At 30.6% G+C, this 130,494-nt stretch overlaps 12 protein-coding genes and 1 long non-coding RNA gene across 14 annotated transcripts in view; 8 read left to right on the forward strand and 5 right to left on the reverse strand.

Annotated features, from left to right (window-relative positions):
* The first annotated feature begins 7,376 nt into the window (after nucleotides 1-7,376).
* Nucleotides 7,377-11,315, forward strand: LOC107009599 (probable hexokinase-like 2 protein). Its single transcript, XM_015208942.2, has 9 exons — nucleotides 7,377-7,851; nucleotides 8,100-8,280; nucleotides 8,900-9,070; nucleotides 9,342-9,416; nucleotides 9,509-9,664; nucleotides 9,745-9,843; nucleotides 9,929-10,059; nucleotides 10,459-10,540; nucleotides 10,767-11,315. Exons 1-9 carry the CDS (start codon nucleotides 7,580-7,582, stop codon nucleotides 11,073-11,075), a joined length of 1,476 nt encoding a protein of 491 aa, XP_015064428.1. The 5' UTR covers nucleotides 7,377-7,579; the 3' UTR covers nucleotides 11,076-11,315.
* Nucleotides 11,316-18,267: 6,952 nt separating this feature from the next.
* LOC107011033 (leucine-rich repeat receptor-like serine/threonine-protein kinase BAM1) lies at nucleotides 18,268-21,894 on the forward strand. The gene is made up of 2 exons (NM_001323430.1): nucleotides 18,268-20,854; nucleotides 21,431-21,894. The coding sequence occupies exons 1-2, from the start codon at nucleotides 18,268-18,270 to the stop codon at nucleotides 21,892-21,894; spliced, it is 3,051 nt and encodes a 1,016-aa protein (NP_001310359.1).
* A 31,947-nt stretch (nucleotides 21,895-53,841) lies between these two features.
* On the forward strand, nucleotides 53,842-58,702 carry LOC107011875 (LRR receptor-like serine/threonine-protein kinase HSL2). Its single transcript, XM_015211549.2, has 2 exons — nucleotides 53,842-56,736; nucleotides 58,050-58,702. Exons 1-2 carry the CDS (start codon nucleotides 54,156-54,158, stop codon nucleotides 58,436-58,438), a joined length of 2,970 nt encoding a protein of 989 aa, XP_015067035.1. The 5' UTR covers nucleotides 53,842-54,155; the 3' UTR covers nucleotides 58,439-58,702.
* A 302-nt stretch (nucleotides 58,703-59,004) lies between these two features.
* LOC107009578 (tubulin alpha-3 chain-like) lies at nucleotides 59,005-61,205 on the forward strand. Its single transcript, XM_015208919.2, has 4 exons — nucleotides 59,005-59,250; nucleotides 59,529-59,763; nucleotides 59,859-60,229; nucleotides 60,376-61,205. Exons 1-4 carry the CDS (start codon nucleotides 59,158-59,160, stop codon nucleotides 61,030-61,032), a joined length of 1,356 nt encoding a protein of 451 aa, XP_015064405.1. The 5' UTR covers nucleotides 59,005-59,157; the 3' UTR covers nucleotides 61,033-61,205.
* Nucleotides 61,206-62,058: 853 nt separating this feature from the next.
* LOC107008665 (cytochrome c oxidase subunit 6a, mitochondrial) lies at nucleotides 62,059-65,178 on the forward strand. The gene is made up of 4 exons (XM_015207798.2): nucleotides 62,059-62,293; nucleotides 62,588-62,694; nucleotides 63,957-63,999; nucleotides 64,889-65,178. The coding sequence occupies exons 1-4, from the start codon at nucleotides 62,176-62,178 to the stop codon at nucleotides 64,921-64,923; spliced, it is 303 nt and encodes a 100-aa protein (XP_015063284.1). The 5' UTR covers nucleotides 62,059-62,175; the 3' UTR covers nucleotides 64,924-65,178.
* A 3,071-nt stretch (nucleotides 65,179-68,249) lies between these two features.
* On the reverse strand, nucleotides 68,250-72,019 carry LOC107011282 (uncharacterized protein DDB_G0290685). The gene is made up of 2 exons (XM_015210703.2): nucleotides 71,638-72,019; nucleotides 68,250-70,899 (listed from the first exon to the last, which is right to left on the reverse strand). The coding sequence occupies exon 2, from the start codon at nucleotides 70,868-70,870 to the stop codon at nucleotides 68,531-68,533; it is 2,340 nt and encodes a 779-aa protein (XP_015066189.1). The 5' UTR covers nucleotides 70,871-70,899; nucleotides 71,638-72,019; the 3' UTR covers nucleotides 68,250-68,530.
* Nucleotides 72,020-72,223: 204 nt separating this feature from the next.
* Nucleotides 72,224-73,942, forward strand: LOC107011670 (cysteine desulfurase, mitochondrial). Its single transcript, XM_015211253.2, has one exon. The coding sequence runs from the start codon at nucleotides 72,272-72,274 to the stop codon at nucleotides 73,637-73,639; it is 1,368 nt and encodes a 455-aa protein (XP_015066739.1). The 5' UTR covers nucleotides 72,224-72,271; the 3' UTR covers nucleotides 73,640-73,942.
* Nucleotides 73,943-79,662: 5,720 nt separating this feature from the next.
* LOC107010727 (EPIDERMAL PATTERNING FACTOR-like protein 2) lies at nucleotides 79,663-80,829 on the reverse strand. The gene is made up of 3 exons (XM_015210015.2): nucleotides 80,431-80,829; nucleotides 80,264-80,304; nucleotides 79,663-80,183 (listed from the first exon to the last, which is right to left on the reverse strand). The coding sequence occupies exons 1-3, from the start codon at nucleotides 80,519-80,521 to the stop codon at nucleotides 79,911-79,913; spliced, it is 405 nt and encodes a 134-aa protein (XP_015065501.1). The 5' UTR covers nucleotides 80,522-80,829; the 3' UTR covers nucleotides 79,663-79,910.
* Nucleotides 80,830-84,973: 4,144 nt separating this feature from the next.
* Nucleotides 84,974-86,712, reverse strand: LOC114076161. Its single transcript, XR_003576982.1, has 4 exons — nucleotides 86,602-86,712; nucleotides 86,307-86,470; nucleotides 85,221-85,335; nucleotides 84,974-85,160 (listed from the first exon to the last, which is right to left on the reverse strand). It is a non-coding gene; the product is annotated as an uncharacterized LOC114076161 (long non-coding RNA).
* Nucleotides 86,713-94,363: 7,651 nt separating this feature from the next.
* On the forward strand, nucleotides 94,364-96,057 carry LOC107011848 (probable xyloglucan endotransglucosylase/hydrolase protein 7). The gene is made up of 4 exons (XM_015211512.2): nucleotides 94,364-94,617; nucleotides 94,767-94,867; nucleotides 94,942-95,138; nucleotides 95,404-96,057. Exons 1-4 carry the CDS (start codon nucleotides 94,419-94,421, stop codon nucleotides 95,792-95,794), a joined length of 888 nt encoding a protein of 295 aa, XP_015066998.1. The 5' UTR covers nucleotides 94,364-94,418; the 3' UTR covers nucleotides 95,795-96,057.
* Nucleotides 96,058-115,124: 19,067 nt separating this feature from the next.
* Nucleotides 115,125-116,597, reverse strand: LOC107009021 (homeobox-leucine zipper protein HAT22). The gene is made up of 3 exons (XM_015208274.1): nucleotides 115,937-116,597; nucleotides 115,713-115,792; nucleotides 115,125-115,636 (listed from the first exon to the last, which is right to left on the reverse strand). Exons 1-3 carry the CDS (start codon nucleotides 116,378-116,380, stop codon nucleotides 115,354-115,356), a joined length of 807 nt encoding a protein of 268 aa, XP_015063760.1. The 5' UTR covers nucleotides 116,381-116,597; the 3' UTR covers nucleotides 115,125-115,353.
* Nucleotides 116,598-127,372: 10,775 nt separating this feature from the next.
* On the reverse strand, nucleotides 127,373-128,875 carry LOC107009058. Its single transcript, XM_015208319.2, has 2 exons — nucleotides 128,381-128,875; nucleotides 127,373-128,280 (listed from the first exon to the last, which is right to left on the reverse strand). The coding sequence occupies exons 1-2, from the start codon at nucleotides 128,708-128,710 to the stop codon at nucleotides 127,540-127,542; spliced, it is 1,071 nt and encodes a 356-aa protein (XP_015063805.1). The 5' UTR covers nucleotides 128,711-128,875; the 3' UTR covers nucleotides 127,373-127,539.
* A 131-nt stretch (nucleotides 128,876-129,006) lies between these two features.
* LOC107008789 (lysosomal Pro-X carboxypeptidase) overlaps nucleotides 129,007-130,494 on the forward strand; it is a 6,167-nt gene continuing 4,679 nt past the window's right edge. Inside the window, exons 1-3 of one of the 2 annotated variants that reach the window (XR_003576861.1) lie at nucleotides 129,007-129,507; nucleotides 129,911-130,097; nucleotides 130,237-130,370. Coding sequence is in view for 1 of the 2 variants with exons in the window: in XM_015207967.2 (XP_015063453.1) it covers nucleotides 129,127-129,507; nucleotides 129,911-130,097; nucleotides 130,237-130,370 (702 nt within the window). In the remaining variant the exon portion in view is untranslated. The remainder of the gene's footprint in view (nucleotides 129,508-129,910; nucleotides 130,098-130,236; nucleotides 130,371-130,494) is intronic. The other variant, XM_015207967.2, reaches the window with a different exon arrangement.

Genomic DNA, 130,494 nt, shown 5'->3' on the forward strand with positions numbered 1-130,494 from the left:
ATTATTTTAAAATTGTTAGTCAACTATTTGCTATCTTAACTTTTCAGGGTTTTGTTATTATTCTATTTTAATGTTATTTTTATTTTTATATATTACGTTATTGTTGTTTTCATTTCTAATTATGTTGTTTTAGTTTGGTTGTTATTTTCCATATTCTCTTGGGATAAGTTTGTTATGTTTTGTTGATGTTCAAGTTATATTAAATATATTTGTTAAAAGGGCCAATGAAAAAACTCTCCGTCGGTTTTGGAGGCCTTCCCCTTTTAAAAGACGGAAAATTTAATCAAGTTTATATTATAAATTGTTAAATGGCCAATGAAAAAGTTTAGAGGCCTTTCTATTTTAAAAGACGGAAATCTAATTCATTTATATACGATTTTAGTAGTTGGAATGGGCCGATGAAGAAATTACCGTCGATTTCCAAGGCCACCCATGTTAATAAGACGGATTTTTATTTTTTTTAGTTATTATTTGAGTTATTCATTTTTATTTATATTTATTTGACACTAACTCTTTTACTAAGTGTCTTTACAGGTACCCGGAGGTGCTTCTCCTTGAATTATTCGAATGAAGTTCGAATCATACTTTTAATTTCATTATCTTGTGAATATTGACGTTAGGCAAACTTTAGGCCGATTATTATTTTGTTTTATTTTGTATATTGCATGTTTATTATATTTGTACATTATTTTATATTCTTCCTCAATTTGAAAAAAAAATAAATTCAGTCGGGAACCACAATTGTGGATTCCGAAGGGTGCCTAACCCCTTCCCTTCGGAATAACTTGAACCCCTTACCTAGGATCGAATTGGTTTCGTAGATTAATAATTGGTTTTCTAGTTTTCCTAAAATTAGGTGGCGACTCTTTTTAAAACTTGTTTATTTTTAAAACATTGTTAAAATTAAATCAATTAAATCATTTTCGAGTTGCCGCGACGTTTCGCCCTATTTCGACAGAGTGGGGATGTAAACAGTAATTTCTCAAACAATTTGCTCTAAATCTCAGCGGATACGAAAAAACTCAGGTTCAAAATTCAGCAAAGACAAAACATATACTAGGTGATTCTTTCTATCTGTCTTATTCTTGATTGACATAATTACTGATATCTGTTGCTGGTAGGAGGCGGCAACTTTTTAGTGAAATTAGTCAAGGTTTGCAAAAACTAGCTCGAACACCACGATCATAAAAACAAACTAGCATCACGTTCTCCTCAATCCTATATCTATAAACTTCATCTTCTGCATACTCAAAGAAAATAGACAAATTTCTCAGGTGTACTCTTCCATCGTGTCAACAAAAATTCCCATAGATAATTCACAACAACGGTTTTCTAATGAAGTTTCATGACTCCCAGTTTCTCACACAGGAACAATAATATATTCAATGTAGTCTCACAAGATAAGGTCCAAAGAGAATCGAGTGTTTGTAGATGGTAAACATGATATCTATCTTTAAAATAAAAATTATAATAGACCACCGACTCAAGTTAAATTAGTCTAGAAAAATAAATAATGAAATTTAAAAAAGAAAACAGACTAACAAATTAAAACAATACTCACACACGCACCTCGCCTAAATATTTCTCTTACATCATCTGAAACTCTATTGCCAACAAAATAGTAACTGATGTAATCTCAAATTTTCCACACCGTTCTACGAAATTAACACATAGTTTAATGACTACTGTTACAAAAATTAATTTTGTGATTTTGGTGGTACAAAAAGTAATTTAGTGAACGTCTATGATATTTGCCTGAATAGCATTTCATTATTTAAATATTAATTAAAATTATAAATACATGAATGGTTTAAGGAAATTTTAAAGTATTTTCTCCTAAAAGTATATACCATAGTCTTTGGATTAACTTGTATGAAGCACTTTTTTCCATTTGACTAAACGTTGTCTTAATTTTATGAAAAAGTTTCAACTTGTTCTTTTACTTGAATCAAATAAAGGAAGAAATATAATTCAAATGTTTGAAAAGTTGTTGTAGAAAAACACAACGAACATAATGGACTACCATTACCTTTTTAGTAATAGTAGAGAAGACTTGGAATTCCTTAGCACCCCCTACTTGAAAATCAACTCAAAAAGTTACAGTACAATAATACTATTCCCTGATGCTTTATTTTTTTAATCACATTCCTTGTTCATTAATTTTGCCTTTTTTGGACGGTTGATGCATCATTTAATGGGATAATACGAATCCTTTTTTGGTCTCATAGTTGAATAACTTTCAAAAAATACTAAGAAACTATTCCTCACAATCTTCATTGGAGGATTGTTTGGAAAGTTTAGAAATTATATAATTAAGTAGTTACATAGTTTACCTATTAAGAATGAGAAAGTAGTCTACGTAGTTACTCTCATTTGATTCGTTTTAGTAAAATTGGGGGTAAGGAAAGGGGAGCTTACCAACATAAATGTATTAATAAGATTCTTATTTTACTTACTCTATACTTATGTATCAAATCACATTTTGGGGATTATGGATTACATATTAACGTTAATATCAATCACATTTAAGGAGGTTTTAACCAAACTAAGTCATTATATAAAGTCATTCATCAAAATAATATGTTTTTCTAAAATTTTACAAAACTAGTATAAACGTATTCCACATTTAAGTGTCACAACAAGAAGTTTTTTTTACTGATTAATTTTGAAGAAAAATTTTACATGGCCCATTCATAGTTATAGGCTAAATGCAAAAGATCATCATACTATAGTTAGAAATTAGAATTAGAATCTCAAACCCGACATAACAATTTTTGTTTTAATTAAAAGAAGGAAAAATTGTACAAAATAACAAACATTTCATTCATTTAATAGCGCTATTGTTTAGGGAAATTCTAATTCGCAACTAAAGTTTCATTCAATTTTGCTATTCACTTGGTGTATAAATCTAGAATTTGTATTATTTGATTTTTAATTGTATAAATCAAGAATTTTGTATATGTTTATCCTAGCTTTTTGTATATCATTTATGAAAAATTTATAAATGTATAAATATTGTATTTGTATATATTTATCCTATTTGTAAGTAAAATATACAAACAGACATAAATATACAAATCGCAGCCTCCATAACAAACAATATTATAGCTATAAAGCGCAATTATTGAATCGGAACAATCCGCAAGTCGAGTCAACCCGAAAAAAATTCGACTAGTGATTGGTTTGACTTTGTTTGGTGTTGAAAAAAAAATTCGATTATATTTGGATTGATTTAATTTTAATTAAAAAAAATCAACCCAAGACCAAACCAATGCGACATTATATATATAATTTTAAAATTTTATTTTATACAAAAAATATTTATTTTGATTTAATTTTAAATATCTCTTATACTTTTTCATAGTTTTTATCTTTTAATATATTATTTCAAATTTGAAACTTAGAATTTTGGATGGTTTCATAAAGATTATAGTCCACAAATGTTTAATTATAATAAAACGTAAATCAAAATCAAATTAATACTAATGCAAAAAGAAAATCAATTTAACAAATGCAGAATCTAATTTTAATTTCCTTTAATATTTAGACATGTAACTAATACTTATTAAACTTATTTTAGCATAATTTAGTACTTTTAAATTAGAGAAAATTGTATGAAATAGCAAAATTTTAGTTCAAATTAAATGTTATAGTCATAGTTTATTTTATTTGTAAGTCGCAGCAAACATCTCATTTTTTTGTCATCTGATTCGGTATACAATTACCCATTTGGTATACAAATGTATAAAATGTGTTTTGTTTGTATAAAGCGAGAAAAAAATGTATAGACAAATACAAATACATATATTTTCATTCTATACACTTATAATTATACAAATACAAATCTTATTATACAAATTACAATGTATAGATGAACTTATACAAAATTGAACAATTTGTATAAAATTGGATGTAACAACGAATTGTACAAATCAAAAGTTCCATAGCAATATAAAATTTGTTATGTAGCGCAATTGTGCAAACTATTGTTATACATACAAATATAATTTTTTTGTTTGTTAGATGTGAAAGTTGTTCTTTAAATTATGATCATTTTCATTATGACTTGTTAATTTGCAATATTTGTTTTACACAATTTCATTATTATAATATATATTTTGGATATTTTAGTGTCATTAGTCATATCATTGTTTGTGTTGTATTCTTAAGAAACAACTTAGATAGTTGTATTTTGGTAGGACTAAATAAATATTTGAAGTATAAGTAATTATATATTTGTATGAATATTTTAGTAGAAAAATCCGAAAACTCAAAAAATCCAAAAAACCCAAAATAATCTGAGATTGAAAAACCCGAATTTTATTAATTTAATTTGGTTTATAAATTTTAAAATCCGATACAAATGATTCAATTTGATTTTTAAAAAAATTCAAACCAACCTGAACATGTACACCCTTAATTAAAACTATAGCTATATAATCTTATTAGGAAAAATTGTATATAATAGCAAACTAATAACCTAAAATAAATGGAATAGTTAGGGTTTAATTTAATTGTGCTCCATAGCAAATGTTAGCTAAAATTTACCAGCGTCTCTCTCCCAGAAATCTCGTTCGCCACTCTCCATTCTCGCTCGCCTCGCTCGCTTTATACACAGAAGTGTATAATTCTGTTTCTGTTTTGTATAAAGCGAGAGAAAATTGTATATACACATGCAAAAATATATATCTTCGTGTTATACACTTAATTATACAATTTACAAACATTTTACTTCAAATATTGCAGAGAAAAAGGTCAACGAATTATACAATTGCGAATTATACAATTGCAGTAAAATACAATTTTCTCTAGCTTTATACAACAGAAGTGTATATATTGTGTTTCTGTTTTTGTATAAAGCGAGGGAAAAACATATATCTTCTTGCTATACACTTAATATTGCAGCGAAATAGGCAGTGAATTATACAATTGTGCATTATACAATTGCAGTGAAATAGCATAGCGAATTATACAATTGCAGCGAAATAGGCCAACGAATTATACAATTTAGGCCAGCGAATTATACACTTGTATATGTATAGCGAATTATATAGTTCTATGTTTGCTATGGAGCGCAATTATGCAAAGTTTGCTATAGCATACAAATATGATTTTTGTTTGTTACATGTGAAAGTTGTCCATCTTATTATACCTATTATGTTTTGTTATTTTTATTTATTTTTTAAAAAAATGGTTAAACGAAACCCAAAATAACAATAATTGGGCCCGAAAGCCCATTCGTAGGTAGGTTCGGTGATAGACCCGACCCGGACTGTACTGATCATACATTCAATGAAAATTTTTGAAGTGTATGAGGTACAACTATACAACTTGTATGAGGATATTTTATTAATTAATTTATATTCTAATCTAGATATTAGTGTTGTATTTTTCTTCTTTGCTTTCATTTCTGTTTCATGCCCTTCTCTCTCTTTCTATTTTTTTTTCTTCTTCTTATTTTCTATTTTTTCCTAAATCTTTTTTGAAATTAATTTAATTACTGGTGTATATAAAAAATTATTTTTTTTCTTATTTATTTTAACAAAAAATATTTTGAAAAATTATCATATTTATGATCAAATAACTACATAGGTACAAACAGTCAAATTAAAAAAAATATAATCAAGAAGACTAGTTTAGTCAAAAGAATCTTTAACATAAATACGATTAAAAGCTATATATAAAACTTATATAAAAAAAAAATAGTGAAACAATTGTTATCAGAATTGCACATTAAAAATTAAGGGGTTATGAGCATAGAAAACGTGATTATGGTTATTATTATTTGACATTGGCTTTAGAATTCAAACATATATTTTTTTATTGTATTTGAAATAAACAAAATTATAGTTGAACATAAAATCATATTTTATTTTTGCAAAACAAAATATTCGAAATGATATTCATGTTTGAATGTACTTATATACAATTTTAAAAATGAAAAGTGAATTGAAAAATCAGATATACTAACATTTTTTCCAAATTTTAAATATATATTCCAGTTGAAAAAAAATTGTATTCAAATTTTTATTATCAAAAATCAATTTTCAAAATTAAGTGAAAAAATATTATTTTTTTGAGAAATATTTCTTTTGTTTGAATGAATCATAAAAGTAGAATTAAAAAATAAGGAAAAATTACGCGGCTAAGCAAACTTATACTATTTAATTATTCATTATAGCTATAGTTTGCTATAATTAACACTCCCGACAAAACCTTATTAATTGCATGGGCTGACTTCGAGTTTGTATAATTAGTTATGTTTGTATATGTATAATTTGCTAGGATATACAAATACACATGTATAATATACAATTTTTTAACCTATATACATATAAAATTCACCTCTCTCCTACTCTCTGTCCTCTCTCGCTCTCCTCTCTCCTCCCTCTCTCAATCTTGCTTGCCTCTCTCCTCCCTCTCCCAATCTCGCTACCATTTATACAAATATATGTATAATATACAGTTATATACAATTATATGCATATACAATTTACTCTCTCCCACTCTCTGCTCTCTCTCTATCATTTTCGATTGCCTCTTTCCTCTCTCTCCCAGTCTCGCTAGCTTCTCTCCTCCATGTCTCAATTCGCTCTCCTCTCTCCTCCCTCTCCCAATCTCGCTAGCCATTTATACAAATGTGTGTGTGTGTGTGTATATATATATATATATATATTTATATATATAATATAATATAATATAATATACAGTTATATACAATTATATGCATATACAATTCACCTCTTTCCCACTCTCTTCCCTCTCTTGCTTGACTCTCTCCTCCCTCAGCCGCTTCTCTCCTAGTCTCGCTCACCTCTCTCCTCCCTCTCCCAATCTCTCTTGACATACATAAAAATTTATACGTATAATATATACATATACAATTCACCTTTCTTCCACTCTTTCCCCCCTCTCTCTCGCCTCTCTCCTCTCTCTCATAGTCTCGCTCGCCTCTCTCCTCCATATAACATGTAGCTACAGATTGTAATTATTAAACTATAGCTATAAAGAGTAATTAATTATTTTTAAGTGGCTATATGTGAAAGTTTCTATAAAAAATATGAAATATGAATATAATTTTTAAAAGTATAATAAATGAAAACATAGAGAGAAAAAAATAATTTTAGTGGTCAATTTTCATGACATAAATGACAATCCAAAGAATTAACTTGATCCTTTTTATACTCTTAACCTTTAATTATTTAAATAAAAATAAAAAAAATTAAAAATAAATTATTTTCATATGTACGAGCTAAGGAAATATTTATATTGGTTTGAATTTTTTTTTAATAGAAAAGACATAAAATAAGAAAAGAGAGGAAAGACAAGAGTAGGAAAGAGAAATAAAAGGCAAAAGAAAGAAAAATATTATGTTGGCCCCATGAATTCCATAATAAAAAATTTTCAACACTCACTAAACAGTTTAGCCATGAAACTCGTTCTTCTTTCCATGGATGTCGTGTTTCAGTTATGTTTGATCAACAAAAATTGAGAAGAATCACATGACATTCATGGACGTACAGAAAGCTACAAAAATTATCAAAAGGTACCTAATAGAAAGAGGAACAAGTAGAGATCAATGAAGAAGGATGTTGTGGTTTTGGCAGCAGTAACGACGGTTTCCACCATCGTAGCGGCGGTGCTTTTGGTGAGGCAATGGAGGCGACGTAGCGAGCAACGGTGGAGGCATGCACAACGCATCCTTCGAAAATTCGCAAGAGAATGTGCAACCCCTGTTCCTAAATTATGGCAAATTGCTGATGATCTCGTTGCTCAGATGCAAGCTGGTCTAAATTCAACTCAATCCACACTCCAAATGCTTCCTTCTTGCTTACCTTCACTCCCTAATGGGTACTATACTCTTGAATCTAAATTCAATTCGACCTACATTTTCCTTCAATGTAAATTTAATTTACCGTAGAGAATTTGGGGAAGCGAGAAAGGGAATGTGCGAATAATTTAGAAATGAATATCCGCATGGAAGTTAAAATTACATTACCTCTTATATTCAATTTTAAGTAGATGATGCTCCTAAATTTTAATTTTTGAATAAGACAGTTCTCATTAATTGTTTTTATATATATATGGTATGGTTGCAGTGATGAGAAAGGTCTATTCTATGGGATTAATCTTCGAGGAACTAACTTCATCGTCGTTCAAGCGCGACTTGGAGGAAGAAATGCACCCATGTCACGTATTGGAGGAAGATGTGAACCCATTTCGGATCTATACAGACAAGAAATTTCAATTCCTCCCAACATAATAGAGGCCAGCTCCCAGGTATGTATAGTTTCTTCAGGCTACAAGTAGAGTTACTAATTGAAGACTGCATTTTGTTGGCTTATCTGTATTGTTTTAAGAATTTAAACCCTTGAATGTGTACTATAATTAAAAATTTATACGAAACTGATACTCCAGCTACATAAACAATTTTAACTTAATTAAGCATATGTCTTAAAAAGTTAATCTGAGTAATAAGCATCAAAACATACAAAGAATGCAATTATCTCAATTCATCTAAAGTTTGTTGAAGCATTTAAGATTGTTGTTATTTATTACTTAGATGATTTTCTAGTCACTCATTGTTGTCGATCCTAAATTCTGAAATTAGATTAACGAAAATGGTGTTGGTCGTAAATATAATGTGGTCTTATGGGTTTGCTTTTGTTAAATTGATTTATATACTGTCCTGGCTTCTCTGTTTCTTCTATGTTCTTTTAATTTCATCAAGTCTTGAAAAGGATGTTTGTTAGACAATTTTATGGCTGAAGCTTGGTTAAGGTGACATAAAGTCGTGCGACGAAGTTTTGACTAGTAGTCTTCCCCAGCCAAGTAGTGTCAAAACTATCAGGTTAAATGTCGCTATAGGCTTGAAGTCTTCCTTTTGAACCTCTTTCAGGAATTATTTGATTGGATAACTGTGGAGCTTGGAAAATTCATCTCCCTGCATAGTGAAGGTTTACAAGGAGGAGAGAAAAATCTGGGATTTACAGTATCACCTACTATTGCAGAAGTAGCTGCCTCCAGGGAAACAGCCATTGCGTGGAAGGACTCATTATTAGGAGATGCAGTTGAGTCTTTTATACCTAATGGTAGATTTAACATATTTTCTCTAATGGACAAATATTTTCTGAAACAAATACATTTTTGTGCATTTGGAACTTGAAAACAATTTAATTTAATTCACAACATCTTTCCAAAGATTCCACTGCAAGAAATTATCAAGCACAATGGATCGCTCATTTGATGATTATTTTTTTGTACTTTCCTTTCCGCACTTGCTAGCCATAATTATTGATGCACATTTTTCACATGAATATGTTACTAAATCGTAATCTCAGGCAGGGAACAAGTTGTTGAATGAAATTAATGTCGCCATGGAGAAGCACAGTGTTGATAAGCGAGTTTTTGCCCTGGTATAAGCGGATCTTTCCTTTTAGTATAGCAGAAATAGTGCACTTATTTACATCAAATCTTTATTAAAAATATTGGGGTTGCAATTATGCAGGTTGATGATACCATTGGAGTTTTGGCTGGAGGAAGGTACTACAGTAAAGAGAGTGTGGCTGCAGTCACTCTAGGAATGGGCACTAATGCGGCTTATGTAGAATCAGCACAATCCGTTGTAAAATGGCCTGATCAGACTCCAAAACCAGAAGAAATAGTAAATTCTGATGACAACATTTCTAAGTATACCAATCTATAAAATGTTAGTATGATTCACTAAAGTGCTTGGTTGTGCAGGCAATTAATACCCACTGGGGGAATTTTAGATCCTCCCATCTTCCAATTACAGAGTTTGATACATCGTTAGATGCTGAAAGTTCAAATCCTGGTAGCCAGGTGGATACTTAAACTTTTCTGCCCTCTCAAGTTCCCTGTGATCTCTATGAACTACATTAACTCCTTAATCTCATTTTGTCTTCAGATATTTGAGAAGCTTATTTCAGGTACATACTTAGGAGAAACTGTTAGAAGAATCTTATTAAAGATGGCTCAGGAATCAGCTTTATTTGGAGATACTGTACCACCTAAGCTAGCAATTCCGTATTCGTTGAGGTATCATAGATTGTTTTTTAATCAGACATAGATCTTATGGTTCTTTTTTTTAAAAAAAAATAAATATCAACAACAGCTTTTCTTTCTTTCTTTTCTGAAACTACCTTTAAAATGAATTTATCTCCATCAATTGTACTGAAAAGTTGCATGTGTCCTCTTTCTTTGTGTAAATTGCCCTACCACCAAAGCAGCCTGGATGTGCAATTTTTTCTCCATCTTTGGTCTAGTAATGACACATATCAAAAATGTTTTTTGAATAGTCTATAGTAATTAATAGATTTACATAAGAGATTGGAAGTAAAATCAGCTTGAAACAATGGCGTTTTAGAACTTCATATTTGTTATTGACATAATTACTGTCATGCTATGGTTTCTATTATTGACTATAGCTCTTGGCAGGTCCCCCGATATGGCTGCTATGCATCAAGACACATCAGAGGATTATGAAATAATTGATGAGAAACTTGGAGAAATTTTTGAGGTAGGGCAATCAAATCAGAATTGTCAAATTTAAGTTATTTGCTAGTAAATGTTCTTGCAGTTTCAACATTACTATTTTTCATTGTTGTAGCGCAGGAGGGGGTTAAGTATGTGATTTGTCTAATTAAAGTGCTTTTGTGTAGGCGGTTTCATGCATTACATACAAGTAGATTTGTTTACAGGTTTTTGCTGGCTACACTTGCTAATTAGCAATCTGCTGATTGCAGATAACTAACTCTACAACCATGGCAAGAGAACTAGTTGCAGAGATCTGTGATGTTGTAGCAGAACGTGGAGCTCGCTTAGTTGGAGCTGGCATCGTAGGGATTGTAAAGAAACTAGACAGACTTTCTAATAGGATTAGCATTATTACTGTAGAAGGTGGTGTCTATGAGCATTATCGTGTTTTCAGGAACTATCTGCATAGCAGCGTATGGGAGATGCTTGGCAATGAATTCTCTGACAATGTGATTATTGAACATTCTCATGGTGGTTCTGGAGCCAGTTCCATCTACATTGCCGCTTCACAACCATAAATCTCTCAAATTCTTAGTAACTTGATTCTTTTAAGCCAGGATAGATAGTTACATCATTTGTATTCTTTTACATCCTGGATCACAAGGATTTATATTTCGTTTACTGCTTGTTTGCGTAAGCAACAAGTGGCAGATTTACATACATAATGTGTAAGATTAGATGTCATATTTCATTGTGTGATGATTACCAATTATCTTGTTAACCACATAAATTAGTAGTCCTTCTACAGTAAGCTTTAAGATTCTTCTTGTCTTTTTCTGGTATAGGAAGATGTACTTTTCGAAGACAGAAATGATGGTGCAATCACAAGGATGAGTCCCCACTACTAGCTTAAAGAAACTGTTACAGAGAGACTGAAAAGTACTAGAGCAGCCAAGGTAAAACACCAATCTGTCTTGTTTGTTGTCTTGAAAAATAAGGTAACCTCTACTTCTGGGAAAAGGTTCGATTTAACAAATCGAATTTTTCGAATGTTTATATCCCTCCATTTCATAATAAATGAGATATAACAAGCATAGAGACAAAGGCAACCCCACCACCCCCATATTTGAAGACTATTTATATGAAATGTGTTGCTTGATGTAACCATATTGTATCAACTGTTACTTTCAAAGCATCCAATACGTCTAGTGAAAGTTGGGCCTATTAGGCAGAACAGGAGGGGCAATATCCCATATGCACGCACAGCCCATAGCCATTAAGTTGAAAAAATGGAACTGTTTTTCCAACAACCATATTGCTGAAAGAGGACCACCATTGATTTGGTTGAATATTTTATGTTTTCACTTTAACAAATTTGCAAGAAGAAAGGATGAGCACTGACAAAAATAACGTGAAGTGGAAATAATATTTTCACTCGTACATCTTATCTCAAAATTCTTGGACTTTTAATTTACCAAAAATTGGTAATTACTTCAAAATTAGTAGGATCTCATAACCAATGTGAACTTAACAATTTTAAATTGTCTTATACCGTATAAGTATAAATCATAATATATAGCTAAGAGTGTGTTTGGTATGAAGAAAAATATTTTCTGAAAAATAAAAATGTTTTTCAATTTTCTCATGTTTGGTTGGGGTAAAAGTTTTGGAAAATGTTTTCCAAATCAAGTCACATTTTCCTCAAAATTAAGGAAAATGACTTCCCTTAAAAAATTAAGAAAAACATTTTCCAAACTCTCCTTCAATTTTAGATTATATTTTTTTTTTGAGAAAAACATCAATTAAAAATGTATATTAAATATTTAAGTAGATAATAAAGTAATATACTTATTTGTGATTATTTTTTTTTATTGGTTAGACCATGGGAATTGGAATGGACCAAAGAAAGAAAAATGTAGGGCAGTGTATGCCAGAAAGTTTGATTTTTTATCGTCGGTCCACTAGAAAAAAAGGTAATTATGAATTAATTAGATATGATTATCGTCTCTCTTACACGTTCTCTTTCTAGAGACCCGCGTGCTACTCTGCACAATTAACATAAACTTAGATTCTCTTCTATGGAAATATTTAAGAGATCTTTGACCATGCAAATGTGTTTTTACTTATATATTTCAATTTTTTAAAAAATTACATGGATTTGAGCACCTAGAAATTTATATAAATCAGCTAACAAAAAAAAATTTTCTTTTAATTTTTTGTTTAAAACGATGTATCAAATAGATTATTGTACAAATACTACGATAACAATAACAATGTCAAGTAAAATTTCATAAAATAGGGTCTAGAAGAATAGAGTGTTACATTTTATCATAACCTTGTGGAAGTAGAGAGACTGTTTCTGAAAGACTTTTCGTTTCAAGAGGTGCTTCAACAGACAAATGCAAGTAAAAGAAGAAGAAAATAATGAAAAAAAACATAACAAATGCTAAAGTCTATAGAGAAAAATAACAACATTAAAATAGTGTAATAATTTAAATACATTATAAAACCACATGTGACAAGAACTACATGAAACAAACAAATTATTGTACAATGCATCTAAAAAAGAAAATTCACCTTACTTGAACATTTTAAGTATTTTGATCAAGATTTTAGGAAGTAGAAGTACTTATTTTTGTTCAAAAATGTATTTTTGGCAATAAATAAATAAATTTTGAAAACATAGCCAAAGAGAAACTATAAGAACTTAACGAAGACAACGAGTGGAATTAATTTTTTCTTCTTCCATGTATCCATTTTATAATTAGATTTCATTATTAAAAAAGAGTAATAAAAAATAATTAACCTAGAATAATGCAGAGGACATATGGTAATGACAAGTAACACGCATTTGCGGCTTCAGAAATTTAGGATAGAATTAGGGATGCATCAAATGATAATGACCTACCTAACAAAGTGAAAATCATACAAATCCTTCAACAATTCATTAATTATGATTAATGACTATGGATCAATAAACAAATAAAAAATCATTTTTTTATTATTGTGTGAGTCCAAAGGCAAATGGCTAGGGGACAGAGCGAACAAATATCGAGACATTATAAAAACATAGTAATAGGACAATGGAGAAGCAGGATATTGAAATTACGTGTTTCGTGGGTTGGAAATAGCATTGGGTTACGCAGTATTTAACTGAGCCCAACGCCATTTACTGCATCTACATCAAGCTTAGTATGATTCATGAATTTATTTTAGAAATTTTATTTTTTGTAATTAGAAATATTTTAATTTAAAATTGTTATAGTCGATTGGTATAGTGAATTATGCAGATAATAAATAAGTAATATCATGTTGATAATTAATTAGGAGGTAAGTTATTAACATATAAAATTATTAATCTAATATAGTATTCGGTTTGAAATTTACATAACTAATACTTATATAAATTATGAGAGAATTTGTTTATTTCATACATGATAGAAGGTGAAATAATTAATACATGTATAAAATAATACATAAATTCTCTCATAACTAAGTTATACATTATCGATACATATATAACTCTAAACCTTCTACCAAATGACCTTTAGGGAGTGTTTGGAGTTAGAGATAAAAATAAAATAGGAATGGAACAAGAAAATCGTAAGGGGATAAAAAGTTTATATCTTGTTTGGTTGCCATGTTTAAGATAAGTTATCTCATCACTTATATCATAGTGATAGAAAAAGTTATTCCATATATATAGTGAGATAAGTTACCCCGAATAATTAACCAATCCTGCAATAATTTATTTTATTAATCTTTTCATATCAACTTTACTTTAAAAATTTAAATTAAGTAATATTACAATCTCAAGTAAGTTACAATTAGTTATAAGCATGTCTCAAATCCAATATTGTAAAATATTACTTGTTTCTCTACCACAGAAAGTTGTCATTTTGTTTTTAATTGATGATATTAAAACTTTAACAGTATATAATTGAAGAAAAATAAATATATATTATGCGTAAATTAAATATTCAGTAACATTGGAGTTTGGTAAAAATGGTGATACAAATGGATATGGATTTTCCTCTGTCACTTTCCAAAGCTGTCTTCAATTTGAAACAACGTTCTTTCATGTGGTAAATTTAGCAAAAGCAGAGGGGTAATTTGGTAATAAGGAGTTGTGTCTTGTAAATTTCGAATAGCCAAGAGGAGAAAGGGATTGAAAAGGACACTTCTTGGGTTTACCAATAATTCTTTAATTAATTTATATTCTAACAATCTTATAAAAAAATCACAATTATTAGCATGATAAAACAAAAATAGTACACTCAAATCTCAATCCATTTCTTCTTGTTTTCATTTGAGTTTGTTTTATCCTTAATATTCGTAATTTCAAAAATGCTGATGTAAACAGGAAATTTATTAACAACTTTATGCAGCTTAAATATAGTGTTACTGAGTTTGGTTATTTGATAATATACTATGAGCTTTAAACTTCGAAAAAAAAAATAGCATAAGAGTTAATTAATCAAATGATGACGTGTCTTTTTAAATCGGAAATAATTTTTCCTTTCAAATAAGATCAATGATAAAAGATAAAATATAAAATTTGTCTATGCCATATCATATCATTGTTAGTGTAGGTACTAGATAGGCGTTTGGTCATGCCATATCATATCATGTTATGAAATCAGTGTTTGGACAGACAATTTCTTGTTGATGGAATCTCATGTTCTCCAAAATTAGAATTTGGAAATTTTATATAATGATTTGAAAAAAATTTAAATATAAAATTGACTCACGAGTTTATATTTTGTTAAAATAACTTCACAGTTATATCTAAAAATAAAATTTATAATCACATCATTACTTTTAAAATTTATTATTATTCTCACTGACATAGAACTTATTATTACTTCAAATTTGGTGAATGTAAATAATAAAGTGAGAATTGATTTGGTGAATATAAATAAGAATGAAGGGATTAATATTTTTTTGTTTTTTTATAATAAAAAAAAATCTCTTTCGGCTACAAATAAAGATGTTTATAGCAATTTATTAAGAAAAATGAAATAAAATAATTTGATTTTAGCAAAATATTAATACATTGAAAATGTGTAATCGCACAAAAGTGAAACAAAACATGAATCATTATAATATTGACACACAGGTGAAAATTGTCATAGCATGTACAATGTTACATAATTATTTATGAGAATACCAAATAAATAATTAAATATTTATGGTCTATGAGCACGAAATATAGTTGAAAATGTTATTGACCAACAAATGGTTCAAACTTCAAAGTAACACACTAACAATGTTGGTTACGTTCGTCTTTTCGGTCATATGATCGAGAAACGCAAGTTTAACGTGAGAAGAATGTCCCTTACTATGTGCGAATATTATATTTAAGACTAACACAGTATAATTTACATTCAATTTTTTTATTGAATTAAATTTTGATTAATTAAAGTTAGATAAAATAATTACTTAAGTGGAAAATAAATATTTTGATAATAATTTATTATGCACGCTTTTTAATTTATTTTTTTTATTTGGTAAGATTGAATAAATAAATTACATTATTTTAATAATTTTACAACTCATGAAATTCTTATGTTTATCATAAATATACAACATAAAAATTTCATACCATATATTCAATCAAAACTTAATATCATATTATAATTTTATACTGGTTGATAAAACAAATCCTAATGTATTTGATTTGAAATAAATATGAAGTAAAAATAAGTTTTACATTTGTGATTTGTCACAGTTGTAGCTTTGGGCTCCAGTAGTGATCTGGAATGATGGCCACTTCTTATAATATTTTTTGTTTATGTGATTGTATTTTAATGACTGGGAGAGTAGGGTGCCCTTCGGATAAAGACATCACTTTACAGGATTTGGTGGACTGAATTGTACTAAATCGAAAAGTTGGTGGACGAATAGACAATATATTATATTAATAACCCATTTGCTTCCAAATCAAACTTCTATACTAAAAGCGCATAGTTGCTTCGAGGAAAACACACTATATATAATTTAATAGTAGAAAGAAACTCGTTACATAAACTCATTGTCTAGCTTTAGTACTTCCTCTATTTTTAATGGATTATTCATTTTTGAATCAATACATATATTAATAATAAATTAATTATTGACATAGTAAATTTAATATTTATCATTATAAATTATTAAGTAGATAAATTAAAATTTTCAGAAAGTTCTACATTTTTCAAAGTAATCAATTGAGAAATGTAATAGATAAAAATATCTTGTCCTTTATTGATTTGTTAAAATGAACAAATAATTAGAAACAAAGGGAGGGAAAAAACTTACCCTCATCGGTTGTCAATACCAAACTAGTGCAACTTTTATTATTATATGATTTAATGAAGTAAACACATGTTAATTAATTAAAATTAAATAAAATTATTATAAATTTAAATAAATAACATGTATGTATTGAATTAGTGTTAAAATCCATTGAAAATAAATTTTATAAAAAAAATACATAGTATTGCATAAAATATCATTCATTTGGAGAGTAAAAGCAAATCAAAATGACATGGAATTGGAATAGCTCTTAAATAATACTCCCTCTCATCTATTTTGGTTGTCATTGTCTACTAAAAATAACTTGTCCAAATACACTCCATTTCATTTATGTTTTACTTTGAGCCTAGTAAGTGTATACTCTATGTTTCATAAGAATTAATCATTTTATTTACATGTATAATCTTTATAAAAATTTATTGAAAAATCTACAAATAAATGTAAATACTTTCAAAAAAATAAATTGCAAATGTAATATAAGAAAATATTAACTAATATATACTTGATTTAGTAAGATAAATAACTAATATTTTCTCTGTCTACTTTTATTTGTCATGTTGCATTTTTTTAAAAGTTAGTTTGATTAATTTTTAAAGTTAAATTAGATTATATTAATTTGATATTTTAAACAAAAAAATTAGATATTCAAAAACTATACAAAGAGTAATATAAAATGCAATTTTTTGCATATCAATATCATAAAATATCAATTAAAGTTTTTATCGTTTGACTTTATAAAAGAGAATCATGACAATTAATAGTGAACTGAGAAAGTATAAGACAAATATTTTTAGTAAAATAATTAACTGTCGTAGTTGTTAATACTAGTTTGTTAAGGAACGGGTAAAATAAAAACGCGATAACCAAACTCTCTTCTACTGTCACTTTCTTTGTGCCATACTCTAAGCCCGCGCTGTCCAAAAAGTATTACTGCAAAACTAACCTAAAGATGAAAAAACTAGAGACGGTAATGGAGAATGTTTTAACACCCTAAATCAAAGGAGATAAAGATAAGTGGACTGCTTTTGTGTGTAATGTGACAAAGGAATTGAATGGAATTTTATGCCTCCCAAATACACTTTTTAGCTAATGAAAACTCACTCTTTTAACTAGTAAGGACAACTATTCAACACGAGAAAAAGCAATGACCAAGAGCTGTGTTTTTCTACTTTTTATTTATCCGTGAAAAGATTGTGTAAATGTTAGCAACTTTATTATTTTTAAGGAACAAAAAAGTTGGTTCCCCACGTTACAAAAAAGAGTTGGGGACTCCTCTACTTGTACAATCTCACAATTCAAATTTCATTCTTTATAATAATCAATCCCCTCCTATTATATTTATTTACTCAAAACAAAAGAATATTACACCAAACGGATTACCCACCCCAAACCAAATCCTCATTTTTGCCTTTCTCACTCTAACTGAGGGAAACTGCAAACCAAACAGTAGGTGGGCATTAGATTAACGAAGGAAAAATGCGTCTTCTTTTTCTTCTTCTTCTTATGCATTTTTTTACTGACTTTTCTGCCGGTAAACAACCACGCTTACCGGAATACCAGGCTTTGCTTGCCCTGAAAACTGCCATTACCGATGACCCGCAGTTAACTCTTGCCTCATGGAACATCTCCACCAGTCACTGTACGTGGAATGGTGTCACGTGCGACACGCATCGTCACGTGACCTCTCTTGATATTTCTGGGTTTAATCTTACCGGTACTCTTCCGCCGGAAGTTGGGAATCTTCGTTTCTTACAAAATTTGTCTGTTGCTGTTAACCAGTTTACTGGACCTGTTCCTGTTGAAATCTCCTTTATTCCAAATCTGAGTTACCTTAATCTTTCTAATAACATATTCGGGATGGAATTCCCTTCGCAGTTAACACGTCTGCGTAACCTCCAAGTCCTTGACCTTTACAACAACAATATGACCGGTGAACTTCCCGTTGAGGTGTATCAGATGACTAAACTTCGACATCTACACCTAGGCGGGAACTTTTTCGGTGGCCGCATTCCTCCGGAGTATGGAAGATTCCCGTCTCTAGAGTACCTCGCAGTTTCAGGCAATGCATTGGTAGGAGAGATACCACCGGAGATTGGAAATATCGCTACACTTCAGCAGTTGTATGTAGGATACTACAATACCTTCACCGGTGGGATTCCACCGGCAATAGGGAACTTATCGCAGCTCCTTCGGTTTGATGCTGCTAACTGTGGACTTTCGGGGGAGATTCCACCGGAGATTGGGAAGCTTCAGAACCTTGATACCCTGTTCCTGCAAGTGAATTCTCTATCTGGATCTTTAACTCCGGAGATAGGTTATCTGAAGAGCTTGAAATCTTTGGATCTGTCGAATAACATGTTCTCTGGCGAGATACCGCCGACATTTGCGGAGCTTAAGAATATCACTCTTGTTAATCTTTTCCGGAATAAGCTTTATGGGTCAATACCAGAGTTCATAGAGGACTTGCCGGAACTAGAGGTGTTGCAGCTTTGGGAAAATAACTTTACTGGAAGCATTCCACAGGGGTTAGGCACAAAGAGCAAGCTCAAAACTCTTGATCTCAGTTCCAATAAATTAACGGGAAATTTACCCCCAAACATGTGCTCCGGTAACAATCTGCAGACAATTATCACTCTAGGGAACTTCTTGTTTGGCCCAATTCCTGAATCTTTGGGTAGGTGTGAATCACTTAATCGGATTAGAATGGGAGAAAATTATCTGAATGGGTCAATTCCAAAAGGGCTCTTAAGCTTGCCACATCTGTCACAAGTTGAACTTCAGAATAATATTCTCACTGGTACATTTCCTGATATTTCTTCCAAATCCAACAGTCTTGGCCAGATTATCCTTTCAAATAATCGCTTAACTGGACCTTTGCCACCAAGCATTGGAAACTTTGCTGTAGCCCAAAAATTGCTTCTTGATGGGAACAAATTTTCGGGACGAATTCCTGCTGAAATAGGAAAGCTTCAACAGCTATCAAAAATTGATTTCAGTCATAACAACCTTTCTGGACCCATTGCTCCGGAGATTAGCCAGTGCAAGTTGCTGACTTATGTTGATCTCAGCAGGAACCAACTTTCGGGTGAGATTCCTACTGAGATCACAGGTATGAGAATACTCAACTACTTGAATTTATCGCGAAACCACTTAGTTGGGAGTATTCCTGCCCCTATTTCTAGTATGCAGAGTTTAACTTCTGTTGATTTCTCGTACAACAACTTTTCTGGTTTAGTTCCTGGAACCGGGCAATTTAGTTATTTCAATTACACCTCATTTCTAGGCAATCCAGATCTGTGCGGACCCTATTTGGGCCCTTGCAAAGAGGGCGTTGTTGACGGGGTTAGTCAACCTCACCAACGAGGAGCCTTAACGCCTTCGATGAAGCTTTTACTTGTTATTGGTTTGCTTGTCTGTTCTATTGTGTTTGCTGTTGCTGCAATTATAAAGGCCCGATCTTTAAAGAAGGCAAGTGAAGCTCGTGCCTGGAAGCTAACTGCTTTTCAGCGCCTAGATTTTACTTGTGATGATATTTTGGATAGCTTGAAGGAGGATAACGTTATTGGAAAAGGAGGGGCTGGTATTGTCTACAAGGGGGTAATGCCTAGCGGGGAACATGTAGCGGTTAAGAGGTTGCCAGCTATGAGCAGGGGTTCCTCTCATGATCATGGGTTCAATGCAGAGATACAGACTCTTGGGAGGATCCGACACAGACACATTGTTAGATTATTAGGATTTTGCTCGAATCATGAGACAAATCTATTGGTTTACGAGTACATGCCTAATGGAAGTCTTGGGGAAATGCTTCATGGCAAGAAAGGCGGTCATTTACATTGGGATACCAGGTATAAGATTGCCTTGGAGTCTGCTAAGGGTCTTTGCTATCTCCATCACGATTGCTCTCCTTTGATCCTCCATCGTGATGTGAAATCAAACAACATTCTGCTGGACTCCAGCTTTGAAGCTCATGTTGCTGATTTTGGACTTGCTAAGTTCTTGCAAGATTCAGGGACATCAGAATGCATGTCTGCTATTGCTGGTTCTTATGGGTACATTGCTCCAGGTATTTTATAAAAGCCTTCAATCTTCATATCTTGACATTCTTAGTTTCTAACGTATTCGAATTTATTTTTCTTGTCACATCATGCTATGCGAGTTTACTGCCGAAGTTACAAACTTACTGATGAACTAAAATTTATCAGCTGAGACTAATTATCAGTCTGTTAGAATGAAGCTTAGGTGTTCTTAACGTCATAAATGTGCTATCTTGTAGTCTTGTATTTCCACAGCTAATAATGTTAGGATAAGTAGAGCATTAAGACATAGATAGTGGGGGTCCTTGACAAGAGGATTGGGCTTTTTTACTTCTGAAAAGGATCTCTAACTACTTCAGTGTTGGTTAGGTTGGAATTTATGAATGCTTATGTATCTTGGTAAGGAAGTCAAATGTGTTGCATGCTCCTGAAGCAAAGCAACATTAAATAAGAGGTACTGGTACTACTAAACTACTCACACTGTTGGAACGGGTAAGGGGGATGTAAAACTTGTTTAGTTATTTAACAAACTTACTGACTGCAAGCAAATATTTGTTCTGCTCTATTGTCTACTTCTCATTAGCATCTTATTTTCATTTTTGCAGAATATGCTTACACCCTTAAGGTTGATGAGAAGAGTGATGTATATAGCTTCGGTGTGGTGCTTTTAGAACTGGTAAGTGGCAAAAAGCCAGTTGGAGAATTTGGTGATGGTGTTGACATAGTCCAATGGGTTAGGAAAATGACTGATGGGAAAAAGGATGGAGTTCTCAAGATCCTTGACCCAAGACTCTCAACGGTTCCCCTTAATGAGGTGATGCATGTCTTCTATGTCGCATTGTTGTGTGTCGAAGAGCAGGCTGTGGAACGCCCCACCATGCGAGAGGTAGTGCAAATACTAACGGAACTTCCCAAGCCACCAGGTGCAAAATCAGATGACTCAACCGTCACTGATCAGTCGCCCCCATCAGCCTCTGCATTAGAGTCCCCAACCTCAATTCCCGGGGACACAAAAGACCATCATCAACCAACACCTCAATCACCTCCACCTGACCTACTCAGTATCTAATTTGCAATGTTCTTGAAATAGGAGTGTTTTATTTAGTTTGATTCTCTAGTTCTATTATGATCAATTGTGCTAGCTTTATTCCTTTTGTTTTAAAAAAAGTTGGGTCTTTCTAGGCTCAGGGGTTTATTCTAACTCTAAGATGGGTTTAATGCTCAGAAGTTTTCCTCTTGTACAGTAAGATTGGTAGGGTTTTCAAGTGTATTATTAAATGGAAAAAAGTTGCCCTTCAAGTGCAACTTGTCTTAACCTGACAAAATCTACAACTCAGATCAAACTTGAAGAAAAGATAATTAGTGGTTAAATACTATGGTAGTGCTCTGTTTAATTAAGTATTTTGTACACCTCTGGGTTGGTGTCAGTGGATTATTTTGTACTATATGATTATATTATTGGTAGTAATTAATTATTAAGTTCCCCTAGGAGAGTGAGATTTGACTCTCAGGTGTCTTTTAATTACCAAGAATAGTGTGTTCACTTGAAACAGTGATTTAAAACTGCCACATTAAGAGACTTTATTGTGGTGTTGAATTAAATTGGAGCCGTATTGGAGTGGGTATCAGAGAGTCAAATGAGTGCTGGAATAGCCTTAAAAGAAGTATAGAGCAATAAAATATTGTCTCATTTGAAAAGAATCTTTTGCATTAATAACTTTATGGATCCGCCATAACTGACCTAGTGTTGGTATGGCCTTGAAAATGAAGCATGAGGTCAAAAAATAAGACGAAAAATCATGTTACGTCCCGGGCCTGGCTAATGTAGGGCCAACTGTTTTCATCTGCCTCACATGCCGGGAAAAAAAACACTTTTTGGTTTTTATATTGTACATTTGGTTTCCCCACCGAGAAGACTCGAACGGATTTGAAGTTTATGAGTTCTATTTCAATCGTTGAATTTGCATTTAAGTGTGAAATTCTTAATATAAATATAGAATTCAAAATCTAAGCAAAAATTATTGAGTTCGTTCAAACAATTATGAGTAGTTGGCTTCTAAGTAATCCATAGTCCATATATTATGTGGCTGTGTTTGAATCAGATGCGAATTGTGACGTATTTATTTAACTTATATTAATGCTAGTGAAAAATGAAAAGTATTTTTATTAGTGAAATTTCGTAAAAAAAAAGGAGGGTAATACTGTATGATGTAAAAAAGAAAGCCCAAGAAGTTAGTAAGGTTTATGCTAGTTGTATAATGCAACATGCACTTGTTAATTGTAGAAAGCAGCGGCAGAGCCACATGCAAGTCTTTGTCAAATAAAAAAACGATATATATAAGTAAAACGATATACAAATAATCAAAAAATATATTTTTAACATAACAAATTATTTAGTCTAGAAATTTTATATGTCTTTAATAAATTTCAGACGCCTTGAATGATCCAGAGCTCTATGACTAAAAAATGATAATCAAAGTAATAAAAACATAAATTCTCCGTCGGTGATGGATGATTAATTGAAGCGATATGACAACACCAAAACAAATTAAAGATTGATTTTTGGTACAATGTTGTGCTGCCGTGATTGTTGGGTTTTCTTTACCACTTTTTTTGACATAGGATTTGACACGAATATGTTGTCCAGTCACTTATTTACTTGTTGTTTCCCCCTTTTTGTTTTCTAATTGTTTTTTTTTTAGTTTTAGGTTTTGGCTGTAAATGATTGTACTACTCCATAGTTCATCCCTAGTAAAAAAATTCAAATGTTGGGTAAAAAATTTCGAATTTGTTAATGGTTGATATTATATTGGAAATAATTTCATCAACATCCCTTACATTTAATTTGGGTATAACTTGAAGAGGGCTTGATGATTTAGTTGATAGTTAACATTTTGAAATTAAAGTTTAGGTCGTAAGAATTTGTAATCTAAGTTCTGTTAAAATTCATTGATTTGGTGAAGTAGAGAGAAATCCTGCATATATAGGTTGTGATATTTAACTTTTATAAGCGAATATATCTCGCCTAAAACACAGTAATTATCGAAATTTCATTAAATTATTAGGGTGAAATATAAATCAAAATTACATACATGGATTTATGCAGACTAGACATATTGTGATTGACGTTTCAACTTTAATATTCTGGTTGCTACTTGCACTAGTGTGTAGTGACTTCATTCATTGAATGCATTAAACACTGAATTGTGAGCTGATAAAATCCATGCAAAGAAATGACAAGACATAAGATAAAATTCTGCTCCCACTCTGCCCAAATCCTTGTATACTCACTCACTCAAGTTGCGTCTTTTTTGCTCTTTCATATCAAATTTCAAAACAATTTAAAATTAGGCTCAAAACATCAATTAGTACTAAATCACAATTATTTCCTTGGCTGTACTATCATTGTGTAGTCCTTACAAATTTTAGAAAACAATTACAAGACGTATGTTTTTTACCCTATGAAGTAAATGCTTTATTTGTTTATCTACGATTGGTTATCACTTCAACATCCTTCGATTTGATGCTTAAATAATTCTGCGACAATCAAATTTCGTCGTTTTTGTAGTGCTAATACGTGATTTGTCAATTTTCAGCGAAGTGATCTTGAATTATATATGATCGACATGACCCACTTTTATGGTGTTTCTTTAAAAAAAGATTTGTCAATTTTGAGCAAAGCCGAATTGAATTTGAATTATATATACGACCTACATGAACGCATTTTTATTTGTTTAGAGCCTATTTGGCTCAGCTTAAAAGCTGGTCAAACTGACTTAAAAGCTGGTTTTTGACTTATTTAGTTGTTTGACAATACTTAAAATAACTTATTTTAAGTTAAAAAAAACTTATTTTAAACTAAAAGTTCAAAGCTGGGGTAGGGGTGTTTTTTTTTAAAAAAACTTATAAGTTGTTTTAAGTTGACCACATTTTTACGTTTTTGCCCTTAATATTTTTATGCAATCTACAAATTACCCACATAACCCTAACATCTCTTTCTTTCGTTTTTCCCTTTTCACGTATTGATGATAGACAATTACTATTACTAATGAATGAAAATAAAAAAAATCTTAAATCTTTCAAGTGATCTATTCAAATTATATATTATTAAAATGTAAAATAAGTTGCACATATAACTTAAATAAAAATTTATATTCCTCTTATAAATAATTTGTGATAATAAAGAAATATGTGAATGATAGACAATTATTATTACCTATGAATGAAACTAAAATAAAATCTTAAATCGTTCTTTGATCTATTCAAATTATATATCTTTAAAAATCTATAATAAGTTTATACTCCTCTTATAAATAATTTGTGATGAGAAAGAAATATGTAAATGATAGCAAAATATAATTATTTATGGTTGTAATATAAATTAATTAACTTTTATTATGTTAACAACTTTTAAGGGTATTTCAGATATTTTGATTTAAAAAGCTGTCTATCAGCACTTATTTGCCAAACACATTAACAACTTTTTTTTTTAACTTCAGCACTTTTATCCAAACGTATAACTGCTTATTTTAAAAATAAGTTTCAACACTTTCAAAAGTATTTTTTTAAAACTGCTTTTATTAAGCCCATGCAAACGGGCCCTTAGTTCTTTCAAGTATTTATAACCAAAATGGTCACATTTACCTTTTTCCCCATATTTTTTTACTGAAAATTTTTATTTACCAAACTAATTACATGATGAAGTTTCACTTATAAACCAACATGGGTTATGATTTCAGTGATGGAATAACTTCACTCTTGATCAAAGATCTCAGATTAAAGTCATGAAGAAAATTTTGTTGGAATCATCACCTCAAATAAGCACTGTTAGGTGCATTCAAATTTAATTAGATCTAAAAAAAAAACAAAAAAAACTGCACTTATTAGTAATATTAGGGGGATGAGTGGTTAATCAAACTGTATCACTTCTATGAAAACTGAAAATGTCTATTCAAGAATCAAATACCAATAAGGTTTTTTTTTTTTCAGAGTGAGGAGGCTTTCATGTTCTTCAACAAAAGTTAGGTAGATTTTGCAGTATTCAAAGTGCTACACCTAATGTTTTAACGAAAAATAACACAAATGATGTACCTAACTCCACAGACACATGTCAATTGTCACACGGTACTAAACGTTTACATTTTGACTAAATTAATCTCTGTGTTTAGTCATGTTAGTAATTGTATAAGCTGACAGCGGAAAAAGAATTTACATTTTCTGCAATTTAATTGATTAAATACAGTAGGTTATTATTTAGTATTATATATTGAGGTTAATTATCATATATTTGGCATTCTTTTTTCAAGAGTTAAAAACTAAAATTAAGTGACAATCTATCAAATCGACCATATGAACTACTTACCAGGGGCGGACCCGCCTGGTCTCGAGGGTTCATACGAATTTCCTCGATAAAAAATTATACTAAATATGTAAAGTAAATTTACTATATTTTTATTAATATATATATTTTAACCCCTTGTCTCTCCCAAATAACAAATCTCTTAATTAGAGGTGATAGATTTAAATTCTGAATATTAATAAATCTTAAGTAGAAAATGTCTTTCTCGAATGAAACATTACACAATACGAGTTTGATTAATAAATGCAAAATGAAAAATTAAAATAAAGTAATGATAGTTAAATTTTATTGAACAAGCCATTTTTGAGCGGTCCCATTTTCACTTTCAATAAGTATTTGCTTACTGGACAGACATTTTACCTACTCCACTAGAGATCCTTAAAAATTAATTTGAATAATCATCCTTTTTTGTTTTTAGCATATAACCTAATAAAAGAATTAATGTCTTCTTCCGTCCTCAAAGATTTAACAAGATCTCCACATATGTAGGCCTTTCAAAATTTAATAAAGGGATAATTGCACTTTTGATGTCCCGATTATTGATAAATTTTAATTTTAGTAGTTATGAAATACATTCGAATCTTTGATTAATGGAAATGTATATTTATATTTTTAGTCTTTTTGCTTATAAATATTCACAAATTACCATAATCATTGATGGTTCACCAAATAATTCCCAAGTGTAATGTTAGTTAAGTATGTATTATTACTCCTTATTTAACGTTAATATAATTCTAAAAATAGGTCAACTATAATATGTTTTTCTATATATAAAGGTACCAAATCATACTAATTGAATGTTATATGTTATCATAAGGAATTAAGGATCAATAGAATTTACCGAAAAGTTTAGTATTATCTCATTTTTACCTCTTTAATAATAAAGTTATTCCAAGTCGTTGAACTTTTCCTTTTTACCGTTTGCTTGTTAGAACCTGTTTAAGAATTAAGGTTCGAACGCCTATTATTAAAGATAAAAAAATCTCAATTATTGAATCACACAATAGATGGAAAGTTAATGTGCACCGCTGTTGTAGTGGGAAATTTTGATAATATGTACGTAGCAAGAATCAACCAGTTATGTTTAATATAAAGTAATTTGATGGAGCAGCATTATAAATATATATGACTCGCTGAAATTAAATAACTAATTATTTTAAATACGTGTGAGCTTTATTGATTAATTGATCATTTGAACTGCATATGTTACTGATTTTAAACGGTAAATGCATGTTAGCACTAGTAAAATAAATCATTAAAACTTTAATAAAAAGGAGACATGAGGTGATGTTGGAAAAGCAAAAAGATTGATAGAAAATAAAGTATAGAGTTTGGCTCAACTTGGTTTGGAATTTGGAGGTTCCAAAATAAACTTTTGACAATCCAACGCAAATTGAAACAAAACAAAATAGTGGTGGGGCAGTCTATATACATACAAAAAAAAGCTGAATTGCGAAAAGAATTGGCAGATTTTTTTTAATACAACTTGGACCCCTACCATCTCACTCTAATTTCATTTTGAACCATATACTTATCCCTTTGCCCTCAAAGAATACTTTGGGAAAAATTTGGAAAATAATGTTTGGTCATTTATTTGTTAAGTATCTCAAGTTTTTAAATGTTACAAAAAATTAGTTTCAATATTTGAGAATTTAAGAAATTCAAAAAATTACCTCTAACATTTATATTTTCTAAAAATACTTATTATTTATTATTACCTCCTTTAAAAAAAAATTGAGTTTTAAATTGACGGATAAAATTGAAAAAAAGGAACTTAATGAGTTATTATTATAACTGAATATCAGTGACAAATTTAAATATGTGATTAATGTATTATCTTGCGTGTATTGTTATTTTATTATTGCTGATTGTAATCAGTTATATATTTTTAACGAAGTATATTTATTATGAAATAATAATATAAATTTATATATTTTTAATAATTTTTAAAACTTATAAATATACGTCATTACTTTTTAAAATTATCAAATATTTCTTTAAAATAAAAATTAAAAATAAACATATCGTGAAACTTTACCAAATATGATTTCCGGAGTAAAATATGGCACCTAGATAATGGAAATTGGGCTCCATTTCTGCCATATAAAAAGAAGACATTATTTTAGATTGGCACTTTATTAATCACCAACTAAGGCAAGACCATTTCTGTTCATTACCAAAAAGGGAGCTGACACAGTAAATCGAATTATAATGCGCCATCCAAATATTTCTACTTATCCTAAATTATTTTAAGATTCCTTTAATATTGGAAATCAATCAGATATTTTTGAAAATGTTTAAAGAAAGAGGTAAATAATGGATTTGAGTTTCGAAAGCACAGTAAAAATTAGTGAGTGGGGAATAGGGAAGCAGGAAGAACAAATTATGAGTCAAAAGTTTTTAAAAAATAATATGAAGTTGTACAAGCTTTCTCATCATATATTGCTTTTCTACCTGCCTCCTACCAGCATAACAACCACAATCTTACCACTCACTTTTTCCTTTTTGGAGCTATGGTAATTAAAGCTAATATCACGTGAAATTAGTCTTTCGTAAAAATATAAGATAAAATTGAATATGATATTCGATCGTTTACCAAATTTCATGCATAGTAAATCTTAGCACACCGAATAATTTTTTAATTGCAATGGGTCATAGATATTTGATGGATTGACCATAAATTTTTTGGTCGACGAAGACGAATATTAAAATTTAAGTTAATCTATAGTTGATACCAGCAAGTGTCTGTGTAAATAATAATCAATTTCCCACTTTGAATAACATCTATCATATGAGTCAAAGTAATTTGTAGGGACAAGAAGAGAATCCTATAAAATCATCAGTTCATGCATAATGACTGATGTCTATGGATATAGGCGGAGTCTGATGTCTATAGATATAGGCGGAGTCTGAATTTTAATTTTATGGATATTGAATTTTAAAATTTAAGTGAAATCTAATCTTTGAACTTGGTGAATTATTTTTTTTAAAATACAAAAATAAAATTTGAATTAAAGCTATTAAATTCAATCGAAATTATACTTAGACTTCTGGCTCCCCTCAAAATACATCAAAACCGCCTGATTGAACCTTATTTTGAGTCATTTCTCTAAACTTGCATCTTTCTAGCTCTAGCTCTTGGAATTCTGTTATTCACTTCGAATTTCCATATAGCCTTGACATTTTAATAGCTTGAGTTGACTTAAAATAGGTTAATCTTTAATTTTTATTCTTAACAAATGAATTATCTAGCGCAGCGGGCATTAGTACTTTAAGGACGTGGGAGAGTAACTTGTGGAATATTATGATGCGAAAATACAAATGTATATTTTAATTATTTTATTTTATCTTTAAAATGTCAAAATTAAAGACCAATATAAAATAGGATGAAGAGAAGGGTTATATTGGGCTGTATTTTGGGCTAGCACTCTGGGTGTTCAAACAACAAACTAAATCTTAAACAACCCAACTAGAAGAATTGCCATAAAATGACTTGCTTCTATTTCTACAAAAAGCAGGCCAAAAAACTGGACTTAAACCTACGATATCGGGTTCTGGAGACCCACAACGTAGCATTTGCACTTTAACAATCTTTGTTGTTGAATAAGCAAAGCCCACCAACTAGAAGAATTGCCATTACCTTAACTGCAAATGTAAGGGGAAAAGGGAATGAACAAGAATTAAGGACAGAGAGAAGGCCCATTTCACTAATATCATACATAAAATGACAATGGAATATGAATCTCATTAAGCTAGATCCATCTTAGTTGCCACTCTAAGAGATTGAGCTTAATTAAAAGTAGAGTTGTGAATCTGGGCTGACACATTCTATTCGGGCTAATTTATACAAATTTTGAAATTTGACGGGTTCATTTTTCGTGTGGGTCAGAAAATTGTGGGTCTAGCCCACAAGTACGTGGGCTTTGCCGGGTCAGCCAATTTTTTTCTTAAAAATATATCTTTTAATAATTTTTTGAATTAAATTATAATTTAAAAATAGTATCATAAATATCGACAAGACAATATTACGTAGCGTTAGTGTTACTACTTGTTAGTCGAATACACAAATACAATTATCTTTATAATATTTATCAAGTTTGATTTAAAGTAAATTGATAAATAACTAAGTAGAAATATTAACCTAATTATTTTTCAATTATCATAATAAAACACAAAAATTATAATAATATTTCATAGGCTATGGCCTACGTAGTGAATCCATAAAAATTTTAGGAATATTTTATTTTATTTAGTACATATCTTACAAACATAATTTGTATTAAAAATGTAATATTTCAAATTTTAAGAAATTTTGAGTTTAGTCTCTTGATTTTTAATACTCTCTTTTGTTTTTATTTTTAATTATTTTTTATTTGCATCATGAGTCAGCTCTATCATATTTTTTCAAGCCTCACGAATCGGCAGACTTATTTAGGCTAGACTAAAAATCTTTTTCTTAAATAGACTCCCAAAATTGTAGTTAAATCCTGTTAAATTACGAATTAGGCCATATTGGTCCAACGTGCCTAGCCCATATTGATGGATCTAATTCTATGTGAAACAAAGCCTTGCTTCTTAGAATTTTAGGCCAGCGTTCAAAATTATAAAATGCAAATTTTATCATAAACTATGAAAAGCAATAAAATAAGAGCAACTTTCACATATAGCAAATATAAAACTTATATTTGTATGTTATAGCAAAGTTTGCATAGTTGCACTACATACCAAACATATATATATGTATAATTCGCTATAAATATACAATTGAATCGAATTGTATAAATAAAGTGTATAAAATGAATTGTATAATCATAAGTATATCGGACGATTATATACAATTTGAGTTTGTATAAAATGAGAAAGAGAGAAAGACAAAAGAGACTTGGGCATGGAATATACAATTGAATCGAATTGTATAAAACGAGAAAGAGAGAAATTATATACAATTTGAATTTGTATAAAACGAGAAAGAGAGAAAGGCAAAAGAGATTTGGACAGGGGAGTAATTTTATTGTATAATTATAATTGTATAGGACAAAAATATATGTATTTACATGTGTATATACAATTTTCTCTCGATTTATACAATTAGAATCTATTGTATAAAGCGAGATAGGCGAGCGAGAGAGGAGAGTGGTGAGCGAGAATATGAGGGAGAGAGGGACTGACAAACAGTTTGCTATGCAATACAAATAAATCAAACGGTAGCTATTATATTTATTTTACATTATTAATTTGTCATTTTATACAATTATCCCATAAAATAATAGTAATTTATTTGGAAGTTATGCTAGTGATTTAATGTTTTATTTGGAAGAGTTCTTTTTCTTTTTTTTATGTGTTTCAAATAACAGTATTATTTCACATTTTGAAGTAGTTGTTCTGTTCTTGGGCTTAATTACCATCGCCTCTTAAAGGGATCCGTTTGCCATTTTGTTTTAAAAGTTTAGAAGATAGTGGCGAGTTTCTAGAAAAAGTGTAAGTCCTATTGTGGGATGTTTGTTTTCAAAGAAGCACTTGATACTCTTGTCTTTTTTATTTTTTATTATTTCGATATCATGATGTTTAACGCATATTTGATATTACCATCCTACCCTTGAATATATATATTCATCGTTTGATCGCAATTAATTTAAATATCTTAATGTAATTTGATATAAAGAGTATTTTTCCCTCCTTTCAGTGTCAAGGAAGTTGGCCGTCTCATCTACGTAATTATGTATATGCTAAGATGCAAATTTTCGTTCGCTTGATATGACAGAATTAATAATCAAAAGAAAATATGAATGCAAACGAAGTTTAGATCACATCATAATATATATATTGACCAATAATGCACATCACATGTCACTATATTTGTGAATATATAACTTTCTGTAATTATATATCATCATCATTTGCGGTAGAAAATCAAGCTAAAATAATTAAATGATGAAAAAAAATTATTAATTTGTAATCTAAACAGTGAATTTAAACCATCTTTTTTTTCTTTAAGAAAATGGAAGTAAGTGAAGGCAAATAAATAAGGATTTTTCAGAAAATTAAAATCATCAAATTTCTAGCTCGGTGTTATTGCACCGAATTTATTGAACAACTTTGACCCGTGAAAAATTAAAATCATAAACTTTATTAAAAATTAAAGTTGTACAAATATATATCAAAATCAGAGGCAGAGCCAAAATTTCATGTTAGTAGGTTCAATTTTTTTTTAAAAATCTAAATTAGTTTTTTTTTTCATTTAGCAATTATTATTTTATTTTATTTTTTTGTATAAACCCACCTACAACACAATTAGAATTTTTCTAAATATATAAAACACATTTAGGAATTATCTAAAAAGAAATTCGCCTACCGAAATTTAATACACCAAATGCTTCAATACTGTTATAGATTCGCAGGAATTATATATAAATATACGTTTTACTTCATAATTTAATATAATATAGAGTCTGAAAAAGCTAGTGGATTCGACCGAATCCCATTCGACTACTGTAGATCTGCTCGCTCCAGTATCAAACAAATTGAATTGAATTGAGTAGATCAAAATGAGTTGAGCTAATGAAAATGGGTCATAAAAATTTCATGAAACCCTATTTTGACACCACTATGTAACTTGTATACAATATGCCTTTTTTTGTTTTCGCATGTATATTGTATACTAACTTGGAATAACTTTAGTGTTGTCTGAAGTTTTATATGACGATTAAAGTTCAAGAAAAAATGATTAAATTGTAGTTATATGAAGTGTGTGACATTTTGTCTGAAGTTATGCATTGTCAAATCTAACTTCAGACTCCTTTTGAAATCGTTTTGAAGTAGATAGACGCACAAAATTTATCTAACTTAGAAAAATCATAGACAATGATACTTAAACTAAGTATTTGTATGTATATCGTTGTTAGTTTATTCAAACACCAATGAATTATATTTAGATAAGCTAATTTTATCATTCGAAACAAAGTAAAAAGACAAAGAAAGAGGACAAGAAAGGAAAATCCACCTCCAAGTCATGGTCTTGTTACTTTTAGTTGCATGTAGAACTTTAATGGGCCATGATATAAAATAGTAGAAGTAAGGGTTGTGATGATTGATGGGTTGAATTAGAGCAGAAGCCCACTCCTCAACGGGCATCTTGAAAGCTGCTCTCTACCCTTACGCTTTTCTCAACCAACCGACCTTCTGCGAATACTTTATTTCACCTACTCGCCCTTTTACTTGTTTATCATTTTCATTTTTGACATTTCTCCTTCTTCTTAAGCGAGCGCGTGCCTTCACGTTTAGAATATGCGGCTGGTGCTTTTTAACCAAATCCGGCCGACACGGAGAAAAAATAAGAATCCTGAAGAAAAAAAGCAAATATTTGTTGAAAATAATGAACCAGTACTTGAAACAAAAGAGTGTAATTATTTAAATTAAGTAAATCATTTTTTATAATATATATATATTCAAGTCATCATATTAGATTTATATATACAGTTCCTATTGTATTATATTTCTTGTTACTGACTCCAAATTATCGTGTAAAATATAAAAATCATCCGTATATAAAAATTAAACGCAATAAAAACAACATGCCCCAAATGGTACTCAATATATTCTGAATATTCTTACACATATTTTTTAATACTCTATTCGTCTAATAATAGTTGCTTACTATACTATATTGGGATGTCTTATTTTATAAAATAAATGATAATTTTACATTTAATTTTTAATTTAATTTTATTATTAATTAAAGTCATTTTTCAATAACACTTTTCAAGATATTGTAGTTATTATATCCAAATGATACTCTCTCCATTTCATATTAATCGAATTGTTGAGATATTTTTCACTTTTCAAATTAACTTAATTGTTCAATTTTCAAGACTAGTTTTAGAATGTTCTTCTAATTTTGCTCTTCATTAATTTAATATTGAAATTAGTAATTTTAATTACAAATTTGACAATAATTAATAAAGATAAAAATAAAAGGGTTATGCCTAATTTATAAGTTAATCTTCTTTCACGTGAGGAACACCGCAATAATTTAATTAACTTGAAATAGAAAAAATAATATAATAAAATTTATTTTTCTATTTATATTTTCTGTAGAGAAGTATGCAAAGTAAATAATAGATAAATATTTTTTTTTTGAAAGGGGAGTAACATAACTTAATCATTGTTTCTAGAAAAGATTGTTTTTATACTAATAAAAATTTGAAAAAGAAGAAGTAAAAGTTGGTTTTTGTGGGGTTGGGGTCCTTATATAAATTGGTGCTCGCCCTTGTCTTTGTCCTTCTTCTTCCATTCCCATGGGAGAGATTTTAGTTAAAGATCATATTTTTGGCAATTAAGGGAGAAGAGAAGGGCTAATAAAGCCACTGAAGAAATTGACCACACTTAATTACTAATGTTTTAAGCTTGGAAAGGTGTATCCAAGGCACACAGATGGAGCCAGGCAATATGATATACATACTTTGTTTTTTCTGCTCTTAATTCCTCTTGTTTTCCTTTATCCTTTTCTTCTCTTACATGTTAGTAGAATTAATTTTTGTTCTAAAGATGAGGGAAGTTTTTAATTGTTTAGTATAAACAACTCGAAGTAAAACAATTGCTATATATTCTTGAATGTTAATTAATTGTATTCTCTTCTTAATTATGACTTCAAGTTCGCAACAGAGGCGTATTATCATTAATTATAAACTGCAGTTTTAAATTATCAATTCAACTGTTACACACTCATGCACATATGTCTCTGGACTGCAAATAATATATACACGTAGCTTACCGAGGATGTGATAATATATAAAAAGATTTGAAGGTTAGAGATAAAAGGTTAATAGGCAGTCGTACGTTGTCTAATTTTTTTTATGTATCAATATTATTTTCATTACGCAGTCTATTAGCACGTCCAACGGATATCTTCAAATCTTGAAGATGCAAGGTTCAATATTCGATCTTCATGTGCGATTTTAATTCAGTTTTACATTAATCTTGATTTCATTTATCTGGTACCGGACACAGTGGTGAAGTGTACCGATGATTAGTCAAAATGTGCAAAAACGCGTTTATTAAAGAAAAGTTCATTTTGTGTGCTCAGACGATTTCTGTTGGATTGCACAAATTTAATAATATACATGATTGGTTTATAGACTTTAAACAACGCAAATAACTAGCGTTATATTAAGAGCACGTGCAATGATTTATTAACATATTTCTCTTCTCTAATTTTATGTTTTAGTAATTAATGGAAGACAAGTGTTCAATGGTAAGAAAATTTAAAAAATTGTAATTTTTTTTATTTTAAAGTAAAATGATATTTTTTATTTTTTTAATAAAACGTATTAAAGCTAAAAGGGTTAAAATGTCTGTAAAAAGTAAAATTACATAGAAATTTATTTTGGTCAAATTTTCTGGACAAAAAAATTTTCTTAATGAAATATCCACGACAAATGAAATCTAATTAAACGAGATATTTACTGTATTAAATCAACTTCAGTGTAATACTTAATAAAGAGAGAGATATACATTGCCACGAATAACAAGAGTCTTCGTAACTGGATTAAATGTCGTATCATAATCTATGTACCATGCGAACCAACTTGTGGAGGAAAATAAAAGGAAGTGTGTTTTAATAGGTCATTACATAAAAATAATTTGTAGCATTAATTCATTATTGACTATAACTTAATTATTATTTTGTTAATGAACAAATTTATTACCCCTAAAAATTATTTTTTGTTATAATAGCTATCTATTTAGATATGACTGATTTGAACGACTTAAAGCGAAAACATGAATACCATTTAATATCTAGTTTTACTAGATAGAAGTGTGGTGTGTTTGGTGAAGTGTATATATATATATATATATATATAGTACGTACGGAAATAAAATGGCGTATGTTTTCTTAAAGTAGTTGATGGTTTTGCTGGCTAAGAGCATAACATTGGTCCCTCATACATTCTATCTAATCTATACTTTAAAGGGAAAAAAGGTCGAACTCATTTTTTTAAAAGGAGATGGACAAAGTAAATATTTAGAATTTTTCTTTGGAAGATAGTCTTTTGACGTGGAGTGAACCACAGACAGTGATTGAGGGAATATGGAAGATAAAAAGGCAGATATTTAGATATAAATATATTTATATTAAGGTGCTGGCTGTGGTTTACTACCGCTGTTTCGATGGTGACATAATATTTATTATTTAATTATATAATAAGTAGTATCATGATGTATCGTATTGTATAAAAAAAGTTACCTTATTTGCCCCTAGAAATATTTTTTCAAGATGCTAATAAGTGGAAATTATGCTAGTCAGATTTTCATTGAGTTTGGGCCCCAAAGTTGGATACAGAATTTTGATTGAGTTTTTGTTTGGGCCAGACTCTAGAGCTACAACATTTAGGTGGTCATTTTAATTGAAGGAACTTCCATTTTAATTCTATTTGTGTTTTTTTTCCCCTTAAACTATAGCTATATGAACAAGCATATTAGTAGTATAGCTCACACTCAAACAAGAATTTTCCCAAAATTTGTGGAATTTCATGCTGATCTAAAAAAAGAAATTATTCGAAGTAGAGATATAGAGTGAAGTTTAGTATCATATCAATGGTCATATATAGGTGCCAAACTCCCATCAACAGAAAAAAAGAAGAAAAAATACATAGAAACTATCAAGTCAACATTAACTGCTGATATGATTATAATAATTATGTTGGTACTATATATGAATGGGACAATTATTATTTCGATCGTGTGCATCTACTATATTAGTAGTTTTTTCTAGAAGGATTTTAAAAAGATGACTTTTCTTTACAAAAATCAATTTTATAAAATGATCAATTAAAGAATGCTTTTATATATGCTTATGGTTGGTTTAGGTAATGACTGTCTCATAATTAATTATTTGTAGCGATGGAAGATGAAACATGAATATATACTTGTCCCTAAAGTGGTGAGTTTGGTGAATCGCCGAAAGTATAAGCTACTTGCCAAGGTTTTCTTATATCTGCAGATTTTTAGTAATAGTACAAGTTTAATGTTGGCTAAAATTATATTTGTCCCACAAGACTAAGAAATTAGATAATGCACAATAAATCAATAATCTGAGTCAAATCGAGAAAAAGTAAAAAAACTTGGTTTGTTTTTACCCAATATCGAGATTAAAAAAAAAAAGGACTCACCGAACGTTTATTGTACTGTTTTCCTTTTTAAATAAGTTGGTCTTTAATTTCTATCCTTAAGTAGCAACTCAACACTGACCCTTCACCGGTCGCAAGCTCTTTTAGAGTAATTTTCCTAGATAGTTATTTATGTTTGAAAAATTAATTAGAAATATCATTTTACGTTTGTTTAAGGACTATAATATTATCTAATTTTATTGATAAAGATCCAGTCAAGTATAATTAGATCAGGTAATGTTTAATGACCTTATAAATTTATGACATGTGTATTATATCATTATTTATGATTAGGATTAACTTAAATTATATACTCATTTTAATAATAAAAACAACAAAGTTGTTAATCATTTTTTATTTTTTAAAACAATCGAATAAAACAATTTATTGTATACCCAAGCCAATATTTTTTTTTGAAAAAAAATTAAGATTGAAAAAGAAAATTTAATATACCTGATTGAAAGTATTTGCATTATCAAATTGAGTCTTATCGTCAACTCTAGATCCGCATACACGCCAATTTTAATTTTTTTTCTCCTTGAAAATATTAGTTTCGGTGAGTATATAATTTAAATTTATTATCAAGATGAGTATATAATTTAAATGAATATCAACCATAAATTATCATATAGTACACATGTCATGAATCTATGGAGTCATTGAACATTATTTGGCATAATTATACTTGACTGATCTTTATCCCAATTTTACCTATTTTCTTCAAACTATACTTGACATAAAAAATACATTATCTCTCTCCTATTAGGATGTCATGTCACATTATTTATTTTTTATTATTAAAAATAATATGCTTTAAACCTATTTAAATGTTAGGTTGCAATATGTTTTTTTAAAAAAAATATTATTTTCTATTTATGTTTTTTGAAAATGTTTTATTGTTTAGATATATAAAGATAAATTTTTAAAATGAATGAGAAAAAAAAAGTATCCCATTTTACAACTAACTATTAATGGACTGTTTTAACTATTTTTTAAAAAAATAAGTTTTTTAATTTTTTAATGATAATTATTATTTTTTACTATAAGTTTAAACTAATTTTTGAAATAATAATTACAGTTTTTTTAAGGTGCAAATTTTCTTCTCCTATTTAGATAGATATTTCTACATTCCATTTTGTTGGAGCATTTCCTAAAATCACCGAAAGTGTGATAAATATAAATAGACATCATTACAGTTTTTTTTATAAATTAATTCAATTTTCAGTTTTCATTCTTTAACAGTAAAAATTGAAACTTGAAGCATTTAAAGATCTTTCAGCTTTTTTCCTGTAATAGCCGTTACTGTTTTTATAAAAAAAAAAAATAGTTCAATTTCATTTTTTTCCTTTAAAATTGAAAGAGGTATTTAAAAGTCATCTATTTTTTGTCGTTACAGTTTTTTTTAACAAAAGAACTTTTATTTTCTATTTAAAATAGCTATATTAAAATTTCTATTTTTTTAATTGTATTTTTGGAGCATATTTAAAATGCTTTTTGAAAACTTAAAATTCTTGAATATTTGTGGTGCTGACATGTGATACTTTTTACATCTCCTATTATATATAGATAGATTTTTTAAAAAAAAAAAATTAGACAAACTCACATATTATACCCAATAAACAAATTCCATTAAGAATTGTAATATGAGCTCCTCCGGTTCTTCAACAAAATATGTGGGTTCCTCCGATTCTTTAAAAGAATTAGAAAAATATTAATAATAAGTTTAAAAATGTGACATGACATCCTAATAGGAGAGAAATAATGTATTTTTTTGTGTCAAGTATATTTTGAGAAAAATAGTTAAAGTTTGGTGATATTGTAGTCCTAAAACAAACATAAGTGATATTCCTAGATAATTTCTCAAATATGGTGACTATCTAGGAAAATTACTCGCTCTTTTATGATGTTAAACATAATTTGTGCGATAGTATGATATAAAAAGGGAAAATAATATATAATAACAAACTATTAATTCAAATTAAATGTTATAAATATACTTTGATTTAATTGTACCCTATAGCAGACTATAGCTATTTTTGCCACTCTTCTTGGTGGAATCTCGCTCGCCTCTCTCGTTTGGTGGCAGTTTCGCTCGCTTCTCTCGCTTTTTATTCAAACACAAATGTATAAAATGCGTTTGTGTTTGTATAAAGTGTGAGGAAATTGTATAAATATATATATATTTCGTTCCCCTCTCTCCTCTCTCCCAGATCTCGCTCGCCCCTCTCGCTTATACAAACAGAAACAAAATGTATAAATTGCGTTTATGTTTGTATAAAGCGAGAGGAAATTGTATTTACACATGCTAATACATATATTTTTGTCCTATACACTTATAATTATACAATAAAAATATTCCTCTGCCCAATTTCTTTTGTCTTTCTCTCTTTCTCGTTTTATACAAATTCAAATTGTACATAATTTCTCTCTTTCTCGTTTTATACAATTCGATTCAATTGTATATTCCTTGCCCAATTCTCTTTTGCCTTTCTCGCTTTCTCATTTTATTACAAATTCAAATTGTATATAACCATCTTATACACTTATAATTATACAATACAAATATTTGCCTGCTCAAGTCTCTTTTGCCTTTCTCTCTTTCTCATTTTATGCAAATTCAAATTGTAGATAATTTTTCTCTTTCTCGTTTTATACAATTTGCTTCAATTGTATATGTATAGCGAATTATACATATATATGTTTCTATGGAGCACAATTATGCAAACTTTGCTATTAACATACTAATATGAATTTTGTGTTTTGATATATGTGAAAGTTGCCCATATAAAAATATAAAGGTCAAATACATAAACAGATTCTTAAACTTGTTGAATTTTTTCCCTACATCAACTATGCTATTTTCCTATTGAATCATTGAATCACCTTTAATTTATTCTTTTCAAACATCGTTGGTTGATGTGAACCAGATTTTGTGAGGGATATCGATAGAGGGTACACAATTGATATTAAAAACGTTCGAGAATAATTGTATTTTTACTTCAAGTCATTTGAACATATTAGAAAACAAATAAGACTAACATACATTTGTCTTTATTCCTTCAATCAGAATCATTACAATATGAACACTATTGAAGACAATTACAATAAAAAAATATATTAAAATCAGTCAACAAATGTTCAAAAGGAACAAATTAGGTGTGGTTCAATGACTCAATAGTAAAATGACATAGTCAAAATATCTGAAGGGAAATACTCAATAAATTTAGAAATATTTTTATGAGTTCGGCCGAATATAAACATCTGAAAAAAGATATTTATGATTAGACCGGCCCAATATAGAGACAAAATTGCAAATGACCCTCACCCAGATTGGTCCAATAGGAAATGTTATCCAGGAGTGCCTGTATGGTTATAAAGTCTTGTTTTTCATTTTGTTTGGGCCCCAATCTGGGATACTTGTATTGGGCTCGAGTATACGGGATCAACAGCAGATTTTTATTATTTTAGAAAATAGTTTCATAATAGGAAAAACAAGTTACTATATTGTGTCATTTAGTTACTACTTACAAGTCAATTCAGAGTAAACTAAGATATTGCTTTCTTTTTGACGAAAAGAAAATAATTCAACGTTATAGTCAGGAGTGACTCGACAGTGTTAAAAAAAGACATGTGCCTTAGGCTTTCAAATTTAAGGGGCCTCAGTTTTACTAATAATAAGTTATAAAATTATTATTTTTTGACAAATATTGAATACTATTTGTAGAAAAAGTATTTTCATGAAAATGAAGGAATTATTAGAACAAAATTGACATATTTGGAGTACTATATCTCATGAAAAATAATTTAAAATAAGAATGGTTATATTATCAATTGAAAACTAAGAGAAATCAATTACATAAATATTACTGACAATTCATGTTTAAAGCCCCGTTTGATTTTTGCCTTAGTCCACTAATATGCTTGAGCTGCTCTTGGTTATAGTGTTATAGCTCACATCCAAACAGAAATTTTTTTCTTCAATTTTGTCCGAAAATTCCCAAACCAGCTCCAACGTTCCCATCAGTAGCGAATTCAATATTTTGGTTTGAAAAATAAAAATATGATATTAATAATTTAAATCTGAAAGTCTCAAGATAAATTTTAAATTCCTAAATCTCTAAATCAATATCTAATTTTATATTTAGAAATTCAAAATCTAAAAATATAAATTAATAAAAGTAAAATACATTATATATATAATCAAAATTTTATTTGTAGAAAAAAGTTCGAATGAACGCCCTCAGAGATCATTCCCGTTGTCATAGGTACTAAACTACAAGAGAAGAGTAAAAAGATGAGGCATTATGGAGCTCATTATAAGTCAACATTGACTGCTGATGTGATATTATGGGCCAAGGGTCATGTCTGATGCATCGATTTAATTATTTTTTATTCAAAGTTATTTGACTATAATATGAATCTTTATGCAAAGTAAATTGATGAAATAATTATTCTCCATTTGGATATTTTTGTTTGTTTATAAAAAGTCACAGCTAATTAGTCTTTGTTTTAAAGTACTTTAAGCATGTCACTTATGCATATTACGAATGGTTAATCAAAAGCACATTCACCTTTTGTTACACTTCATTATTGAGAATTTTGCAAAGATTTTATTGCCATTATAATGCGCTTGGAAAGTAGGGACACATTAAACGTACAATTTTTTTTCTTCTCCTTTTCCTTAAGCTGAGAAAGAGAAACCAATATTTACATTTTCAAGCTAAAGGCAATGGAGAAAGATTTTTTTTAAAAATCGATTTATCACCTTATTTTGTGTTAATTATTTAAAAAGAATAAGATAAGCTAATAGAAAGATTTGTTTCTTACGAATTAAAATTTATTTGTTACTAAAAGAGAAAACAAGAATTTTCTTTTTCCCCCCTTATTTTCTAATCAAACCAAGTACGTTAAATAGATATTTGATTTAACTTAATTTCAAAAGTTAGCTCATTAAAAAAGATTATTCAAAACTATATAAAAAATTTACGTTTTCTTTATCGTACAGACGCGAACTCAAAAAAGAAAAAATAAAACTTTTTTTGTGCTTTTCTCTAGTCAAAAGAACAAGGGAAAATGGTCTGATATACCCCTCATATTTGTCATTTGGAGCTGATATACCCCTCGTTATAAAAGTGTCTCATATATGCCCTTACCGTTATACAAACGGCTCACATATACCCCTACCGTTACAAAATGACTCACATATACCCTTCATTTAACGGAAGTTAAAAAATTAGTTTTAAATTTATATTTGTTACTTCTAATTTTTTTAAAAAATTATTTAGGGGTATATATGATTCTTCTATCAAAGTTCAAGGTATATTTTAATTTTTTTCATACATAAATTATTTTTGACTTCTTTTATTATAATTATTTGAGTTTTTTATTCTTATTTTGTTTTTGTCTTTCATTCCTTAGTTTAAAGAAAAAAAAATTAAATTATTTTTTTTATGTGTATTGTAATTTAATTTCGTATTCGAAGAAAAAATTTGGTCATCTACAATAAGTTTTACAAGAATATTAGTGAAACATAAATAAATTTGATTATTAAAATAATAATTATAAATTAGTCATTGAAACCAAAAAAGGTCAAAAAAATATGTTTGATGAGGATTAAATTTAGATTAAAATTATTATTTTTCATTTTCGTTAGAGGAAAAAGGTATATGTGAGCCATTTGTTTACAAATAAGGGTATATATGAGCCACTTTCATAACAAGGGTATATCAGCTCTAAATGACAAAGCTGAGGGGTATATCAGACCTTTTCCTAAAGAACAATACCACTGTTAAATTTAAAGGACCAGTAGCTAGGTGACTTAAGATTTACTACCTACATAGCCAGGGGTCCATAAAATGGCCCATAAACAATTGAAAAAAAATGAGTGAAATAATATTTTTGTGAGTACTGGTTTTTGTTTTGATTATTGTAAGTTCAGTATTAGTCGTAGGGTATATAATATGTTATAGCATGTGACTAAAGTATACTATAGAATACTTGTAGATGATCATTCATCATTGACTTGTGTGGCAACAAAATTAGACAGATAGATTAGCAGCCCCTGTAAGGATTAAGGGGTCATTGTTAGTTCAACTACTTACTTCTAAGTTTTAATTATCACTTCCCTTTTGAGCTACCAATCCCTTCTTTCCCTTTTTGTGATTGTTGAAATATGTCCATGCGAATTGTCAATTTACTCTTATTCTTTTTTATTTGTGCATTATATTAAAAATAATAATTTATTTAATTTTTTAAAATTAAGAGATAATTCATCATTTAATTTATTATTATGATTAACTATAATCATTTTCAAAATATTTAATTAATTGTATTTAGTTGTTGATATAGTAAAATTATTATTTTATTTAAGTTTTGGTAGAATATTATTTTATTTATAATTCATCATTAAGTATGTTAAATTAAATATAAAACAATTAAAAAAAGATAATATCTCAAATGATCACTCAACTTTGAATATTTAGAAAGTCACTCAATTTAGAGCTCGGATTGGGTTAAAAAGTAGCAGCTTTTAAGCTAAAAATAAAGTCATACTGAAATAATTTATATGTCAAAAAATAAAAAGTAAGACAATACCTACTTCTGGTTTTTGACTTATTTTAAGTCATTTTTATCTTGTCAAACATTTGCTTACTTATTTTAAGTTATTTATTATATTTGTCAAAGATTTCTCGAAGTTAAAAATTGACTTACAAATAGATTTGACCAACTTTTAAGTCAATCCAAACATACTCTCAAGTAAAAATTGACTTACAAACAATGGTAGATCTAGAAATTTTATTTCATGGGTGCTCAAGTTTTGGTTTGATAATTGTTATATAAAGTGAGTGTTTAGTTAATACACTTGAATGAATTATTATGTATTACAAACAAATATTTGTGTTTATTGCAAAAAGCAATGGGTGCTTAATCCATAACATTCATCTGATCCGTGACTGTTTACAAATATATTTAATTAATTTTTAGGTCAAATTAAACGCCGTTTTATACTTGTTCACTTAGCTTAACAAGAACTTGTTCCTAAGCTTAGTCAGGCCCACAAACCAAATTAAAAATTATGTTACAAATTAATAGACAGATAAATGCAAGTGTTCATATAGTTCGATGTAGTTTTAGAGCTGATAAATGTTTTTTTTCTATACATAAGTGTTCAAATAATTCAAATGACTGCTTCTCTCCAAAGGAATATAAATCTTGCTAATCGAAACTATTGACACGTGCAAATGAATTAAAAAAACATTAGATACTCTCGATGAACGTCTTCCCCTTTTTAATATTTCCTCTATTTATTTTAATTATTGTGTTTATTAAATATATTTTTAATAAATTAAGATACTATTAATTATTTTTATCGTTTTGTTTACCAAAAAAAATTGATTTTTTTTTGTAAAATGATTTTTAATTAATATTTTTAAAGGGAAAAAAATTGACAGTATCATTCACTGAAAGTAGGCATAATTAGAACTCCCACTTTCACGCTAACATTTTCTAAACCCTATAAGGCCTATGCTAAATCATAAGTAAATTAAAGCCTATATATTAAATATTTGTACTAATCAACTTACTCGTCACGGCGACGTTTAGTTGTTTTGTCTTTTCCAAAATACCTTAATTTCACTTTGTATAATAATAATATAATAGTATTTGTCACACAACAACTGAAGAATAAAGTATTTCACACAACTTTTAAGACTTTGGCTCTTGAAACCCATTCCTGGATAATGTTTTCCATAAATTCTTCTCACTTCTCAATTAGTTAGTACAATACTTTAATCGAAGTTCTTTTATTAAATTGAGAAATATAATATGATACAATAACTTATTACAGCTCGAAATCAGGATTTATTTTTAGTTAAGATCTCTCAGAAAAGATTTTCCCAACTTCATCTATTTTAATTATAATTTCGAAAAGTCTTAAAAAAAACAATAAGTTTGAAATATGTATCTCTAAAAAGTTTGAAACTATTTTTTAATTTACCTTTTAGTGAAAAATGAGATAAATTTGCTATAGTCATGGAGTCAAAAATCGTATATAATTGTAGAGAACATTTGCTTTTCGTCACAATGTCTGCCCAATTAAAATATGTCTCAAATATCAAAGCACACAGCAATTATTATGAGATGTGAATATCACAAGTACCACGAGACTTATAAGATAGCATCACGTTCCTTGCACTTCCACGTATGCTTTTTTTTAAATACAAACCAAATATTATATTCAACTGCAGCGTCGTTAATGGTTAATATGAAGTATAAGTTACAGGAATCCAATACATTTGCGCTGATTACATCTTATTTCGAAATAAAAATTATTTACAGAAATTTCAGAAGTTATATTTATTTCAAATATATTTATTAGTTGTCTGATATGCTACAAATGATATATTATTTAACAAGAGAGATGTATTCGAAAGAGGATAAAGATGATCCGAAGAAGTATATAAATGTATTCATTATATAATAAAAATGATATATTTGAAAAAGGGATAGAGATAAATTCGAAGGGACGGGATATATCCGAGGATAGACAAATAGTTCAGAGGGGATATGAATATATCCAAAAGGAGATTTTTATAATTTTTAAAAATGATAATTTTTTTTAGAAATTATAAATTATGTATTTATATAATTTTTTCATACTAAATGTCAACTGACATGTCCATTTTATGCAATTACAATATATTTAATTGGCAAGATTATAAATTTCAAATATTTATTAATTGGTTGTATTTTTTTTTTGTAAAAGCTGTATAAAATAATATTTATATTTAAATGTATATCTCAAATTTAACAACTACTTCAATAGTAAAAAAATGAAATTAAAAACAAATTGTAAGCGTTTTAATATAACTTTGACTTATGTGATTCTGTCTTTTTCTCGATCCTACATAATAAAAGCGAGAAAAGGGTCTGATATACTCCTCAACTTTGTCATTTAGAGCTGATATATCCTTCGTTATAAAAGTAGCTCATATATGCCCTTACCGTTATACAAACGGCTCACATATACCCATGCCGTTACAAAATGACTCACATATACCCTTCATTTAACGGAAGTTAAAAAATTAGTTTTAAATTTATATTTGTTACTTCTAATTTTTTTTAAAAATTATTTAGGGGTATATATGATTCTTTAATCAAAGTTCAAGGTATATTTTAATTTTTTTCATACATAAATTATTTTTTGACTTTTTTTATTATAATTACTAGTGTATTTAGCCGCGCTTCGCGCGGTTATAAAAAAGATTAAAATAAAATTACATATTAATATCAATAATTACTTTAATAAAAAAGAATTTTTTGTTATAGAAGAGAAACTATGAAAAATATTTAGATTAAATATGAAATTTGTTAAGAAATTAATATATGTGAACTTCGAAAAATTAAATATTAAAAATAAATTTTATAGAGAAAAATGGAAGGTAATAAGAATTGGGTAATATTAGAACTACTTAAATGTAAACTTGTGATCATTTTTTTCCTTTTTATTTGAGATTTTCTTAGTATAATTTATATATATTTATGTAAATTTTAAATCTAATCGTTCTTTTATGCTTATTTGTAATTTTATAAATTATATTCTTAGTATAATTTTTCGGCAATATATAACTCGAATTGCTATTAACAGTTAGTATTCATGACTATATAGTTAGCCAATACTATTATAAATCATTATCCACAATTACTATTACTTGTCCTCGTCATGACCCAATCATCACACGTTTTAATTATTTTTATTGTACAATATTAGATTAATTTAATATTTGTATTAAAAAAATTTAATAATTAATTTTTAAATAAAGAAAAGTTTAAAAATCTTAATTAGTTAAATTTCATACTTATTATTATTATTATTATTATTATTATTATTATTATCATTATACTTAGGTTTAGATATGCAATTATTTTTGGGACAACTTATATTGGGAAAAAATATAAAATTTAAAAATAACATAAAGAACAAAAGAGAGAATTAACTACGAAAAAAAGATTCAAGAAAATGACATACACAATTCCTATTTCTTTTAATTTTGTCTGGCTTAAACACAAAATATTAAAAAATATATTTCACATTTTAAATAAATATTACATTTAACATAATAAATTCCTAAGAATAAAAAATCACAGTAATTAAGAGGATTAACAATATGACTTTGAACTTTTGTAATATAATAAGAGTAATATTTGTACATTATTACACTAATAAAGAACATTAATTATAGAAAATAAAAAACAAACAAATTAGAGTTATTGAGACAAATATTTATTATAAGTAAATAAAAAGGTAGGAAACCAACTAAGAATTTTTAAAATTATAAATTAATAGTAATTTTGAAATAACTTTAGAACTTCCGAAAAATAACAAACATGAAAATATAAAGACTTATTAATAAACAACTTGAAATATTCTAAGAAAAACAACAAAAATAAAAAACTTAAGAATTGTAATTTTACATATTAATAAATAATTTATTTTTAATAAAACCATGTGTATTTTAAAAATAATAAATTAACTTTACATTCTTATGTTCTATCATTTTTGTTAATAAAAATTGTTTCACCGGATTATGAAAGTATATGCACATATCTTTTTAAGTAGCATACGATTTCTACTTCTATGTTTTAAAATATTATAAGTCACAAACACAATAAATTAATATTATCAATAAAAAAATGTGACATGAATTTACCTAAACAAATAATTATTTTTGAAGAGTGTTATCATTATATATAGTTAAATTATCTATGAATCATATAGAGGTCTAAGGAGAATAAATTAGATGTTTTTTTTTTAAAAAACTCAGGATTTCTATCTTCATGAACATAAACAAATAATATTCAATGTATGATTCAATAAAGAAAGAGTTGTAATTATATTAGACATATCAAATTATTTTTCCTTGTAAACTCAAATTAAGGAGAAAATTACATTTAAACACATATAATCATTTTTGACAAAACATAAATAATTCAAAAGGAAATAATATAATAGAAACATTACTTCTTAAGGACCTAAAAAAATAAAGAATAATTACTATATAGCTCAAAATCCATTAATCTCCATCTCTGAATGTATTCATTTCATCCTATATACAAGAGTCAAGAAAAATAATAACAAATAAATTATTAGTCCTAAAATGCACTCAAAGTTAACAAAATAAAATATTATATCTCATAAAGAATAAGGGAAAATTACATTTTATCATAAATTCTCCTACATAATCATTTTGGACAAATAATCAATATGTATAACTCAAAATCCACTAATCTTCATCGCTTGATGTTATCATTTCATCCTATATACAAGAGTCAAGAAAAATAATAACAAATACATTATTAGTCATAAAATAAATCTCAAAGATAACAAAACAAAATAATTTATCTAGAAGAAATAAAAATATGATGACATATTAGTCTTACTTGCTAATTAAAAGTAATATATGAAATAATATTTGAAAAAATAATGTACCTCAAAGCTTACAAATATTGTACATTTCTTCCACTAATTCTCTACCCAAAGATGACTACAAAATAATACACAATTTTAGTGTGATTTTATAGTGTTAATGTAACATTTCACATTAAATAATTAGAAGTTATGAATATGAAAGGTTTAAGAGGTTATGAATATAAAAGGTTTGAGGGTTATGAAAATTATTAATACTAATTTAAGAATAGAATTTATATAATTAAAGAGGTATAAGTTTATAAGAAAAAACTAATTGAAAAAAATAAGAAAAAATGTCAACTAAAAGAAGAAAAATAAAAAAAAATGAATGGAGGTCATAGAGAGGTGTCACATCATCTCCTCTATGATCCTCATTTATATATATATATAGAGATTTGAGTTTCTTATTCTTATTTTGTTTTTTTCTTTCATTCCTTAGTTTAAAGAAAAAAATTTAAACTATTTTTTTGTGTGTATTGTAATTTAATTTCGTATTCGAAGAAAAAATTTGGTCATCTACAATAAGTTTTACAAGAATATTAGTGAAACATAAATAAATTTGATTATCAAAATAATAATTATAAATTAGTCATTGAAACAAAAAAAAAGTCAAAAAAATATATTTGACGAGGATTAAATTTACTCATATGGGATTATACTTTTTAGAAAAAAATAATAAAAATTTAGATTAAAATTATTATTTTTTTCATTTCCGTTAGAGAAAAAGGGTATATGTGAGTCATTTGTTTACAAGTAGGGGTATATATGAGTCACTTTTATAACGAGGGGTATATCAGCTCTAAATGACAAAGTTGAGGGGTATATCAGACCCTTTTCCCTAATAAAAGCTTTAGAGCGGGTGAATTAACTTAAAAATAGTTTTTTAAAATGAAAATAAAAAGTTAAGTTTAGATGATTTTTAAATCTAAAAATAAAGTGGGAGAGATTTATTTTATATTTTAAATTTATTTTAAATTATTTTGAATTTATTTTAGGTTATTTTTAATTTTATCAAATACTTTTTAATTTATTTTGAATTACTTTTGACTTATTTTAAATTATTTTTATATTTATGGAATAATTTAGAAATCAAAAAGTAAGTTAAAATAGGTTTTAACTAACAATCATCTTTTTTCGAATTCGGAACCTAAATAAGCTATAAAAATATAAAAGTAACCAAAATAAGTCACTATTTTAGTATGTAACTAAAATAAGCTTACTGGAAGAAAAAGTTTCACTTTATCCAATTTTCTAAATATTTTTCATTGGTGTCATAACGTGTATTTTTAATATAAAACGGAACTTTTTGTTTACACTTTATAAAGTTTCTTCCACTTTATTAAAAATTGGAACTTTAAACGGTATGCCTTGTAAAAAATTAATTGGATATTTAGTATTGTGTTTGGGAGGACAATTATAATAAACGGTATTTCCGTCCATGTATAATTTCGTCATCCCAATAAATTGAAACTTTAACTTTAGGTGTAGAAGACATTATTTTTGAGATTGAAATGAACAAAATAGAAGACTTTATGTTGTAGGTGCTACCAGCTATGTTTAAACGTCCTTAAATAGAGATCGGAAGGTTTTTCAGAATAAAAAAATAAAATACATAATGTAACATTTTTTTCGTTTTTATGATATGTCAAATCATATAATTGTATGACAACACAGCAAAAGTTTCTTCAAAATGTGAAACGTGAAAAATATTTCTTTTATAAAGTGTAAAATTTTCTCTTCTACTTTATAAAGTATAAAAAAAAGTTTCACTTTGTAAAGTGAAAGAAAAAGTTCCACTTTATAAAGTGAAAGAAAAAATTTAATTATATATTTAACAAAAAATATTTAAAATTAGATAAAATAAAATTTTTTCTTCTGCTAAAGTTATTTTAGTTATATACTTTTTTTTCCTAACTTTGTCCACTGACCATTCAAATCTTAATGAGTGGTCTTTGTGGATAATTTATGATGCAAGAATGACATCAACATTATGTCAATGCCAAATTATTGTTTTTTTTATTATTGTTTACTAAACGCTAGTCATCAAAATGGTAAAGTTAGTGCAATCTAGGGAAAATATGAGTTGAATAATGTTTGAAATCATTTATTAACCGGCTAGTTTTAGGAAGTGATGGTTAAATTCCTAAATCTATCGACGTATACAAATATGGGAACCAAATTAGTACTATATTAGTCTAAACAAAATTCTATAATAATAATCGATCAATTGTAATGGCTTTCTTATAGCTTATGATTCGACGCCGGCATGAAGCATATAAATTTTTTATTCCAGAAAACAACGATTTATTCTCTATTGGAAAATCTTATATTTTATTATAAATTTTAGGAAATTGTTATATTTCTACAGTAATATTGAAAAATAAAACAAATAAATATAAAAAAAGGAACATAATGAACATGGACGACTCAACAACATTGGGAGCCTAAAGCGAAACTTAAGAGAGAGACTCTAATAATTATTTTTTCATCATATATACTTTTATTTCAAATCTATTTTTTTTAACTATTTAAGATGCAAAGTCATTCGGTACTATTTTATACTCCCTCTGTTTCACAAAGAATGACCTAGTTTAAGAGTATAAGAAGACTTTTAAATCTTGTGATCCTGAATTAAAGTTAAGTCAAATGTACAAAATTGGCCTCTGATCTTGTAGCCTTAAACATGTCACGTGAAAAGTTGTTACAAAAAAAGAAAAAGGTCATTCTTTTTGAAATATACTAAAAATAAAAAGAGATCATTCTTTTTGAAACGGAGAGAGTAATCAATTTGGTTTAATTATTCCTTTTCAAATGATAATATAGCTAGTTCGTTCGATCTCTCTTAAAACAATATTGATCTTAAAGAAAATTTAATCAATTTTCATTTAAAAAAAACTTCTTTCGGTTGAGGCAGCAATTACAAGAACTGTTAACATTATTTTGTAAGCAATATGTGTATTTGGAAGAGAATCAAGTCTTTTTATTTGATCGAGTATTTTCATTAGATTATTATTTTTTACTTGTATTTTTCTCCTTAAACTTTTAATTAAAAAAATAAATGTGAACCATCAATATCAAAATGACTATTACATGTTAAAAGAAAGTTTAGGGTTAAAACAATATTTTTCAAATTCTCAATATCTAGGGATCTCAATTTTTACCACCAAATAAGAAAGCAAAAATATTTTCATATGCTTCAATTGGTTCAAATCTATTTTGAAGTCAAAAAATAATTTGATCTCCTCTCTATATATAAAACAATCAACTCTAAAAGATTCTTCAAGAGACTTTGTGATTTTATCATTCATATTTTCATCAAATTGTTTCTTACGAAATTTAGATTTATTTTTATCTCATATGCAATTTCTATATTAGAAATCATAACACTCTACTACATATAATTTTTTTTTAAAATAACCTATATAAGTAATTATATTTTAAAAAATGACCCCAGCAAAATAAATGGAGCCTCAAGCGATGACTTTAGTGGTAGATGGGTTAAGACGGTCCTAATAATGAATTATCGTTTTTCATTTCTAAAACAATAGATTATTTCAAGAAATTCGAATTTTAATAACATACATCTCACATCCTTTTAAAAAAAATTTAATAATAAAGTATGGATATTACAATCCTTGTTAATTGTTTGTTACATTTTTTGAAAGTCAATTTGATTAATTTTTCAAGTTAAATTAGATTCCTTTCAATATTTTAAACAAAAAATTTTAGATATTCAAAAACTATACTAAAAGTACTATAAAAATTACAATTTTTGACATATCAATATACTGAAAAAATATCATAAAATGTTCAGTCAAAATTATTATTATTTGACTCTAAAAAATTTAAATTATGACAATCTAAAATTAACGAAAGTAATACTACTTTCTAAAAGAGTTTTTTCATATTCAAAGAGAAATAGAGAGTAATTTAATGAAGTAATAATCATTATAACTAATGTAAGAATTAGCTAATTTTTTAAGCAATTAACGGCTCCATGTCCAAATATTCATGAAAAAAAATCAAGTTTGATGGATACTATTTTTCTAAAATTGGGAACACTTGCCAGGAAAATAAAAACAAAGCCAAAGAGGGTACACAATAAAACTTACGGAAAAAGGTTTAAAATATTCTTAAATTATTAAATGGTACAAAATTACTCTCAATCCACTTATTTGGCTCAAAAATGTTCTCTCATCTATCTATTGACTCCAAAATATATAAATAATTTAAATTTAAAACCGTTAATTAAGTGGTCAATTTTGAACCCAAAGGTGGATGATAAGGGTATTTGGAGCCAATAGGTGGTGGGAAGGGTATTTTGAAGTCAATAGGTGGATGGAGGATAATTTTATACCATTTCCAATACTTCAAGAATATTTTAGGCCCTTTTTCGTAAAAATTATCTTGATTGTTGATACACAAATATTTTAGATTTCCAAAGTAATTTTTTTTTGGATCTATATAATATGATATAATGATAGTAATAATAAGTTAATAACAAAAGATTTTTGTTCATATATATAAAAGCAGTGTGACAACTTTTCCAGAAGATGTTTTTTTTTAAAAATTAAAACTTGTGTAGTTAAAATAGAATATTAGATTCCAAGTAATGTAATGTCGAAGAGTTCTTACCCTTGTCTCCATAAATTCAAAATTTCGAATCCAAAGAAATTCTATTCACATTTCTAAATTTTCTCCTTATTCGCGCTACATTGAAATTATTTTAATATTCATAAAAAAAGTATACAACCTAACTAAAATAGTCAAATTTTGAGACGATACATCCTCCTTTTTTATTCCTTAATTTCTTTCCAAGAATAAAAGATAAAAGTTTAATTTCTTATTTCCATTTATTCTTTTTGAGTCAAAATAAGAGTGTGACTCATACTTTAAGAAAATTAATATTAATAAAAGAAGTAATTCAAATTCAAGATTTTGCATTCCCTCTTTCTAACACTTGTAATTAATTAGAGTAATAATATTAATAAAAGAAGAAATTCCCTTGTATTTATAGTATAGTGCATCTAATATTTTTGAGTCCAAAAACCTTATCATTACTCTCTGCTTCAAGTTACTGTAACTCTTGTCTTGTTCGTCGCCATTAGAGTCCAATACTAGCTTTTCTATCTAATGTGTGAACACTCTTCACGCTTTCAGTACTATTTCTTCTCCTTAAGCTCTGCTTCCGTTACACTTGTAATCCATGCATAAATTTCCCCCACCTCTTTCTAACTCTTATCTTCCCAACATTCAACCTCCATTTACACATGTTTATGATTAATCGGTTCTTGCCTTTTTAAGGACTTGAGGAGCAGGGGAGATTCATTCACTCATCAATGGATTATATGAAGCTTCAATTTCTGATACTCGTAAGTTTTTTTCTCTTCATTGTTCCGGCGAGTTCATCGCCTCGGGATATTGCTATTTTACTCCGGGTTAAGTCCGCCCAACTCGATGACCCGAATGGGTTGATTGCTGATTGGAACGGGTCTGCTCCAAATGCGCCTTGCAGCTGGAACGGGATCAAGTGTGATCGTAGAACCGGTCAGGTTCTGTCCATTGATTTTGGGAGTTTTGGAATCGCAGGTCGTTTTCCTGCTGATTTCTGCCGGATTTCGACTCTGCAGGAACTCAATCTGGGTGATAACAGTTTTGGTGAGTCCATTTCCTCTGACTCATGGTCACTCTGTTCGCATCTACACTTATTGAATATTTCTTTAAATTTCTTTGTTGGCCGGCTGCCGGAGTTTATTACCAAGTTTGATAACTTGACCATCCTTGATGCTAATTCAAACAATTTCTCCGGTGAAATCCCGGCGAGTTTAGGCCGTTTACCCAAATTACAAGTGCTAAATATAGCTAACAATCTCCTCAATGGTTCAATTCCTGAGTTCTTGACGAATCTTACCGAGTTGACGAGATTGGAAATTGCTGCAAATCCGTTTAAGCCAGGTCCATTGCCTTCCTCAATCGGCCGACTCGGTAAGCTTCGAATTTTCTATGCTCGGTTTGCGAGCCTTATTGGGAATTTTCCAGATTCTATCAAAGACCTGAAGTCTATTCAGGATTTTGATGTGGCAAACAACAATCTCTCCGGAAAAATTCCAGAAAGCTTCGGAAAACTCAAAACCATACAACAAATAGAGCTCTTTGGGAACCATTTCTCAGGCGAATTGCCGGACATGTTTTCCGGTCTTGGTTCTCTTTCCAGGTTTGACGCTTCTGAGAACAATCTCACCGGGAAACTACCTGAAACCCTTACCCATTTGCCATTGGAATCTTTAAATCTCAATGATAACCAATTAGAAGGCGAAATTTCAGAAAATTTAGCTCTTAACCCAAATCTTAGTCAGTTAAAGCTTTTTAACAACAGATTTTCAGGTACTTTACCTCAAAAGTTTGGTTTAAGTTCAGATTTAGATGAGTTTGATGTCTCCGGCAACAATCTAGAAGGTTCTTTACCTCCCAACCTATGTTCTAGAAAGAAACTTAGGATTTTGAACCTGTTTGATAATAAGTTCAATGGGCCAATCCCAGAATCCTATGGGCAGTGTTTTTCACTATCATATGTGCGTATCTATAACAATCAATTCTCTGGTGAATTACCAACTGGTTTCTGGGGATTTGATGGATACACATTTCTTGAACTGCGAAACAACAACTTTCAAGGTTCAATTCCAGCTTCAATCTCCAATGCTCGAGGCCTGACACAAATTCTCATCTCCGGCAACAACTTCTCCGGTCAATTGCCAGCAGAAATATGCAATTTGGAAGAGGTTGTGTTCATGGACATTAGCAAGAATCAATTATCAGGGGAGTTGCCTTCTTGTATCACAAGATTGAAAAAGTTACAAAAGCTTGATCTTTCACAAAATAGGATCAGGGGTCAAATTCCCAAATCGGTTAGTTCTTGGACTGAATTGACTGAGTTGAGTTTAGCTGACAATCAACTGACCGGTGAAATTCCTGGTGAGCTTGGGATGTTACCGGTCTTAACCTACTTAGACCTCGCCTCAAACTTGCTTTCTGGTGAAATTCCATCCGAGCTGAGCAAGCTCAAGCTCAACAGATTCAATGTATCGAATAACAGGCTGGAAGGGAAAGTGCCACTTGGGTTTGATAATGATTTTTTCGTCTCAGGTTTACTGGGCAATCCGGATCTTTGTAGTCCAGATCTTAAGCCTCTGCCCCAGTGCCGAAGACCTAAAAGTGTAAGCTTGTACTTGGTGTGTATTTTATCAGCTTTTGCCTTCATACTTGTTGGGTCACTTGTTTGTGTCTTACTCAAGGCCAGTAAGCTGCTACCAATCCGTAGCAAGCGTAAAAGTGTGTGGAGAATTACTGCATTCCAACGCGTCGGTTTCACAGAGAGAGACGTGTTGGATGCACTGATAGAAAAAAATCTCATTGGAGCTGGTGGGTCGGGTCGGGTGTACCGGGTCAAATTGAAAAATGGGCAGATGGTTGCAGTGAAGAAACTTTGGGCGGCTAAACGGGAAAGAGAATCCGAGGAGGTGTTCAGGTCAGAGGTGGAGACATTAGGGAGAGTCCGGCATGGAAACATAGTGAAACTATTGTACACTGGCATTGGTAATGACTTTAGGATATTGGTGTATGAATACATGGAGAATGGAAGTTTAGGAGACGTATTACATGGGGAAAAAGGTGGCTTGTTATTGGATTGGCCGAGGAGATTTGCCATAGCAGTTGGAGCAGCTCATGGATTGGCCTATTTGCACCATGATTCTGTGCCAGCAGTAGTTCACAGAGATGTTAAGTCTAATAACATTTTGTTGGACGAAGATTTCAGGCCCAAAGTGGCTGATTTTGGGCTAGCTAAGGCAATGCGAGGGGATGCTGAGGAGAGTGATCAAGCCATGTCCCACATTGCTGGTTCCTACGGCTACATTGCACCTGGTAAGCTTAAATTCCTTATTGTTTTTCACCATTCATTTTATGTCCAATGAATGTTAGAAATTTTTCATCCTGTCAGAAATTTATTTGCCAATAACAGATGTTGAAAACATATAGTGCTAAGGACACTATCTAAGAAAAAAAAATATTGAACCGAAATAGGCATAAATGAAGTGGTATGGACAGCAGGAATTCGTAAAGTTAACCTCTACTTGTTTGGAACCGTGGCCTAGTTGTTGGCTTCACTTTCTTGTTAAGTTGCTGTGAAGAGATATTCAATATCTTGCGTTTGGCATATCAAGGACATCCAAAAATAGTTTTGTGGAAGTTTTGGTTAACTTTACATACTATCTTAAAATTTTGATTTGATTTGATTTGATTTGAGATTCTTTTGTATGAAGCCAGATATGATTTTAGGAGATGTTTCAAACTTATAAGTAGATTGGAAACCTTGATAATCTCCATTTAATGGTAACATCTAGTTTCGTTCCTCTAACTTGGACACTGTTCCGAAGTCTGCATATTGTTTTTTTGCTTGCTAATGCTTGATTATATGATTGACAAGGGGATTAGTCGATGTAAAAACAAAGAATGATTGGGCACCCCATTTTAGAAGTCTGCATGACTGCTTTGTTTTGACTACCTGAAATATTTAATCCTGAGTTTCATTTGGGGTTTGTCAAAGTAAAATCTTAGCATAGTTGGGCACTCCGTTTTCTGAAGTCTGCATGACCGTTTATTCTACACCAGTAGTAATATTTAATTCTGAGATCACATGAAATTATTGAATGATTTTGTCACCTAATGTTTGTTAGCACAATCAAGATTTGATTGAAAGAATAAAAAATAGGAGGGTCATGTGTGTCCTGTCACCTAGCATTAGTTAACGTAATTCAAGAATTGATCTAAAAGAATAGGATTGAAAGAGACATGTGCCTAAGTATGGTTTCTTATTTATCTAATCTATCGATGTCTTAAATTCTATTTACCACCATAAGTCCTCTTTGATTGGACATACAATTTCATCTTTTTTGTAAAGCTGACACTATCCGGTCTGCGACTGCCCGTGTGCCTTTCCTTTGCAAAAGTGAGAAGAATACAGAAACCACGTCCTTGATGGAAAAATTTTGATAGCCTTTGATACTAGAAAACATTCCTCTTGCAATTGCAAACACTTTGTTAAGTTGATCTTGGCTACTTAATGATTAGGAAGATGCTAAAGTTTGCTAAATATCTCATGGGATGGCAAATGTGTAATCCATGGTTTTCAGCTGCACGTTTAAACTTAACCTCAATTCCTTTTGTTTCAATTGCAGAATATGCCTACACTCTGAAGATCACTGAGAAGAGTGATGTTTATAGCTTTGGTGTGGTATTATTGGAACTAATAATTGGTAAAAGGCCTAATGACTCCTCTTTCGGAGAGGATAAGGACATTGTCAAGTGGGTGTTAGAGGTTGCAACATCGTCTAAGAAAGACGAAGGAACTGGCCATATTGTTACGTGTGCAGGTGGTGTTCTTGATTTGAATCAGCTAGTTGACCAGAGAATGAATCCATCTGCAAGCGATTACGCAGAGATTAAAAATGTTTTGGACGTGGCTTTGCTTTGCACTTCAGCATTGCCTATCAATAGGCCTTCCATGAGAAGAGTTGTTGAATTGCTGAAGAATATCCCCTCTGCTCGTTCTAAAACAACGCATTAGCTTTTCACAGTTTCAAAAATGTGCTTGCTTTAAGTAACTTGATACTAGTGTAAAATGTAAAAGAATGTGTGAAATTAGGTGTCTGTTTAGGTCTGCTTCATAGGTCAACTTAGTTTGCTTGCTGGGGTTTTGACAAGTTCCTTGTTAGATACTCCAGTAATCCACATAGTAGCTTAACTAAAATATTGCTGACCTTGTACAACTCATATTGTAACGACTAAACATCGTGTTTTTGTTGCAATATATGAACTTTACTTTCATATACAAGTATTCTTGTATGGATGAATTAATCTTTGCTGGAATTTGATGAGAGAACAAAAATACAAAATGAAATTTATCCATCTTAAGTCAAAAAGTTAGAATATTCCTTCTTGCTGATCTATTTTACCAACGTGCAGAAGATTTTTAAGATATTTTTAAAAAATAAATTTGTTGATGGAAATAAATAAAAACCAAAGGTAATATGACTTTGTTTCAATATACACAGAAATATTTTTTCATTTTTTTCCAAAACAACCCAATGGTGTGTGTCCATTAGCTTTAGACATTGTCCCTCCATTTATTTATGATGTCTCCGTAGAATCCGAGAAGGGGAGGAGCGGAGCAGAGCAAAGCATTCAAATTCTGGAAATCGTCGGAAGTCTTCATAAAGGGCTTCCCCCATTGATTCTATTGTTCGCTTATTCTGCAAAAAAACATATCATTAAAAAAAGAGAAAGATGAGGGAATGCATATCCGTTCACATTGGTCAGGCCGGTATTCAGGTCGGCAATGCTTGCTGGGAACTTTATTGCCTCGAACATGGCATCCAGGTTATCTCCTTTTCTTTATGTTTTCTTGAATGATGTTAATAATATACATCTTTCATTTGGTGTACGTCGAGAAGAAACTAATTTCAATAAAATAAAAAGAATTCATTTTTTCATACCCAATTAACTCATGATGGAGTATTTGTTCTTAGTGAAAATTGGAAAAGTGTGGAACTAATCGGTTCTTGTCTTTCCATATCTTCAAGAAATGAGTGAATTATACCGTCAATTAGTTTTTTCTCATTCCATAATGTATCCTGAATTGTTTGTGTGTTCAATAGCCGGACGGTCAGATGCCAGGAGACAAGACTCTTGGAGGAGGTGATGATGCCTTCAATACATTTTTCAGCGAAACCGGCTCAGGGAAGCACGTTCCTCGCGCTGTTTTTGTTGATCTTGAGCCCACTGTTATTGATGAAGTGAGAGCTGGACCATATCGCCAGTTATTTCACCCTGAACAATTGATTAGTGGCAAAGAAGATGCAGCAAACAACTTCGCACGAGGACACTATACAAGTAAACATCCTGCACCTAATTCAATTCTACCCTTCTTTTGAACTTATGATATAACTCTTAATGGTTGAGTTTCTATTTTTGTTTTTCTTTACCAGTTGGAAGGGAGATCGTTGATCTTTGCTTGGATCGAATCAGAAAGCTTGCAGACAACTGCACTGGTCTGCAGGGTTTTTTGGTCTTTAATGCTGTTGGTGGAGGCACTGGTTCTGGCTTAGGTTCACTTTTATTAGAACGTTTGTCGGTGGACTATGGTAAAAAATCCAAGCTTGGGTTTACTGTGTATCCCTCTCCTCAGGTTTCAACCTCTGTGGTGGAGCCATACAATAGTGTTCTGTCAACCCACTCCCTATTGGAACACACAGACGTTGCTGTCTTGCTTGATAATGAAGCCATTTATGACATTTGTCGTCGATCCCTTGACATTGAACGCCCCACCTATACCAACTTGAACCGATTGGTGTCACAGGTATTGGCACATTTACACTGTAATGAAGGTATTGTCTGCTTGGGGTCCAACTTTTGTGGTCAGAGCAGACAATACCTTGTCAGTTGAACCGTTTGAATCCTTGTATTTCTCTTATCAATGTAATGAGTTTTCTAACTTATAATCAGGTGATCTCATCTCTCACTGCTTCTTTGAGGTTTGATGGAGCTTTGAATGTTGATGTGAATGAATTCCAGACTAACCTGGTCCCATACCCAAGGATCCACTTCATGCTTTCGTCTTATGCTCCGGTTATATCTGCTGAGAAGGCTCACCACGAACAACATTCTGTGGCAGAAATCACCACAACTGCTTTTGAACCAGCTTCTATGATGGCCAAATGTGATCCTCGTCGTGGCAAGTACATGGCGTGCTGCCTAATGTATCGAGGGGATGTGGTTCCTAAGGATGTGAATGCTGCTGTATCCATAATCAAAACGAAACGTAGTATTCAATTTGTTGATTGGTGTCCAACAGGCTTCAAATGTGGTATCAATTATCAGACACCAACCGTTGTCCCCGGAGGTGATTTGGCCAAGGTACAGAGAGCAGTGTGTATGATATCCAATTCCACTAGTGTTGCTGAGGTTTTCTCCAGAATCGACCACAAATTTGATCTAATGTACGCGAAAAGAGCATTTGTTCATTGGTATGTGGGTGAAGGCATGGAGGAAGGTGAATTTTCTGAAGCCCGTGAAGATTTAGCTGCGCTTGAGAAAGATTATGAGGAGGTGGGTGCTGAGTTTGGGCAAGGTGAAGAGGGTAGTGAAGGAGAAGAATACTGATTTATGAGTGAGAGTTTGATGGATCATTATATGTTTTTTCCCATACGCTTAATTAGCAATGACAAAATATTTGTAAAAACAGATCTCCACTTTATACATGTACATGCTAAATTTGATTGTCTGATAACAATACAACTTTTCATTGTATAATAATACATGAATTTTTTTTTAAAGATAAAGAAAGTGTGATAATGATGAGACCGTATAAAATGAATATTCATTAAATTTATACATTCTAATTTGTTCTTTCATCGATGAGGCTTACAACAAAATGAAAAAATATCTAAAGGATATCCACAGAAATTGAACAAATTTAGAAAAATATGAACAACATTCTATCTTTCTCCAGATATTTGGTTATCAATTTCTTTCACATGCCCCCGACTTCCGTTTAGTTTATGCTTGATTTGGCATTTCGAGTTACGCAATTAAATCAGCCAAGATCCATTATCAAGAACATTTGGCAACTCATCTTGTAGAAGAACTGCTTTACTCGAGCACTTTGACTTTTGAGAATAACTAATTTTTACATCTTAATCCATCGAAAATCAATAATTTATGAAATATTCAATATGTTGCTTCAATGCAATATGTGTCTTTTCTTTTCTTATAATTGCTAGGAGCCAGGTGAGTAAGCTGTAAAGTAATTTTAAAAAAACTCTTGATGCCATTTTGAATTTTTGAGTGTGAAAGTCATAAATTAAGCTTGTCTTGTTTAAATATCTAATAAGTATTAATAATAATCAGAGAAATTACAACTAACAATATTATTAGAAAACTAACATATTTTGTTTTGCAATTCTGCAAAAATTGAGTTTTGTAAAATTGTTTTTGAATTTTCAAATTAAATTTATTTGAGCTATCAAAAATTAACTTTTTGAGAATTACCAAAACCAGCATTTATTTTTATTAAAATTAAAATACAAAACAAAATTCTGCAGATCTCTATTAAAAAAATTGTCAAACAAACGACACCTTAAACGTGGTCAACATTCCAATAGGCGCCTACATAAAAAACGGACCTTAAAAAGACTTCGCACATGCGAGAAGGTAAAGCGTGAGAAGTAGTTAATTATAACAGAGGCGAAGGGCACACAAACGGAAAAGTCAATCAACCATCACAGAGAACAAGAAAATCCCTAAATGGCGACGGCGATGTTCAGATCTAGTATTCGCTCCGCCCTCCGCGGCCGCGCTCCTCGTGTAACGCCGGCTCCCAAGAGGACTTTCTCTTCTCACGCCTCCGTTGAAGAAGAGGCCCGTATGTAATCTTTATTCATTCTCAATTTGGATTAGGTTTTCTTCGTTTGTGCTTGCATTGAATCCGATCTCTAATCCTTAATATACAACTCTCTGGTTTTTTAATGCGTTTCTTTAGATCTTGTGTTGCGTAATATTGTATTTACATTTTCTTGAAATAGGACAAGTCATTAGTATGAAATGGGCATGAGCGGAATTGATATGACGATCCTTATTAGTTTGGGGTTGAGGCATAGTAGGTTCGTTTTTCTTGAAGTGATTAACTTGAACGTGTATTTTCGATTTCTGTGGCCAGGGGAAGCTTCTAAATGGGAGAAAATCACTTACGTTGCAATAATATCTAGCACTATTCTTGCAGTAGTTAATCTCTCCAAGGGTCATCCTCACAGTGAAGAGCCTCCTGTAAGCTTTGTCAATGAATTTGTTTTACTTTCTTTGATGTCAATAATCTTTTTTTTTTTTGTATTCAATGGTATGTTCACGTGTCTATCTATCCATTTTAGGTGCAGATGTAAGGTTAATTTTAGAAATTCTTATTGGTTTTGTTTATCAGTGGTTATGCACTTGTTTCTTTTCAAGTAGTGGAAATAATTGTTTGATCCTTCAGTCCACATAATACCTGAAAGCAGGGTAAATAAGTGCAATGTGTAGAAATATATCACATATTCATAATGAACGGCCATAAAAAGGTTTAAGCAGCTGGGAAATTTTACCAATACTTACTACTGCAAGGGAGATGTTTAAGTGTTTAAGTTATTAAATTCTAATTTCAAGAGGAGAATTGTGGCAGAACTCTTTTTCTTTACAACTTCATGAAGACTCTCATTCATTTCTTCTGAAAATAAAATACTATGAATAAGCTTGTGTGTGCTTGAGATACTTATAATTAAGAAAGTTAAAATAACTATTGAACCAAGATATGAATCAACAATAGAGGACAGAGGGCATCAATATATTAGAGGTGGAAGGAGTAGGAAACACCAAGGAAGGAGTGGCAGTTAGAGAATAGGACATTTTTGTGTCTGTTCCATGCTGGCTTGCGACTAATTCCACGGTCCCCCTAGGCTTAGAGAAGGAATACTTTTCTTTAGAAAGGCTAAATGACCGAAGATGATCCTTACAATGTTTTTTTTTTGGTTAAATTTCCATTAGTTTGTTGATAGATCAATGTATATGGTAAAGTATAAATCGTTAATCCTATTTTATGTGATAATTGACTTATGTTTTATATAAGTGGTCGATGAAGAAAATGTTTAAATAGTAGTTGAGAAGGCTAAATGACGGAATATGGTTCTTATGTTTTAATTCGAATTCTTGAACCAATGGTGGAGTTATAGGACTATTATTTTGAATGGCTCGATCATTTTTGTGATTTCCCAAAATGGAAATTTTCATATAATTTGACTGGAAATGAGTAGTAAGGGAGTTTTGAAGAATCACTCGTTGTACAAATCGTTTACTTAAAAGCTGGACTTTTGAGAAGCCAATATCTAATTTCAATCCTTGGTATTTTGGCTATTTTGAGATTGCTTGGAGCGGAATGTATTGATTTTTTTCAGAATGATGGTAACACGAGTGAAGTGTCTCAATCTATTAACTTCAAGATGAAAACACGGAAGATTGTTTTGATGTCACATCTAATTTTTATGTCCTTCTGCTTGCAGGCTTACCCATACTTGCACATTCGCAACAAGGAGTTTCCATGGGGTAATCATATGACACGTCATTTTCTGATTTTCTCTCTCAATAATTTCATGTTTATGGACTCATGCTTGGAGGTTTGGTATCTGACCTTTGATGGTAGCAATGCCGTTACCAGCATTCAGCACTTGTTTGATAGGAAGAGTTCTACTGATGTATTACCTTTTTTTTTTTTTCCCTTTTGGGGTTAAAAAATGTTGCAGCATGCTTTCGATGTTACTGAAGGGGTTGGAAGTGTTCTTCTTATCTAATACCTGATAGTAATGGGGCTGGTTTTACATGATCCTTTTTCCCCTGGGGAAATGATGCTGAAGGTTTAAATAGTTGAGCATAAGAACATTATATGTTATCATGTTAGTGTATTATATGCATCATTTGGAAAAAAAATTGTTGGTTTCTTAGAACTATGTACAGAAAATGCAGTTTATTCCCTTGATGTCCCTATCCATTTTGCAATCAATGATATTTGCTGCAATAGTTAAGAGGGCGTAATTCTTTTCTGCCCACATATTTATGTGGCCTGGTGTTGTTGGCAACTTAGACAGATAATGCGATGACTGAATTTCTCTTCTAGTTTCGTCTGTTGTGAGAAAGTCAGAAGTTGTAAGAGTTTTCATGTTCTGCCGCATATGCTTATCTGTTGTTTTGCTGGTTGATGTTCAAAAGCTTCGAGTGCCTGTTCCGAAGCCTCCTTTTAGTGTAAACATGATGTTGGATATTTATATTATTTTAATTGTTAATTCAGGGCCCATAGCATGTTGTTGTACACTTCTAGGATATACTTATTTCTGATGTTGAAATTTCCATGTTAGCCATATTTTGTGCATGCATTTAGATCTACTACCTGGTTTTGCAATGTTGTAATACCATTTTCTCTGGCCTTTGGTGAATGCAGGTCCAGATGGCCTTTTTGAGTCCAAGCATCATTGAAACTGCACGGTTTCTCTGTGAAGGCATTTTAAATAATTCCTATCCATCTGCGAGTATCATTGTGACATTTGTTGTGTTGAAAGCTGTTGAATTTTTCATGAGATGTCTACCGTTGGATCTTTTCAGTATAAGTAACTATTGCCTTCACTTTGGCGTATCTGTGTTTGTAGTACACACTTGCTTCTTACAAAGTGTTCTTTAAAGAAATAAGAATTGAGGGATGATTAAGTCACATACTAGTTATTCTTTTCAGCATAGTTACTCTTCAATGTCCCATTTTGAATGTCTTAATGCATTTATTCATGAGAAAAGGATCTGATATACTCTTCAACTTAGTTATTTGGAGTTGATACACCCTTCGTTATAAAAGTGGCTCATATATACCCTTACCGTTATACAAACGGCTTACATATACCTCTACCGTTACAAAATGGTTCACATATACCCTTAATTTAACGGAATTTTAAATAATTAGTTTTAAATTTATATTTATTACTTATAATTTTTTTGAAAAAATTATTTAGTGGTATATATGATTCTTCTATAAAAGTTCAAGGTATATTTTAATTTTTTTCGTCTGTAAATTATTTTTTGACTTCTTTTATTATAATTATTTGAGTTTCTTATTCTTTTTTTATTTTTTTCTTTCATTCCTTAGTTTAAAGAGAAAAAAATTAAACTATTTTTTTGTGTGTATTGTAATTTAATTTCGTATTCGAAAAAAATTTGGTCATCTACAATAAGTTTTACAAGAATATTAGTGAAACACAAATAAATTTGATTATCAAAATAATAATTATAAATTAGTCATTGAAACAAAAAAAAGTCAAAAAAATATGTTTGACGAGGATTAAATTTACTCATATGAGATTATATTTTTTAGAAAAAAATAATAAAAATTTAGATTGAAAATTATTATTTTTTCATTTTCGTTAGAGGAAAAGGGTATATGTGAGCCATTTGTTTACAAACAGGGGTATATATGAGCCACTTTCTTAACAAAGGGAGTTGAGGGTATATCAAACCTTTTTCCCTTTATTCATCTACTTGAGATATTATTGACATATGGGGTTACATTCCTTCATCTTTTCATTGGGGTCTGATTAAATACGGTTTTGTGCTATGAAGTTCCACATTGGTGGTAAACACCCTCGCTAAAGCATCTTTGTGAGGGTTCTTGCTTATTGGTACAATTTAAGGGATGGATGTGATTATTGGTGGTACAATTTAAGGGATGGATGTGATTATTTTGGCTGACTAAGCCCTCTGTTGAATGTGCTACAATACCCTATTTACCTGAAAGTTTCTGATAACTAGTTTAAGATCTCAAATGGCACCGCTGGTAACAGATGTGGCTGTCATAAAAAAATGTTGAACAGTATATAAGATTTTCAGCGACAGATGTGGTTTGTAATTGCTTAAGGACGGTTTTTGGTGACCATTACTGACTATTTCCTGTTATCTTTTTCTGGGAAATTTATTCAGATGACGTTTGGGAGTAATTTGATTTAAAAAATCCACATAAAATGCAGAATTGTCTTACAGAATATTTTGAGTTTTTCTTTTCACAAAACACTTGATATAAATCTTATAGCCCAGCATGTAAGAGTACTAATCATATATTATTATAAGCATGAAGCTCAAAACTTAAAAGTTAAATTACCATTTTACTCTCTAATAAATTAAAACTTATATAATTTATATATATATAATCTTCTTATTCTCATTTCATAATTTTGACCTTTCAAATTTCTAACATAAGTGTAAATAAAAATAAAAATGAGTATTTATCAAGAAATTAAAGTAGATTCATGTATCTTTAAAATTAAACTTCATCTCTATCTTTTTTATATTTATTTTAACAATAATTCATGTGACTTTGCATGTTTCCATAATTTTGTTCTATAAATTTAACTTTTTCAAGAATAACTTTTATTTACCACTCCTATAATTCTTGTATGTAGGAACTCTAAACATGTAAAATAATGTTACAATTTGAGGTGAAAGTTGTGAGATTCCCTTATGCAGTTACGAGAGTAGATAAGAATTCAATTACTGAAGCATCGGAGCTTGATGTGTTAGTTTTATACTTATTTGTAGTAAGAATTATAATAAGAGTTTTTTGTCTCTCTTCATATAGTTGAATTCTTGTTTTATTAGCAAGTTGCTCTAAATTCATATTTGTATTTTGTATGCTCAAATGTTCAGTTTCACTATAAAGACAAACAAAATGAAATGCCTAATTATCTTGCTCATGTGTACCTTTTTTTTTTCTTTTTTCCGTACTTATAATTTTTACATATACATTAATTTTCATCTTTAAGAATGAATGTGATAAAATAGGATGTTTACTTTTTTTTTTCTTTTTATGGAAAAAAAGTGAAACATATAATATTAGATTAATGGTGAATAAGTTATGTATGACAGAATTAAATTTTACATAAAAATAGTAATTATCATAAAAATCCTGATTTTTAAAATATAAATGATAAAACTTTTTACATCTTAGTTTTAAATATTTATAGTTAACTAATTAGTTTAAAGTGTTTGTGGATAAAAATTTAATACAATACTTAAAACACATTCATTAAAAAAGTTGAAATGTTTTGTTTTCCTTCCCTCAAAGTTAATCTTACACTATCTAGCATTATTCTACCAATAAAACGGAACTATCAAGAAATTTAATTTAGATAGTTGTTATTTTGCAAACTTATTTTTTGAATTACAAACGAAGTTTATTTTATTAATTTCTCATATTATTATTTCGATGCATTCACTTGGAGGTCAGAAAATTGGAGTGTCACAATTAGTAGTAAAACAAAGAAAGAAATCTCAATTAGACATATTTTATTATTTAGTAGTATTATCTTTTAAGAAATAATATACTCATGGGTTACACGCGCAAAGCGCGTGCCCGGAAACTAGTTTCATATAAGCATAACTTATAGCCCAGTATGTAGGAGTGGTATTAGAATACGAGGACTAATCTATGCATAACTTGGGAAATATATAGGAGAACAGAGATCTTTTCCGCAGCATAGTTTTTAGTACAATCTCTGCATCTCTATTTTAAATCGAATCGAAAATTTATCTATAAGGATGAAGAATTTTAAATTGACAATCTTCCGAGTCTTATATTTAGTGAGACGACGAATCTCTATGATTAATAAAACTCACCAATTAAATGAGACCGATCTTTTTTTTTTCCTCAGATACAATGGTGAAAGACGACCTAATGGAAAAAGCTGAAGTCACCGTATACTCTGCCCTTCCAATTACACCGGTGGTGGGGGTCAATGATTATAATTGACTAAATTGACAATATGTTCCAAAGATGAAGAAAACCTTTATCATTAATAATGCACGAAAAATTGCATGTTTAGACATGCAGATACACGTTTATGGGATAGAGATGAACAAGTAACTGAGTTCTGCGCAACATCAGACTATATATTTGTCACATGATGGCTCAATGGAATCAACAGGCAAGGAAACCGAAGTTATTTCACTTTCATATTTGCCTTGAAAGACTTTGAAAAAGGCAGCAAGAAGAAAAAATGTGAACAGAACCTTGACATAAAAATAGTACTACTACTACGTATCTGTGTTACTCTGCTGTAGCTTCTTCATGACTGTTCCCCTCGCTTCCTGTCTGTGGCAATGTTCCCAGATCAGTACGAGCCTCTGTCTCTTCTCGAGGAATCGCAGAATCTGTCGACTCCACTTGCTTTTGCTGGCTATCATCAGGTTTGCTATTTGAGGTGGAAGAATCAGTTAATTTGGGGTCTGTCTCATCGTTGTCATTTGAGGGATTTATTTTGTTCCCAGAGCCTGTATCAGAATTAGTATCTGATTTTTGGTTTGCCTCATTTTGATCGTTCCCACCTCCTGTTGACTTCTCAGTTGCACCAGCTGTTACAGAGTTGCCATTTTGGTCAACTGTAACAGAGCCCTTTGAACTTGTTACTGATTCTTCATTTCCCGAGGAATTTGAATCGTTTTTCTCGGACTGCTGCTCATTTGGATCGTTCTGTGTGCCATCTCCAACAGAAACAGCTTCCTTAATTGAGTTCTCATTTTGTGTGGTATGAGAGGCAGAACTGTCATTTCCCTGCTGCTGTTTGTTGGCATCGTTGGTTCCTTGTGCAAGATTGGAGTCCTCGCCGGAGTTGTTCTCATTTTGTGTAGTATGAGCGACAGAACTTTCATTTTCCTGCTGCTGTTTGTTGGCTTCATTGGTTCCTTCTGTAAGATTGGAGTCTTCACCAGAGCTCTTCTCATTTTGTTTGGTGTCAGAAGCAGAACTGTCTTGTTCCTTCTGCTGCTTATTGGCTTCGTTGGTTCCTTCTGCAAGATTGGAGTCTTCACCAGAGTTCTTCTCATTTTGTTTGGTATCAGAAACAGAACTTTCCTGTTCCTGCTGCTGCTTATTGACATCATGGGTTTCTGCTGCGTGATTGGAGTCATTACTAGAGTTGTTCTCATTTCCTTGCTGTTGTTCATTAGCTTTGTTGGTTCCTGTTGCATGATCTGAGTTATCACTAGAGTTGTTCTCATTTTGTATGGTATGAGATGCTGAGTTCTCATTTTCTTGCTGATGTTCATTGGCTTCATTTGTTCCTGCTTGATTGGAGTTATCATTACTGTTGATTTCATTTTGAGTGGCTTCAGAGGCAGAATTGTCAGTTTCTGTCTGCTGGCTAGCGGCTTCATTGTTTCCTGCTGCAGCATTAGAACTGTCCTCAGTGTTGCTTTCATTAGTCACTTCTCCAACAGTATTTGTATCTGCAGAGCTACTTTGTTCAAGCATCTTATTTTCTCCAGCATCTGAATCCAACTTATTTTTCTTATCTTGCAACTCATCTTCTCCCTTCTTGGATTCCTCCTCATTATTCAAGGCTACATTACCATCTCCTTCTGTACCAGTCATGTTTTCAGAATCTGAAGTTTCTTTAACCACTGAACTCTCTTCCTTACCACTTTCCACTGTTGAAGCCTCATTAGTTGTATCAACTTCATCATGAACCTTATCTTCTGATGAGCCAGATTCTTCAGTTTTGCCTTGGTTCTCCTCCTTCTCTTTGCTGGCTTCATCAATCTCTCTGCTGTCCCCCTCATTCTTCTCTTCTTTGCTCTCCTCATTCTCTTTTACTTTCCCTTCATTACTTTCTTCCAATTCCACCGACTTCTTGTCACTTACATTTTCAACTACTTCTTCACTTCTATTTATAGAGGTTTCTTCATTTCCACTCCCTTCACTTTGTGCCTTCTCTTCACTTTCACTGTCATTATTCTCTTTAACATCCTTGACTTCCTTTTCTAATCCCTGATCCTTAGTTTCTTCACCCTCAACGTCACTTTGCTTTACCTGATCTTTTTCACTATCTTCTTCTCTGGTTTCATTAGTTTCACTGTTGACGGTATTTGAGTCAGTGGCTTCCTCAGTGCTCTCACCTTTGCCATCTTCAGTGTTCTCGCCTTTGCCATCTTCAGTGTTCTCTTTGCTTTCTGCTTCAGCATTTTCTCCACTCACTTCTTTCTCCTCGATTTTTTCTGTCCCTGTATCCTCATCCACTGAAGCCCCTTTATGCTCACTATCCTCCGCTGATTTTTCTAGATCATGGTCATGCTCCTCCACTTTGGTATCATCATCAAAACGCTTAAGCTCATCTTCCTCCGTCACCTCCTTCAGCTTCTCATCATCAATATCCACTTCCTTCTTTTGAGGTAGGAGGTCCTTCCTTCCAAACCTTATAACATCATTGTCAGTTTGTACCTTCTCTGAGGCTCTTGTGTTTTGTTCAATAGATGCTTTCTTGCTACGTGAGTGCTGGACCTGGTAAAGCAGCCAGATACAAACACCAACAAGTACACATATCTGAAGAGCATGTTTCACCTTAAAACCTTTATTTCTCTGTTGATTTCTACGCGGCGAGTACTTGAACATGATGATATTCTTATAAACCAAACACAGCTCTACAAAAAAGATCCAAGAAGAAGGTGCAATTTAGGGGCTTGTGCCAAAGAGAATCCACAAAAAACACTAAGTTTAGCTTTACAGAATACTGACATATATATCATGAGAACAACACCAAATTGGTACATTTAAACAAAACAACAATACAGAGGCCATTGTTGACAATGTTTGACAATCAAATCGACTTGGTTAAACTATAGATTGGTTACTTTCTGGATCTGACTTACTACTACTTCCTTACTTTCATCCAGATCTAAACAGTGGTTGGAGGAGCTAACATGATTCAACAACATATGCTGCAATAGGTTTGGCAGATGCCAATGAAAGAAAGTATTGATTCAAGAAATTGGTCATAACAGATAACATGTCTGAATATTATCTTTGAATCAACCAGCAAGTTCTCAATCATTTATTCAACTCAAGATAACCCCCAACATGAGCCACAAATAGGGAATCATTTTAGCACAATTCATTGAACAGTCATTGTGTTACAGAATTTAAAATCAAGTTCTATTTTAACATAATGAAGGCGACCAAGCACATAAACTCTTAATGAAGAGCGGCAGGCAGTTGAAATTGCAACAATTAAAGCACATCCAGAAATACAAACACATTGTTTCCAAAAGATCTACATTTGTCAATATGCGAAGAACAGTAATGATAATCTATCCTAACCAACAAGTCATCACAACCTAAATTTGAAATCTTCCACAAAACTAAAAGAAAAAAAGGCATACCTGATACACTAATAGAAGGGAGTCTCTGAGTCTGGATGCAAGATCCCAATGGTAATGAAGCAAAAAGTTGGTAACTTTATAGGCAAATTTGGTCAATTATTAGAATAGAAGAAAAGGTGCAATGATATAAGATCCTTAAACCGCAAACTTAGTAATAATATGCTTCTAATACTGGAACCCCATAAACAATATTGTGTGTAAAAAAGGCAAAGGGGAAAATGGTTTAAGAGTTTTATGGGTGACAAGTAGTTTTTGAAGAGGTTGAATCAAGAACTATCAAAAGAGGTGAAGATGTGACCTTTAATGTTTCCTTTTTTTTGTTTCAGATCAAGATCCACTTTTTCTCAATTTATTTGAAAACCACACATAATTCCCCTCCTTTTTTTTTTAATAATTTAAACAACTGTAGCGTTTACACTGGGGATCCTCATCTCCCAATTTTACAAACGATGTCGTTATTGCTAGTTAGGTTGTCGTTTTAGTGAATTAAATTTTAGTGTAAAGCGCAGAATCTGCCACGTGTCATCGATTAAAAAATAAGGCGGTCTACGTCGGTGAACCGGTGACTCGGTGTTTATTTATTTTGTGATAAGAAAACAAACCGCTGAGTTTGGAATTACCGAGTTTTGAAATCATGTTTTCGAAGTTTCTAACGACAGCGTTGCGGCGCACGGTGCCTAAACCCTGCCATGGTTCACGCCGTCTCCGCCCTTTCTCCACGGCGGCAGCGGCGGTTGGAGAACCGTATGAAGAGGATACTACGGGTATTTCTATGAAAGGTGTAAAAATATCCGGCAGACCTCTATACCTAGATATGCAAGCAACTTCTCCGATGGATCCGAGGGTTCTTGACGCTATGCTTCCTTATCATATCTCCCGTTACGGAAATCCTCATTCCCGAACTCACTATTACGGGTGGGAATCAGATCAGGCAGTTGAGGCGGCCCGAGCCCAAGTCGCGACCCTAGTTAAAGCTTCTCCAAAGGAGATAATTTTCACCTCAGGTGCTACTGAGTCCAATAACATCTCCGTCAAGGGAGTTCTGCACTTCTATAAAGATAAGAAGCGACATGTTATTACTACTCAAACGGAGCACAAATGCGTGCTGGATTCTTGCCGTCACTTACAGCAAGAGGGCTTCGATGTAACTTACCTTCCCGTTGAGTCTGATGGACTTGTTGACCTGGAGAAGCTTCGGGCTGCAATAAGGCCTGATACGGGCTTGGTATCAGTTATGATGGTGAACAACGAAATTGGTGTTATTCAGCCTATGGAGGAAATTGGGAAAATTTGCAAGGAATTTAATGTTCCTTTTCACACTGATGCTGCACAAGCGTTGGGAAAGGTTCCAATTGATGTGGAGAAGATGAACATAAGTTTGATGTCGTTAAGTGGGCATAAAATTTATGGGCCAAAAGGTGTTGGCGCTTTGTATATGAGGCGTAGGCCAAGAATTAGGGTTGAGCCCCAGATGAATGGGGGTGGACAAGAAAGAGGGATTAGGAGTGGGACAGTACCTACTCCGCTAGTGGTAGGGTTTGGGGCAGCTTGTGAACTTGCAATGAAGGAAATGGAATATGACGAGCAGAGGATTAAAGCTTTGCAGGAGAGGTTGCTGAATGGTATAAGGTCTAAGATTGATGGGGTTGTTATAAATGGAAGTGTTGAAAGGCGATATGCTGGGAATTTGAACTTATCCTTTGCATATGTGGAAGGTGAGAGCTTGTTGATGGGGCTGAAGGAGGTTGCAGTGTCGAGTGGAAGTGCGTGTACCAGTGCAAGTTTGGAGCCCTCCTACGTGTTGAGGGCGTTGGGCGTTGAAGAAGATATGGCCCATACGTCGATTCGATATGGAATTGGGAGGTTTAGTACTGAGCAAGAAATTGATCGTGCTGTAGATCTTACAGTCAAGCAGGTTGAGAAATTAAGGGAAATGAGCCCACTCTATGAAATGGTTAAAGAGGGAATTGATATAAAGAGTATACAGTGGGCACAACATTAGATTCGTTGTTACACGAGCATTTGGAATGAAGTTGATCGTCCAGGTTCTTGTTCAGAATATTTATTACATGTTCTTGAGCTTCAAGGCTACTTTTATGAGTTAAGTTTCTGCAATAAGATGTACTGTCGTCGACTGTAAGTTGACGCTGTGATTGTGTATGATATAACCGATGAGTTGCTTTAGTGACAGGATATAGCATCTTTTTGGTAAAAATGATGGGTGTTGCTGCCCTTGGATTTTTGTTTCTAATATTCTGCTTTTGACCATTGAAATGCTTATATGATCTTGACCCAATTGTGTTTGCATGATTATGTTAGGAAAGTTTATGGTGTTTCTGATTATGTTGGGAAATAATTTTGGGTGTATTTACTGCATTCAATGATCTGCACTCGCTACTTCTACTATACACGTCAGTATATGAAAAGATTGGACGATTGCCTGTGACATATCTAGGACATTTATCACCTTGTCGTGGTTTGAACTGTACAGGGTAATTTGCTTTGAGGAAAAATATCAAGGGTACGCAGAATGAAATTCGCTTTACTCTTTGCTTATGTATCCTTACAGAATATGGGGGGCACCTTGCTTCACGTGTCCCTCATCTGTTTGCTTGATGCCATCTTTGTTTAAGGTGTTCACAACTGAATGCTGTGAATCAGTGCTATCTGGTTGTATGACAAATTAATCTGAAGGTTGCACATTTGAAGATTCCTAGATCTTATTCATGGCAATGAACACCTTGATTAGGGTGTTAACGCTTGCCTTAATGTATTGAGTTCTATGGTCATTTCTGGGAGTCATGGAGAGACTGAGATTGATGGTGTCATGGTCTATTTCACTACCTTCTCCCCTTTTCATTTTTAATTTTGTTTACCAAAAAAATGTACAGTTAAATTTGTATGAGGTCATAGACACGCGTGTTAGTTTAACTTGTTAGGTTCGGTTATTAGCGTGATGATAATTAGTAAAAATGATATAATGATAACAAAGCAAATAAAATAGGTAGTCACAAGAAGCTTTTGAACTTTGATGATGTGAGTGAGCACTGAGTCTGGCATTGTTAGCTTCAATTCTGAGAACGACTTAGTGGAATCAATGCTATAAGACAATGACTTAGTAAGCAAGGAAAGCTTGGAGCAGAAAATATAAATGTTTTGCCGTTGTATTTTGTGGGATCTGAATTTCATGCGACATACAAGTGTGTGGAAGATCCTATTTATAGATCACAATGATTATGCATAAGGCAATAAAAAGGCTCCATCCGAACCCTAGCTTACTATGACCAATGGATGATGTCTTTGGAAATGCGTTAGTTGTGTCAATTAATTTCCTGTGTCGTGCTCAATCTATTCGTATCCGTCCTTTTTGTCCTTTTGGCTACGTCATTGGGGCACGAGTCCTCTAGTCATTGGATCACATGCTTTTGGTTTGTTCCTGTGATAACCACTCGTATGGCACCCGAACTCTTTGGATGTTTCACTAGTCACTTCTCTGATTTCACCTTACTACTTTGGGCCTTTTTGCTAGCATCACGTGTTCTCCGCTCATACTGCCATGTACACTGGCTAATTTTACCCAAATACAAATACACCATAGTCGGCAGCGGAGAAAAATAAAAAACAAACAAAGAACTTTTAAGTAAATGACATCTTCATCTGAATGAGAGTGATGAGGGAATATGTGAACCTGCTGCTGGGTTGTTGGAGGTTGTGCCTTCTTTCTTTTGGAGGCCATTTCTTGAATTTCCGAATATGCTAGAGTCTCGACAGTTGAAGTAATGTCGTGCTTATTTTGCACTTTGATTTCTGTTATTTCTAGTTGCTTCTTTGAGGATGATATCTTTGCCTTGTTCTCATGAAATCATCCCTGTGACAGCTTGTACTATCTTTCTTGTACTGAGGCTTGTCGTCTATGAATGGTAGACGTAGTTTGGGCTGCTAGGGGCATGTTCTGACTTCCAGTGATTCACAGTTTTTTATATAGTGGTAGCTGCATAGTATTGGTGTTATTACTGGTCAAAATTGCGTAGTGTATTGTGTTTATGGTGCTGATTTTATTGATAGCATGCTAGGGGAAACACACTTCAGAGATGTTTGCTGGGGTTCTGTTGCTGGATTAGAATTGGCTTTTAGATTAGTAGTATGTAAGGTACAACCAAATGAGCCTGAATCCTAAATTCTATTGGTAGTTTGTTGCTTCAAGCACGCGACTTTTTCATCCTCTATCGAGCTTTTATAGGGCATTTTTATGCTGTAAATTCAGAATAGCTAGATCCTGGTTTCTAGTGCTATTCTATTATAGTTGTTAGTAAAGCTGAAACTTTAGCAAGCCGTGCATTTTGAAAGCATCCACTTTGTGGGATTACACTGGTATGATGTTGTTGTGCTTTGTGACAACACTTCCTTAGATCCTAATGACTATTGATGTGTAATTCTTTTGTTATACTGTTTTCCAACATGGCGTCAAGAGTGTGTCTGCCTGACTCTGTCAATGAAGTCCAAATCGGTTGTGTAGACTAGTGATTTGTAACATGTCATGCTTTCAAATACTCTGATTATTTTAGGAAGTGTTTTTTTGTTGAAATGCTTTCCGAAAATAAAGTGTACTTGGAAGCTGTGAATGTGCTTGGTCAAAGCTTTCAGAAAGTGTTTTTTAGGAGAAGATACTTCTTTCAGCTTTTTGAAGAACAACTTCTCTTTCTACCCAAAAACCTTATTTTCCCACGGAAGGTCTGGCCAATCATCTTAGCTCTTAAAATTAGCACGTCCAACTTATAGAAGTTTGCCAAGGAGATGTATAGATCTCTGCAGATACGAAGGGATGATCTTTTAATCTCGCTTGGTCTTCGTGAATAGGATTATCCGTAACTGTGCTGGAGGAAAGCCAGGTGCATGTGAAGATCAGTTGAGGTGCATCTTAGTTAGGCTGGCACACAACATTTTAAAGAAAGGCCTTCTTTCAGCAATCAAAATAGGATGCCTTTATGATGTTGTAGAAAATGCTGTTAATTGTGGTCGTTCTGTCTATTGAGGACTGCAGATTGGACACCTATTGACTTGTGGTTTTTATGGTCTTGGATATATTTGGGGGCTTTCTGGGCCTCACAGCTTCTAAAGACGACAATATTGAATCTCCTTCAGCAGGAAGAAATAAAAATGAGAGATCAACCAGAAATGTCTCATGTTAAAACCAAATTCCCTCAAATATGTTACTCCACTGGTCATTCTCCTTTTTCATACATCCTGTTTTATCCTTTGGACCTCAAGATACTACTACGTTACTCTTATATGTGAATTTTTGTGTGGGTTTGCATGCTTAGCTGGGAGTCGAATGAAATTCAAAGGTATGTAGAGAAGGACAATGCATGATAAGTTGGCATCACTTTTTCATTCGGATTTCGATTCGCATTCTTCGAAAAACTAAATTAATTTGTGTATGCCTACAAGCTAGGATTCGACAAAAGGTTGCTCTCTATGCATACTTTCGTGGAGTTCATTGATAAGAGGTATAGATGTTATAAATTGATTGATCATTGGAATCCTACAGTGGCATCACAAAAATTAAAGAAAAGCGTATAGAACAAAAAGGGCTTCGGGAATGACATTCTTATCAAATATGGGTGGCAGCTTTTTATGGGTTTAAAAAGTTGGAAACAAACAGAAAAATGGAAGAGAATATCATGCTCATTCTTGATTAGCTCGGATGGATATGTGACATATATTAAATTTTTGTCTGTACATATGAATTGGTTTCTTGATATTAACATTTCATGTCAATTAGGGAAAAGATACATTAGGCTAGAAAAAATCTGATTTTGATTGGTGAATTCGTGCAATTATACAACTAGACTGTTGTGGAAGCCCCCCCCCCCCCAAAAAAAAAAAAAAGATTTAGTTACAGTCCGATTAAAATATGTTCAAGTTAGAGCAATTGGTAGAGTCTAATAACATGAAGTGTCGTCGAACTTGTAGAAACTTGGAATTCTTTGAGATGATCAACTAATACATTTGTTTTATAGTTGAAATTTAGTACCATGCAACTAATATAAGGCTCTTGCAAGAAATTTGTAAGCGGACTTTGTTGGTAAAAGAGTGCAGGTGAGCCCTAATGGAAGTCCTAAAAAAAATAAAAAATATACGGTGTAATTTTAGACTAAAGTATTCCATTGTACCCTTTTCTCTCGCAATTAACTTCACAGCAGAGGGTTCTGGCTGGGACAGTTGTGAGAAGAAAAGGTTTTGTTGTGTAAACGGACATTGAGGAAGTATTCAATGGTGTGCAGGTGCAACAATGAATGTTTGGAGTACAGAATCAAATTAAATTATGGGTCAGAAATATAAAATTCTTTTTTTTTGTTCGAATATGATAGTATTGAAAAAATTGTGGTAAGAAAAAAGAAAATATCTTAGGTGATCGTCAAATAACAACAAATTTCAGATAAATTGTGCTCTCATGGGGATAAATGTTCCGAAAAAACAACAGAACCCTGTTACTACCTGTGACCAGAATGTGAAATTTAAACAAAGGGAGATTAATAAACCCGTCCGTACACGTTAATTATTGCTACTACTATAAGGAAAAGTGAGACGAGGAAAATGATAACATCCTTAATGGCAACACAAATTATTGGTATGAATATTTAATATGGTGTATATTGGATAAATGTTAGTTATTATGTATTGAATTTTGCGCACCCTTTATACAATTGAGACTTCATCAAATTTCTAGTTTCTGAATATTGATTCATTCTTGGGTAAGTAAGTAATTAAGCATGAATGTCAGAGTAAGAACTTCATTCTTGCTTGTGTTAAGAAAAGGTTACCTAATGTCAAATTGGACTTATAATGACGCCGTTTATTCGGACATTTTTTTAAAAAAATATTGTTGTAAAGAGGTTTTAACGTAGATTAGAATCAGAACTCTTTTTTTTTTTCTCTTAGCTTAGGGTTTTGTCTAGATGACAAAGCTGCAAACACTGTGTATGGAAGAATTCAACGTTTGACATGTGCTAGGTTGCATAAGGTTCCCGAATACGGACACTGTTTTCAATAGTAAACAAATTACTCATATAGATAACTGTTTCTTTTCCCCAAGAAAAAACCTGTGAGTATATGATTTCTTCCAATTCACATAAAGTAACATCGATATATCGAGTCAGAAAACAAGTAGAAAACTGATACACTAATTAATTCTCTTTCTTTTTCCATTTCACAACTTAAAACACTTGCGTATAAAGATGATGAAAACATTATCTATTTTAGCTGTTTAAAAATGTAAATGTTTAGTCAGAATGGTTGCATCCAGAATCCACATTAATATTCCAATAAATGTAAAAAAATATGGCCATATCATACGATACTATCAGCTTTTCAGTAGTAGCAGTAAACAGTTTTAACCAAATCTTTCACCTGCCTACTCTTAGTTCTACTGCCTGATTTGTTAACAGGGTAAGGTCAATTATTACATATGCCCTTTTAGTAATCTCTACGGATTTTTACATTTACTTTACTGCCAATTTGTACTTCACTTTTACACGCTCAAGAGATTCTTTCTCTTTTCTAAGGAACCTTCATACTTAGCATATACATTACTAATACTACATTTATTGCTGATTAACGTTAGACCTGCCTTAAATTTTACTTTTGGGTATAAGATATCCCCAACAGACAATTATTTGTAGTAGACTCTAGTTTTTAAACCAAATGGTTCATTAAAATTTAAGGTCGTTCCAATTTCATAGTCCGTTTGGCCGAGCTAAACTTATCTTTTTTCCAAAAAAAAAGAAAAGCTATCTTGGAAGCACTTTCAAAAGTTTAATTGTTGCTCGTAAGTATTTTTTAAAATTATTGGTCAAACATAACTGCTTCTTATCCAAAGTACTTCTCTAATCAAAATAAATTGATTTTAGAAGCTTAGTCAAATGTAGAAGTCTACATTTATATTATGGAATTGGTGAGACAAAAAAAAAAAAACATACTGTAGAAGTCTACACGAGAATTAATTATCACAGAGAAAAAAATTAAGGTGGGCAAGAAGTCGTTGATCATGATTGTTATTTTACTTGGACACGGAAAAACATAATACACTTACGTTAGTTGTGTAAAACTTGAAAGTTTGTACGCATTTAAGGTACTAATAAAATAGGGACAAAAATAGACTTGGGCCCAAATTAAAGGGATTATTTGGGGTTAAAAACTCAACTTTCAAACTAAACAAGAAAGTAGCAATGATTCATGTACAAGGTAACTGTACTTATAGTTTGAGTTGTTGCTTAAGGATTGAAGATGAGATTCCCACATTTGCATTTCCAGCTCATTGGCTTGTAGTTTGAGTTGTCATTGTCCCTTGCATAGGCAATGTTGTTGGACGCTTTCTTGTTGTTGTTATTGTTGTTGATGGTATGATTCTTATTTCCATTTGTAATTTGTGGATTTGTCGGAACCTGAATGGCTTCACAGTGACCGCAAGTACCGCATCTTTTTTCACATCTAGGTGGCCTAGACCCAATTTGTGATGTTAACATTGCTCTCTTTTCACTCTCTATCTACGTACAACCCAAGACAAATAAATTATTATCAAACACTCTTCTAATCAGATAGAAAGAAAAATCGTGGCAAAATTTACCTGATTATCCCCGTGACGGTTCGTATCAAGCAATTTTCTTCCTGCAAAATGAAAAACGAATTTGGAATTATACTTTGTTCGTGTCAACAAACAATTCGAAATAACCTGTGCTAGTGTGAAAGAGCTAGAAAACAGACTACTCTGTTTTATTGAACAGAGGAGGTTACCTTCAGCGTGGAATGTGAAGTGGGATAAGCTTGAAATGGTAAGAATGAGAAGTGAAATAGTTAGAGAGGGAATTGTTTGGTTCCAGCCCATTTCAAAATTAAAAGGTAATGATTGACTTGAAAGTGAATTTATCTCTCCTTTTTACTTATAGGAGAGAAAAGAAGAAAGTGAAAGGTGTGGGTGATTGAATGAGTAGTTAATCAGATGTCGCCTTCTTTCTGTAATTAGGAACGACAGAAGAGAGGATGAGTATTGCAGAGGACTAGCTTAGCCTTCAAGAGAAGAGCCTCAACAACTCCCCTCGTGCCATGAGCCACACCTTTCGGTTTCAATACGCACGGATGAACATAGATAAAACAAACACACTATTTATTCTCAACAGTTCTTTATATACATGCTCCAACAAATAAAGATACTTCTATCGAATCGTTTCGTTTGAATTAATTATGATGAGATAAGTTATGCTTAAATCATTTTTAATTGAACATTTAAAATAATATGCATTGTATAAATTTTAAAAACAAATTATTTATTTGCAAAAATATCCTTATGAATTCATAAAAACTGAAGGTATATCTTTGAAATCCCCCCATTCAATAATCAGATCCTCTTTATCAGGTTCGAGCCCTGATTATGGAGAAAATTCTGTTGAAAGCGTCGCCCCAAATGGATCCTGCAAAGCGCGATTCGAATTTAATCGAATTAGAAAAAAAGATATATCATTATAATTTACTTATTTTATCCCGCGATAAGTTATACCAGCTTACTATATATATACAAAATCTACAAAAATTTTGCTTAATTCATCTGAACCCCAAGCTCCTCTTGGCTCCGCCCTTGTTTAGAAGTTAAATATCAGTAACAGTTTAAACTAATTAGCATGGGTTTGTAAAATAAAAAAGATAGTAATAAGTAATTTTGGGTTATAAATATCTGGGTGGATTTTCGGATGGGCATTTTAATTATAAAAAAGCTAACTTGGAAAGCTTTTAAATAAAAAAACAGAGTCGCATTATTTTTTAAGACATAATACATATATTGGATCCTAAACTTGGCTTCAAATTTTAACTTTGACCTTCAACTTTCATAATGCACAAATAGACAATTTAACTATCCAACTTTTAAATAAATAAACATGTGAGTCCTACATGGCACACAATACACGTAGGACACCACGTAGGACAAAAAATGACATGTAGGATGACATGTAACATGTGTGTCTATTTGTTCAACTTCATATAAGTTTAAGTGTCTACTTGTGCACACTCAAAGTTAAAGGGCATAAATGTGATTCGAAGCTATGTTAAAGGACATAAATATAATTTGAAGCCAAATTAAATGATATATTTATATATTGTGACTTTTTTGAATATCACATGGAGGAGATAACATATTATAATGTAAAAAAATAATTATTCTTGTTATAGATGTATTTTGAGAAAAATCCAAAAAGCATAAAGCAAAGGAAGATAGGATAGTGTGAAGTAGAAAAGAACAACAAGAATCCACTAAAAAGGCCAAAAATACACTATAAGACACCTGAATATAGCTGTTACAATTATGGGGTTTTCGCTTTCAGAATTTTCTTAAACAGTGTGAGTATGCAATGTTTTGCCCATAGTAGGACGTTTCTTCTTCTGTTCTGCTTCCTTTCACCCCAACCACACACTCCATTTTCCTCTTGTTAGAGTAGTGCATATATACTAAATACTGTATTAGTTATTTCAATCAAGAATAGAATACAGTAATAAATAGATTCTCTCATAATTTAGAGTCCGTTTGAATGGACTTAAAAAAGTAATTTTTAAAAAGTATTTTTTGAAAGTGTTGGAATTTATTTTTTTTAAATAAGTAATTATGTGTTTAGATAAAAGCATTGAAGTTAAAAAAAAGTGATGTATTTGACAAATAAATGCGGGTAAACACTTTTTTTTAATAAAAATGTCTGAAATACCCTTAAAAGTTGTTAACAAGATAAAAGTTGATTAATTTAAGATTTTTATACTTAAAAAATGAAACAAATTTAATTTATATTTACGTCCATAAGTAATTATATTTTGCTATAATTCACATATTTCTTTATTATTACAAATTATTTATAAATAATAATTATAATAATAATATATAATAATAACTATTATTATAATAATGTAATAATATGAAAATAATTATAATAATATAATAATAATAATTATTATTATTATTATCATTAATATTATTATAATAATAATGAAAATATGTAATAATAATAATATTATTAATAATAATAAAATAAATAAATAATAATAATAATAATAATAAATATAATAATAATAATATATAATGTATAATATATAATAATAATAATAAAGAATAATAAAATAAATAATAATAATAATAGAATAATAATAAAATAATAATAATAATAATAAAGAACAGTAAAATAAATAATAATAATAATAAAATAATTAAATAATAATAATAATAATAATAATAATAAATAATAATAATAAATAATAATATAACAATATGAAAATAATAATAATAATATAGCAATATGAAAATAATAATAATTATAACAATAATAATGATAATATATAATAAGAATAATAATATACAATGATAAATAATAATAATAATAAATAATATGAAAATAATAATAATAATAATAATATAATAATAATAATAATATATCATAATATATAATATATAATATATAATAATAATAAACAATAATAAAATAAATAATAATAATAATAATATATAATAATTATAAAGAATAATAAAATAAATAATAATAATGATAATAAAATAATAATTAAAGAAAAGAATTAAGGGTAAAAAGGTAATCTACACGGTCAACATAAAATGATTTTAAGTTGAAAAAAAAAATACTCTCACCTAGCTTTTAGCTTTTGACTTAAAATAAGTTATTTTTTACTTAAAATAAGTTACCTCTACATTTTTCAAATACTCTAATAAGTTAAAAAATGACTTTTAATTCAGTTTAACCAGCTTTAAAGGCCCATCCAAACAGGCTCTTAATAAGTTACCTGATATTCTAAAGCACTAACAAAAAACATAGGATTTTATATAATTTTTAATACATTTAAATCAGTAAAAATTATGTAAATCACATAGTGTAAAACATAAATTACCTCCTATCCCTACTCTTTTTCAATTTACAAAAAATCCCTTATTTTTAAGAAGTTTCTGATACATAATAAAACAGTCGGATACATTATATATTATGCCATTTTATCCGTTTGTTGAGTGATTTGGGGGATTAAAAACTGAAATTTGAATTAATTCCTACTTTTAATATGCTACAATTATTAATCCCATAAAAAAAGGCATTAACTTGTGTGTTTCAAAATCAGTTTTATCCAATATAAAACTCTAAATTAAATTATAATTTTTCATTAGTGATCTTCCCTTTTTTTGGCAGATACGATATTCAAAATTTCCTTGAAGGTAATTTTGTATCCGTTTTCGTAATGAATATTACGATATTGCTAAGGCATTCAGGAATATGGGAGAGTGATGTTACATACAATCAATACAAAAGTGATGAGATAGTGGTTGGGGAAAATATTTCATATATGAATCTAATCTCAGCAATAGTGGTTGGGGAAAATATTTTATATATGAATCTAAGCGGGAACACGAATTGTTGTGGACGATGTGGACAAGAAGGTCACAATAGAAGAACATGTACTTTCTTTCCAAAAGATTCATAATGAATATGTTTCAGGAGTTCCTTTAATAAATGTAATAGTGTAGCATTTGGTTCCTCTGTTACACATAAATTCTGATTCAATAAATTTATTTGATCATTTGGCAATGTGTTCTCTAATTCTTTTTTTTTTGTTAAACTCTATTTAAATTTTACATTATATTTATGTATCAAATACTTTATTTTATAATCCTTATTCAAACTTACTTTAATCAATATTAATTGCGGATATTTCACCCAAATTATTGTCAGTTCTAATTTAATTTAATTTAGTAATATAGTATCATGTGTGTAGATACTTAAAAAAATTTCATATTTTGAAGGGCAAATAATTGTTCGTAATATATATAAATCATAGTACTGAATATATCTTATTTGTACAAAAGATATTAATTTTTTTAAAAAAAAAAAACTGGCGTGTATCAAGTGTAATAACTAGTATCACTGTTTGTGATATTATATATTTTGATATTTCATGTATCATATACAAAATATAATTACGTATATAATTTTCTTTTTTTGTATCATGCAATATATTTACGTATATATAATAAGTGTTTTTTTTATGACAATAATTACATTAATGTAATTATTATTATAGTTTTGATACAATAATGACATTAATGTCCCACTAACAGTATACATAATTCCTGAATTCATAACGGTAATAAAAATAAAATTAAAGTAATAGAATAAACAATTTTAAAAATCAAAACACTTTCATAATTTAACAATATGTGTTGTTATGTTAACAAAATACTTCAAACATCTTGTTTAACTCCAAAAATAAATAAAAAAATCAAACATTGAAAACTAACTAGCCTACATTAACAATTTCATCTTCAGATGATGGGTTTAATACATTCTTCATTCTTGGAGGGTCATCACTGTTGCTAACATATCCAGCATTCATCTTGTCGAGACCATACTTCAATAAAAGTATCGCATATCTTTTGCGAAGATAGCTACTCTCAAAACTATTACATGACATGTTGATTTTGTCACTCAGAAATTCTGCATATACATCTACGAACAGTCCGCAATCACTACAAAAACAATAAGATTAATACTCACAGGCTATCACTTATTTGTTGCATGTTGTCTTGAGCAAACTCCACATTAAACGAATGTTGTGGACCCAAAAGTTCTCCAGTTTTCTTGTCTTTATATGCATCCAATGCTGCCCAATCTGTTCTAACAACATATCATAAGTCAGTCAAAATGATACTTAACAGACACTTTATAGCCTAACATGATACAAAAAATGCAAAGTTGTACTTGATACATAAAGGTAACTACAGTTATAAGTCTGTCTACTTGATACTAACATGATACAAAAAATGCAAAGTTGTTAATATGATACATAAAATGCAAAAATAAACTTGATACATAATTCTAACAACATATCATAAGTCAGTCAAAATGATACTTAACTGACACTTTATAGCCTAACATGATACAAAAAATGCAAAGTTATACTTGATACATAAGTGTAAATACAGTTATAATTCTGTCTACTTGATACTAACATGATACAAAAAATGCAAAGTTGTACTTGATACATAAGTGTAACCACAGTTATAAGTCTGTCTACTTGATACTTTATATAAACGACAAACTTTAACATGATACATGAAACATAAATTGTGCTTGATACATAATTGTAACAACACAATGCAAACCAGTCAAAATGATACTTATGTTGATTCAAACATACATATAATTCTATAATTTGAAATTTAAACTTAAATTTACATATTCTCTATAATTTGAAATTTAAATTTACATACACTTTAGACAACAACATGATCAAATATACTATATCTGATAAATTGGAAAACAACATTATATGCTATATGTGATAATTGATACAGGAAATTAACATTATATGCTTATTAAAGTCTAATAAGCATAAACCCCAAAAAGAGGTGACAACCAAGAAGAGGGGCAACTGAGTTTTGATTTACATAATTTTTTTTTGATTTTCAACTTATTTATACATTAGTCATACTTAATAAACAAAATGTACAAAAAAAATAGTATTTTCTGTATCAAATAAATAATCTAAAAAATATAAAAATATTTTTTCTGATAATACAAAAAAGTCATTGCATGTGACAAAAAAAAATTACAAAAAAAAAATAAAATCGAAATACGTACTGATGGCAGTGGAGGTCTGGATATGGCCATTGCAAGCTTTCTACCCCTCTTCTTGGGTGTCTTTGCATGTGCCTCTTTTTATGTTTTATGCTTCTTCGAACTTTGTTTATTCATTGTTAGAAGATTATGCAAGCTCTTAGACTTGTTTTCAACCAATTTCGGATCTTCAAAAATATAGATTTGTTTAGAGTTTGAAGTGATTATTTGAGTAATCCCAATACTAAATGACAAATGATCCATGAAATATTAGAAAAATAGAAGAATGAAAAGAGAGAATCGAAGAAGAACACAATACCTTTCAAGAATATTGGACGAAAATGGCGGACAGAGTAGACGAAATTGGCGATTTTGATTTTCAAAGGCGGACATAGTAGACAAAAATGGCGGACAGATTAGACGAAGGCGGATGGACGGAGAGCACAATTTTGATTTTCAAAGGCTATCAGAGTAGACAAAAATGGCGGACAGATTAGACGAAGGCGGACGGACGGAGAGCACAAATTTTGATTTTCAAAATTGAGAAGATGAACAGTTGAAAAAATGATGCATTTATTTTGGGAGTGGTGTAAATGGGTTCTTTATTTGGGGAAAATAAAGAGTAAAATTAGGGGTAAGATTTAATTGGTTAGGATTTATTAGGATTCTAATTGAATAATGTATCTGTTAGATTAGATTTATTAAAAAATAGGGATTTTAGTATTTTTTTAAAAAAATAAGGAAAATATGGAGAATATGTAAACTTAAGTTGTATATTCAGGTAATTAATCCTTTAAATCAACTCCTAATTAGGCGCATATAATATCTCTTGTTAACATGACTTTTTGTTTACATTTTAACTTCTTCTTTGATTTATGTGGACTGTGAACAATAGATATGCAGTATAAGAATGGAGAGTAATCAACCATTTTTGGTTTACCGCAAGCCCGAATAAACTTAAATTTGCCAAATTTGTACAGGTAAGTCGGAGGTAAAAAAACTTTATAATAAAAATGACTTTATACTGTCTTATGTTATTACTAAAAAGGGAGTATTATTAGACTTTAGATCGTATTTATATTTTAGCGCACCATTTAATAATGGGCAACTTTCATATATAGCAAACAAAAAATTTATATTTGTATGTTATAGCAAAGTTTGCATAATTGCGCTCCATAGCAAACATAAAATTCGCTATACATATACAATTGTATAATTCGCTGGCCAAAATTGTATAATTCGCTGGCCTATTTCGCTGCAATTGTATAATTCGCTATCCTATTTCACTGCAATTGTATAATGCACAATTGTATAATTCGCTGCCTATTTCGCTGCAATGTTTTTATAAAATTTGTTTTGCATACAGTTGAATCGAATTAAAATGTATGTATATTGCATAATTATAAGTGTATAGCAAGAAGATATATGTTTTTCTCTCGCTTTATACAAAAACAGAAACACAATATATACGCTTCTGTTGTATAAAGCTAGAGAAAATTGTATTTCACTGCAATTGTATAATTTGCAATTGTATGTTTCGTTGGCCTTTTCCTCTGCAATATATGAAGTAAAATGTTTGTAAATTGTATAATTAAATGTATAACACGAAGATATATATATTTGCATGTGTATATACAATTTTCTCTCGCTTTATACAAAACAGAAATAGAATTATACACTTCTGTGTATAAAGCGAGAGAGGCGAGCGAGAATGGAGAGTGGCGAGCGAGATTTCTGGGAGAGAGACGCTGGCAAATTTTAGCTAACGTTTGCTAAGGAGCACAATTAAATCAAACCCTAGCTATTCTATTTATTTTAGATTATTAGTTTGCTATTATATACAATTTTCATTTACTACTACAAAATATGCCCATAAAGTAAAATTGTCAAACACCAAACTCCTTGAATCGATCTATCGCTTTCCCAGATAGATCAAATTTCTGTGCTACAGAAGGTTAGGTTCATTCATATCCAACCACGAGGGCCCAAATGCTCAGTATAGTTTTCAGTCAATGAATTATTAATTAGAAAATTTTGATAAAATGTCATTTGAATCCGGTAACTTTATTATAAAGGGAAAAGAGTCTGATATACCCCTCAACTTTGTTATTTAGAGCTGATATACTCCTTGTTATGAAAGTGGCTCATATATACCCCTACTTGTAAACAAATGGCTCACATATACCCTTTTCCTCTAACGGAAATGAAAAAATAATAATTTTAATCTAAATTTTTATTGTTTTTTTCTAAAAAATATAATCCCATATGAATAAATTTAATCCTCTTCAAACATATTTTTTTTGAATTTTTTTTGTTTCAATGACTAATTTATAATTATTGTTTTGATAATCAAATTTATTTATGTTTCACTAATATTCTTGTAAAACTTATTGTAGATGACCAAATTTTTTCTTCAAATACGAAATTAAATTACAATACACACAAAAAAAATAATTTAAATTTTTTTTCTTTAAACTAATAAATGAAAGAAAAAAACAAAACAAGAATAAGAACTCAAATAATTATAATAAAAGAAGTCAAAAAATAATTTATGTATGAAAAAAATTAAATATACCTTGAACTTTGATAGAAGAATCATATATACCCCTAAATAATTTTTTTTTAAATTACAAGTAATAAATATAAATTTAAAACTAATTTTTTAACTTCCGTTAAATGAAGGGTATATGTGAGCCATTTTGTAACGGCAGGGGTATATGTGAGCCGTTTGTATAACGGTAAGGGCATATATGAGCCACTTTTATAACGAGGGTATATCAGCTCTAAATGACAAAGTTGAGGGGTATATCAGACCCTTTTCCCTATTATAAATGATCATTCAGTACTTCTCAACGGCAAGCCAGTGCAAGGCGTTGCTTTCTTTTTCTCTTCATTTATCAAGATTGTTTGCTCCTCATATTCTACCACGTAAATAAATAAATTATTTTCATCACCAAATTTTGCCAACTTCAACCTTTTCTTTACCTTATTTTATCTTTGCTTCAATTATCTCAATTGTTTTCATCACCAATTATTTAGCCATCAATGGTTGTTTCCTTCTTTTTCCTTTCTAATAATATTCTAGTCGTCGTTGAGCAGATAAACTATTGCAATGTATAAATAATATATACATATATATATACACATAATTATTTACTATTTATACAACATTTATGCCACTATAATAAACTTAATTATGCTTCATAGATATAGTTTGCATATTTATGGAGTGTAGCTATAGTTTAAGCTGTTTCGTTTGTGTAATTCGCATGTTTGTATAATTTGCAGGTATAATTCACGAGTATATTTGTATAATTCAGTTACTTTCGTATAAACTTAAAATAATGAATTTATACCAATACAAACATCTGAAGTGAAAAATTACAATATTATACAAAAGTTATATAAATTATATCATACAAATTTTGAATTAAACAAAACTAAAAAGCTGAACCGCGCAAGTATAGCTAAAAGTAGGTTTTGAATTATAACTAAAACAAACTATAACTATATTAAGTAATTAACTAATATATATTTGCTTATACGCATAATTTCTCCAATTTTTCTTTGTTATATGTACAGTTATGTTAGAAGCCCGGGGAAAAACCTTCTTTTTTAGATTTCTATACATATGTAGACCAAACAAATTCACACGTCTTATGTCCGAAAAGCCCATCTGCAGTTGCCCAAAAAGAAAAAGAAAAAACTACATCAATTAATGCATTTTAAAAAATAATTATTGATTTTAGTGATATTTTATGTTTATTATCATTTATAGTAATACTGTGATAAATCTGTAACATGTATTAAAATGGAATTATGTATGCAATATATTTGAATTATAATTGTTTTTGAAATATCTTATGTTTATTTGGTAAAATATTGTCACATTGTATTATAAGTGTATTAAAATGTGTGATAAATGCATTATCCATAATAAAACTTGTATTATATGTAAATAATAAATTGTTCTTTGTAATATGTATTAAACTTGTATTATAAATAAATTAAAAGTGATCAAGTGAAGAAAAATGTTATTGCTATAAATGATAAATATTTTTTTATTATAGTATATTTATGTAAGTTTCCCGAAAGAAAAGAAGCCTATCTGATCTTTTCTCTTTTATTTGCTTTCTTACTCTACTCGTTATATGGCCCAACCTTTTTCTTCCCTTTTGTTTAACTATCCAAAAAGAAGTCTAGTAGTAGCATAAGTAGATGTTCAATTTATAGTTCTCATATTGTTTTTAACCATATGTAATCGTCTACGACTATAATGTTTAATGTATACAGTGTTCGTGAAAATCTTAGAGTTTGATGATAAATATGTTTCATAGCTACAACATTCATGCACTTGCTTCCTTAAGTTGCAATCTTACATTTTTTGCTCAATTTCACGTTTAACTACTGAATTTTATACACTATAATACTGACGATGTAACAAGTGTTTTTTTTAGTTACATTAAAGTAACATAAATTTTACTCACTACAATAATCAAGTCACAAAATATTTTTTTTCCCATTAAAATAACTGAACTATAATGTGTATGAAAATTGTATTTCTTAGAAAGTACATTGGCAAAGAAATGAATCAATCACCCCCACCCACTAACACCTAATTCAAGAGGAGAACATTTCAAAAAGGATATGGACTTGATCGTTTTGTTAATGGGCCATATATTTCCTTTGGTTGAAACTAGAGACCAAATAGAAGAATGTATACGACAATATACATAAAGAAGCAAAGGCTTTCCGGCCCATAGGCCCACTCATTGCCCACAAATATTAGAGTTTGTCTTGGATCATTTCATAAGATTTTGAAGCCTAAAAGTAGAAATGCTATGAACTGTACTAATTATGAGGAATCTTGTGGATACATTCAATCGTATACAAATGCTCATTAAATCACAATGATTAATTCGAATTTATTGGGTATAGTTTGAAATGTGTGTTGTCAAAATTTGGAGGCATTGTAGCCACAGAGACGTGTAGTTGTACAAATTTGGGTTAAATTTAGTGGCAATAATGGAGGAGCTGCAAATTGCAAGGCCCAGAAGGCAGACACAACTGCAGAAGACCTTCAATGAAGTGAGCCTACTCAATATCTATACACTGTTGGAGATTTTTTTTTTATTAGAGTAAATGAGTCCATTGCATATTACACGTAAATGATGTTGACAAGGTACCAATTACTTTACCAATAATACCATTTATTTTGACATTTCATACTTAGCTTTCAATTCCAATCGTGTGCTATCATCTTTAATTTCTTAATTTTCTAAATTGATACCTACTTATTTGGCCTATGTGGCAGGAGAGTGATACAGCAGGGAAAAGATTGAGTTACAAATTTACATCATATTAGTTTTCAGATTTATAGTTTAAACTCGGTCTCCAAGAAATAACTTTATTAAATAAATCCTTTTAAATTCGACTTCCAAAAAATAACTTTGTTATAGTGAAATAAATCCTTTCTAATAAGTAGTAGTAGGGTAAGTGAACTTTAAAACCTGTCTTAAAGCCTAGAGATTTCTTTTAAGCTGGGGTCAGCCCTACAATCAAGAAAAAAGAAATGAGAGGGATTGTTATTCGTGACTTGTCCATTTAAAGGATGTAAATTTACCAATAGTAAAAAAAGTTATAAAGATAAATAATGTTATTGCGGTAAAAAAAATAGATTAATTAGCTCAATAAGTTACGCATAAAGTAAATGTCCTGAAAATTTATATCACATCCAAAAATAGGATATCAGTACCTTCAGTTGTCATTTGCGATTGTAAACACTGATTAAAAATGGTATCGTTGTTAGGGCACAAAATTTTAACAAAAACATGGTCGGTTTTTGATATCTAATTAATAATAATGCCACGTGGAACTCTGTGTTTGGTCATTGAAAAATAATTCCCTAAGAGTTTTCCAGCTCTACAGTTCAATTTGAATAGCGATCCTGTTGGATTATACTCTCCAATTTGATAAATTCCAGTGATCAATCATCAAAGAAATAAATTTAGGATAGTACTAAAATAATTGGTGATCCTATAACTGTGTGTCAATATCACTCATATTGGCTTATTTGTGTGTAGTAAATTCATATGTGGTCTACACACAATTGCAGTCCAATTAAAAGCCAGATAAGCGCTTTAATGTGGGCCAAGTTTTACTGATCTCCCGTCAAGTTTCGTGGACACCCAATGACGGCAACTGTGGAGAGATTGGGACTGCACTAATTACTCTCCAAAAATGACTCTCATGGTTTTATACTCGAAAATATTACTTGATAAAGATCATTTTTAAACTTTATTTTGTTTTTTTTTTAAAAAAAAATAATAATTAGGGGTCAGGAACGTAAAAAGAAAGAGGAAATTACAACACAGGAACATATATTCAACTAACTAATCTATTAAGTTTTCCTTTATATTTGTTCAGATAGATTTGAAATGTAAAAATATCACCCTTTCCAAGACTTACGACTTCAAAATAAATTTTAGATTAAAATTACATATATGAAGATGGGTTGATTCATATTTTTTTGGGCAATTATTTCGATTGAATTATCATTCCACGATATAACTTCATTACAAGGAGATTTAATAAAAAACCTATGGCTCCTCCATTGGGCTTCACCTCATTTTTTTTGTGGCGCCTCACATAAACACAAACATACCCTTGTATGTTTGGTACAATGTAAAATGCTTGTCAGGGGAGTGTCTTGCTTTTGGAAATCATTTTAAATTATCATTTTTCAATGTTTGCTTGAGTATCAAATAAGATGATGTTTGGTAATTGTACAAAGTGAGCAATAATTCATCAAGATAATGATTTGGTGATATTTATAAGTATCGAAAGGTAGCCAAATTTTAAATCCTGAAGTAGCTAATAATTAAGAAATAAACGTGTGAACAGGAAAATGATTTTCATTCTTAAGTGAAGATATTATTTTTACAATCTGTATATAAAATAATTTATATAATCCAATAGTATACATTTAATTAATTGCGCGAGACCTTTTTTCTTTTTAGAAAAATGATATGCGCTAAACCACCTGCTAAATAGAAAAAGCAGCAACCAAACAATAAATCCAACAATTCCACATCTTGACTGAGTGTTTTTAGGTAAAAGTCGTCCAAGTTTGATTCCAAGTTAGACAATATCATTTTCATTTTATATTAAGAATATTATTTGATTGTTTTAGCTTAATAATTGATATTTTGAATCTTCTCCATTTGAAATTATTGCTTATTTATGTTTTAAATGTCCAATCCTAAATATGTGAAGGTGTTTAAATTATATATCAATATTATAAAATTAAAACTAAATCTCCTCCACATAAATAATATTCAAAAATCTGACTTCACGAGAATGATTTGGATATATCGCTTTTTTTTAATCACTATCATATTAAACACATCTTTTTAGAAGTCTTTAAAATGAGTAATAACGCACAATTTGGCATCCATACATAGGGTACACCTAGCTAGATGTTATTTATGTCACCTAGAATGTTGTAATAATAAAAGTAGTTATTTGATGACTAAAGACTACCCTTAATAAAAGTAATAGAGACACCATTCAAAGAGAGATTGTTATCTTTGATCGATGAAGATTACAATCAATACGGTTGACGTTGGAAAAATAAAGAAAAAAAATATTTGAAAGTTAAAATTATGCTTGAATACAAATTTCCTCCTTTTTAAAAAAGGTTGATTTATTTATTTAGTATATGCAAATAAATTCTTTGTTGTTATATTTGCAAATAATGAAATTGATACCGGGTACATCCAATTAGGCTTTGAAAAAGTCAAAAGTCATTTATATAAAGTAATTGGAAGACCGTAGATTAGATAGGACCTCTGGTTTAGTAGCTACAAATTGCAATAAACATGAAAGGAAAAATATGTTGAAGCCCCTATAAATGATGATATGACAGAAGAAGTGAAAGAATTATTCTGGATTAATTGTAGGGTTTGGCATAGAGAGAGGGTCCACTGACGGCTTGCTATTAGCTGTAAATTGTAATATGAAAAAATAAAAATGGAATTTCTGTCGTCGTTTTCTTTTATACTTTATTCATATATAAACCTCACAAACTTCCACACACTAACACCACAACATCCAATTATATAATTAGAAAAAACAATGGCCACATTGACTTGCTCTTCCTTAAAAAAATCAGCTTTTGTTCTAATATTGGTGTATGCCTTGACCTTTTCATTCTCACTAGTAAGTGCACGACCCGCCACTTTTTTACAGGATTTTAAAATCGCTTGGTCTGACTCTCACATCAAACAACTCGATGGCGGCAGGGGAATTCAGCTTATTCTCGATCAAAACTCAGGTATTATCCTTTTTAAAACTTTGAGTCAAAATTTCAATTTTTTAATATTTTTAACATTATAGGCGCGTAGTTAAAAGGCTAAATCGGCCTCTGTCTGTGTCATGCTCATGCATGATTCATGATAATAATGATTGTTACTTTGCTTTAAGGATGTGGATTTGCTTCGAGAAGCAAATACCTGTTTGGACGTGTTAGCATGAAGATCAAGCTCGTTCCAGGTGACTCTGCAGGAACTGTTACTGCCTTTTACGTAAGTATATATGGAGTAGCTATTCATTAATTTGACGTTAGACATGATATTTATTGACATTCTTTTTTTTCCAGATGAATTCTGACACAGATAACGTAAGAGACGAACTTGACTTCGAATTCTTGGGGAACCGGACAGGGCAGCCGTACACTGTTCAGACGAATGTTTATGTCCACGGAAAAGGTGACAAGGAACAAAGGGTTAACCTTTGGTTCGATCCATCCGCTGATTTTCACACATACACCATTTTTTGGAACCATCATCAAGCCGTGTAAGTACATATACATATTGTTTAAGACTACGAAATTAAAATAATATTTTTGTACATTATTTCATAACCATGATTTATTTATTTTTTTAAAAAAAACAATCGATTTTGTAGAGTATAACATGTAAGTTACTGTTTTCACTAGGCTCGGTCCAATTGATTAATGTCTATCCTTAGAAAATTACATGTAATTAATCAAATTGACTTAATATTTTTGTAGTAGTACGTACTTATCTAAAACTAATTAATTTTTTTTGTAAATTTGAAGGTTCTCAGTGGATGGAATACCCATTAGAGTGTACAAGAACAACGAAGCAAAAGGAATCCCATTCCCCAAATTTCAACCGATGGGTGTTTACTCAACATTGTGGGAAGCTGACGACTGGGCTACAAGAGGTGGCTTAGAGAAAATAAATTGGAGCAAATCCCCATTTTACGCATATTACAAGGATTTTGACATTGAAGGATGTGCAATGCCAGGACCAGCAAATTGTGCCTCCAACCCAAGTAATTGGTGGGAAGGACCTTCTTATCAACAACTGAGCCCAGTACAAGCAAGGCAATATCGTTGGGTTCGAATGAACCACATGATCTATGATTATTGCACAGACAAATCGAGAAACCCCGTTCCCCCACCAGAATGTAGGGCCGGAATTTGAAACTTTTCCTTTAAGGGGGGAAATGAAATTTGTGCCCATTGATATGGACAGTCACGTTCATGTCTTATCAATGCTTGCTCCGTTGTTATATGTACTAAGATTCTAAAGTCAAATGTCGTTTTATTGCTGTAATATATTGTTGTCTGTATATGTACATTGTACGTACACTCTACGAGAGCCAATAATGTTTGATTGAGATATTAGTAATGTCATGTTTATTCTTCTTTTGTCTAAATGATATTCAAGCTCAAGAGTAAAGTAAATCAAGTGATTGATTCGTCATTTGTACGTACCTCGCTCTTCTTATTACTCTTGGCTATTCTATTGAAATTCTAGTATTCCCTGTATATAGTGTCGGTAGTACATATATATATGAATTGTTAGATGGTCAAATCTGTCTAGCAATACTGGGAGGGTTTGCCTAAAAGTGCCAAAATACCAACCTTATCTGTATTGAGGGACCGCAGGTTTTCTATCAGCTCATATATAATTGAATAGTAACTCTAGTTTTAGCTTTTGTCAATTATTTTAGCGAGGCATATCCGTTTGTTATTTTTATCCCTATTTACACGTGTGAAGCTTTTGTCGGCCTAAAGTTAGTATTATATACTCCATCCATTGTTCGTAAAGATTTCTATCTTTAGAGTCAAACAATAAAAATTTTGACTAACATTTTAAGATGTATTTTTTTATTATATTAATATGCAAAATATTGAATTAGAAATTTCATTATACATCCCGAATTAATTCATGCACTTTTTTAAAATATAATTTTATAAATATTTATGATTTGTTTTAAAACCTTAATATATTATTTTGAAAAAAAGTTACCTATGAAGTAACATCAAATAATTGAGACGTAAGAATCATTAAGATGAACATAGTCAGACTTTTAAGTTTATCGGTAATTTTTATTTAGACACTTGAATCTTTGATATTTTCGCCTCAAATTTTTAAAAACACTCAATTGGCACTAGTTTTTTTGTTGTTGCATTAATAATATGATGGGTTTATTAATTTGAAGGGGTTTATTAGTAATGGGTGGATAGTGGATTGATTTATAAATTATACTAGTAAGTTAAATTATAATAAATAGTTGAGTGTCACGTATTTAAAAGAATATTTAAATAGTTCAAAAATATAAAACCGTTAAAAAAGTGGTTAATTTTGAACGAAAAGGTGGATGACAAGGGTATTTTGGACCCAATAAGTAGGTGGAAAGGGTATTTTGAACCCAATAGGTAGGTGGAAATGGTATTTTGGAGCAAATAGGTGGATGAAAGATACTTGTATACTTGTCAATACTTTAAGATTATTTTAGGTTCTTTTTCGATTAATTAATTGTCCTTAAAGTAGAATCAAATATATCATTAGTTCGCTAATATAAACAATATCAGAAGCTTAAAAGATCTAAAATTCAGTAAAAATGGTCAGTTGACACCCTTCTTCGAAAAATTAAACTTTCCCGCGGGTACAAATTACATATCCAGTAACTCTTTGACCCTATAGTCGTAATTTGGTCAGTTCCATATGTAAGCCGAAGCTGTACTTTTTCTTATCAAGCAATCCTCCAATAATGCATCGCCACTATGGGCCTTTTATGTGAATTAATGATATGTATATTATACTATTCTCATTGGTAATGTAAACCCAGATGAGTACCTCGATGGGGGGCCATGCTGACTGTGTTTATGTTCGCCATAAAAAGGCAATGGCCTATGGCAGAAATTGCGATTGGGACAGCATTAACTTTCCAACTCAGACTGGTACTTCTATTTGTGTCGAATGGCTTTTTGTTTGTGGCTCCAAAGAGACACAAGCTACCTCACAGGGTCATTTAGTTTACCCTACACTTATCAGAGGACTAGAATGCTTCAATTCTCTCTCTATATATACATATAATATGGAGACTTGTATGTATAGTGGATGATACTAATATGTAAGTATTGTTAATGTAAAGAGTGATTGTTAAACGATGGAATACTAAAATATAGATTGTTACATTGGAATTGTCTAATTAAGGGCATCTTTTATCTTTAGATATGCTTCTTCATCTAGTGTCATAATTCACATATAATCAATATCTACACTTTATAATATAAATAGAAAAATGACCAAAAATAATTAGTACTATTCGAAATAGCTTATATTTACCTTTCAATTGGCTTTTCGTCCAAAAAAAAAAAAGAGAGAGAAACCCTTGACATGTATTTCTTGGACCACAATCCACAAATGCCATCAAACTGATGAATATCCACACGAGCCGTTCAACTAAGATATTTGATTATTGGCGTAAGAACATAGGTAAAAAATTGCACCGGCCACCTGTATTATATGTAATATATACTCCTATAATATATGAATAAATATGTAGGGCTCATCAAATTTTTTACGAGCGATTTTCTTCCGAAAAATAGTTCTCTCGGTAAAATTCCAAGAATACGTAAATGAGATGTGTGTTGTAATTGTAGGTATGAAATGTGTAAAAAATATGTGCTCAATAGTATTAGGAGGCTTTTGATTAATGATATCATCTGTATAAAATATTTATGAAAACTGACTTGTGTTGTTTTGAGATATGTGTGGTCACTTTGTGTATCAGCATAAATGATATAGCACAGTTTTAAAAAATATTGAAAGCTCATGTGTATGTAATTTGTATGAATTCTATTTATTACATTTTTGAGATATGTTTGGTTAAATGAATATAAAATGTGTGTAATTAAGTCCCTTGTATAATTGTCTCAAAAATGTTGAAAAGTGAGTGAAACGTGTTTAATTATGCGCAATTTTTTTAACCCGACTATGCGTATATATAGAAAATCTCCAAGAAGATACTGATTAACAGAATGTGTCTAGGAGAAGTGGAAAGTTATATCCTCAACAAACTTCAGGTCCTCAACCTACTAATATATATATATANACCAATGTTATTTATCACAATAACATTATTGCCTAATGAAGTTGTTAGTTGATAATTAAATGTCCTACTCTTAATACTTAACAGAGACCTCCTTCAAATTTAACACCGAACAACAAAGGCGGAGAAAAATAAAAACAAAAATATGAAGACGAAGGAAGTAAATTATCAGTGTTTAAGTGCGTACTTAATTTCATCATTAATTATATTATCTTCCTAGGGATCATAAACCGTTGAATACTACTTTAACAAATCAGGACATTTATAGGTTGTGTTTGGTAGGAAGGACGATGTTTTCTGGAAAACGATTAGATTTTTGATTTATTTTTCATGTTTGATTGGTGAGTAGAAAATATTTTTCGAAAATTTTTTTTAGTGTTTAATTTATGAATAAAAAATATTTCTTTCACCTATATAAACCCCCACCAGAGACAGGGTAAGGGGTTGGGAATTTCTTTGTTGAAAAATTTTCAGAGAGGGAAAAACTTGGTTTAGAGTTTTAGAAAATTGAAATTTTGGTTGGAAGATTTTGGGAGCAGATTTCTCTTTTGAAAAGTCTTCTTTTCCTTGTTTATCTCTGTTAAACGTAGCGAACCTTTAGGTGGGGAAATCTTGTCGAAGACAAGGATACATATCCAATATAGACGATTTTTTTTTTCCTCTTCAAGAACACTTGACGAGCAGTTCAGTCCCTTTAGCGTTGGTGTTCATCAAGCCTGTGATTGTGGATATTTATCGGCAGTCTCTGCTCCGCTCGTCGTCCCTGTTTCGCTGCTTCAAAGAAGGGATGTTTTCCATTTTCTATCAGTTTTCTAAGCGGAACTCGAAACTGTGGTTTGTTTGCTGAAAATATGAGATGTTACACCTTGCTTGCTCGTTTAAATCCGCAATGTATCGTGCGTTATAGTTCTGTCTTGTTACGTTTGCTCGTCATGTGTTGCTTTCTATTGTTACAAGTTTGCCGTGGTAGAGATTTTATCATATTGGCCTTGACTTGGTTTCGTTTTGGAGAGCCACCGCTTGAATGTTAGTTCGCATGCTTTGGCGTTTCATCGAATTTAGCTTCTGTTAAGTTTCAGTTTTGTTTAAGTTGGAAGTTTCCATGGTACAATAATTTTCTGTGAAGGTTGGCTGAATATGAATGAATTCCCCTCTTTCCCTCAAGTAGTTTTTGTGATGCTAAGATTGATTTTGAAATGTTTTCCTTAGGTTGAGCTCTTTGTCTAGTCATGATGTGGCTCTGTATGTGATATTTCTTCTTATGAAATTTTACTCACGGTCTGTGTCTATGTGTTCTTCCATTTGCTTAGAATGTGTCACTTTTTACTTGTTCGCCTCGTTTAAAACCTTCATTCATTTATCTTCTCGAGTCATTCGTCTAGGTCGAAATAAACTAATGTAGGTCGTGTATATGTCCTTTAGCTGGTATCATGATCGATTTTTCCTTTTGCTGTTGTTTTTTTTTTTGTTAACATGTGAGTTTAGGTATATTACAGTTGTGTCTGTTGCACGACTCTCTTGTTTGATTGCCTCAAGTTTGATGTTTTGCTGGCTGATTATCACATGCTTTTCCTTTCAATACTTTGAATCTACTATTGGTCTAGGATTAGAGGGATTTCTGAAATCCAAATGTTTGGAGGAATATGTTACTGTTTAGTGTTAGTTTTGTTTACAAACTTTGACTATTTCCATTTTGGAAATATCCATACCTTGGCCGTTACTTTTGATGTTGTTAAGTCCTGCTTTAGATCATTGATTGTATGCAGCCATGGTTATGATTATAGCTGGCAGCGTATGCACTTTCCTATTTATCCTTCTTTCGCTTTTTGAGATACGGAAAATGTCATTTTGATACTTGGGTTCCCTTTTAAATTAGACTTTCTTGCTTATTGCTTGTTGCTTGGTTTGAAGTTTGCTTAGTTCAAAACATGTTTCGTCCGCTATTAGCTTATCATTTCAAACGCTAATTCATTTTTCGTTTGGTTCGCATGTGAAATCGCTTCCCGAGTCCATTTTGGGACTTCATCTTACCCTTGCGTTGTGGAAGAGCCGATAAGGCTCAAAATTTCTTCATCGAGCCAACTTGTCAAGGCAGCCGTACACAATTCCCAATTCTTGGAAGATCGAAGGAATTCGAAGAATAGAGATTAGAAGGCTTCATGTTTTCTTGTATTTTTATGTTGTAATGGGCATAAGCCCTTGTCGCTTTACTTTCTTTTATTACATTTGTATGTTTAGATTAGGACAGGTACAAAATGGGTTAAATACCCAAAAGCAGGTGGGTCCGAGTTTCGGCCAAGGCGGACAGCATCCGATACTTGGACCCGAATCTCTCTCTCACTCTCTCTCTCTCTCTCTCTCTTTATTATTTGCTTATGTTGTTTTGTTTTGAATGTCGTTAGCTTAGGATTAGAATTACTCCAAACCCCATCGAACGTCTTTTGTTTTATCAAACTCAAACTAAAAATTGAAACTTTAAAGCAATAGATGTTTAAATTTGAAAGTTGGTTTAGAGTTAAGGTTTTAAAAAGTTTAGTTTTAACGGAATCTTAAAACCATAAATGTCGTTAAATTCGTAAATTCGTCTAGATAAAACTTTAAATAGTTCAACTTAAAAATTGCAATAGATAAAACAAAAATAGTCAAATAAGTTAATCGTCGGAAAACCGTAAGTTAGCGGAGTGTCTTAGGTGCCATATGTTAGGATCTGAAATATCAGGTGTATACGCGGAAGCTAGCAAAGCAAACCTCGAAAGACCACGAGTAAGAAGACAACGAGAAATATACCAAAAGACACAAAGATTTATGTTGTAATGGGCATAAGCCCTTGTCGCTTTACTTTCTTTTATTACATTTGTATGTTTAGATTAGGACAGGTACAAAATGGGTTAAATACCCAAAAGCAGGTGGGTCCGAGTTTCGGCCAAGGCGGACAGCATCCGATACTTGAACCCGAATCTCTCTCTCTCTCTCTCTCTCTTTATTATTTGCTTATGTTGTTTTGTTTTGAATGTCGTTAGCTTAGGATTAGAATTACTCCAAACCCCATCGAACGTCTTTTGTTTTATCAAACTCAAACTAAAAATTGAAACTTTAAAGCAATCGATGTTTAAATTTGAAAGTTGGTTTAGAGTTAAGGTTTTAAAAAGTTTAGTTTTAACGGAATCTTAAAACCATAAATGTCGTTAAATTCGTAAATTCGTCTAGATAAAACTTTAAATAGTTCAACTTAAAAATTGCAATAGATAAAACAAAAATAGTCAAATAAGTTAATCGTCGGAAAACCGTAAGTTAGCGGAGTGTCTTAGGTGCCATATGTTAGGATCTGAAATATCAGGTGTATACGCGGAAGCTAGCAAAGCAAACCTCGAAAGACCACGAGTAAGAAGACAACGAGAAATATACCAAAAGACACAAAGATTTATGTTGTAATGGGCATAAGCCCTTGTCGCTTTACTTTCTTTTATTACATTTGTATGTTTAGATTAGGACAGGTACAAAATGGGTTAAATACCCAAAAGCAGGTGGGTCCGAGTTTCGGCCAAGGCGGACAGCATCCGATACTTGAACCCGAATCTCTCTCTCTCTCTCTCTCTCTTTATTATTTGCTTATGTTGTTTTGTTTTGAATGTCGTTAGCTTAGGATTAGAATTACTCCAAACCCCATCGAACGTCTTTTGTTTTATCAAACTCAAACTAAAAATTGAAACTTTAAAGCAATAGATGTTTAAATTTGAAAGTTGGTTTAGAGTTAAGGTTTTAAAAAGTTTAGTTTTAACGGAATCTTAAAACCATAAATGTCGTTAAATTCGTAAATTCGTCTAGATAAAACTTTAAATAGTTCAACTTAAAAATTGCAATAGATAAAACAAAAATAGTCAAATAAGTTAATCGTCGGAAAACCGTAAGTTAGCGGAGTGTCTTAGGTGCCATATGTTAGGATCTGAAATATCAGGTGTATACGCGGAAGCTAGCAAAGCAAACCTCGAAAGACCACGAGTAAGAAGACAACGAGAAATATACCAAAAGACACAAAGATTTATGTTGTAATGGGCATAAGCCCTTGTCGCTTTACTTTCTTTTATTACATTTGTATGTTTAGATTAGGACAGGTACAAAATGGGTTAAATACCCAAAAGCAGGTGGGTCCGAGTTTCGGCCAAGGCGGACAGCATCCGATACTTGAACCCGAATCTCTCTCTCTCTCTCTCTCTCTTTATTATTTGCTTATGTTGTTTTGTTTTGAATGTCGTTAGCTTAGGATTAGAATTACTCCAAACCCCATCGAACGTCTTTTGTTTTATCAAACTCAAACTAAAAATTGAAACTTTAAAGCAATAGATGTTTAAATTTGAAAGTTGGTTTAGAGTTAAGGTTTTAAAAAGTTTAGTTTTAACGGAATCTTAAAACCATAAATGTCGTTAAATTCGTAAATTCGTCTAGATAAAACTTTAAATAGTTCAACTTAAAAATTGCAATAGATAAAACAAAAATAGTCAAATAAGTTAATCGTCGGAAAACCGTAAGTTAGCGGAGTGTCTTAGGTGCCATACACCTTCCTAAGACGCTAATAAGAATCCCGAACCCTAAAAAATGTTTTCAAATGATTTTTTCTGTTTAAGTTGTTTGAAAACAAGTTTTCTTGATTTTTCTTAAAAAATTAAGTGGCGACTCCTAAAAGTCGAAAATATCCTTAAAAAACAAACAAACTCTTTTCGAAAATCATTTTTTTCGATAAAACAGAAATATCTAATAAATATAACTTTTAATTATTTTTTTCCTTGGGGTGTGGGAGTGGGGGGGTTTGTGGGGCTGGTTTGAGGGTAGGAACCAAAAAATTGTGATTTGAAGTTAGAAGAGAGTGTAGAAAATGTTTTCATTAGGTTTTGAAGGAAAGTCATTTTCATTTTCAACTGCAAAAGTAGTAAAGCTAAATATTTGGATATATAGTAGATAGAAGTTGTAGAGGCTAAGATCATTATCTTGTGTTAATAGAACAAACTCGTGATAGAATTAAAATCTCTATTTCTAGCATAGGATGTAATATGAATTACACTATTTAAGGCCGTAACCAAAGTCAAAGTAGGGTGGTAAAATTAGCCAACTAAAATATAACTCGCGAAAACAAAGAAAGAAATTGTAAGAGTTCGATCGGCGCAACTGAGATTTGACTCATTTTTTAGCTTATGTCGATCAAGCTCACCTAGCTCTTAAGAAATTTAGGTCTGTCGTATTAGTAATTGCTATATGGCTTTGACCTTTTGATTCTCAGTAGTGAGTGCACGACCCACCACGACTTTAAAGTCACTTGGTCTGACGGAGGTGGCAAGGCAACTCAGCTTGTTCAAACAACTCAGGCAAGATTATTTTAGTTTTCCATTTATCAATACAAAAAATTGGGCCATGTATCATGATGTCATGACTTAAATAAATGTCTTCTTATTTCCACTTTCTCGTGATATATCCTTGTGTTTAAACTGTGTAAATGAAATGTCGTTGTCTTCTGATTTGCTTACGTGATAGCATGAAGATAACTGCACGAACCGTCACGGCCTCCCTTTTATGTAAAGGCATAATACATATGTATGCTCTTTAACTTGACTTTAAATTACATTTATGCCCTTCAACTTTGGATGTGCACAATTAGCCACTTAAACTTGTATAAAGTTGAACAAATAGACACACATGTCATCGTACATGTCATTTTTTGTCCTACGTGGTGTCTTACATGTATTGTGCCATATAGGACTCGTGTGTTTATTTATTTAAAAGTTGGATAGTTAAACTGCATGTTTGTGCATTATAAAAGTTGGAGGTCAAAGTTAAAATTTGAAGCCAAGTTTAAAGTCCAATATATGTATTATGCCTTATGTAAATGTAACTAGCAAGATTTTATTTCTAGATATGAAAACAAGTGCAATAATTTAACACTAACAACAGATTTTAACTAGCTACATAACAGATTATTTATACATATCAAATGTTGCATATGGTTGAATACGTGAGTTTAAAAAACATTGTCATTGTTACTAACCCTATGTATTTATGTCCTTACATATGCATAAATGATTTGTGTTGATATGGACATAAAGTTCCGTTTTGTTGTGAATTTGAGATGTACTAGAAATCTAAGAGTAAGGGGTAGGCAAAAGTCAAATGTCATTTTATTGCTTCAATTGTCTGTATTTGCAGTAAACTGTACCAGAGTGAATATGGAATGCATTTATTTTTCTCTTGAACCTCAAATTAAGGCTACTTGACATTGTTATCGTGCACGTACTCATTATTGCACGTATCTACTTTACTTTTGCCAACTGACCAACAAGAGACAATACAAACTAAGAAGAACGACGACAATTATGTTACTGCCTGCTAAATTATCTTGATATATCGATATGTTGTAGTTTCATTAATTCATTTTTAAAAAATATGTAACCTTAAGGTGTGACGCATTCAATTTGTTCTTGATTAATGATTTTCACGTGTAAATAGTATTATGTATTAATTGTACCTAAATGCTTATTATCTGGTGATACAAGTCATAATTCCGCATGCTAATATACCTAGTAAACCAACCAAACAGCTTTCTCAGTATAGAAAAATTATATTACTCCAATTTTTACAGAATTAATTACTGGTAGACTTGTAGTTATGTTCAAGAACTTTAATTAACTCAAGTTCAGCATAACACAAGTCACAACCATACTCAAACAACAAAAACAATAGCCGACAAATATATATTTCATATAATTATAGGATACATATAACATGATTTTGTAAGATATATTTGACTAACAAATATAATACCGATTAGCTAAATATGTAACTTGCCTTCAATCATCTCAAATTAATTCAAAGGGTTTGAGCCCAAAATATTTTAAACTTAATATTCGTCAGTCCATCGTAGATATAGGTGGTGGTTTAAGAGTCCAATTTGGTAGTTGGTGAGGATGACTATGAACTAGAAAAACCAGAAAAAAGTAGATCAGCCCTTTAGAAGTCGAAGCTAATTGATTACTGGGCTATTTATGTTGATATGGGCTCTCAGTTTGAGCCCACCAAAATCTCTTTATTGGGCTGGCAAGATGTTGCCCAGACATTCTTTTGAGTTGCTTCTTTCTTTCCGGTAGAAAATTTCAGAAATAATAAAGATAATAAACATAATAAGGCTCTAACTTTATATAGTTTAACTATATACTCAATAATTAGAGTTACGTTTTACTATTAAGGTTGCAGTTGGTATAATTCGCTTGTGAATTTACAATTAGAGTAAGTATATAAAAATTCTATATTTATACATTTAGAAATTATTTAGAACTCTATTTGTGTGTTTCGCTTGTCAATATACGAACAAGGTAATTAATCATGATTTTTTCATAAATCGTACACAAATTTCTCTCTCTTACCGGAACTGCCCTCTGCAGCCCCATCTTCAGCAGCTCCTCAATCTTTCATTTCGAAAATAGCTAGGATGTAAGCGTATACAAATTATTGATTTATACAATCAAGAACCGAATGATACAAATTCTGAATTTATACAATCAGAGATCAAATTATACAAATTCTGAATTTATAAAATTAGAAAATAGAATAGCAAAAGTTCGCAAAACTGTAGCGACAGATTACGAATAGGAAAAATTACATAAAATAATACATTTTAATAAATAATTACTGATTTTAGCAATACTTCTAATTTATTACCATTTATAGCAATACTATGTTAAATCTGTAATATGAATTAAAAGTGAATTATGTATGCAATATATATGAATTATAATTATTTTTTGAAATATGCTATGTTTGTTTGGTAAAAATTTGACATATTGTATTATAAGCGTATTAAAATGTGTGATAAATATATTATCCATCGTTAAAATCTTTATTATATGTGAATAATAATCGTTCTTTGTAATATGTATTAAACTTGTATTATAAATGAATTAAAAGTAAAAATGTCAAAAAAAATGTTATTGCTATAAATAATAAATATTTTTTATTATAGTATATTTACGTAAATTTCTCTTAAGAATAATCAAAACTATTGCTACATTATATAATATACTCTAGATATAAGCCACTTGATTTACAATAATATCCTCTAGTCGTCACACGCAAAAACTATGTTCTGTCATTTGATTCATGGCTTAGTGAATTGATATTAAACTTAAATATAAATATTGTGCAATAGAATTGGATTGAGCAGTTGAAATTTATGGTTCTCAATAATCTCAAATTTTAAAAATAAAAAGTCATAATATGTGATAAAGGGAAATCAAACCCTCATTAAGGAGGTCAGCTAATTAAGCTTACGCAGATCTTTTACTCTCACTGACCAAGTGACAGTATTATTATAAGGTTCCCCCAAGTAATTTTTATATCTTTATTTGATTTTTAAATATAAATAGTGTTTGTGCAAAAATTATTGGGTTTTTCAGAGCTTGCATCCAATATCATAGATCTTGTTGCGCAATATTCCGGAAAAAATTTACCTAAAAAGTAAAATTTACGTATATTATTTTACTTAAATACCATTTGTGGAACATATTAAGGGTGTTATATATTATTGTTGTTTGATGTTGAAATAATATTGTACCACACTGGAACAATTATGCTTTTGAAAAGTCATATTTACGATAGTGTATTTATTTAGAAATAAAATATTTTGATATCAAGATGATAATGAAATTAGAAAGAGCCAAACTTACCATAAAGTTAGAGAGGTGCGTTTGAACTTCTAGCAAAGGATGAGACAACAAGACAATACAGTTTATTGTTACTAACTTACAACTATTAAACTACAATCAGAATTTAGAGAGCGATATAATACGTACGTAGCAGTTGCTTGTGAAAATGGAAGAAAACAATAGTAACCATTTTGCGTAACATAAAAGTTATACATTTCCAAATCTGAACATATACATTAATTACGTAATGAGTTTTTTCTCTAATGTGGGGCTACCTTTTAGATTAAACTGTAATAAATATTGACTGATTGAACTGAAGTTGAATCGAATTAATATGTTTTTAACCCACTGGTTGAAATGAGTTGAATATAGATGAACTATAAATAGGTGATAACCCAATCCCACCCCACTCTTATCAAGTTTAATTTCTTTATTCTTTAGTTCTAATTTATCTAAATATGGAAGAAATTACTAATTACAATATACTAGCCCAAATTAACTTGATTTTTAAATGAATTTAATAGAACGAGTTAAAATGAATAAACACAAAGTAAATAAGCAAGTTGATATGGGTGTGTTTGGTATGAAGGAAAATGTTTTCCATGAAAATGTTTTCCTGGAAACAAGTAGATTTTGGACTTATTTTTTCATGTTTGGTTGGTGAGTAGAAAATATTTTTTGGAAATGACTTTTAGTGTTTGATTTATGAATAAAAAATATTTTTGAGGAACATCTTTTATTTTTACTAGAGTAGAAAATAATTTATGAATTTTTTAAAAATAATTTTTTTGGGGTGGGGTGGTGGGGGTGGGGTTGTTGGAGAGGGGCTGGGGGAGGGTGGTCAGGGATCGGGTGAAAAAAATAAAATTTTGAAATTGAAAATATTTTTATTTTTTTAAAAATTAATGTTTTTTCCAAAAAAAAAAAGTAATTTGAAATTGGAGGAGAGCTTTGGAAAATGTTTTCCTTAATTTTTGAAGGAAGTCATTTTCCTTAATTTTGAGGAAAATGAGTTGATTTGGAAAAAAAAATTTCAGAACTTTTACTCCAATCAAACATGAGAAAATTGAAAAACATTTTTCAGAAAATATTTTCCTTCGTACCAAACACACTCATAATCTACTTAAATTTGAATGGATTATATTTTTATAGGCGGATTCTATTTTGGATGTAATCCATCAATCAATCAAGATGACAAAAGCCTTCACATGCACTCGTACTTCACAAAAACCCTTCACATGGCATTTGCTAGTGCAACTAATTAAATGTGTAGATCCTCTTTATCTATTAAATCAATAATAGAGAAATATTATAATATCACGAAATCAAATTGGTTCTCCTATATAGCTTTTTTACTAATCATTACACAGTGAAAGAAATTGAGTCACGTCTATGTTTTCTTGTGAAAGGATTACCCACTAGTACAAAAGCAGATATTCTCGTGTTACTACTTATGTGAAATGTTATTAAATTATTGTACACATATAATTTGTAAGGATGTAGACTCATCAACAAATTGTGGTGAATCATGACGCATATTAATTATTTCTACTTCAATTTGAAAACTTATATATTGTGGATAATAAAAACAGAAACAGTTACTGATTGGCCCTATAATTTGTCTAATTAAGGCAAGAAAAGAACAATTCCTTCAGAGAAAGGAAAGCAAAATCAGAATTGAAGACTCCTAACTTTAATTTAATCGTCCACAAAAATTAAGAACAAAATGAATACGTATATCAAATAGCATATTATAGTCCTTCCAGATGGCTCTGTTGGTTTGGAGGGTGGTTATCCACATGGATGATCCATGATCGATTCCTCTCAATGTCTTCTGAGTCGAGCCTTTCGCATAGGACTTGCCTTATGCGGTATACATTTACTATGTGGTTGGCAGACTATTGACAAAGGTCGTAACATTATTATTTTGACAATGTAAAAAATAATATCACATAAAATGTGTGTATATATATTTATATGAATAAATATTAAGATAATCGTTTATTGAATCGATTGATGGTCTAATTAAAAATGTGGACATGATGGAAAGCTATTGAATAAGAATCAGTTCTCATGCTTACACAAATCTTCTTCTGTTACGGCAGTTTGTGTTTGATGGTATCTAACTTTATTTATTTATTTATTGCAGTTGCCTATCCTCTTATCCACACTTTTTTTATATTATTTTTTTTTTAAAAAAACAACACTTTGCTTGTCTTTTTTTTTTTTTTTTGCAGAAAAATGACAAGTAATAATAATAGAGCTTAGAAGCTGAGGAAAGTTCCAACAGAATAACTTCAATCAATGATGAGCTGTACTACCAAATGTGAGGAACCAGCTAATGATCGAGACAACATTAACTATGACAGCAACAACATTATGAATTGAGTTCTACTTGTTAATGAATTTTGAAATTTTAATCCATAGCTTTTCCTATCATTAATAATGATGTAACTGACTCTGAATATGGAGAAAATTATGTTGGAAGTGGTGTCTCTGAAATGCATACTTCAATTAGAACTAATATATAAATATCAAACATTGAGTGATACAAATAACTACGATACAATTGCAAGTCAGATTGATTACTAGAGTGACAAAAGATCATAATTTGCCTACCTAAGCTTTGAAATGGAAAAAACTTACTGGCACCGAGTGTTTACATTAAACTAATACAACTATTATTATGTGATTTAATGAAATAAAAAATTTATCCACATCAGGTATTTACACCAAACTAATACAACCATTACAATGTGATTTAATGAAGTAAAACACATGTTAATTGATTAAGATTAATTAAAATGAATAATAAATTTAAACACATGGCATACATATATTGAAAAAATATCAATTGAAAAAGCTAACTTAGTGGGCCACAAAGTTGCGGGTTTGACGGTCGAATTTTGAATATACTTGAAAAAAATTACACATAAAATAAATATTTATATAAAAATTGCTCTATCCACTCAAATCAAATAAAAATTAAATTCGGAATTTGTCACTACGAGGAATCCACATCGCAAAGTTCATTGTTGGCAACGGATTATTCATTTGCTTAAATTTTAAAAGCCAGGTGGAAAGTCTTCCTTAGCGATAGCGATGTTCCAAATTAAACAGAAGATATCAAAATATATAGGTATGGTCCGTTATGTATAAATGTTCTTAGAAGGGTTGCTTTTATTATCGATTTGTTCTCCACCTTTAAACCTCCAATTGATTGAAGATTGTCTATCTCAAGCTGTTTTTATTTCGTTTTAATTTATATGACAAAAGTTAATTTGACATTTAATTTAGTAAAAATATGATTTTTAAAATAGTTGTCTTGCTACAATTGCTTTTATAAAAATATTCACAAACAGAAGCGGAGTTAAAGTTATAAGTCTATGGATTCAAAGTTAATTTTGTCTAAGGAATTCACATATTGATAAACATATATTTATTTAATTTTCTAATACAAACATGAATCTATGAAAAATATTTGTCCGAACCCTAAAAGCCCCACTCATACAAATATAAGACTATTAAATGCAACTGATAAATGAAGTTGCCACCAGGCAGCTCTACACTACACATCATGGCCTTATTGCAAATCAGCAACACATACTTGTCAATATTCAATTATTTGAGATTTGCTTTTCTCCTTGTAGCTTTTTAATCAATTATGACACTGTCCTTTAGCCTTTATGTTCGATTAAAAATGCCATGGGAGGAAATTAAATAATGAACGTTATCTAGTTACATATAAAGACATTAAGTCTGATTTTAATTTACTAATTATATAATAGTTGTTGAATAGCAGAGCTACTTAGACATGTTGAAATGGTACAATGCTTGCCACTTCTCCAGAATATAATCAATCTAAAACATTTTGTTATTTATTTTACATAATATATTTTATTTCAGAGATGAATTATATGTATACAGTGAAGCATGCTCATTTAAGCAACGTGGCCAAATAATATTGGTTATTATATTAGTAAAAAGAAAAATAAATGTAACCAAACTAATGACAAAGCTTCCATAATTGGTACTATACAATCATTAAAGTAATATATCGTAATATTGTTTTTGCATGCGTAATTAGATGTTGATTAAGGGATTAAACAAGAGAGTTTCAACTTTCATGTCATTAAGATTGAATCCACCTAATCAGTTGGTTCGTCCATGATTGATCAAACTAAATATATTTTTATTTTATTAATACTACTAAGTCACCAAGGCCAACATTGGCTTATTATTAATTATAATAATAATTTAGCATTACGTTACAAGGACAGGACAGGCCGACAATTTTGCCTACGTTTGACGTCTGTCTACCTATTTTGGTTGTTTTCTCTAAAAATTTTACTCTTTTGTACAGTTGCGTGTGCATACACAATCTCAAAGGGGCATTGTTAAACATAACTGCACACATGTTTAACAATTCCAAAAGAAACTATCATATGCTATTTTAACACTTTCTTCTTCTAATAATAAAAAATAATATATAATCATATTTAACAATTTTCCAAAAGATACTATCATGTGCTAATTCACACGTAGCCCACTTTCCTTTTGTCCAACCTTTGTTTAATTTAATCCCTCAGTTTGTCTCACTATGTCTATCGTGTTTCAATCATAGATTTTTGAATATTATTTGTTTTTTTATCATCTAGTAAACGTTATTTGATTAGTATGGAATCGTATCGCCTAATACGCTATTTTCTATTTAAATCTTCTTAATCATTAAAAAAAATATTAAAAGATGTTATTCAATAGTTCGCTGTTACTCTTGGTAAACAGAATACTATTCAATCCTACAGAGTAATTTATGTCTATTTATAAAGGACGTGCAGCACCTTAATAATTCAGTTAATTTGAAATGGGAGAGAGTAAGATATTAGATTAAATTAATGAAAGGCGAATTTAAATTCTTGAGAATGACTTAAAATAAAATATTTATAAAATATTATCAATAAAGATTGTGACAAAATAAAAAATACTCTTCTAGACTTTTACATAACGATGGATGGTGATTAACTAACCACCAACACACCGTTAGTTGTGTTTTGGTTAAATATGTTATTGTGAAAAGGTTAGAGATGAACCAACCAACATGGACATTTCTAGAGAAACCAATAATGAAATTGAAAGGTGGACCACAATTGATAGATCTTCCCAATGATTCACCTTAGGACTTTGTCCATCACCAATCATCATTACGTGTTTCCTAATCTATTCTACCTCCACATGCTTTTGCTCCCTTGACCTTTTTGGCCATCTAATTCTTTCAACTTTCAATTTTTCTTTCTCGAAAAATCAACCAAATAATCAAATTAAACGCAGAGTTTTCTGTTCTCTGCTAGCTATTAGTAGGTGGTTGATTTCTAAACGGTTTTGAAAATTAAAGCGAACGATGGTCAAATAACACCTAATATTGATCTTGGAATAGGGGTTTGGTTTCTGTTTGTGCAATCACTCCCGGGACACTCGGCTAAAGACGCTCTTTATATAATCCAATACTTTATAAAGTCAAGTCTTACTTAGAATTATATACATTATTTATATTATATTATGCTATTCAATAAATGTGTCTTGAAAGATGGAATATTTATCCTTTACAATATGTTTGACCTATTTTCTTTTATGTTATGTTATAAAAAAGAATGATCATTTTCTTTTTAAGCAATTTTATGATTTCAACTCTTCACAGTATATATTTAAAATCATAAAATTAAATAATATTTAGATAGATGTAATATATTATTAATTTTAGATCATAAAATTTAAAAGTGATCATTGCTTTTTTAAATTATAGTTCAAATTAAAATAAATCAAACAAATTGAAACAAAGAAAGTAGTAATTTTTACTCTACTAAGATAACACTTATTTTGAGAAAATATACTCCTTTTGACAAAAATATTATGGGTAAGATTACTATATTATTCTTTGACTTTATTAAATTTAATACTTTGAAAAATATGTTAGATGATACTTACCTCCGTTCAACAATAGTTGTCCACTATATTATTTTTTTGAAAGTCAAACAATACTTATCCACTTTATGAAGTCAAGCAATAATTTTACAACTTAGTTCCTAATTTACCCTTAGATATAGTAAAATTAGCATTTTATTTATAGTTTCTTAAGAGGTGCGCCAAGTCAATAATGGACACATAAAAAGTAAATTATCTCTTAATTTTTTAAATTAAACATGTATGTGGGATAAATATTTTTAGCATTGTAAATAACTACTATTGGTCCTCTGTCCCAATTTATATGACATCTTTTATGTTGTGAGAGTCAAACAATTTAAGTTTGACCATATATTTGCTCATGAAATCTTTATTTTTTTTTGAAATGAAACTTATACATTTATAAATTAAGTAAAAAGTACTATGAGTCACACTAATTAATAATTTAAAATATTTATAAAATCTATTACAATAAAAAATAAGCTTATCTAATTCTTAAAATTCGAAAAGTGACATATAAAATAAAATGAAAGTAATATAATTTTATTTACTTTTCAATAATTTAGGTGTCCCACGTATAAATTGTTTTGGGGGGAGGGGGGGCTCAAGTATCAAGTGAACATTAATTAATTAAAGAGGAGTGAGATTTTGGGAGTAAGTGATGAAATGGTTGGAAAAGAGACATCAAAGAGGTTGAGGTTGAAGGAGTCCACCTGAATGATACTCATGCAAGTCTCGTTCGTCATAATTAATGATTTATTGTTACAAAACTTGGTCCAATCAGCGTGCACTTCACGTGATCTATGACCCACCTCCACCCCCTTAATCTTAAAACACCTCACATCTTCCCCCACTTTTGCTCTCTCACACATTAATTCATGAATCAAATATTACTATTATTACATAAATTGAGACCAAAGAAAGTGATTGATGATTTTATTTATTTTGAAATGAAGATAATATTTATAAGGATAGAATAAAAAAGAAGAAGCTTTACATATTCAAAATAATTAGTAAATATTTTAAAATAACAGAGGAATCATTAATTATTTGGGCATTCCTTTCTTTATGTACACGCCTCTTGCAGGCAAGCAGTGCCCCCCCCCCTCCCTTTATTCATGTATACACTTTCTCTATCAATTAACTAACAAAACCAGAGACAAATGCACGTGACCTCACCCCCACCTACATACCAACCTTTTTTTTTTAATTTCTCTTTCCCTATATTACACATCATCTCATCATCATTAAACACCTCCAACTGAATTATCATTATCTTTCTCTTTTTGTTTGCTAAATGATCTACTTCAATTTGTTAATCCTACTTTAATTTCACATAAAATTTTGAAAATTATAAAATAATTTTAAAAAGAAATATTCTTTTCTCTATTTTTTTCAACTCTATACATGATGGATAATGCTTCAAGCATGCACCTGTCTAATAATTTATTATAACCAAGTGGCGAAAAACAATAATATTCAATTTACTCACTTTTTAATTTTTTTTTTAAAAAAATACTTTATCATCTTTCATCTTCTCTTATCCAGAATTTTTCGGTCCGTCCAGATTTAATTCCTTTCTGATAATTATACGAATCAATTTAATTCACAAAAATCATTTGGCGATAATAATACCGGAATCATCTTTTTTTAATTTTCTTTTATTTGGCCTTTTTGCCTTTTGGGACCTTTCCTTGAGAGTCCAATAATTGAGAAGATTAGGGAGACTCTGACGAATTAAATAGAAACGACGAGGAAGATCAATAGATTGTACTATATATAAATAATAATAATTCATCCATATGTATATATTTGCTTAATGATTTACAGACTTATAATATGGACCATAAGAAAGAAACAAATTAAAAATATTGATTAGTGACCTTAATTCTAATTACTCTACAGTCTACACATACAACTGCACTAGTCATACAAGCCTTTTAACCAAAAAAAGTGGCGGCTTTTTTCTAAACATGATTTATATATGGCAATTATCATTAACAAGCTGCCGACGGATTGTTGAATGGACTGTACAAGTGAGGCTTTTGAGCAATAGTAAAAGCATTTTTCGACGGAGTTTCTCCAACACCGCCGCCGATCCTTTCGCATGAAGGACACATGGTTAAGGTTGCCGCAGGTAACTGCATGTACAAAGGTTGTGCTATTTTTAGAGCCTTTAGTTCCTGCAGTTCCTTGTGAAGCCTTCTGTTTTCATCTGTCAGTGTCTCGCAGCATTTTTTTAGGAATTCACAGTCTACCTCTGTTTGCTTCAGTTTTGTTCTGTAATTCAAAAAACGTTCCCATCAATTTTATGTTTTCTCCAACAAAAAAAAATATCATTAGTGATTAGTCCTACCTGGCTCTTCTGTTCTGAAACCAAACTTCAACTTGGCGTGGCCTTAAATTGAGTTCTCTGGCTAAATCCTGTTTTTGTTTCTGCGTAATTAGAAATCAATTGTGAGCGATTCAAAATTTAAATAGAAATAATCTATATTTTTAAAATTTCAGTAATTTGTATGTTTACATAGGAACGAGTAAACTAGAGTGATGAAGAATAAATTAGAAAACCAAAAAACTTACAGGATTGAGAGTGCTGTGTATCTTGAAACTTTCCTCTAAAAGTGCAGATTGTGGTTTAGTGAGTCTAAGTTTCTTTCTAGCGTTAGATCCATCATCATCTTCGTCACTAATAACTCTGGAGGAAAGTCTTTCTACTTCTGTAGTTGTCTCTTCACTACCAACATCTCTCTCCCTTTTGACACTAGCATTTGAGTAGGAAGAGGCAGCACTATCTTGTCTGTACAAATCAGCAGATTGATGATCTTTACTAATTTTAATCGCCTGTTGTTCGTACGTACGATCACCGGAAATTAGGCTTAAAGTTAGTGAAGGTTCTTCAAAGCCAACACACGGACCTTTGCCTACTAAGGGTGTTGTTGTTATTTTCTTTGATTTGTGATCGGCTGTTGAAGAAAAGCCTAATCCTAAAACTAGGCCAGTGTTGCAAATATCATCAAAACCCATCTATGTGTTATTAGAAAGAAAAAAAAAGAAAGGGAAGTGTGTGGGAACTTTTGTTGTTGGGAAGAAGAATGGTGGAAAAGAGAAAAGGGATGGTGGGATATATATGAAGAGAGTTTGGGGCTTTAGCTAATTAGGTTTGTTGAAATGTATAAAGTGAGAGTATTTCAAGGGAAACTCAGAATAAGACTTTTGTGTCTTATTGTGAGGTGGTGTGAGTGGGTGGATTGGTTGGGTGATCTATGATTAATAATCAAAGGAGTGAATGAGTAGTGTGGAGGAATTATTTAAAGTCTATTTCTTTCTCTTCATAGGTTGACCATTCGAACCCCACTACTCTTATCTCTCCATTATATGTAATGACCAAAAAACGAGGAAATTAAAAGGGGAGATCTTAAATTTAAATTCGGGGATTCATTTTTGTTAGAAGCATAACCTCTAAATAAATTGTATTGTGAGTGATATAAAATTTAATCAGAGCTTCAATATTGATGTTTTTACATTTTTTCTTTTGGATAATGGAAACATAAAAACATTACTCATAATAGATAAATTAATATTTGATGCCTGAATTGAAGAGTGATTGTAGAAATTTATATAGAGAAATTTCAAATTATGTTTTGAATTTGGATTTTTTTTCAATTAATAATAATAAAAATAATTATAAGACTCTTTAATCAAGCAAAAAGATACGCCCTCTCATGCTTTGAACTTTTGGAATACCAAAAGAATAAATAATGCATACGTGGATTCACATGGAAATGGAGAATCATTCGTCTGCCCTTCGCCACCCATCACCATACCAAAATTTCTCACTTCTTTAATTACCACCAGCATTTAATTTTATTTTTTCTTTTTTTCGTACGATTCTTCCTTCTCCTATTAATTTTTTTTTCTTTCTTTATCCACTATTTACTTATATCATCGTATATATTTCTGATAAATAATACATGGATTATTCATTTACCAACTTGTGTGACAGCAGCCATGATACACCCATCACTAATGTTTGTTAGGTATAGCCCCATAACCATCTAATAATTCACCTATGAACTATTATTTCTCCGAAAATATCCAACATGTACCTCACATATAAAGCGGAACATAAATACATATTAAAGTACAGTTTTTCAAGATATTTAATTTCCATCGATTTTTTTTTATTATTTCCAACAAAATAACATAAAGATTTTCATACTTAGGTCCAATAATCAAATCAAGTGTAGAGCGATAGATATGCTCAGTTTAATTAATTAATCGACTAAAAATTCCTTAATTAGTTATATAATTACTTGGTGCATAGTGAATATTGTGTGTGGATTTTGCAGGTGGGTATAGTAAGGTTGGTTTGAAGATGAGATAGAGATGGGCACTATGTGAAGTGTAGAGCATGATGTCTTCATTGTTTGGTGTGTGATGAAAGAGGCAACTCAAAGATTAAGAAAAGTAGGTACAAGACACTATAAGGGAGTTTCACAAGTGTAATAATGCTGCCAGAATATGATTCATCGACAAGAATCCGGATATTTGCTTAACTATAAAGTTGATGTACACCTCTATTGCTTTCGCCAAAAAAATAAATAAATATTATCATATATTATATGTTTATATCAAATTAATAACTATTTTTTGTGTTGTTACGTAATTAAATGGTCGAAGGTTTATAATTTCATTAAATATTGGTTGGAAAGAAATATTTTTGAAGTTTCTATGTATGTAAATTGGGACCCCCATGCTAATTGAGGTGTATGGTTATAAAGAGATAGTATAATAATGCATTGTCGGCTGAGGTGATGAGAAGTTAGGTCACCCATTAAACATGATTTGATTTTTAACTTTTAATATATTTCTCCCATTCTTGGCTTTGTTTATATTATTCATTTAACAAGCTTTTACTTTGGAATTATACCCTAATAAGGCATATATGGTCCCGCCTAACTAGTCATCACTCACCAACATGCATCCAGTTTTTTTCCACAAATCTACGTGATCTTCAGTTTATCTATTTACTTTTTAGCACTTCATTTTTTTATTCTTTTCAATTTTTGACAAATTAATACAAAAGAAAATAGGAATAATTTATATGTGTTTGAGTTCTTTCCGCCATCTCTTTTGATGTCCTAATTTATACTACTAGTCAATTTTTTATGTCATCTTTGCATTTTACATGCAGCAGCCCAGCAGATAGGCATGCCATATTCTAAAATCAACCAATTAAATCAAAAATTTATATATAATCAATTAGATGTCTATTTTCAATATGAATTGATGGAGCTTCTTGATTAAGTAAAATCATAAAAGTCAAGGAAAGACATCTGAACTGGTGCTTATTGGGGAAATAACTAATGTGTTTAATTAACTAGGAATGTAATACAAGTCTTTTTGTTACTATATATCCTTATGTTATAAAACAATATATGCTTGGATAATACTTTTTCCGTGTTATTTTATGAACATTTAATTAACTCTGTACGAAGTTTAAAAATATTAATTTGACCAGTGCCTTGTATTGATTATATTGTTGAAGAAAATATTTCTAAAGAAAAAATGTATTTGTTGTTGAATTTTACCATGGTGAGTGGATTTAGACTTTGTTGAATGTTGTGTGGAATAAAATCAATAATAGTACTATGTTTTCGGTTGACGCCAACTAACAAGATAATTAATCATTATATTTAATTAATTGAAGATGCAAAGCATTTTATCAAGGCATATATTTCAAATCATATTCTAAGACAATGTCAACTTACCATTAACGTTGGAGAGGCTTTCAGTTTTGAGTTTTGAGTTTTGACTTGTGCTAGTGCAATCATGAATGAACCACTTTGAACAAGAATATTAATCTTGTGCTTAATGGGTTTAGCATCGATCATATAATATGACTAATTTAATGAATGAAATTAAGGTATAAACAAAAGACACTTGATTAAAATGATTGTCATCCAAACCTTTTTGTCTCTAGTGGACGAATACCAAAAGCAGCTTGCTAAGCATTTGACTTTCATATGGTTGGACAACTTTTAATATTTCTTTAATATATCCTTTATTTGATGTACTGATTGTTTTTTTTTTTAATTAGACGTTTTGATTCTGAGTTATTAATATATAAAAAATTCCTCAATAGACATCAACTTTCCCTCTGAATGAATTATATATGGCATGTTTTCAACAATCCAAATTAATTAATTTTTAATATGAAAATCAAACATTAATTATTTTTTTTGAAAAAAATTATTTCTCAATATGTATATGTGCTGTCCGTCCTAACTTGAACCTTATCGAAGATGATTGGGAATAATTGAGAACCCACCTAAACAATCAACTAGTGGATGGAAAATTTATAAATAAAAAGAAATAAAGAATTTTCTATGAAGCTGATAAAAGTATAGTACGTGTTGAACCATATCTTTTCTTTTTTGGTGAAAGATGAGTTATTACAATATTTTAGGCTTAAAACGAACGATAAATAAAATTATGCAGGGAAATGATCAGGACTTTGATAATTATTACTACAACCCGTAATATAATATAATTTGTCATCCATGAAAGCAACTCTTAATATAATTTCAGCTACCTATTTTTTTTTATTTTATAAAGGATAAAAATTCAATCATATATTATCTTTCTAATCAAAAAGGAACACGGGTATGTTAATTAGTAACATTATTTCCATAGTTACTGTATCTTATGGACTTGAGAGAATAATCCATTCATTAAAAAACAAAAATTAAACGTGATAATCCACCGAATAGTTAAACACATGAACAACAAGTTGGTACATGATCTCAACATCAGTATGAAAAGAAATACATGTCGAATTTGTGCCTAAATCCATTGCACATTGAGGATGTTCATGTACACATATAGTTGAAATTTTTTTTTAAAAAAGTTGGAATCTATTATAAATAGTAGTAAATAGATAGAGTATTATTATTATTTAGCATAAATAAAATTGGTCCCCTAAAGAGAAAAAAAAAAGGACTGGGAAGGAGGTGGGTAAAGACAATATAGGGACCCGCCAATGATTTGGTATTATGGGTATTCGATTCCGTGGGGGATTCAGCAATTTGGAGCGTAGAACTTGCCAATCATGCTAACCTCAATTTCTGGGACCTGGATAACCATTTTTCTCTCTCTCTCTCTCTTTATTTTCAACTCTTTTTAGTGAGTTTAATTTTATTTGTCTTGTATTTTAAGAATAAGATTTTTAATTAATCTAATGATATGATAAAATGTTTATTTATTTTTAAACATGCAAAATATAAAAAGAAAATATCGGAAGGATGAATTGCAAAATATATAATTAATATTATTGTAATAGTTAATTGACCTTTGATATTATTGATTCATTATACAACTTATGATTTATTGATATAAATAAGCGTTAATGAGTGATTTGTATATCAATGTTTTTTGAATATATGTGTTTATTAGTGTTTAAAATTAATGAGATTATAGTATGTTTTAAAAAGGTATTCTGCATAACATAAAAAAATAAAAAGTTTAATTATGATAAAAAATTTTAAGTATTAAAATTTATTCTTGATAAATAATTAAGAAAATTAAAAATAATATGATCATTATTTTAGTTAAATGAGTTTAATGAATTAAATTAGTCTATTATTAAAATAAGATTTTAATGACATGTCATGCCAACTAGGAGAGAGTGATGCTTTTGAATTGTCAAGTATATTTGGAGGAAAATAGTGATAGTTGGGTGATATTTTGGTCCTAAATGAAACATAAATAATATTTTAAGGCAATTATTCACTTAACTTTGGTGACCATTTAGAGAATCGACTCTATAATTAATAAATAGCTTATTTAGTTATAATTTTAAAATTAAAAAAAAAATACTTCTAAAGCATGGAAGTTTATGTTTTATATAATCAATTTAATTTAAATGTAAATTATTATTTTTTAACAATATTAGATAGCAATGTATTCTACAAAAGTTCAAAGAGTGGTTTTAGGAAAAAAAACAACTAATATTTGCATATAACTTTTTTTATGAAAAAGCTTGGCAAAATACTCAATTTTATAAAATAAGAAGTAATTTAATTTTAAAAATAATTTACTTAAACAACTTCCTTTTATATCTTCCTTTATTTAATAAATAATATAAGTACCTTGTCATAATCCGTTAAACATATTTATGATAAAAAGTTATTTACTTTTATTTTTGGTCAAGCAATGAAAACGTATATCAAGATTTTATTTTATTTTTAGGGTGGTTTGGGGTATTTTTTTAGCTTATGAAAAAACAAAATGTTGTTATGTACGGTTCATTTGTTTATTTCAATACTTGATTAAACACCTCAATTATGAAATAAACACTTTTGATTTCTCTCTTGGGAAAAACTTGACCAAGCGAACTATCATTAGTATATATAATTTATTTGTCATGATCCACTCATTTATAGCCAGCCAATATATGTTGGTTAAAGTAGTTAAGGTTCAATATTATTGTGTAGTGTTGCATGCACTGTGCTCCGTTGAGTTGTGAAGAACCTATCTTTTTTTTGTGCCGTACCTTCCTACAATTCTTATAATCAATTTGGAATATTTATTTGTGAGAAATAAATAATGCATCTTAGTGTACATGAAAATATCATATCCATAAAAGGCAGAATATCTTTTCTACTTTATATAATAAAGTTTTCGTCTCTGCTATAATCATAAAGGAAAAGAAAAATACCCTTCTATTGTTCATGATAAAAAGTGATACGTTTTGAGATAACGTGAAATGATAGAAGATTAGAATCTTGTACTAATATGAGAAACAAATGGAGCTCACAAATTTATTATTATTCTTCTTCATTATTTTTTTTTTCTTTCAAAAAGAATGGTCTAAAAAAGAGTTGTATAATGTGAAAGTTGTAAAAGGTATCTCAAGTATATATTTGTCGATCATTAAATTCTTATGTATTTATTACATTATTCTAGATATTGAACACTTCTAACGTTCAAGCAGTTGAGAGAAAAAAAATGATATTAGTTAATTTAAATATTTTAAAGTGTATTACATATTCATCGTTGAAAAAAAAATTAAAAAATTGTCTAGATATAACTAAAATCTTAATGTTAATTCCATTATAAAGGAAGTGTTATAACTAGATATAATTTTTACATATTTGGTAAGACAGTATTGGTATGAGACGATCACAAAGTGAGGCAAATATATTCTGTTTAGAGGGTAGGGAAGTTATCTCTCCTTGTCTAACTAGAAATTGTAAAATTAGCGATAAATAGTATCTCATAGCTAAATATTCTCATTAATTATGAATTAACAAAGAATTATACAAATAGTTAATTAACTAATAACTTTTTAACACAAATTAATTAGAAGTTACTTATAAATACAGTAACTACTTTCATGTTTTCCATAGTGAGCGAACAAATTAAAAGAAAAAAAAATGTAGTTGAGATTCTCTAAATTTCCTATATGGCAACTAGTGTTGATTCCTTTATAGACTACTATTGATTCCTTTATAGACTAAAAATATTTGATTTATTGGAAGGGGATATTGCTATGGGTGCTTGGAGGTAACAAAGGCCATTTAGAGGTGGCTGCTCCGAGCTTGAACTAGAGATTTCTTGTCAAAAGTAGATGAGTTCGAAAATTCACCAAATTGGTTTAAGTGTACTTTTATAATTACACTATAATGTAGCATGGAAAGTTACGGAGGAAGGCAATGACAGATTCAACATTTTTCATTTAGAATGTTAGAAACGTAAAAGTATAAATTTGTAAATAAGTCAACAAAACACAATTTCAAGAAGAGGAGATCTATTATTGTGTTAAAACTTACTTCATGTTAATGAGGGAGTTTAAAATTGATATATCTTCATAAATCATAAATATAGAAAATTTATTTTATATATACCATATAATTTTTAACCCTTAAAATCCATGGGTCCGCACTGTTCTACAGGAGCAAATATAATAATTTATCTACATCAAAGTGTCTGATACTCTGTCTGTATAAAAGTACAAAATAATGCGGTCAAAGAGTTGAATAGAATGAAAAATAATCTTCTAATAAGGTAATTAATTACAAGTATTTTCTTTTTATATATATGTAGTACAAGGTCGAAGTTGCAATTGATCTTGCATCAATTACGTGTGTTTCAAATTTCAGCAAGTATATTACTCATGTATTAATATTTAATACTGTTGTATCGTTCTCAAATTTACAAGTCCTCACGGAAAAATTAAACAACAGAAAGTACAGTAACGCGGATCTAATAAATATTTGCAGTTTTGACGTATATTTGTAATAAATTAATTATTATATAATACATATAAATCAATATTCTAGTCTAGAATACATACTTGATACATTTAAATAAGTAAAAGAACGTAATAAATTAATGTGTCATTTAGCTTGGTTTCATTTCATATTTATATCCTTCAATTTTGTGTCCGCACAAATAGACATTTACACTTATTTAAAGTTAAACAAGTAGATACATGTATCCTGCATAACATAAAACACGTAAAGTAACATCATATAGAAGGTGTGTGTCTATTACACATTTAAAATCAAGAGACATAAAATTAAATTAAAAGATATATTTATATATTATGTCGGTTGTAAAAATTAGAGGGAGTAAGTATTAAATTTCATAGGGTGTGGATGGCAAAATGGGAAGTATAAAAAAGGATGATGTGTGGTTTTGTGGGCTAGCGTGAGGACAAGAGTCCAAGTAAGAAAGTAGGACTTAGTGACTTGTCGGGGGTTTCATCTTTTTCAACAAAAGGGCAAAAGATAAAAGGAAATGAACATCATCAATTTTCCACCGACTTTTACAAAAGCAAGGGATGACCTTCCTTATCTTTTATACGGTTTTCATATTAAAATTCGATAAAATTTAAATTATGTATTGAAAAAAAATTATTTAAAAAGATAAACATTTTTAATTTTATTGTTAAGGACTTGAATATAAGATTTTTAATTAAAAACGGAGAAATTTCAATCATGTCTACAATCTGCAAATGATATTGTTACCCCACTCTATGACTGTATTTGTTTTCTAAGAAAAGAAGAAGACTTGTTTGATTTATCATTGCTTGCGTTTAAATGTTGGAAAAGTTAAAAGTAAAACCTGTTTCTTATCTTCCATTGTTTTCATTTTCCAATAAGGGTTCTTAGCCATGTCATAACCCCACTTACCTGACTAACTTTCTCGTCATCCATCATAACAAAGTGGGCCTCAATTTAATCATAATACTTGAATAAAATGAAAATTACTTTATTTAAGTTTGGTTGAGCTTTTGTTTTCAACATAAGCAATTCTCAAGTTGGTAGTAACAATTTTTTATACCGTATTTTTATTAAGATAAAGTATAAATTTTAAAATAAATTTCCCTTTATCAAAATATTATAAATAATGCCTTTGTATTTTTCAAATCAAAGGGTCCTTCCTATTTGTGAGCCAAACTAAGTGAAGAATTGACATGATTTTTAGTGCCAAAAAACACAATTGAGGGTTTGCCGGCACAAAGTTATGACAACTTGTCTCCTATCCTACTCAAAATACATTGTCTTCTCCACGTGTGTCCATGTCATTCAAAGATTGGAATATTTTGGGGGGCTTTTCTTAATGGATTTTTTTATATAATTACAATCCAGTAAATATTTTTATTTAGTTGTTCAACTGCTCCAATTTCTACGTAAATATCCTTTTGCATTAACCTCTCTTAGATTAGGTAATTTTCATTTATATTGGAGATATTAACCCACGATGTGGGTAAAACAAAGGATAGAAGATATTTAAACTGAAAAGAGTAGGTGATCAAACTTCAATAATTACTTTAGTAGTACTAATGTTTTCAAAGAAAAGATAATACAACCCCTTTTTAAGAATAGTCATCTCAAATCATTTGTGATATTAGAAGTTCAAGAAATCATTTTTTTCCTCATTTTATTCGTGTAATTGTTCCAATATTATATTTTCTTAATAAAAAGAGATTTAAGATGAAAAGAGTATAAAACAGAAAAGAAAGGGAGATAAGGAAAATAAGTTATCTAGAATACTTTACTGTGTTCCTCCTGTGGGGGATTCTGTTTTGTTCTCTTCTTTCTTTTGGGATATGATGGGCCTTGTGAAGTCCATAACCATAACCATGGAATAAATCACTTTTGATTGATAATTATTGGAGTAGAAGCATTGGAATATTGTTGTTTCAATTCCTCATTCAATTCTTAAAACATGAATATTCGTGCTCATAACAATCATTCTAACACAAATATGCAGGTCTAAATTTGGCGATGGACATTGGTTTTTTTATTTTATTGCACTGAAGTAAATTAAATCTCGTAAGTTGTAATGGAAAAGTCACTCAACTTTTGGTACTATTGTTTTATAAACAGATTGACCAAACAACCGTGGTTGCAGAAATAGTGTGTTTCGTAACGTTGAACCAAATTAAACGTTAGTTTAGGCCCAAACATAGAAAGTATCAATTACTTGCAGCCCAGAACTCACTTTTTTTTGCTGGACAAGGTAGTTCATTTACTGGAAGCCCAGCAACCTTTTGGGATTAGAACTGGGACTATGTCCACCAAATTCAGTGTTTTTCCAATTTTTGAAAAGAAAAAAAAGTGAACCCGTACATGTTATGTTAAGAATTTAACTTCATAGGATCGATTTAATTTGAAGTAGGCATTTATACAGAGCATTGGTTCTAATACTACTTGATTAGGTTTCTCTTTAAAGGTCTATTTATTTTTGAGGTCATATCACTGCTTGTTTGATATCACTATGGATGGATGTAGTGACATAGCTAAACGAAATACATGTTCAAACACATTGTTTTTGAACTATACAATCCAAAGACTCATTTTCTTCAACTTCAACCAAATAATGTCTAAACAGACTAGGCATGTAGGAAAATGAGTAACGGATTTTACCAACAACTTCAGAGTTCTTTATAGATGTTCAATGCATAGAATAGCTTGGACATCAATGTATATATGTTTCTGTTCTTTGTATGGTTGGAAAATAGTTCCTACAACTAGAGGCGGTCTTGGGAGCTGATAAATGTGGATATTAAGTACCGGGAGGGACAAAAAATATGATTTTGAGAGGCATAACTGCGAAGGAGCCGGGGTTCATGTAATTGAGGAAAATGAAAGAAATGAAGAATTATTGAGATTTGAGAGTTGCAGAGAACAGTTGTGCGGCAAGGAAGGGGACAGAAACAACAAAATGAGAAATGATCTTGACAAGTCTCTGAAAATTGCTGGATGAAAAAAAAGAAGATGTGTTAACCATGAGGAAGAAAAAGTGGAGGCTTTGAAAAATGAAATTCAAAAGTTATTGATCCTGGTTGAGAGCTGAGAAAGCTAAGTTTGAGACTGAATGGGAAGTAATCAATGAGAAAAGAGAAGAGTTGCGGAAGGAAGCTGGAAGGTGTGGTTTTAGAGAAATTGGCCATTTCTAAGCTTTTAAGGATAGCTGTGACAACCCTGAAAGCAGAGAAAAACGCAATCAAGCAAACTTTCCTGTGATCGTGAAACCTTCATGTATGAGATTGAAAAACGGCGCCGGGGAACCGCAAAAAAGACATGAAGAAGTAGAAACTAGCCTAAAAGAGAAAAGTGAAAGCCATAAGATGAGCTTCGGGATATTGCACCTCTCAGGGAGACTATGGAAAAGGAATTGGAGCATATATGTTGGCTTGGTGTTGAAGAAACTAGATGCTGAGACAAAAGAGATCAATTTGCATCGAGAGAGAAGAGCTAAATAATATTGTTCTATTGAAGAACTTATGGTGGAAAAGCTTAAATTAGAGAAACAACGGGAACTACTTCACACTGAGAATGAGATGATGCTTGCTCAGATTTATCTATCGAAGAAATTAGAGGCTGTTAACATTATACCCGTCTGTATTGTCACACTCACACACACCCAATAAGTTACATTCTGGTCTGCGAAAAGATTTTGAAGAAGTGACAGAAATTGACATATAAAAATCAGAGGGGGAAGTTAGGTAAGCTTAATTCTCTTTAAAGTTGGGTGCTCAAGCAACGCAAGTTCATGATGATTTGAGATCAAACATTGTACGAGAAGACTATTTTCAACCAAAAAAAGAAAGACAGAGCACAAGAAGAGTATTTTCAAAAGGAATTCACACACAAGTGAAATCATACATTTCAGTCATCAGTATCCATCATAGTGGTCCTTGTTCTATAACGTTTGCCAGGCTTATGCAAACTTCCATGTCTAGCTCTATCGGCTGCAATAGACGATTCATCTTCTTCCATGGCAGCATTATCGGATTCCATGGAAACAATGCTAAGGGGAACTATTTTTTTCACTTGCATTTGCTCTGACTTAACGCCCTGTTTGGTGAAGGTGCCAGCAGGCTGCTTCATTTTCAGGTTAAAGGTGGGCGATTTCTCAAAATTAGTGGAGCTATCATTGTCCAGCTGCGATCCCTTCTTTATGATACTTAGAAAGTCCATGTAGGCTTTTCTATTGGATTCTTCATTCATATCATCCGAGACATCAAGTGTATAGCAAGTATACTTGGATGGATTCCTTAGATAATCTGGAATGGATGAATTAGGGACCAACTTATAATCTTCCTTGAGCTTGAGTTTTTTAGGAGAATGTGCATCATCCTGGCCTAGAGTCTTGTACGCAGTAGGTGGCTTGGAACCTAAATGACCTTCTCTCAGGGCAGCCTCGGCATCTTCCTTGAGTCTGAGCTTGGCGGCCTCATGATTAGCACGAGGATCTCTCGTAATGTCATGGAGAGTAAGAGGAAGCTCATGTTCTGTGTCTGCTGAAATTCCGTAGTCAGAGACCTCCCGCGTGTACAAGCGGTCACTAGGCTGCTGCTTCTCCTTTTCCGTATCAACGGCCACTTTGTCAAACTCGTCTTCTTCCTCCTGGTAAGTAAATTACAAAAAAAAATTAAACATAAAGAGTCGTCGATGCACAATTTATCATACAGAGGAAACGGATAAAAGAGGGGAACCAAGTTATTACCTCATAGTCAAGGGTGCAATCTAAACCAATGCCAGACCGGATATCTGATTCATTATCATCATCTGGTTCTTGGCCGTCGCCGAGCTGTTCCAGATCGGACTGGAGCTGTTTGGGAAAATCTAGGGTTTGGGGGGACTTCGAGAAGAAGCCGTCAATATGGGGAGGGCAGGGTTTGGAATCAAAGTCGACTAGCTCGCGGGATGGGGTATCCCTATTCCATTCCCTTTTCTCAATTTCATCGTCGGTTAAACACCAGAGAGAACTCAAATTAGAGGTCTCCGTCAAAGACCCGAACACTTTGTCCACCCGTACTCTGAAGCTCTCATCCATTGTAAACAGTGAGCTTTGCTTTGACAATAGCTCCCACTTCGCCTCTCCCTTTGTAAAGGTATGGACTCTATAGCAGGTAAATCGGGGCTGCCGTGCCGTCGGTTGTCCTTCGTCTTAGAAGGCCAGAGCATATATTACTTCCTCTCTTCTTTACCATTTAACAAGTAAAAGAAGTTTCTCGAAATTTTATGATTTTAAGTTAAGTGCAATATATTATTAAAATTAAATAGTTATAAGAAAAAAGGAAAATCTTTCTAAAATAATTACTAAAATATCTTAGCCCTAATGCCATGGGTCATCAAGTTAAAATGATGAAAGCAGAGCCAACAAAGTGTTAGCGGAATATAAAGTTAAGTTAGTGCGACAAATAACTCAAGATGGTTTGCAGCATCTCCGTAAACTAAACCTCCAGCAAAATGTCAACTCCTTCGCCATTTCTCCACTCTATTCTTATACTGATTGTCTCATTTTTATGTAAAGCATCGGCTATTCAACAGAATGGTGCTCGTTATCTCGGCAATTTCTGGAGTTCAAGCAGAACACTTTCAGTTCGAGCCTCAAAATACCAGTATGAGACCAAATATTTCCAGCAGAAGCTCGATCACTTCAGCTTCGCTGATCTACCTTCGTTTTCACAGCGTTACCTAATCAATACCCAACACTGGGAGGGTCCCTCTCGCTCGGCCCCTATTTTCCTCTACTGTGGGAATGAAGGTGATATAGAATGGTTCGCTGACAATACAGGTTTCGTCTGGGAAATTGCCCCTCGTTTTGGCGCCATGGTTATATTCCCCGAGGTGAAATACTTGTCATTCTTCTTCTTTTTCCTCATAAAGTTTCCATCTTTGTTAAATGCAATTAAAGTTTCTTGAATAGCTTCCGAACAAGCCTCATTTCTCTGAACATTAGCCTAGAGATAACTTATGTTGAGTGTGGAAAAAAATGTCAAATAACAGAAATTGATAAGAAATAGAAGCTACACGTGCTGTTAAATGGCAAAATTTTTGGGAAAAAGTGCAGCCTTTGTAGTTAAGACTTCAGAAAAGGAGATGTCATTAAATGATTCAGAAAGCCAATAAGATCATTCGACGCTTAATGCAGAAAGTATAGTACATTTCTCCTTAACATTGTAGACTAGTTATTTGAGAATTTACTTGCATTGTTATTTCATTGAAAATTATTACAATTTGGTTTTTGCAGCATCGATACTATGGGGAGTCAATGCCGTATGGAAGTAAGGAAGAAGCATATAAGAATGCTACTACTTTGTCATATCTAACAGCTGAACAAGCACTGGCTGATTATGCTGTGTTAATCACTGAGCTTAAAAGAAATTTATCTGCACAGGCATGCCCTGTTGTGTTATTTGGTGGATCATATGGTGGGAGTAAGTGATGTAGCATTCAGTAGTTTAGTACATCAGTAATTTTAACTTTGCTAGTATGTTTTCTGGGCACTTGTTTTTAATCAATATTATGAGTTGTGCTTCACTCAGAGGTTCTATATCTTTTTTTTGTTTGAAACAGTGCTTGCAGCATGGATGAGGCTCAAATATCCCCATATTTCCATTGGTGCACTTGCGTCTTCTGCGCCGGTTCTTCAGTTTGAAGATCTTGTGCCACCTGAAACCTTTTATAGCATTGTATCCAATGGTTTTAGGGTCTGTAAGACTGAGTTTCTATCTCTAGTGACATTTTAATTAACTACTGGCTATTTGGGAAATTTTCAGAGTAGGATCAAATTTTTTAATTTTTTTTGTGGTGGTGGTGGTGGGGTGGGGGGGT

The sequence above is a fragment of the Solanum pennellii genome, chromosome 2, assembly GCF_001406875.1.
Source record: "Solanum pennellii chromosome 2, SPENNV200".
NCBI lineage: Eukaryota > Viridiplantae > Streptophyta > Magnoliopsida > Solanales > Solanaceae > Solanum > Solanum pennellii.

Excerpts from the sequence above, each read along its gene's own strand:
- LOC107009599 (XM_015208942.2), top strand. The coding sequence starts at position 7,580 with ATGAAGAAGGATGTTGTGGTTTTGGCAGCAGTAACGACGGTTTCCACC. Across the intron at positions 7,852-8,099 it reads TTACCTTCACTCCCTAATGG|TGATGAGAAAGGTCTATTCT; the intron begins GTACTATACTCT and ends GTATGGTTGCAG. Across the intron at positions 10,060-10,458 it reads GCAATTCCGTATTCGTTGAG|GTCCCCCGATATGGCTGCTA; the intron begins GTATCATAGATT and ends AGCTCTTGGCAG.
- LOC107011033 (NM_001323430.1), top strand. The coding sequence starts at position 18,268 with ATGCGTCTTCTTTTTCTTCTTCTTCTTATGCATTTTTTTACTGACTTT. Across the intron at positions 20,855-21,430 it reads TTATGGGTACATTGCTCCAG|AATATGCTTACACCCTTAAG; the intron begins GTATTTTATAAA and ends TCATTTTTGCAG.
- LOC107011875 (XM_015211549.2), top strand. The coding sequence starts at position 54,156 with ATGGATTATATGAAGCTTCAATTTCTGATACTCGTAAGTTTTTTTCTC. Across the intron at positions 56,737-58,049 it reads CTACGGCTACATTGCACCTG|AATATGCCTACACTCTGAAG; the intron begins GTAAGCTTAAAT and ends TTTCAATTGCAG.
- LOC107009578 (XM_015208919.2), top strand. The coding sequence starts at position 59,158 with ATGAGGGAATGCATATCCGTTCACATTGGTCAGGCCGGTATTCAGGTC. Across the intron at positions 59,251-59,528 it reads GCCTCGAACATGGCATCCAG|CCGGACGGTCAGATGCCAGG; the intron begins GTTATCTCCTTT and ends TGTGTTCAATAG. Across the intron at positions 59,764-59,858 it reads CGCACGAGGACACTATACAA|TTGGAAGGGAGATCGTTGAT; the intron begins GTAAACATCCTG and ends TTTCTTTACCAG.
- LOC107008665 (XM_015207798.2), top strand. The coding sequence starts at position 62,176 with ATGGCGACGGCGATGTTCAGATCTAGTATTCGCTCCGCCCTCCGCGGC. Across the intron at positions 62,294-62,587 it reads CTCCGTTGAAGAAGAGGCCC|GGGAAGCTTCTAAATGGGAG; the intron begins GTATGTAATCTT and ends TTCTGTGGCCAG. Across the intron at positions 62,695-63,956 it reads CTCACAGTGAAGAGCCTCCT|GCTTACCCATACTTGCACAT; the intron begins GTAAGCTTTGTC and ends TTCTGCTTGCAG.
- LOC107011282 (XM_015210703.2), bottom strand. The coding sequence starts at position 70,870 with ATGTTCAAGTACTCGCCGCGTAGAAATCAACAGAGAAATAAAGGTTTT.
- LOC107011670 (XM_015211253.2), top strand. The coding sequence starts at position 72,272 with ATGTTTTCGAAGTTTCTAACGACAGCGTTGCGGCGCACGGTGCCTAAA.
- LOC107010727 (XM_015210015.2), bottom strand. The coding sequence starts at position 80,521 with ATGGGCTGGAACCAAACAATTCCCTCTCTAACTATTTCACTTCTCATT. Across the intron at positions 80,305-80,430 it reads CTTCACATTCCACGCTGAAG|GAAGAAAATTGCTTGATACG; the intron begins GTAACCTCCTCT and ends TTCATTTTGCAG. Across the intron at positions 80,184-80,263 it reads ACCGTCACGGGGATAATCAG|ATAGAGAGTGAAAAGAGAGC; the intron begins GTAAATTTTGCC and ends GGTTGTACGTAG.
- LOC107011848 (XM_015211512.2), top strand. The coding sequence starts at position 94,419 with ATGGCCACATTGACTTGCTCTTCCTTAAAAAAATCAGCTTTTGTTCTA. Across the intron at positions 94,618-94,766 it reads TATTCTCGATCAAAACTCAG|GATGTGGATTTGCTTCGAGA; the intron begins GTATTATCCTTT and ends CTTTGCTTTAAG. Across the intron at positions 94,868-94,941 it reads GAACTGTTACTGCCTTTTAC|ATGAATTCTGACACAGATAA; the intron begins GTAAGTATATAT and ends TTTTTTTTCCAG.
- LOC107009021 (XM_015208274.1), bottom strand. The coding sequence starts at position 116,380 with ATGGGTTTTGATGATATTTGCAACACTGGCCTAGTTTTAGGATTAGGC. Across the intron at positions 115,793-115,936 it reads TACACAGCACTCTCAATCCT|AAACAAAAACAGGATTTAGC; the intron begins GTAAGTTTTTTG and ends CTAATTACGCAG. Across the intron at positions 115,637-115,712 it reads TTTCAGAACAGAAGAGCCAG|AACAAAACTGAAGCAAACAG; the intron begins GTAGGACTAATC and ends TTTGAATTACAG.
- LOC107009058 (XM_015208319.2), bottom strand. The coding sequence starts at position 128,710 with ATGGATGAGAGCTTCAGAGTACGGGTGGACAAAGTGTTCGGGTCTTTG. Across the intron at positions 128,281-128,380 it reads ATTGCACCCTTGACTATGAG|GAGGAAGAAGACGAGTTTGA; the intron begins GTAATAACTTGG and ends TTTACTTACCAG.